The sequence below is a fragment of the Heloderma suspectum genome, chromosome 2, assembly GCF_057233095.1.
Source record: "Heloderma suspectum isolate Gila_16-S chromosome 2, 16-S_ref, whole genome shotgun sequence".
In the NCBI taxonomy this organism is placed as follows: Eukaryota; Metazoa; Chordata; class Lepidosauria; order Squamata; family Helodermatidae; genus Heloderma; species Heloderma suspectum.
In genome coordinates this window covers 368137094-368280201 of record NC_139459.1, presented here as the reverse complement: position 1 = coordinate 368280201, position 143108 = coordinate 368137094, and the positions used below count along the sequence as shown (strand labels likewise).

Genomic DNA, 143108 nt, shown 5'->3' with positions numbered 1-143108 from the left:
ATATTACCTATGGCTGATAGCTTAAATGTGAATTTAAAAGTAAAAGTTTTAAGATTCAAGGTTATGTTACTGCTTTGCAGTCTGTTTTGTTTTCACAGGTTTGCGACACCGCACCAATCCTGGCCTTTAGATGCTCCAGTGCATAATCTCAATCCCAGCGATTGGGTGCTAATCCAGTCCTAGAAAGATGAACCACCTACCAAGAAGCAGAAGGGTCTGTTTCAGATCCTACTTACCACTCCCATTACTATGAAAGTCGCCAAAGAAAAGAAGTGGATTCATCACACTGAATAAAGGCATCACCTGCACCAGAGAGGGTCACACCGGAAGCTGACCCACCTGAAGGTCACCGTTGGAATAATGAACCCCTGAAAGGACTCAAGTAGCTCTACAGAAAGAGGGTGCTCTCGTTTCAAGGGTTCCTGATGAACGGAACAAAACTGAGTTCCAAAAGTTCAAAAAAACTGTGTTTTTGTTGTCAACATTCTAGTAGCTAGAACAAGGGCGTCCCAGGCCTCACTTGCTGTTTAGAGAAAACCGTCAATGCCACAGCGATAATAGTTTGCGCCTTTAAGTGCGTAGTCCACCGCGGGACCAAAGAGAGTATAAATTTGAGAAAAGCCTTTTGAGGGGGGAATTGTAGTAAAAATGTAACCTAAAAGCCATTGTATGTGTCTTAAGCAGCACATAGTACTGTAAGAGCTGCGCATGCCTGGAATGAGCAGACAGTAACCCTAAGATAAGGTTGCTAAGCAAACCGCTGGCAACCAATCAAAAGTAACACGCTGGCTGAGGAATGCAAGCTAAGTGATAAAACTGTAGCGCGGAGGTTGCCCAGGGTCGACTCTGCTTTGAGCGTGAGCTCCTTTGTCGAACTGTTTGCAAACAATAAAATCGAGTTGGACCCAGCCTGAAGTTGACTCTCCTCTTTGGGGCAAATTGGACTAGCCTCCAGGGGGCGAAACTAGCATTTTGTGCAACAATACTATCTTCATCATCATGATTGTATTTGGAATCCCATAATATCATTAAGGAGGAAAACAGGAAGCCTTACCGAGAGAGGCCATGACCCCACAGTTCTCTGCCATGATTTGCCTGTGCAGGGCCCTTTGGTCAGGATCCAGCAATGCCCACTCCTCCTCTGTGAAGCACACAGCAATCTCCTCAAAAGTCATCAGACTCTGGATGGGAAAAAAAAAGGTTTCCTCCGAAGGGATAACATAAAGTGAGGTGGGTGGGGGATTATATTGCAGGATTTAAACACCCTTGCTGTGAAAGCCAGTTGCTGGGGGAACAGCAGCAAGAAACATATATGGCCCTCCTGTCCTGCTTGTGAGCTTCCCAAGAGGCATCTGGTCAGCTACTGTGAGAAAAAAGATGTTAAGAACATAAGAAGAGCCATGCTGGATCAGACCAGGGGCCAACTTGTCCAGCATTTTGCTCACACAGCAGCCAACCAGCTGTCCATGGGAAACCCACAAGCACAATATGAGTGCAACAGCACCCTCCCACCCATGTTCCACAGGAAGTGTTGTACACAGTGTACCGCTGTTCGATTACATTGGCCTTTGTTCTGATCCAGCAGGGCTGTCTGTATGATCTTAGCTTTGCCAGAAGCGAATAGCAGGAGAGAGATGTATTCTGGCCCTGGGAGGTGATCAGGGGACAGAGGGCAGCCAGGCTCCTCCCTGCCTGTCTCCCCAGTGACCCTTTCCCCTACCTGATCCGGTTCCACTCCGTTGCAAGGAAGAAGAGATGTCCGAATACCCATTCCAACCCTTGCAAGAGAAAGATGATGGGAAGCCAGTAGCACATATTTGTCTCAGAGATTGAGATTATAATCCCAGACTCTGGGAAAATAATCCCTTGGAACACAATAGGATTTGCTTCTCAGGAAAATTCACAGAATTGCAATGGATGTGATGCAAGCCTAAGTACTCCTGGGTGTTACAAGATGTCTTATCTTTAATTTGCATTTTGATAGTTCAGTCCTGATGGCTATGTGCTACCTCCAGTATCAGAGGCACTATGCCTAAGTACACCAGTTGCTGGGGAACATGGGAGGGAGGGTGCTGTTGCACTTGTGTTCAGTTTGTAAGTTCCTGGTCAACAGCTGTTGGCCACTGTGAGAACAGAATGCTGGACTAGATGGACCCTTGGTCTGATCCAGCATGGCTCTTCCTATGCTCTTGTTGTTGTTCAGTTGTTAAGTCATGTCCGACTCTTCGTGACCCCATGGACCATAGCACGCCAGGCCTTCCTGTCCTCCGCTCTCTCCTAGAGTGTGCTCAAGTTCATTTTCATTGCATCGGTGATGCTATCTAGCCAGCTCATCCTCTGCCGTCCCCTTCTCCTTTTGCCTTCAATCTTTCCCAGCATCAGGGTCTTTTCCAGTGAGTTTTCTCTTCACGTTAGTTGGCCAAAATATTTAAGCTTCAGCTTCAGTATCTGTCCTTCCAATGAGCAGTCAGGGTAGATTTCCTTTAGTACTGACTGATTTGACCTCCTTGCAGTGTTGGAAAAGAGTGTTTGCTATGATCAGCGTGTTCTCTTGGCAAAACTCTATTAGCCTTTGTCCTGCTTCATTTTGTACACCAAGGCCATGCCTGCCTGTTATCCCGGTGATTTCTTGACTTCCGACTTTAGCATTCCAATCCCCTATGATGAAGAGGACCTCTTTTTTTGGTGTTAGTTCTAGAAGGTGTTGTAGGTCTTCATAAAACCGATCAACCTCAGCTTCTTCGGCCTCAGTGGTTGGGACATAGACTTGAATTACTGTGATGTTGAATGGTTTGCCTTGGATTTGTACTGAGATCATTTTATCATTTTTGAGATTGTACCCCAGTACTGCTTTTCCCATCCTTTTATTGACTTTGAGTGCTACTCCATTGCATATTTCCCCATTTGGGCTCCTGGCCACAAATCAAATCGTTGGTTTCCATGTACAAAGTCTCCAGGTGTTGCAAATTAAAAATAGGTCTGAATTGGGACATCAAAGTAGAATGGGCCACAGGTGTTTATGCACTGTTCCCCTTCTACCCTCCAATTTGATTTGGCTTACATGGAAGTTGCCGCTCTGGCCCGTTTTGGGGAATACGGACTATTGCCTGGAATAAATATCACATTGTGGTTTCTGTGGGTGTTTTGTGGCTTACTCCCTGCCATGCGTCCCTGCCATGGAGTTATGTGTGACTGGTGAGTTTGGTTGATTTGGCTCATTTGGAAGTGTCCGTTCCAAGCCATTACATTCTGTTCTGGATGTATTCTGGGCATTATGGGGTTAATAATAATATAATATTGCAAGGGTTGTAGACCTAAAATATTGTTGTCAGGTGTTTCTAACACATCCCACTATTTTTGGTATGCTTCTTAATATAAAAGGGCTGTTCCATACCATTCTGGTTTATACACCATCCTGCTTAACTCTCTTGTCTGAAAAGGTGATTATTATTGGTGGGATTGTACCATACCTATGAATATTACTTTCAGTGTCAGCTCTTATACTGCGGAGTGCGGGGAGCCCTCTGCTTCACCCTTGGAAAGGGCCTGGGAGGAGGCCTACAGAACAAGGGGAAAGAGGAGGAGCCGGGCCACAGGGCTTGGCGGGAGCTCCCTCATAGGACGTGGCCTCAACAGCTTCCCAACAATCCAGGCACTGGTGGAATGGCTAATGGCAGCAAAAGGTGGTGACTCAGAGCAGGAGGGTCTGTGTCTCCTAGACAGGGTCTCCCTCCACCCCTGAAAGAGGAGGGCCCAGCCCAGGATTGCTTGTGTTTCCCCTCTTGGTCCTGGCAATCCGATGGCAGCAGCAGCATGGAGTGCCTCCCCACCCCACCCCACCCCAACAGGTACCCCTGATAAGATAGCTGAAACTTCTGGTGGAGGCCCGAGGCCTGGCCTCTATTGTCCCTACTGAAAGAAGGCTTTTGATGTAGGGCTGCCTGTAAATATGTTCCAGAAATGTCTGACTCTGCAGGATGAACTATCCAGAGAGCACAGGACAGTGCAGTCAACTCAGTGGGACGGTGTGGAGATCTGGCGAGTGCTGCTGCTCCATCTCCTGTTGCCGTGACCACAGACGGGTTCTGGATGCAGTGGCGGTGCAAGACGTCCCGCTGCCTGAGGCCAGAGGTTGCCTGGTGCCACCGCCGCAACACAGACGCAGGAGCAGCAGCAGCACCCTCCTCCACCCTCCCCCAGCCAGGAGAAGTCCCGTCAAGTCTTTGTGGATCAACGCTTTGTTTTCTTCCATGAGGATGAACAACGAAACAATGCACCACTAACGCTAAGTGTTCATCCTCATTTCACTAAGAACGCAGAGTACAGCCCATCAGAACACCTTGATTGCTGAGCAATTAAGCCACTTACGCATTAGTGGGCCCCTCTCCCCACGCCCATTCTAACATAAGAGAGCAAAACTCCAGAATAATCCTAGAAAGCTGTAGATGGGGGAGAATGCCAACACTGTACCACGTTTATAGATCTTCCTTGACTTGTGCTGAGATTAGAGATGCGAAGGCCTGGAAAAAACTGGGGAAAATTGGGAAGAAATATCAACAACACCTGAGGGATGGTTTAAGAATATCAACAATATTTGAGAATATTTGAGGACCTGCAAGATTTGTTTGAAGATGTTAGAAAAAGATTGTCCTCTTATTCTTTGGCTGTCAGCTCTTTGCTAGACCTTTGAGCTATTAGTCATAATTATTGAGCCCACCGGACACATGTCCAGTGGGAATGTACATTTGTTAAAAAGGGAAGTCGTAAAACATGGTTAGGACAGGAACATAAGCATAATCACAAAAATAAACATGCCGACATTATCTCATTGTACATCTGCAGGTCATGCTTCTGCTGTGTCAGCTAGTAGCTTAGTCGGTTAAAATATCTTATCACTAGCAAAAATGTATAGGGGGCGGAGGTATAAAAAGACTTATGCACGCTTAGCTCGGGGTCCAGACTGCTCTGCACCCGTTTTGCAAAACGACTAATAAAATAGTGTTGGATCCACTGCTGCCTGCCTGGCATCCTTTCTTTCAACCAGAAGCAAGAACTTTTTATCTAACAAAGAGGAACATGGCTACACTGAGGAGAAGGAAGGGGATTGCATCACCGCCCACTCCTCCCATACCTCCTTGCCAAAATCTACGAGAACAGAAGATATAGGGGAACTATTTACTTTGATAAAAACTTTATCTTTGCAATTTGTGGAGCAAGCCAAGAGGCTGGATTTAATCCAAAATTCTATCACCACCCTGCAATGAGCTGTGGATTTAATTAATGCTTCCTGGCAAAAAATGGAGATAAAAGTTAACGAGCTACAAGATAGGCTCACAACGAATGAAATTACGACACAAACTCTTTTCAAAAATATCTCTGCCAGAATTTCCCAACTGGAGGCCTTCATGTGCAGATCCAATGTACGTATTATTGGGATTAAAAATCTGCCTACTAATGTAAATTTGCCAGCCTTTGTGGACAAGCTTTTGCATGAGATACTCCCTGTGCCATCTGATTATTTACTTGATATTGAGCAGGCATTTCGTGTGCCAAATGCTAAAGGGACTGACCATACGATTATAGTCCAATTTGCAAGAGTCTCCACAAAGAATTATATCCTGCGTTTGGCAAGAGAGGGTGGAAGTCTTTTTTGGAAACAAGATAAAGTTATGCTGTTTCCAGATTACATCACAGAGGTGGCGAATAAAAGAAGGCAATGCATCAAGGCGAAGAATATGGCAAAACAAATGAACATACAATATTATTTAAAATATCCTGTTACATTTTGCATTGTTTCTGAATGTCAGACGAAGAAGTTCCTAAACCATGAAATGGCGGAGGCATGGCTGAACGTAAAAATGTGTGAGATTTCTGTTCCAGCCCCATGAACTGGAATTTTTAAATAAGCTTTGTTAACTGTTTATGTTTAGTCTACATGATACATGATTCAGGCTAGGCCAGAAGATATCTGATTATACATATATTCGTTTACTTTCTTTCATTTTTTCTTTTTTCTTTCTTTAAATTCTCTTTTTCCAAAATAGATATGATATACTGTATTTAAATATATTGTTTGAGGGTGTACTGTGCACACTCGTTTATATATCTAATATAAAATATATCACTGTTGTAAGGTTGCTTTAAAGCTTTATTATTACATAACATTATAATTTCATCTTTTAAAAAAAATCACTATTATTATTATCATTACTATAAGATTACTCAGTAAGATTTTTGGTTGGTTGAATTGGTAAGCTTTATTATTACTATTATATTTTAACTTAAGGGCAATATATGGTTACTGGGAATGAATTGTAGGCCTGCTTTCTTGTTATAAGATTGATATGATATTGAAATGTAAGGTTGATTATTAAATTGTAATATTGCTAGTGATACAAGTAGTTTTTAAAATAGAATGGCATCTGGAGCCCGTGGGTATTGGAGTTTAAATTTAACCCTTTAAAAGAGAGGGAAAAGAGAAAAAAGGAAAATTTCTTTTTTCCTTTCCTTTCTTTTCTTTTCTTTTTGTTATTGTTGTGTCCTCATTCATAAGAATATTGCATTGTTGGGAAACTAGTTATTGATCAGGTTGCTGGTATTGTTTATTTCATTTATAAAGACAAAATAAATAAAAAGTATTTAAAAAATTGGGGAAAAAACATGTTTTTCCATTTTTTTTTGATGGGCTGATTTTTGCGTTTTTTTCTGAAAAATTGATCAGCTTTGGATTATGAAATATTTTCTTTTAGAATTTAGGACAAGATGTTTATATATTGTTACCAAGCCCTTAACCCCCCCCCCCTTGATTTCTAAAAGCTATGTAATAAGAAGACGTTTATAGAAAAACTAGAGAAGTAAAATGTCTGGAAATAATGAAGCCATGGGAGGAAATGTTTTTTAATCCTCTCTGTAAGATTCTCAGCATAGTTCTTTCTTCCATTTCTTAATGAAATTATTAATCCATTGTATCTATGATTGATAGACATTTTGGGATGCTCCCAGTCATGTTCAGTTTCTCAGCATGTGAATAGTCACAATATCATAATATGGAAGAAAATATATATTCCTGATAGTTTGGGTTTTGTTCTAGAAGTCCTGTGTTACTGGACTTGTATTCCTCTGCCTCCAGTTCTTCCTGCTTCTTCTGGCTTCTAGGCTGATTCAGATGTTTCAGGGACTACTTGCTGAAGCTCCCTTCGGTCAGACATAAACTAGGAATCTAAAATATGTTATGTATAACTTGGTTTGATCAAAAAATTAATCAAGTTTGGTATATTAATTGTAAAACTATAGTTTATTCAGACAATAATTTGTTGTTGTTGTTGTTCAGTCGTTCAGTCGTGTCCGACTCTTCGTGACCCCATGGACCATAGCACGCCAGGCCTTCCTGTCCTGCGCTCTCTCCCGGAGCGTGCTCAAGTTCATATTCATTGCATCGGTGATGCTATCTAGCCATCTCATCCTCTGCCGTCCCCTTCTCCTTTTGCCTTCAGTCTTTCCCAGCATCAGGGTCTTTTCCAGGGAGTTTTCTCTTCGCATTAGGTGGCCAAAATATTGGAGCTTCAGCTTCATTATCTGTCCTTCCAATGAGCAGTCAGGGTTGATTTCCTTTAGGATGGACTGATTTGACCTCCTTGCAGTCCAGGGGACTCGTAAGAGTCTTCTCCAGCACCACAGTTCGAAAGCATCCATTCTTCGGCGCTCAGCCTTCCTTATAGTCCAGCTCTCACAGCCATACATTACTACTGGGAAAACCATAGCTTTGATTAGACGGACCTTTGTCGGCAAGGTGATGTCTCTGCTTCTTACTATGCTGTCTAGGTTGGCCATAGCTTTCCTCCCAAGGAGCAAGCGTCTTTTAATTTCATGGCTACAGTCACCGTCTGCAGTGATCTTGGAGCCCAAGAAAGTAAAATCTGTCACTGCTTCCATTTCTCCCCCTTCTATATGCCAGGAAGTGATGGGGCCAGATGCCATGATCTTAGTTTTTTTAATGTTGAGTTTCAAACCAGCTTTTGCACTCTCCTCTTTCACCCTCAACAAGAGGCTCTTGAGATCCTCTTCGCTTTCTGCCATTAGGGTGGTATCGTCTGCATATCGGAGGTTGTTGATAATTCTCCCAGCAATCTTAATTCCGACCTCTGATTCATCCAACCCGGCATTTCTCATGATGTACTCTGCATATAAGTTAAATAAGCAGGGTGACAATATGCAGCCTTGTCGTACTCCTTTCCCAATTTTGAACCACTCGGTTGTTCCATGTCTGGTTCTTACTGTTGCTTCTTGACCCTCGTACAGGTTTCTCAGGAGACAGGTAAGGTGGTCTGGTACTCCCATCACTTTAAGAATTTGCCACAGTTTGTTGTGATCCACACAATCAAAGGCTTTAGCGTAGTCAATGAAGCAGAAATAGACGTTTTTCTGGAATTCTCTTGCTTTCTCCATGATGCAGCGAATGTTGGCGATTTGATCTCTAGTTCCTCTGCCTCTTCGAAACCCAGCTTGTACTTCCGGTAGTTCTCGGTTCGCATACTGCTGAAGCCTAGCTTGTAGGATTTTGAGCATCACCTTGCTGGCATGTGAAATGAGCGCAATGGTGCGGTAGTTTGAACACTCTTTGGCGTTGCCCTTCTTTGGAATTGGAATGTAAACTGACCTTTTCCAGTCTTGTGGCCACTGTTGAGTGTTCCAGATTTGTTGGCATATTGAATGCAGCACTTTAACAGCATCATCTTTTAGGATTTTAAATAGCTCGGCTGGAATACTGTCATCTCCGCTAGCTTTATTGTTACTAATGCTTCCTAAGGCCCACTTGACTTCACTCTCTAGGATGTCCGGCTCAAGTTCAGTGACCGCACTATCATGGCTATCAGGGACATTCAGATCTTTCCTGTATAGTTCTTCTGTGTATTCTTGCCACCTCTTCTTAATCTCATCTGTTTCTGTGAGGTCCCTGCCTTCTTTGTCCTTTATCATGCCCATCTTTGCACAAAATGTTCCCTTGAGATCTCCGATTTTCTTGAAGAGATCTCTAGTCTTTCCCATTCTGTTGTTTTCCTCGATTTCTTTGCATTGTTCACTTAAGAAGGCCTTCTTGTCTCTCCTTGCTATTCTCTGGAACTCTGCATTCAGTTGGGTATATCTTCCCCTTTCTCCCTTGCTTTTCGCTTCCCTTCTTTCCTCAGCTACTTGTAAAGCCTCATCAGACAGCCACTTTGCTTTCTTGCATTTCTTTTTCTTTGGGATGGATTTCGTTGCTGCCTCCTGAACAATGTTACGGACCTCCGTCCATAGTTCCTCAGGCACTCTGTCTATCAGGTCTAATCCCTGAAAACTATTCCTCACCTCCACTGTATATTCATCAGGGATATGATTTAGGTCATACCTGAACAGTTTAGTGGTTTTCCCGACGTTCTTCAATTTAAGCCGAAATTTTGCAAGAAGCAGCTCATGATCTGAGCCACAGTCAGCTCCAGGTCTTGTTTTTACTGACTGTATGGAGCTTCTCCATCTTTGGCTGCAAAGGACATAATCAATCTGATTTCGATATTGACCATCTGGTGATGTCCATGTGTAGAGTCGCCTCTTGTGCTGTTGGAAAAGAGTGTTTGCTATGATCAGCATGTTCTCTTGGCAAAACTCTATTAGCTTTTGTCCTGCTTCATTTTGTACACCAAGGCCATGCCTGCCTGTTATCCCGGTGATTTCTTGACTTCCTACTTTAGCATTCCAATCCCCTATGATGAAGAGGACGTCTTTTTTAGGTGTTAGTTCTAGAAGGTGTTGTAGGTCTTCATAGAACCGATCAACCTCAGCTTCTTCGGCCTCAGTGGTTGGGGCATAGACTTGAATTACTGTGATGTTGAATGGTTTGCCTTGGATTCGTACTGAGATCATTCTATCATTTTTAAGATTGTACCCCAGTACTGCTTTTCCCACCCTTTTGTTGACTATGAGTGCTACTCCATTTCTTCTAAGGGATTCTTGCCCACAATAGTAGATATGATGGTCACCTGAATTAAATTCGCCCATGCCTGTCCATTTTAGTTCGCTGATTCCCAAGATGTCGATGTTCAATCTTGCCATCTCCTGTTTGACCACCTCCAGCTTACCTTGATTCATTGATCTGACATTCCAGGTTCCTAAACAATATTGTTCTTTACAGCATCGGATTTTCTTTTCACCACCAGACACATCCACAGCTGAGTGTCCTTTCGGGTTTGGCCCAGCCGCTTCACTCTTTCTGGCGCTACTTGGAAATACCCTCTGCTCTTCCCCAGTAGCATATTGGACACCTTCCGACCTGAGGGGCTCATCTTCCGGCATCATCTCTTTTAGCCTTGTGATACGTTCCATGGGGTTTTCTTGGCAAGAATACTGGTGTGGGTTGCCATTTCCTTCTCCAGTGGACCACATTTTGTCAGAACTCTCTGCCATGACCTGTCCGTCTTGGGTGGCCCTGCACGGCATAGCTTATGGCTTCACTGAGTTACTCAAGCCCCTTCGCCACAACAAGGCAGTGATCCATGAAGGGGAGACAATAATTACAAATGTACTAATGGAGTTCACTTTTTAACGTTTTCAAATGTAATGGTAATTTTATGAGCAACCCATGTTACATCATATAACTTTAAAACATTAAGGCTGGTTTACATTACCAAGAGAGCAATCCTAATGGCCGCTAGACAGTGGCCAGACAGCCACAGGATTGTTCAGTTCTGGGAGCCTGAGGGATCTGCTCAGTCTGGGAAGCTCTGCAGCTCCACCTGGGGGCCAGTCATAGAAGACAGCTTGGCTCACAGTATTTGCAGGATTAGGCCCTGGCCCTGCAAGTGCTCCCAGGTCCTCTAATGCAGACCAGCTGGGAGCCTCAGGGAGCCCTATAAAGAGCTTCCTCTTACTTTCAGACTTTGCCACAGCAACGTGAGTCATCCTGGTGGCAGCACTGTGTTTCAGTTGCTTGTCCCTGATCTTTGCCATGCCTTTCTGGTTCTGGTAACTGACCCTTGCCTACTTGGACTCTGCTTTTGCCTCTGGCCCTGCTGCAAACTTGCTAGTAACTGACCCCTGCCTGTTCGGACTCTGTTTTTGCCTTTGGCCCTGCTATGCCTTATTTGGCTCTGACCCTTGCCCGGGGAACCGCTGCTCTCTGCCCATCTCCATCCCTCCTGGTCCCAGTGTTCTTGCCAAGGACACCTGCTGCCTACGCCCCGGACCTGACAGAACTTGGAGCCCATGCTTGGAGGTCAGTTCCTAAAAAATCGCTTCTCTGCCCCCACCTCGTAGGCGGTGTGGTTCACCTCCTGCTCGGAAGTGCAGTACGGACTGGGGCAAAGGGGACGTTCCTGGGGGCAGGGAGGGCGGAAGTGCCAGTATGGCACTTCCTATGTATCATCTGTCCTTCCTCCCACACGCACCACTGTCCTGTGGCTAGACAACCAAAATCAGTCATCTCGCCACAAATGTAGGGTAGCCAGAGCACGGAGGAGAGGTTCCCCTCCGTGTTCCACTCACCCTGCATTGGATAGTTGGTTGCCTGAGTTCAGAGGTGGCCGACTATCCGCATAGGATTGCGCTCTAAAGCAGCCTTCCTCAACCTGGTGCACTCCAGATGTTTTGGACTACAATGGCCAACATTCCTGACCATTGGCCAGCCTGCCTGAGGCTGACAGGAGCTGAAGTCCAAAACATCTGGGGGGCACCAGGTTGGGAAAGGCTGTTCTAAAGCAACAAAGTGACTTTAAATCTGTAAAGAGTGTGTAAAAAAAAGAGGTATTGCTTATCTTTCTATTTCCCCACGATTTCTGTTGTCCCCCCACCCCAAACCAGGAAAAAAATGGCGTTTTTCCATGGTTTCAAAATTTCTAGATATTTTACATCTCTTCCTGAGATTATTGGAGGGGGGGATAGCCCAAATGCCATCTGCCTTCTGAAATCTGCAGGTCAAGATGTGATTCTCATTGCAGTTTGAGCCCCAAAGTGTTGCTGTAACTGTGGTGAAGTAACCACTCATATATCAATGAAGCCATTCCCCTTGGGATGCTGCGCTGACCCACACATAGATTCTTGAGTGAAGTGAGTGACCTGGGTGTGCCCCTGCTCTGTACGAACTCCATGTGAATGCACCAACCTGCACTCTTTGCATCCAAATCGGGGAAAGCCTGTACTGGATATGCCATAGAGAATGGCTTATCCTCTGGGAACGAGTCCCTGAGACGAACGAATACCTTTGGCTTTCCATAAGGAATACTGTCAGTGTTTATGTGGGCACAAAATTGGGGATGATCCACGAAAGGAATTAGAGGTAAGGGAGCGAAGAATATCTTGGTCCAACATCTCCATGACCTTGGATTTAATACTTGTAATTACTGGGTTACAATTTCTGTTGACCAGGCGGTGAATATTTTTAGGGAAAGCAAACCCCAGTATCTCAAGGAAGAGAGCTGAAGAATCACATGAAATGTATTCTGAGTCATCTGCAGGGTCTCCTGAGGCACATTTACACACAGCAATGCTGATTTGCTATAGTTGAATGGGAGCCCCTTGGAAAATGGGCAGCTCAGTAAGAGCTGGCAGGGCCTTCTCCACATTCGAGTGGCATAACCTCATGTCATCAGCAAAGAGGTTTACCAAGTGTTCCTGATCCCAGTTTAAACCCTTCGAGACTGGGATCCTGCCTGGTCATGATTGCTGCGAAGATTATTGCATCCTGGCTAAGGTTCAAAATCAGGCAATATGATCCTACCTGCTGTAGAACTTCCCCTTGCTTGTGAAGTAGCATCACCCTGGCCTTCCTCCATGTATCTGGCAACTCCTGCCCTATTAGAATATCATTTAACAGGTGTTTTAAAATGTGGCAAAATGCTGCCACAAAAGATCTTTTAAAATTTCCCCTGTGAACCTATCAGTTCCTGGTGACTTTCCTGGTTTACGTTTCTTTATAGCCTTTTTAATCTCCTGATCAGAGCTTCATCAGTCTAGATACTCCTTCTGAGCTAATTATATTTTTGGGGGGTTACTAATACTCCTGTCCTGTTACTGACATGCAGAATATCATCTCTAGCCCTTCTTTTTTTAGTGCACTGTCGAGTTTAGTGCACAGTCGAGAGCATTTGTTTCCAAACTCATAATACCTACAGTTAAGGAAAGCTAGTGAGGTTTGGATGTCATCCGAATCCAATGCTTGGAATTCTGGCCTTCAGTTGTCTATGTTTTGCTCTTGCCTGCCCTGTTGTGTTTAATTGACAGATGTTCTATCTCTTTAACTATCTGCTTCTTTGCCTGAGATTTTTGCATTTAGATGGGATTTTTCATGAATAAAGCAGGTTTCCTTCTCAGTAATGATGCATCCCCCCCAACAGACTAATGGATCCTTCTCTTAGAGAATTCCCCACCCCGTATTCCCTTTGTGTCAGTGACGGTCTACACTTCAGTTGTGACGAATTTCCCCTCCCTCCCACTGACTGGTACCACATATATAGTGTCCATGTGTACCACTGAAAACAAGCACCTGACACAGGTTTCCATTGGTAGTAAAAAAAAAAGTATTGGCTAACAAAACTTACATATCTTGAATAGGCACATTTCTGGGCACCTTTTAAAACATCCTTGCAGGATGAACAGTCGAAAGATAGATGAGGTAGGGAAGCCCCTTGTATGTGGATATGGGGGGCAGGCACTATTAGACCTAACTATGCTGCTGGCAGGGAAGTAATAGAGGCTCACCCTGTATGGGGGGCGACCCAGCTAGTGGTACAGGGGGTGAAAATAAGGGATGCAAGTGACATTGGGTGGACTTGCTTCCATGGGGCATGCTAGCTAATGCTACAGTGGGGATGCTTATATGGGGTATGCTGGGGAGGGGGCATGCTAGCTCGTGCCACGACTACAGGGGAGGATGCTTCTCTGGGCTATGCTGCTGCATGAGTGGGATGGGCAATGCTCATATGGACTATACTACCTCTGCTGGGGACAAGCACTTTAGGCACACCAGGAAAAGGAAAGCGCAGTACTTAGCCAGGCTAGGTGGGGGGTGGGTAACGGTCCCAGACACAGTTTGCGGTAGCTGAGCAGGTATCTCGAGCATCATGGCATGACGCAGTTTCTGACGGGGATTCAGAGGGCATGAAGCGAGGTGATCTTGCCAGGCTTCAATGAAGCCTGTGTTGTCAGCCCCAAGTCTGAGGAATGGTGGAGTTGTGCTGCAGGAGCATGTCACGCCTGGATTCACGGGCGTTGTGGAGGATGCAGCCTGCAACTGTGACATCAGATACAAAGTCTTCCTCCACAACCAGAACCATGTAAACGGAGCGCCAATGTACTTCAATGTTCAGGATGGTGCATGGCGATGCCATTCACCATGGCAGGGGGCTGCTGAGGCAAATGCATGGGTCTAGCTCATCTGCCACTGGGGAATTCCAGAACGTGGCAGTGTCATGGCTTCCCCGAGAAACACCTGCATATACATCCATAAGCAAGCCCTTGGTGTTCACAAGTGCCTCCAAGACCATGCTGTAAAAACACTTACGGTGGTAGAACTCAGTACCCATCCCCTCGGAAGCCAAAATGCGTACATGTGACGAGCCAAGCTCCTCCACCTCCCGCTGCCTCCCGCTTGAGAAGAACCAAGCTAACAGAAGCCTTGCATGTTTTCTCTCTCATTACCCACCTTGGTGACGTCGGCTGGGTGCAGCTCGTTCAGGATGCACACGGTGTTTCTGAAAATTTCTCAGGCTGTGGATTTCCTTGTTCCCAAAGTGGTGCTGAGCAGGAGGTAGCCCTGGTTGAAGGCCAGTTTTTTTACAGTTTCATTTAACCTATAATGCCTCATGCGGCTCAGGACCACAATGCATGATGGAGCGCTTCTCCCAATCTGAACCTACCTGGATGCTATGATCAACATCTGAGGCCTTCCTCTGAATGCCACCTCCAAAGGAGGCTCGGAAAGTGGCAACAAGGTAGAGGGCCTTTTCAGTGGTGGCACCCTTATTATGGAATCACTTCTCCACTGAGGTCTGCCTGGCACTGACAGTGTCATCTTTTTGGCATCAGGCTAGGACTGTTCTCTGCTCCCAGGCTTTTAATGGCATATGCCATTGTGAGAGGGAGTGGTCCTGGGCTGCCTCAAAGAGGTGGTAGTGGGACCACTCCTAAAGAAGCCCTCTCTGGACCCGAAAAATCTTAGTAATGTTAGGCCAGTGGCAAATGTTCCTTTCCTGGGCAAGTTTCTTGAGTGGGTGGTTGCCAACCAGCTCCAGACACTCTTGGATAAGGCTGATTACCTAGATCCATCTCAGTTGGGGTTCAGGCCAGGTTTCGGCACAGAAACAGCTGTGGTCGCCCTGTATGATGACCTATGTTGGGAGAGAGACAGGGGGAGTGTGACCTTGTTGATTCTCCTTGATTTCTCCGCAGCTTTCAATACCATTGACCATAGTGTCCTTCTGGGATGAATGTCTGAGCTGGGAGTGGGAGGCACTGCATTGCAGTGGTTTCACTCCTCCTTGGATGGTCAACCCCAGAAGGTGGTGCCTGGGGAATATTGTTCAGCCCCGTGGATTCTCCAGTATGGGGTTCCACAGGGGTCAGTTCTATCCTCCATGCTATTTAACACCTACATGAAACCATTGAGTGCAGTCCTCCAGAGTTTTGGGGCACGTTATCAGTATGCTGATGATACGCAGCTCTATTTCTCCTTTTCATCTAATTCAGGTGAGGCTGTGGATGCGCTAAATCGGTGCCTGGCTGTGACAATGGACTGGATGAGGGCTAATAATCTGAAATGTAATCCAGACAAGACTGAGATGCTGTTGGTGGGTGCTTCTGCTGACCGGATGGAGGGTGTTCAACATGTTCTGGAGGGGGTTGCACTCCCCCTGAAGGAACAGGTTCGTAGCTTGGGGGTTCCCCTTGGGCCATCTTTATCACTTGAGGCTCAGGTGGCCTCAGTGGCACGGGGTGCCTTCTACCAACTTCAGTTGGTGGCCCAGCTACACCCCTATCTGGGCAGGGATAACCTGGCTTCAGTTGTCTATGCTCTGGTTATCTCCAAATTAGATTACTGCAATGCGCTCTATGTGGGGCTGCCTTTGAAGACAGTTCGGAAGCTGCAGGTCGTGCAAAATGTGGCGGTCAGATTGATAACGGGGACCAGAAGGTTCGAATATGTAAGACCAACTCTGGCCCGCTTGCACTAGCTGCCTGTATGTTTCCGAGTCTGATTCAAGGTGCTGGTTTTAACCTATAAAGCCTTACGTGGCTTGGGACCACAATACCTGACAGAGCGCCTCTCCCAACACAAACCTACCTGTATACTACGCTCAGCATCTAAGGCCCTCCTCCAGTTGCCTACACCAAGAGAAGCTCAGAAGATGGCAACAAGGGAGAGGGCCTTCTTGGTGCTGGCCCCCAAATTATGGAATGATCTTTCCGACGAGGCCCACCTGGCACCAACGTTGTTATCTTTTTGGCACCAGGTTAAGACCTTTCTCTTCTGCCAGGCATTTGGCAGCATATGATAAGTTTTACTCAATCCTGGAATGTCATATGGTTATGGTTGTTTGCTTTGAGATTATTTGTTTGAAATTGTTTTAGATATATATTCTTTTGTGTATATTGTCTGTTTGTGTGTGTTTTTTGTGAATGGCTTTTAATCTCTGCATACTCTATTTTTTATGTTTTTAATCTGTAAACGGCCCAGAGAGCTTCGGCTATTGGGCAGTATAGAAATAAAATAACGATGATGGCGCATTTATGCCAGCTATTTCAACAGGTCTAGTATTTTACAGAAATTGCTTTTACCTGTCCAGATTGTTCTTAAATTTTGTATGTTTAAGCATTTGTGCTGTATTTTATCTCGTGAAATGTTGTGATCCACCCAGAGAGCTTTGGCTATTGGACAGTACAGCAATTAAATAAATAAATAAATCTCAGGTCTAAGTGGTGACGTGCCTCTGCCCAATCTTCCTGCAATTCGCTGTGTAGTTGCTGGAGTAGCACTATTCTTGTCCTCCTGTGGAGCGGGGCCACCCTTGGGAGTCTTAGGGGGCTTTGATGGGCCTGGTACCATGTTTGCCACACTCATCCTTCTAGGTGAGGGGGGATATCAGGGGTTTTCTTTGGAGAAAAATAGCTATTTAAATCTCTTTCTTGGACCTGCTCAAAGCTCTGCTTCATTCTGCTTTGTAGTTTCTCAAAAAGAAATTGATTAAATCTGCATTATGAGCTGGGAAAGTTATGTAAGTGACAGGAAGAAGCTGGAGCAAGAAACATATGTGTCCATAAGCCAAGCAACCCTACACTGCCTGGTATAGACTCTAGAACCTCCATCGTCAGCTTCTCACCACTCTATATCCAGGAACAGAATATTTCCAGAATTTTAAAGATCAGCACAAGAGTCTCACTGGACTCTACTCAGAGAAACACCTTACTCTTGGCCTAAGGGGCCCAGCTGTGTGGGATTGGGTGCTGGGATGTAACCATGGAATCCTAATGCAGAATATCCTTTGCTGCATTTCTTCATGGAATCCCTTAAATGCTTAGCTAGGTGAGGCTGGGCAATATGGCTCCCAAGAGTTGTCACAACCTACAACATCCACCTTGTTTTATCCCAGAGGAACAAGCTCCAGAGCAACCACAAATAAGTTGTGCACCATGGTTGCTAGTGAGAATCAAAATGTGGTAGAGAATGAATATTTTTCATTCGAACAGCTAACCTGTTCTATTCCAACCAAGCATCTCAAGTTCCAAAGAATCCCCACATCTCTTGCAGCATGACTGCTAATGGAAATCTCAATGTACCGGTGAAAGAATGTTTTTCTTTCATTCATCATGGTGCAATTCAGAAGAAGAAACTTCCACACTCATGCAATGCAGTCTTACTCCAGGGCCACAAAAACTAGCATTAGGATTGTGAAAGCTGCTAGAAGAGGGCTCCCTCTCATTGTTTAACCCCTCCTGCCAGCAACAGATGGAAGCAACAAAGAGGCCTGGGTCAACACACAGGAGGATTCCTTCAGCATTGCAGTAAGGCTCAGATATTTCACGAGGCAATACAAAATGGGGCATCTTTGCTGGTCCCAGGGACGCCATCCTGCCCATCTGGATTTGGGCATGAAAGACCAATGGAAAGTGTGGGTGCATGGAGGGCAAGTAGTCAGAAAGCACAATTTGTGGCACTTCACAACATCATTGTTCTTTGCGGAGCTGGACCCAGCCTGAGAAAGGCTCAGCTCTTGTCTTAAGCTACCAGGTTTTGTGATCAATGAATATATCTTGGCTGAAGCTACACAGGATGGAAGCACAGGCATGCCCCGTCATCAGCAAAGACGTTGTGCAATGTCACAAATTGTGCCTTCTATTTAGCCTTTCCCACCCTCAGATGCACATACAATTTTCCATATTCTCTCAGGCCCAAATCGAGGTGGGGGAGATCGAGCACCTGGAAGCAGCAAAGATGCCCCATGTTGTCTTCAATTCATTGCATTATAGGAGGTGAACATTTATCCTTCCAATGTTGTAGTACCGCGGTGCTAGAGGAAAACTCCATTGCCTCTTTTAGATGTGGTAAGATGTGCTTTCTGATAACATAAAATCACATTTCAAAACTACAGCAATAGGCATTGCATTGGATTTCCTCTGCAATATCAAATCCATCAGAAAATAGCTTCACTGGCAGCACTGGAGCTGCAGAACAATACCACCCGATTAATTAGACTGCAGTTGCTGCCATGGGCTTTAATGGTGCAGGAAAATTTTAATAACTTTTGACTCGTTGCTTAGAACCTCACCAAAACCATGAAAGGCTCCCTTCTTTAATAAGCCAAACTATGGTGCATACGTTTTCACCTAAGATTGACAAATATATATGATCTCGCCTTTTTCAAAAAGTGGTTTTACATATTCTCACCTGTGTGATCAGTTTGATATCAAGTGAGTGTCAAGGGCTCCTCGGAGGCCTCTCTCAGTCTAATCTAGTAGCCAAGTCCAGACACAGACAAAGGAATTCCTTTCCAAGCTTTATTCTTCTTTTACAACTTAACAACTCTACAGGTAGCAACTAGATCTGAGCAGCAGAGTACCTATGCCCTAAGTTGGAACAGTTGGTCCCCGTTTGAAAGGGAATTACTGGCAGACCCCTGAACTTAAGGACTAGGGAGAGTCCCTCCCCTTTTCCCTTGGATCCTCTGGGCACAGCCGTTGTTTGCGCACCAACCGGGCACTATGCCTCCTTTCTGCGCCCTCCATTCGGCGCCGCTCTCTGCGTCGGCATCGCGCGTCCACCAAGTCTGCTATCTGCGCTCGGTCACTGCCTGGACTGCTATCTAATCTAGGAATGCTGGTGGGAGGAATCTCCGTCAGCTGTAGGCCCTGGGAAAGAGGAGCGCGCTCCTCTCCCAGGAGCGACTGCTCTTCCTCAGAATCAGAACTACTCAGGGATTCTATGGGCTCAGTGACCACCCTGACAGTGAGATGTTTCTTCTGACTGAAGCTCTTTTCCCACTCCAAGGATTTATATGGTTTCTCACCTGTGTGAGTTCTTTGATGTCGAGTGAGATGAGCCTTCTTGCTGAAGTTCTTTCCACACTCCAAACAATGATATGGTCTCTCCCCTGTGTGAGTGCTCTGATGCTGAGTGAGATGAGCCTTCTGAATGAAGCTCTTTCCACATTCCAAACAATGATAAGCTTTTTCCCCGGTATGAGTTCTCTGATATAGAGTGAGACTGCTCTTCTGAAGAAAACTCTTTCCACACTCCAGACAATGATATGGTTTCTCCCCTGTGTGAATTCTTCGATGCTGAATGAGATTTTCCCTCTTACTGAAGTTCCTCCCGCACTCCAAACAATGATATGGTTTCTCCCCTGTGTGTGTTCTTTGATGAGAAATAAGTTGATGATCCGTCCTGAAGCTGCTTCCACACTCCAGGCATTGATATGGTTTCTCCCCTGTGTGGGTTCTTTGATGTTGAGTGAGATGAGTCTTCTGACTAAAAGTCTTTCCACATTCCCAACAATGATAAGGTTTCTCCCCTGTGTGAGTCCTTTGATGACAAGTGAGAATTCTCCTCTCACTGAAGCTCTTTCCACACTCCAAACAATGATATGGTTTCTCCCCTGTGTGAGTTCTCTGATGTCGAGTGAGACCAATCTTCCGAAAGAAGCTCTTTCCACATTCCAAACAATGATATGGTTTCTCCCCTGTGTGAGTTCTTTGATGTTGAGTGAAATTTTCCCTCTTACTGAAGCTCTTTCCACACTCCAAACAATAAGGTTTCTCCCCTGTGTGAGCTCTTTGATGACAACTAAGAGTTTTCTTCTCACTGAAGCTCTTTCCACACTCCACACAAGAATATGGTTCCCCTCCTGTATGAGGTCTTTGATGATGGGTGAGATTTCTGTTCTGAATGAAGGTCTTTCCAAACTCTAAGCATTTATATGGTTTCTTCAATGTGTGAATTTTGCAATGAGCTTTAACGTTTGATTCAGAACTGAAAGTTTCCCTGCGCATATGGAATCTATATTTTTCCAGTTTTTTATGTATTCTTTCTTCGATTGTGAAATGTTGGTAGCCATGGCCCTGAGAAACAAAGGAATTCTTCCTCCTACTGCAATTTTCATCAGCTTTCTTTCTCTGCTGACTGCTGTTTTTACATTTGTCCCTTTTTGGTGACATCCAACATAGTTCTCTCTTATTCTCACCTTCCCACCTGTCACCTTCTGCAATAAAGGCATGAAATTGGTAAAAGACTGAGTTAGCCATAGAACCTCAAAGAACTGAGCAACCCCAATTAATGATTTCAATAAACGGAAGAACGGAAAAGACTTGGATGGGATGCAGTTCTTACCATGGAAATGACCAGCTCAGGTGCTCGACTAGGAATTTCTGTGCCTTTCAGGAAAGAGGCAATCCCGAACCACGGCAGGCTTAGCACCTCCTTTACTGGGCACCCATCCCAAATCGCTCACTGTTACATTTGAGATGGCTCTGCAAGCAGCTGTCAGAACCTCATTGTTTTCAGCCTAGAACAGTTCTCATCACCTCCCTGGAATCTTCCTGTAACTCCTTTGTGGCTTCATAATATCAGACTTGGGTCCACACTATTGAACCCTCCTTGGTTTCCTACCCACTGTCAGCAGGATTCCATCTGCTTTTCAGGCCACGGCAAACCGTGGAGTTCTGTTGCTCTCAGGCAGAGAGAAACAGCTGTCTTTCCCATCAATCCACCCCAGTTGAGGAGACTGCAGTTTGACTGAAGAGAGACTGCAGTTTGAGAGGGAGACTAGGAGAGAAAGAGCTGGCTTTGGGTTCTGTAAACTAACATCATTTTGGGGTGCTGGCTGCTGGGAATCTAGGTTGGGTCTGATTTGTATTTGTTGCAACTCTTAATGTTCCTGATGATCTGCTGACCGGATACTAATTGTTTTTTTGATTCTGTTGTGGTGTTTTTAAAAAATGTATTGATGTCTCACCACTGTTAGCTCCTGTGTGGATTGTTTCACAGGATGGCAGGATTATGAATGGGTTAGTACATAAAAATTGACAAGTCCTGGTAGCCTGCTAGAAGGGGTCTGGAGATGCTGAAATATGCAGTTGCCCCTGCAGGCCAGACCCTCAACTATGCCTTGAAAATGTGCCTGTCCTATGCTGCCCTTCCCCAATCAGTGTTTTGCTGCTCCTATTTTCAGAAACGGAGCTGTCTTAATGTGTCTTGTGAAAATGTTCTGGCATGTTTGGGCCTGTGTCTTTTTAGGTGCTGTTTTAAAATAGTGTTAATTATTTGATGATTTAAATATGACTCAAATGATTCTTATTTTCTTTTTGAACTCTGCCTTCTGAGAGCAATTTCCTCAAAGTCAGCCTCAAAATACTAAATAAATGAATAATATAGGACAGTGCCAAGAACATATTATCTCCCTCAGCATTATTGCATTTGAAATCCAACAGCAGCATGATCAGGAAAACAAGGGGCCTTACCAAGAGAGGCCACGATCCCACAGTTCTCCTCCGTGATTTGCCTGTGCAGGGCTCTCTGGTCAGGATCCAGCAGTGCCCACTCCTCCCCAGTAAAGCGCACAGCAACCTCCTCAAAAGTCACCAGAGTCTGGAGGAAAAAAGAAAAAAATTCTTTTTCAAGGATCACTTAAAGTGGGGTTCCTGGGCCTTGTACTGCAGGACTGAAAGTTGCTTGCTGCGAAAACCACTTGCTGAGGGAACAAGAACAGCTGTGGCCCTCCTGTCCTGCTTGTGGGCTTCCCAAGAGGGATCTGGTTGGCCACTGTGAGAAACAAGATGCTGGACTAGAAGGGCCTTTGGTCCCATCCAGCAGGGCTCTTGGTATGCTCTTCGCTCTGCCAGAAGGAAAGGGAGCGATGCTGGCCCTAGGAGGTTCCCAGAAATATTCTTTCTCAAGGATCACTTAAAGTGAAGTTCCTGGGCATTATACTGCAGGATTGACGGTTGCTTGCTGTGAAGAGCAGATGCTGAGGGAACAGCAAGAAACATCTGTTGCCCTCCTTATGGATTTCCCAAGAGGTATCTGGTTGGCCACTGTGAGAAACAGGATGCTGGACTAGACGGGCCTTTGGTCCCATTCTGCAGAGCTCTTCATATGCTCTTCGCTCTGCCAGAAGGAAATAGAAGAGGGAGTGGTGCTGGCCTTAGGAGGTTCCCAGTGATCCTTCTGCCTACCTGATCTGGTTCCACTCCATCACAAGGAAACAGAGATGGGTCTGCACTTATTGCCAGCATCGTTGCTCTCCCTGTGTGAGACAAAGATGATGGGAAGCCAGTAGGACGTATTTGTCCCAGATCTTTAGATTACGACCCTAACGTCCTGGGAAGTAAGCCCCTTGGAACACAGAAGGACTCACTCCCAAGTCAAATAGAAAGGATTGTGTGGGATGTGATGCAAGTCCAAGCACACCAGATGTTTACCAGATAACTCACCTTCAATTTGCATTTTGCTAGTTCAGTTGGATAAAAATGAGTATTTCCCCATTTGGGCTCCTGGTCACAAATCAGATTGCTGGTTTCCATGTATAAAGCCTTCATGTGATGTAAAATAACCATAGATTTGAATTGTGCAAAAGCCTGGAGACAAGCACCTGTCCCTGAAAACATCTGGGAGGGAACATCAAAGGCGCCAAAGGATTCTCCAGAGAGAAAGACCAGGCAGAAATACCTCCACCCTATATTCATGCTTACCCTGAAAGATGGAACATCCATCGTCCTCCTGCCTTTGTGGGGGGCTCCGTCTGGTGTCTGATGGAGCCTTCTCTGCTACAGGGAAATCAGGCCTCATTTCTGCAAACAGACTCTGTACCTGAAAGAGCAATGAAGATCCAAGATATGGAACGAGGAGAAAGATAAGAAAAGGAACGGGAGAGGCAAAAATATTGGGGCAAGGTATGGAAAATCTCCTCGGGCAATTCCCAGACTGGGTTGGGCAATGTGTAGAGAGTTTTCAGATATCCTCCCTTACATTCCTGACCCCGTGGATGCAATGCTCTCACCTGCTGCTCTTCCTGCTTCTTCTCCTCTGCCTGGCTCAGGAGGAAGCCTTCTGCCAGGGCCACCGCCTGGGAACTGGTCTCCGCTCCACATTCTCTCACCCAGCTCGCCATCTCCCCGGGCAGGACGGCCACGAACTGCTCCAGGATCACCAGGTCCAGGATTTGGTTTTTGGTGTGTCGCTCTGGCTTCAGCCACCGACGGGAAAGATCGTGGAGTTGGCTGCAGACCTCTCGGGGCCCCTCAGCCTCCTGGTAGCGAAACTGTCTGAAACGCTGGAGCGGCAGGTCTGAGCTGACCATGTCCTCACCCTGGATCTTCTGCCCTGTTCTTTCCCAGAATTCCCCACTGCTTCTGGTCTTAATGGCATCAGGGTCTCGTCGTGCTTCAAGGTCAGCTGAGCGTTGCTGGACCATCTTTGATCTGTGTCCCAAAAAACCTCAAACTGGTCCAAAGACACTCTTCCCTCCTCTGTGTCTAGGCAAGGAATTCATATGAGGCAGTGCTGCAAAGGCTCTGTAAAGGCAGAACATTTTTCTGCTGAAGTATACTGTCAGGACAAAATGAAGTGTGCAGGACTCCAGCTAGTAAGCAGGTCTTGTCCTGGAAGGATAGGCAGGCGCATGCCAATACTGAAGGAGAAACTAGGGACTTTGAGAAGATCCTTAACCTGAGAGCCATTGAGCAAAATCCTGCACTTGCATGAGAGTCAGAACATGTCTCCTCCCCTCCCTGCAGTCACGTCTTTCTCTCACCATTCATCCCCCCAAAAGTACATTCCCTCTCTCAGCCTCTCTCTTCCCTGTTCTTCATCCTAAAGCTCCCAACTACACGCCCCCTGTGTGACACCTTCTGCTGCTGCCATCTTCTCCTTAAGCCTCTCTTTCATTAATCTACCTTAAAATTGGTGTAAATTAAGGCTGTTGGTCCTTTAAAGAAACCTTTGTTGAGTTGTCATCAGACTTTTAAAGCTCAATGTATTAATCCACAGAATTCATGAACGCATAGAAGCTAGAAATTCTGCTGAACACATACGTTGCTGTTTACTTTAGACAGACTTTGTTTTACATGATATCATGGAACATTTCTCCCTGATTTTGTGAGGTATAGTGCCTCAGCAGATGGAGGCTCCATTCTTAACTGTCATAGGTAGGAGCTGCCTTACTGCAATAGAGCAAATGTTCTTACAGGAGGAGACAAATTCCTGTTTACATTCTCTTTTACTACTTCTCTCCCCTTTTTTAAACCCCCCACAAAGTGTCTCCCCTCCACCCCCACTGGTAGTAAACGAGTGGAGCGTCTCAGCAACATGCAGAACTGCATCTGAGGAACTATGTGTGTGTGTGTGTGGGGGGGCACCTCCCCATTAATGGGGGCAGGATTGGAGTCAATTACAACATTGCAGGTCTCCTTTGGCCCCCTTTCCTGAGATCAAAGGGGCCACCTGGTCTGCTGAATGTTGGAAGGAAGGGAATGCCTGGATAGTGTGTGTGTGTGTGTGTGTGTGTGAGAGAGAGAGAGAGACAGAGAGTGTAATCCCAAGTGGATTACCACACAGCTGTCCTCCTTATGGGGTGGAATGGGGGGAGGGTTCTCCATGCCTTGAAATCAGATCCCCCCCCCCCGCCTGATGGGAGTCCAATTTTGGCATCTCCCCCAAGGAGGTCTTCCCACCCCTCCTCCCTCTCCTGTCCCCCATGTCCTTCCCCCTCCCCCATATCCCAGGAACCCCCTTCCCCCCCATGCACAAGGCAGCGGGGTGTGTGTGTCTCATCTGGTCCCCTTAACCCTTGGATGTCCAAGCAGCAAGTTCCTTTCTCTGCATCTCTCCCAGCAGGACCAGGGAAATATCTTGCATTTGTACCACACTGGCTTTTGGCTACCCTTGGCTGCTCGTGGCAATGATCTCTTTCCTGCCCCCCATGTCCCTCCTCCCCTCCTGCAGCACAGGGGCCCCCTTCCCCCCAATGCACAAGGCGGTGGGGGTCTCACCCGACCCCACCCAGGAAGGACCGAAGCAGCACCCGAGGAAACTCCAAGCGCCCCCTTCCTCTGGAGGAAGAGGTCGGGACAGGAAGGGCCTTGGGGGTGAGGGCATTTCCTGTGGAGGACACTGGGCCCCGCCCTCCCCAAATCCTCTTCCCCTCTAGGAAACCGGCTCGGTCCCTTTAACCCTCAAGACGCCAAGCAGCCGGATCCGTTCTCCGCTTCTCTCCGAGCCGGACCAGGGAGGCGTCTTGCTGGCGTCCCCTCGGCTGCTCGTGGCAAAGGCTTCTCTTTTCTGTTCCGGACAGTTCTCGTCTTGCTGAATGAAACGGTTCTGTCTCCTGTTTCCTTTCGGCTTGCAACACCTTGTTCTCCGCTGAGAGACAGTCCAGGGCGCTGAAACCTTAACAGGGCGGGGGAGAAGCCGCGCTGCCACCCTGCCCGCGCCTGCTCGCGAGTAAGGCCCATTCCGCTCTACGGGGCTTGCTCCCGGGTAAATGCGTGTAGCAGCCTCTCCCAAAGGGCCGTACATGTTTCTGTCTTGCCATTACTGGGATTTGGAGTTTTACCTTTTAAATTGTTTTGTGGTTTTCGTGTGAACCACCGGAGATGATTTCTGCCCTGAAAGGCAGTATAAAAGGGACTAGGTACAACGAAGATTCCTGAAATCAAAAAGGGATCTTCATTTTAAAGCGGAGACCCACAAAACCACATCATAGAGCACATCTGCCTCCGTGGGCTGAACCAGAAAAATGAGGTATCTGCTGCTCATGCGTGCAGCCATGGCACAACAACAGGGATCCTTTTGATTTCATATGATTTTTACAGAGCAGATCCCCCAAACCACCATCATATCACAGAGCACATCTGCCTCCACAGACTGAACCAGAAAAACCACGGATCCGCAGCCACAGCAGAAAAACAGGGATCTGAGGCAGGGATGCTCAGGGATCCTCATAATTCTAACAAGAAAGATACTCCCAAACACCATCATATTACAGCTTACATCTGCTTCCACCAACTGAACCACAAAAATCGGGTTTGCCACTTGTTGGCGCTGCTACAGCACAAAAATGTGGATTAGAGGAGGCAGGGTTGTGCAGGGATTCTCCTGATTTCTACAGGGGAAATCCCCAAACCACAATAAAATTGCAGACCACATCTGCCTCCACAGACGGGGCCATGAAAAATCACAGATCCACCACTCATGGGCACAGCCACAGCGCAAAAACAGGGATCCTTGGCAGGGATCCTTGGGGATCCTCATGATTTTTACAGGGAAAGGCCCCCCAAACACCATCATATTGCAGAAAACATCCATGCCCAGGGAATGAGTGACAAATAACATAGATTTGGGGCTTCATAGCACCGTCATGCTTTAAAACTATGGATAAGATGCACAATTCAATATGGATCCTCTGAGTTTTTACATTGGGTCCCCCTATGCCCCCCCCAACATCAAAGCACAGACTCAACTTTGTCCATGTATGCACACTAGGAATCCCAGATCCTCTGCTGCTTCACCTCAAATGGTGTAAACCATTTATGTGAGGCATGGATCCTGATGGATCGTCTGGATTTTATATGTAGTATATCCAAAATCATAGCTGAATCACAAAGCACATCCATGTCAGTGGCATGGATCCTATATTTCTTAGATCCAGGATGGCAAGATAAAAAATGGATTCATGATGCAGTTCCTTATGGGTCGTCTGGATTTTAATATAGTGTCCCCACAAATACACCATTACATCACACATCACATCCATGGCTACAGAGCAAAGTATTAAAATTATTGATGCTGTGCTTCATGGAGCAAGTGTGATATAAAAACATGAATTCATAACAATCACACTTCTATGTTTCACAGAACCACTATGGCATAAAAAACCATGGATCCTATGGAATCTTCTTTCTTTTTTTTTTACAGGAGATGCCACCAAAATAACCAGCAAATCACAGATAGTTTCTGTGTCCATGGATTTCATTATGAAAATCATGGATCCATTGATTTGTGGTGCTGCCATGCTGCAAAACATGAATCTGAGGCATGGATACTCATGCTTCCCCTGGATTTTTATGGGGATGCCTCTGAAATCACCACCAAATCACAGATCATGTCTGTGCCCAGGGACTGAACCACAGAAAGCACTAATCCAGATCTTCATGGTGCAGCTATGGTGAAAAGTTTGGGTTTGAGTTCTGGATCCTCATGGATATTCCAGATTTTTACATGGGAATCTTGAATTGGGCATGGAAATGAACTGGGAGTCGGTGAATATGGTAAAATACTGGCATAATATGGTCATAATGCCCAGTTCCAGCCAGTCCCATAGCTGCCATATTTTGTACTACCCGAAGTTTCCAGATTGTATTCAAGAGCAGCCCTACATACAATGCATTGCAGAAATCTAACAGGATTACCAGGGCATGGATCATTGAAGCAAGGATGTCACTATACAGGCAGAGTTGTAGCTGTTGTATCAGCCCAAGGTGGTAGAAGGCACTTTAGCCTTAGAAGACACTTGTACCTCTAGTGACAAAGTTGGGTCTAGAAGCACCCCCAAGCTATGGACTTGATCCCAGTATTTGGGGACTGCAAATCCTTCCAAGACAGCACACCATGCACCTAGAGAGTCAAGCCACCAACCAGCAGTACCTCTGTCTTGTCCGGACTGAACTTCAGTTTATTGTCCCTCGTCATGTCCATTACCCTGGCCAGGCACTGATTAAGCACATCCACTTCTCCTCCGGGATCAGATGAGAAAGAGAGATGGAGCGATGTGTCATCCACATACTGATGAGGCTGCACTCTGAATCTCCTAATGACCTCACTCAGCGGTTTCAGTGTAGACCTTAAGTAGCATGGGGGACAAGATGGAACCTTGTTCGGTCCCAAAGCATGCCATGGGGTTCAGCACCCCACCCCCCAGGACCACCTTCTGTAAGCGACCATCCAATTATGAGTGGAACTATTGCGAAGCTGCACCACCCACACACAACTCAGACAGCCTGTCCTGAAGGATGCCATGGCTGATGGTATCGCAAGCCACTGCAAGATCCAGGAGAATTAACTGGGTTGCACCCCCCTTGTTTCTTAGCCAAGCTCAGGATGACCACTGCGTTATCTGTGCCGAAACCAGGCTGAAACCCTGACTGAAGGTGGATCCAGAAAATCAATTTCATCCACAAATGATGAGATTTGATCTGCCCTCACCCTCTCAAGCACCTTGCCCAGGAAGGGGATGTTAGCTACTGGCCTATAATTATTCAGATCTGCTGGCTCCAAGAATGTTTATGCCAGAAGTGGTCTCACCCCTCCGACCAGTAGAGAAGAACTAATAACCTCTCAAAACGAGCCAGTCATCCCCTCCCTTCTGGATGACATAAGCCATGAAGAGCAAGGGTGCTTGGGCTAACGTAAACAAGCACCTTGTCCACATCCTTGGGTCATAAAAACTGAGAGTCCTCTGGCAATGAATAGTACCCTGGATACCTTCAGGGACTGAACTTCCTGAATGGTGGTGTCTAAAGGCTGAATCCAATGCTGCCCATCCGCTAGTGGAGCTGGCTGCTGATTCCGGTTCGCACGTGGCCAGTCCCACCACTCCCGTTGCACAAGCGGACCAGCAATTTAGCGCTTCCAGGGGTGAGTCCCAAAACAAGCGGAAATGCTTGTTTCTGGAAGGGGGCTGGTCGTTCAGTCTGATCTGCTGATCTGCCCCCTTCCAGAAATGAGCGTTTCCTCTCATTTGGGGTTGACCTCGGAAGCGCTAAATCACCAGTAGCGGCCACTTGTGGAACAAAATTGGCGGGGCTGGCCATGTGCACAAGGGCAGCTTTGGGTTCTGCCCCTGGTCATGTAGAAATTAGAAAAGGCAGCATACCAGCAGTCAACTGAATTTTTTCTTCTTCCTCTCCTCTCATATTGTGGTTGGACTAGTAGCCGACCAGTTATATTGGTAGACAGCTCCCAGGCTTCTGTCAGGAGCCAATTTTCTGGAGCACATTGCTACTATACTTTTTTAAGCTATGTTGGCTCCTGGTATGTTTCCATGTGAAATTCAAAATGCTGGACTTGATCTTTGAAGCATTACCAGCCTCAACCAATATTATGTGAAGGACCATGTGTCTCCATTTGATTAAGCCCACCTGTTTAAAATCTGGAGGGAGGGTTCCCCTTCACATTCTGTCACTGTCTGAGGTTAGTTTCACTGGTACAACAGACAGGACCTTCTCTGTGTTGGCAACAAAGCTCTGAAACCATCTCCCATGGGAGATGTGCCTGGCCTCCTCTCATTCCACCTTCTGAGAAATGGTGAAGAACATCCTGTCACCAGGCTTTTAATGATAACTGAAACTGCTATTTTATCCCCCTGAATCTTTATCCGCCCATTCTAACATAAGAGAGGAAAACTCCAGAATAATCCTAGAAAGCTGTACATGGGGAAGAATGCCAACACTGTACCACTTTTATAGATCTTCCTTGACTTGTGCTGAGATTAGAGATGTGAAGGCCTGGAAAAAAAACTGGGGAAAATTGGGGAAAAAACATGTTTTTCAATTTTTTTCGACAGGCTGATTTTTTAGTTTTTTTTCTGAAAAATTGTTCACCTTTGGATTATGAAATATTTTCTTTCAGAATTTAGGACAAGATGTTTATATATTGTTACCAAGCCTTTAACCCCCCCCCCCCTGATTTCTAAAAGCTATGTAATAAGAAGACGTTTATAGAAAGACTAGAGAAGTAAAATGTCTGGAAATAATGAAGCTATGGGGGGAAATGTTTTTTAATTCTCTCTGTAAGATTCTCAGCATAGTTCTTTCTTCCTTTTCTTAATGAAATTATCAATCCATTGTATCTATGACTGATAGACACTTTGGGATGCTCCAAGTCATGTTCAGTTTCCCAGCATTTGAAGAGAGTCATGATATAATAGTATGGAAGAAATTGTATATTCTTCATAGTTTAGGTTGTTTTCTACAGTCCTCTGTTACTGGACTTGTCTTACTCTGCTTCCAGTTTTTCCTGCTTCTTCTGGCTTCTAGGCTGATTCAGATGTTTCAGGGACAAGTTCCCTTTGGTCAGACACAAACTAGGAATATAAAATATGTTATGTAGAACTTGGTTTGCTCAAAATAATAATCAAGTTTGGCATATTAAATGGTAAAACTATAGTTTATTCAGACAATAAATAGACAAGTACCAACGGAGTTCACTTTTTAAAGTTTTCAAATATAATAATTTTACAAGCAAACCATGTTATACATCATATAACTTTAGAACATAAAGGCTGGTTTACGTTCCTAAAACAGGCTTCCTCAGTTCCGAATGCTGGCCGCTTCAGTTCCAACTGCTGGCCACTATAGTCCAAAACATCTGGAGGGCAGGGAAAGGCTGTCCTAAAGCAACAAAGTGACTTTAGATCTGTAAAGAGTGCTTAAAGAATATGTATTGCTTATTTTTCCATTTCCCCCAAGATTTCCACTCTCCCCCCCCCCGCAAAACAGGAAAAAAGTGGGGGGTTTTCCATGGCTTCAAGATTTCCAGAAATTTTACCTCTCTAGCTGAGGTGATACCCTTCATGGATCACTGCCTTGTTGTGGCGAACGGGCTTGTGTAACTCAGTGAAGCCATAAGCTATGCCGTGCAGGGCCACCCAAGACGGACAGGTCATGGCAGAGAGTTCTGACAAAATGTGGTCCACTGGAGAAGGAGATGGCAACCCACTCCAGTATTCTTGCCAAGAAAACCCCATGGAACGTAACACAAGGCTAAAAGAGATGACACCGGAAGATGAGCCCCTCAGGTCAGAAGGTGTCCAATATACTACTGGGGAAGAGCAGAGGGTATTTCCAAGTAGCGCCAGAAAGAGTGAAGCGGCTGGGCCAAAGCCGAAAGGACACTCAGCTGTGGATGTGTCTGGTGGTGAAAAGAAAGTCCGATGCTGTAAAGAACAATATTGTTTAGGAACCTGGAAGGTCAGATCAATGAATCAAGGTAAGTTGGAGGTGGTCAAACATGAGATGGCAAGATTGAACATCGACATCTTGGGAATCAGCGAACTAAAATGGACAGGCATGGGCGAATTTAATTCAGGTGACCATCATATCTACTATTGTGGGCAAGAATCCCTTAGAAGAAATGGAGTAGCACTCATAGTCAACAAAAGGGTGGGAAAAGCAGTACTGGGGTACAATCTTAAAAACGATAGAATGATCTCAGTACGAATCCAAGGCAAACCATTCAACATCACAGTAATTCAAGTCTATGCCCCAACCACTGATGCCAAAGAAGCTGAGGTTGATCGGTTCTATGAAGACCTACAACACCTTCTAGAACTAACACCAAAAAAAGATGTCCTCTTCATCATAGGGGATTGGAATGCTAAAGTAGGAAGTCAAGAAATCACCGGGATAACAGGCAAGCATGGCCTTGGTGTACAAAATGAAGCAGGACAAAGGCTAATAGAGTTTGCCAAGAGAACACGCTGATCATAGCAAACACTCTTTTTCAACAGCACAAGAGACGACTCTACACATGGACATCGCCAGATGGTCAATATCGAAATCAGATTGATTATGTCCTTTGCAGCCAAAGATGGAGAAGCTCTATACAGTCAGTAAAAACAAGACCTGGAGCTGACTGTGGCTCAGATCATGAGCTGCTTCTTGCAAAATTTCAGCTTAAATTGAAGAACGTCGGGAAAACCACTAAACCATTCAGGTATGACTTAAATCATATCCCTGATGAATACACAGTGGAGGTGAGGAATAGATTTCAGGGATTAGACCTGATAGACAGAGTGCCTGAGGAACTATGGACGGAGGTCCGTAACATTGTTCAGGAGGCAGCAACGAAATCCATCCCAAAGAAAAAGAAATGCAAGAAAGCCAAGTGGCTGTCTGATGAGGCTTTACAAGTAGCTGAGGAAAGAAGGGAAGCGAAAAGCAAGGGAGAAAGGGGAAGATATATCCAACTGAATGCAGAGTTCCAGAGAATAGCAAGGAGAGACAAGAAGGCCTTCTTAAATGAACAATGCAAAGAAATGGAGGAAAACAACAGAATGGGAAAGACTAGAGATCTCTTCAAGAAAATTGGACATCTCAAGGGAACGTTTTGTGCAAAGACGGGCATGATAAAGGACAAAGAAGGCAGGGACCTAACAGAAGCAGATGTGATTAAGAAGAGGTGGCAAGAATACACAGAAGAACTATACAGGAAAGATCTGAATGTCCCTGATAGCCATGATAGTGCGGTAACTGAACTTGAGCCGGACATCCTAGAAAGTGAAGTCAAGTGGGCCTTAGGAAGCATTACTAACAACAAAGCTAGTGGAGATGACAGTATTCCAGCTGAGCTATTTAAAATCCTAAAAGATGATGCTGTTAATGTGCTGCATTCAATATGCCAACAAATTTGGAACACTCAACAATGGCCGCAAGACTGGAAAAGGTCAGTTTACATTCCAATTCCAAAGAAGGGCAACGCCAAAGAGTGTTCAAACTACCGCACCATTGCGCTCATTTCACATGCCAGCAAGGTGATGCTCAAAATCCTACAAGCTAGGCTTCAGCAGTATGCGAACCGAGAACTACCGGAAGTACAAGCTGGGTTTCGAAGAGGCAGAGGAACTAGAGATCAAATCGCCAACATTCGCTGGATCATGGAGAAAGCAAGAGAATTCCAGAAAAACATCTATTTCTGCTTCATTGACTACGCTAAAGCCTTTGATTGTGTGGATCACAACAAACTGTGGCAAATTCTTAAAGTGATGGGAGTACCAGACCACCTTACCTGTCTCCTGAGAAACCTGTACGAGGGTCAAGAAGCAACAGTAAGAACCAGACATGGAACAACCGATTGGTTCAAAATTGGGAAAGGAGTACGACAAGGCTGCATATTGTCACCCTGCTTATTTAACTTATATGCAGAGTACATCATGAGAAATGCCGGGTTGGATGAATCAGAGGTCGGAATTAAGATTGCTGGGAGAATTATCAACAACCTCCGATATGCAGACGATACCACCCTAATGGCAGAAAGTGAAGAGGATCTCAAGAGCCTCTTGTTGAGAGTGAAAGAGGAGAGTGCAAAAGCTGGTTTGAAACTCAACATTAAAAAAACGAAGATCATGGCATCTGGCCCCATCACTTCCTGGCATATAGAAGGGGAAGAAATGGAAGCAGTGACAGATTTTACTTTCTTGGGCTCCAAGATCACCGCAGACGGTGACTGTAGCCATGAAATTAAAAGACGCTTGCTCCTTGGGAGGAAAGCTATGGCAAACCTAGACAGCATAGTAAGAAGCAGAGACATCACCTTGCTGACAAAGGTCCGTCTAATCAAAGCTATGGTTTTCCCAGTAGTAATGTATGGCTGTGAGAGCTGGACTATAAGGAAGGCTGAGCGCCGAAGAATTGATGCTTTCGAACTGTGGTGCTGGAGAAGACTCTTACGAGTCCCCTGGACTGCAAGGAGGTCAAATCAGTCCATACTAAAGGAAATCAACCCTGAGTGCTCATTGGAAGGACAGATACTGAAGCTGAAGCTGAAATATTTTGGCCACCTAATGCGAAGAGAAAACTCTCTGGAAAAGACCCTGATGCTGGGAAAGACTGAAGGCAAAAGGAGAAGGGGACGGCAGGGGATGAGATGGCTAGATAGCATCACCGATGCAATGAATATGAACTTGAGCACACTCCGGGAGAGAGCGCAGGACAGGAAGGCCTGGCGTGCTATGGTCCATGGGGTCATGAAGAGTCGGACACGACTGAACGACTGAACAACAACAACAAAGCTGAGGTGATTTCAAAGGGGGGTGGGGGGAGAGACCAGATTTTATTCCATCCATCTTCTGAAATCTGCAGGTCAAGATGTGATTCTCATTGCAGTTTGAGCCCCAAAGAGTTGCTGTAACTGTGGTGAAGTAACCACTCATATATCAATGAAGCCGTTCCCCTTGGGATGCTGCGCTGACCCACACATAGATTCTTGAGTGAAGTGAGTGACCTGGGTGTGCCCCTGCTCTGTACGAACTCTATGTGAATGCACCAACCTGCACTCTTTGCATCCAAATCGGGGAAAGCCTGTACTGGATATGCCATAGAGAATGGCTTATCCTCTGGGAACGAGTCCCTGAGACGAACGAATACCTTTGGCTTTCCATAAGGAATACTGTCAGTGTTTATGTGGGCACAAAATTGGGGATGATCCACGAAAGGAATTAGAGGTAAGAAGGGAGCAAAGAATATCTTGGTCCAACGTCTCCATGACCTTGGATTTAATACTTGTAATTGCTGGGTTACAATTTCTGTTGACCAGGCGGTGAATATTTTTAGGGAAAGCAAACCCCAGTATCTCAAGGAAGAGAGCTGAAGAATCACATGAAACGTATTCTGAGTCATCTGCAGGGTCTCCTGAGGCACATTTACACACAGCAATACTGATTTGCTATAGTTGAATGGGAGCCCCTTGGAAAATGGGCAGCTCAGTAAGAGCTGGCAGGGCCTTCTGCACATTCGAGTGGCGTAACCTCATGTCATCAGCAAAGAGGTTTACCAAGTGTTCCTGATCCCAGTTTAAACCCTTCGAGACTGGGATCCTGCCTGGTCATGATTGCTGCGAAGGTTATCGCATCCTGGCTAAGGTTCAAAATCAGGCAATATGATCCTACCTGCTGTAGATCTTCCCCTTGCTTGTGAAGTAGCATCACCCTGGCCTTCCTCCATGTACAGTCATGTGAAAAAGAAAGTACACGCTCTTTGAGTTCTATGGTTTTACGTATCAGGACATAATAAAAATCATCTGGTCTTTGTTGTTGTTCAGCCGTTAAGTAGTGTCTGATTCTTCCTGACCCCATGGACCATAGCATGCCAGGCCTTTCTGTCCTCTGCTCTCTCTCGGAGTGTGCTCAAGTTCATATTCATTGCATCAATGATGCTATCTAGCCACCTCATCCTCTGCCGTCCCCTTCTCCTTTTGCCTTCAGTCTTTCCCAGCATCAGGGTCTTTTCCAGGGAGTTTTCTCTGTCATCTCTGCTAGCTTTGTTGTTAGTAATGCTTCCTAAGGCCCACTTGACTTCACTCTCTAGGATGTCTGGCTCAAGTTCAGTGACCACACTATCATGGCTATCAGGGACATTAAAGAACTGTATAGTCCTTCTGTGTATTCTTTCCACCTCTTCTTAATCTCATCTGCTTCTGTTAGGTCCCTGCCTTTTTTGTCCTTTATCATACCCGTCTTTGCACAAAACGTTCCCTTGAGATCTCTGATTTTCTTGAAGAGATCTCTAGTCTTTCCCATTCTATTGTTTTCCTCGATTTCTTTGCATTGTTCATTTAAGAAGGCCTTCTTGTCTCTCCTTGCTATTCTTTGGAAATCTGCATACAGTTGGGTATATCTTCCCCTTTCTCCCTTGCTTTTCGCTTCCCTTCTTTCCTCAGCTATTTGTAAAGCCTCATCAGACAGCCACTTTGCTTTCTTGCAGCTCCAGGTCTTGTTTTTACTGACTGTATAGAGCTTCTCCATCTTTGGCTGCAAAGGACATAATCAATCTGATTTCGATATTGACCATCTGGTGATGTCCATGTGTAGAGTTGCCTCTTGTGCTGTTGGAAAAGCGTGTTTGCTATGATCAGCGTGTTCTCTTGGCAAAACTCTATTAGCCTTTGTCCTGCTTCATTTTGTACACCAAGGCCATGCTTGCCTGTTATCCCGGTGATTTCTTGACTTCCTACTTTAGCATTTCAATCCCCTATGATGAAGAGGACATATTTTTTTGGTGTTAGTTCAGTAGTATATTGGACACCTTCTGACCTGAGGGGCTCATCTTCCGGCGTCATATCTTTTAGCCTTGTGATACGTTCCATGGGGTTTTCTTGGCAGGAATCCTGGAGTGGGTTGCCATTTCCTTCTCCAGTGGACCACATTTTGTCAGAACTGTCTGCCATGACCTGTCCGTCTTGGGTGGCCCTGCATGGCATAGCTTATGGCTTCACTGAGTTACGCAAGCCCCTTCACCACAACAAGGCAGTTATCCTTAGCAGGTCTTAAAATTAGGTAAATACAACCTCAGATGAACAAGAACACATGACATATTACACTGTGTCATTATTTGTTTTGCAGAAATAAAGCCAAAATGGAGAAGCCATTTGTGAAAAACTAAGTATACCCTTACTGCTTCCATAGATATGAAGAGGCTAAGTAGCAGCCAGGTGCTGCTAATCAAATGCCCTTGATTAATTGATCATCAGCAAATGTGACCTCCTCTATAAAAGCCGAAGTCTCAGGAGTTTGCTGGTCTCGAACATTCAGGTGTGTGTTAACACAATGCCAAAGAGTAAAGACATCAGCAATGATCTTAGAGAAGCAATTGTTGCTGCCCATCAATTTGGGAAGAGTTATAAGGCCATTTCCAAACAACTTAAAGTCCATCATTCTACGGTGAGGAAGATTATTCACAAGTGGAAAACATTCAAGACAGCTGCCAATCTTCCCAGCAGTGGACGTCCCAGCAAATTCACCCCAAGGGCAGTCCGTGCAAGGCTCAGTGAAATTGCAAAACATCCAAGAGTTACATCTCAGACTCTACAGGCCTCAGTTAGCATGTTAAATGTTGAAGTTCATGACAGTGCAATTAGAAAAAGACATAACAAGTATGGTTTGTTTGGAAGGGTTGCTAGGAGAAAGCCTCTTGTTTCTAAAAAGAACATGGCAGCATGGCTTAGGTTTGCAAAGTTGCATCTGAACAAATCACAAGACCTCTGGAACACTGTCCTTTGGACAGACGAGACCACAGTGGAGATGTTTGGCCATAATGCACAGTGCCACGTTTGGCGAAAACCAAAGACAGCATATCAGCACAAGCATCTCATACCAACTGTCAAGCACGGTGGTGGAGGGGCGATGATTCGGGCTTGTTTTGCAGCCACAGGACGTGGGCACCTTGCAGTCATTGAGTTGACCATGACCTCCTCTGTATACCAAAGTATTCAAGAGTCAAATGTGAGGCCATGTGCCTGACAGCTAAAGCTTGGCCGAAATTGGGTCATGCAACAGGACAATGATCCCAAGCACACCAGCAAATCTACAACAGAATGGCTGAAAAAGAAAAGAATCAAGGTGTTGCAATGGCCCAGTCAAAGTCCAGACCTCAATCCAATTGAAATGCTGTAGCAGGACCTTAAGAAAGCTGTGCATAAACAAATGCCCGCAAACCTCAATGAACTGAAGCAATGTTGTAAAGAAGAGTGGTCCAAAATTCCTCCACAATGATGTGAGAGACTGACAAAGTCATACAGAAAACGATTACTTCCAGTTATTGCTGCTAAAGGTGGTTCTGCAAGGTGTACTTAGTTTTTCACACATGGCTTCTCCATTTTGGCTTTATTTCTGCAAAATAAATAAAGGCACGGTGTAATATGTCATGTGTTGTTGTTCATCTGAGGTTGTATTTACCTAATTTTAAGACCTGCTAAAGGCCAGATGGTTTTTATTATGTCCTGATACGTAAAACCATAGAACTCAAAGAGGGTGTACTTTCTTTTTCACATGACTGTATCTGGCAACTCCTGCCCTATTAGAGTATCATTTAAGCAACACTTAGTTGCTTAGTGAGTGTTTATGTGTGCCCAAAATTGGGGATGATCCACAAAAGGAATTAGTGGTAAGAATGGAGCGAAGAATATCTTGGCCCAAGATCTCCATGATCTGCATGGGGTTTTCTTAAAAGTATTCTCTACGTTGGCCATGGGTAATTTTGTAGTGTTCATAAATTGATTAGCTTCACAGTGTGGGATGTTCCGCAGTATCTCCATTTCCACCCATGGGACTGAGACATTGCCCTTGAGAGCCTGTTCCTTTTACCGGTATTACTAAACCACCCTGCCAGCTCCTGCCATTCTTTCTCTTACTCTCAGAAGGTGGTATGGGGACCATTTGAGATAAAAACAACTTGGGTAATAACATCATTTTGCTGAAGGGTCCTACCCAACAGGGGCAGCTTCTGATGCAAAATCAGGTATTATGATCCCACCTGCTGTAGATCTTCCCATGCTTATGAAGAAGCGGCACCCTGGCCTTCCTCCACGCACCTGGCAAGTCCTGTCCTACTAGAATATCATTTAACAGGTGTTTAAAATGTGGCAGAATGTTGCCACCAAAGATTCTTAAAAAGTCTCCTGTGAACCCATCCATTTCAGGTGACTTTCCCGGCTTAAGTTTCATTATAGCCCCTTTTATCTCCTGATAAAGATTGGTCAGGGTAGATACTCCTTGCGACCTATTTATTTTTGAGGGGGTCACTAATACTCCTGTCTTGTTATTGGCAGTTACAGTATGATTTTTAGCCCTTTCTGTTTGAGTGCACTGGCCAGCAGTCGAGAGTGTTTGTTTCCAAACTTGTAATACCTACAGTTAAGAAAAGCTAGTGACGTTCGGGAGTCATCCGAATCCAGTGCTTGGAGCTCTTCACTTTGGGCCTTCAGTTCTCTACATGGTTGGCTCTTGCCTGCCCTCTCATGTGCAGTTGACAGATGTTCCATCTCTTCAGCAATCTGCTTCTTTGCCTGAGCGTTTTGCATGTTGAGAGGGAATTTTCCTCCAATACAGGAGCCCCTCAGGACCACTCCCAGAGCGATAACCCTGAAGAGCCATGCTGGGAATATTCTGAAGATTATTGAAGACCCCCTCACCACACATATCCCACAGGCCTTTGCAACACAACTCACATCAGGCAAGTCTTTGTGGTCGCATTATGTCAACAGCCTTCTGCTGCTGGTCTGCTGTGTGTTCTGGGCATGTTTGCCAGCTCCAAAGGGGAATTTCTCAGCTGCCTTCCACCCCCCTAACAGAGTGCTGCCAGAAGAGAATGCTCTGAGCAACAAAGAAGAGTTAAACCCAACGTGCCCCTTCATTTTTTGCTTAAGGTCGTCTTGCACTATGATCTGGGTCAGCACAGGGCTTGCTGCGCTGGCCGGAGAAGTGGCTTTTGTTCACCCCCCCTCTCTGCCGTCTGCCTGCCAGAGCAGAGCCTTTCCTCCCCCCTGCTTCTTCTCCTTCTCTGCCCTCCATCTTTCCACTGCCTGTCTCCCCCGCACCATCTGTTTCCCTGTGTTTGTCGCCATATAGACACCGTGCCCCTAGGCAGGGTCTGCTCCACCTGGGAAGCTCTGCAGATCCTCCTGGTGGCCACATACAGAAGGAGCCCGGTCCACACTGCAGCCATTGCAGGATTAAGCACCCGGCCTGCAGGTGCTCACAGGTCCCCTAAGGCGGACCAGGTGGGAGCCTCAGGAAGCCCTGTAAAGGGCTCCCTCTTCCCTCCAAGCTTTGCCGCAGCAACACGAGCCTTCGTGGCGGCAGCATGGTGCTTTCGCCCCTTGTGCCTGATCTTGCTACGCCTTGCCGATACTCGACCCTTGCCTGCCCCCGACGACGCCTTTGCCTCTGGCCTCGCAGCCCCTTGCCGGTAAGTGACCTCTGCCTGCTCTGGACACTGCTCTCGCCTCTGGCCCTGCTACGCCACGCCAGTGGCTGGCCCACGCCTGAGGAGCCGTGGTTCTCCACCACCGCCATCCCCCTGGCTCTGGTGTTCTAGTCGAGGACACTTGCCGCTCCCATCCCGGACCTCGGACCCCTGCCCGAACTGGTCGATTCTGCTAGCGAGGTGTCCGGAGGTTTCCTTGCCAGTAATGAAGCATCCTGCCACTCTGCTTGTTGCCGCGCCCCCAGACCAATGGATCCTTCTCTTAAAGAATTCCCCACCCCACCACCGTGCCCCGTTGTGTCAGTCACGGTCGACTCTTCAGTTGTGATGGGATTCCCCTCCCTCCCCTGAGAGAGACCACATATATAATGTGTGCGAGAGTGGTTCCGCTGAAAACAAGCACTTGACACAGGTTTCTATTGATAGTAAAAAAAAATGTACTGGCTAACAGAGCTTACAGACCCCCAATAGGCATCTTTTAAAACATTCTGGCAGCATGAAAAGTCACAAGACAGATGAGGTAGGGAAGCCCCCTGTCTGCGAATATGGGGGCAAGCGCTACTAGGCCTGAGTATGCTGCTGGCAGGGAAGTACTAGAGGCTCGCCCTGCACGGGAGGCGACCCAGCTAGTGGTACAGGGGGTGAAAATGAGGGGTGCGGCTACAGCAGGGATGCTGATATGGGGCATGATGCCAAGGGAGTGAAACGGGGAGGGGGCATGCTAGCTCGTGCCACGATTGTAGGGAGGATGCTTATACAGGTTGTGCTACCACGTGGGCGGGATGGGCAGTGCTCATATGGACTATGCTGACACGTCAGCTGCCTCCGCTGGGGACCAGCACTTATGGAGTAGGCCCTCCAGGAAAAGGAACACGCAGCACGCTAGACGGGGGTGTGCAATGGTCCCAGACACAGTCAGCGGTAGCTGAGTGGACATCTCAAACCTCACAGCACAACACAGTTTCTGACGGGGGGATTCAGAGGCACGGAGCAAGGTGGTCTTGCCAGGCGTTGATGGAGCCTGCGTTGTTCTCAGCCCTGAGTCTGAGGAACGGGGGAGTTGTGCTGCAGGAGCGTGTCACCCCTGGATCCACAGGTGTTGCGGAGGGTGCAGCCAGCAACTGTGACATAGGACACGAGGTCTTCCTCCACAACCAGAAGCATGTACAGGGAGCCGCAGTGTGCTCCTACGTGCCCCAACCCTCACTCCACCAGGAGTTTCACTCAGTTGTGTTTGCAGTTATTTGGTTGGGTGTCCTTGGAGTGCATGAACGTGGCATGAGCCACAGTAGCAGCATGTCAGCCTGGGTGCTCAGGATGAGGGGGTGCAAGGGGACGCCATTCACCATGGCAGGGGGCTGCTGAGGAAAGTGCCTGAGTCTAGCTCAACTGCCGCTGCAGAATTCCAGAAGATGGCAGTGTCATGGCTTCCCCTGGAAACACTTATGCACACATCCGTGAGCGAGCCCTTGGTGTTCGCAACTGCCTGCAAGACCATGCTGTGAAAACACTTCTGGTGTGGAACTCAGGACCCCTCCTTTCACGAGTCCAAAAGTGCATGTGCGAGGAACCAAACCCCTCTACCCCTATCCCCCTGGCTCAAGAAAATGGATATTTTTCATTCAAAAACCCGACCCATCCTATCCCAACCAAGCATCTCAGGTTCCAAAGCAACCCCAAGCCTCTTGCAGCATGGCTGCTGATGGAAATCTCAATGTAGTGGTGAATGAAGGTTTTTCTCTCATTCATCATGGTGCAGTTCAGAAGAAGAAACTTCCACACTCATGCAATGCAGTCTTACTCCAGGGCCACAAAAACTAGCATTAGGATTGTGAAAGCTGCTAGAAGAGGGCTCCCTCTCATTGTTTAACCCCTCCTGCCAGCAACAGATGGAAGCAACAAAGAGGCCTGGATCAACACACAGGAGGATTCCTTCAGCATTGCAGTAAGGCTCAGATATTTCACGAGGCAATACAAAATGGGGCATCTTTGCTGGTCCCAGGGACTCCATCCTGCCCATCTGGATTTGGGCATGAAAGACCAACGGAAAGTGTGGGTGCATGGAGGGCAAGTAGTCAGAAAGCACAATTTGTGGCTCTTCACAACATCATCACTGATCCTGTGGTATGTCAGTTAAGCTGTGGGCCTTAGATTCCAGTTTTCTGGCTTTGTGGAGCCGGACTCAGCCTGAGAAAGGCTCAGCTCTGGTCTTAAGCTAGCAGGTTTTGTGACAAGTGAGAATTATCCTCAGAGTGAAGCTCTTTCCACAATCCAAACAATGATATGGTTTCTCCCCTGTATGAGTTCTTTGATGCAAAGTAAGATGTTCCTTCCTTACAAAGCTCTTTCCACATCCCCAACAATAAGGTTTCTCCCATACGAGTTCTTTGATGGTGAGTGAGACTTTCCCTCTTAATGAAGCTCTTTCCACACTCTAAGCTTTTACATGGTTTCTTCAATGTGTGAATTTTGCAATGGGCTTTAACGTTTGATTCGGAACTGAAAGTTTTCCTACACATATGGAATCTATATTTTCCCAGTTGTTTATGTATTCTTTCTTCAGTTGTGAAATGTTGGTAGCCATGGCCCTGAGAAGCAAAGGATTTCTTCCTGCTATTGGAATTTACTTCAGCTTTCCTTCTCTGCTGTTTGCTGTTTCTACATTTGTCCCTTTTTGGTGACATCCAACATGGTTCTCTCTTATTCTCACCTTCCCACCTGTCACCTTCTGCAATAAAGGCATGAAATTGGTAGAAGACTGAGTTAGCCATAGACTGCAATTAATGATGTCGATAAAGGTAAGAATGGAAAAGACTTAGATGAGATGCAGCTCTTACCATGGAAATGACCAGCTCAGGTGCTCGACTAGGAATTTCTCGGCCTTTCAGGAAAGAGGCAATCCCGAACCATGGCAGGCTTAGCACCTCCTTTACTGGGCACCCATCCCAAATCACCCACTGTTGCATTTGAGATGGCTCTAGCAAGCAGTTGTCAGAACCTCATTGTTTTCAGCCCAGAACAGTTCTTGTCACCACCCGGGAATCTTCCTGTAACTCCTTTGTGGCTTCAGAATAACTGACCTGGGTCCACACTATAGAACCCTCCTTCATTTCCTGCCCATTATCAGCAGGATGCCATCTGCTTTTCAGGGTGTGGCAAACCCCAGAGTTCTGTTGCTCTCAGGCAGAGAGAAAAAGCTCTTTCCCATCGCTGCACCCCAGCTAAGGAGCACGTATCCTGGGTGTCTATGTGCGAAACGTGACCGCAGTTTGAGAGAGAGACCAAGAGAGAAAGAGCTGGGCTTGGGCTCTTTAAACTGATGTCATTTTGGGGTGCTGGCTGCTGGGAGTCTATGTTGCGTCTGTTCTGTTTGTATTTGTTGCAGCTCTTACTGTTTCCTGATCTGTTGACCGGATGCTGGCAGTTTTGATTCTGTTGTGATATTTAAAAAAAATTGTATTGATGTCTCATCAGTATTAGTTCCTGTGTGGATTGTTATTTAAGGGGATGGCAGGATTATGCCCCTTCATGGATCACTGCCTTGTTGTGGCGAAGGGGCTTGCGTAACTCAGTGAAGCCATAAGCTATGCTGTGCACGGCCACCCAAGACGGACAGGTCATGGCGGAGAGTTCTGACAAAATATGGTCCACTGGAGAAGGAAATGGCAACCCACTGCAGTATTCTTGCCAAGAAAACCCCATGGAATGTATCACAAGGCTAAAAGATATGACGCCGGAAGATGAGCCCCTCAGGTTGGAAGGTGTCCAATATACTACTGAGGAAGAGCAGAAGGAATTTCCAAGTAGCGCCAGAAAGAGTGAAGCGGCTGGGCCAAAGCCAAAAGGGCACTCAGCTGTGGATGTGTCTGGTGGTGAAAAGAACGAGTCCCCTGGACTGCAAGGAGGTCAAATCAGTCCATACTAAAGGAAATCAACCCTGACTGCTCATTGGAAGGACAGATACTGAAACTGAAGCTCAAATATTTTGGCCACCTAATGCGAAGAGAAAACTCCCTGGAAAAGACTCTGATGCTGGGAAAGATTGAAGGCAAAAGGAGAAGGGGATGGCAGAGAATGAGATGGCTAGACAGCATCACTGATGCAATGAAGATGAACTTGAGCACACTCCAGGAGAGAGCGGAGGACAGGAAGGCCTAGCTTGCTATGGTCCATGGGGTCACGAAGAGTCGGACACGACTTAACGACTGAACAACAACTGAGAAGGTCCTCTCCCTTGCTGCCACTTTCTGAGTCTCCCTCGGAGAGGCATTCAGAGGAAGCCCCAGATATTGATCAAAGTGTCTGGGTAGGTTTATGTCAGGAGAAGTGTTCAGGCAGGAACTGAGGTCCTGAACCCTGTAAGGCTTTATAGCTTAAACCCAGCACCTTGATTCAGGCTTGGACGCATATAGGCAGCCAATGCAAGAGGGCCAGAATTGGTCCTACATACTCAGATTTCGTCCCTCTTATTAATCTGCCTTCTGCATTTTGCACAAGCTACAGCTTCTGAACAGTAATCTGCCTTGGAGATTAGCAGAGCATAGATTACCGAAACCAGGTTATTCTGTCCAGGTAGGGGCAGAGAGAATGAATATTTTTCAGTCATGCACTCAGGGCATTCTATACCAACCAAGCATCTCGTATTCCAAAGCAACCCCAAATATCAATACAGCAGTGAATGATTTTTTTTCTCATTCAACATCGTGCAGTTCAAAATCCAGACGAAAACACTGATTACTCATGGAATACCGGCTTACCCCAGTGCCACACACACAAAAAGCATAAAGATGGTGAGAGTTGCTGGATGAGGGCTCCCTCTCACAGTTCAATCCATCTTACCAGCGACAGATATAAGCGACAAACAGGCCTAAGTCAACACACAGGAGGACTCCTCTAATGTTACAGTAAGGCTCAGATGCTTCATAAGGGAATAAACAGGAAAACATGGGCCATCTTTGCTGGTCCCAGGGACTCCACCCTCTCCCTCTGGTTTGGGCATGAAAGACCCAAGTCTGTGTGCATGGAAGGTAAGTTGTAAGCACGCACAATTTGTGAGATTGTGCAACATCATCGCTGATCATGGTGCGTGTCAGTTATGCTATGGGTCTTAGATTCCAGTTTTTTTGGCTTTGTGGAGCTTGAGCCAACCTGAGAAAGGTTTAACTCTGGTCTTAAAAGTAGCAGGTTTTTTGATCAATGAATATATATTGGCTGAAGCTACACAGATTGGAAGGCTGCTGCCTTAACAGACACACCCCGTGATCAGTGAGGATGTTGTGCAATCTCACAAACTGTGCTTGCTTATAATGGCAAGCCCCGCCCCGCCCCGCCCCACCCCAAATGGACACACAATTTTCCATATTCCTTCAGGCCCTAATCGAGATGGGGAGGATTGAGTGCCTGGAAGCAGCAAAGATGCCCCATGTTGTTCTGGTCCTGTGTTGCCTTATGAAGCATCTGGGCCTTACTGTCTAGCAGGAGGAATCCTTGATAAGTTGACCCATGCCTGCTCGTTGTGTGCATCAGTAGCAGACCTGCACATGAAGTGTTGTCTCACCTCATGAAATCACATTTCAAAATTGAAGGAACAGGCACTGCACACAGAATCCACTAGTTTTCCTCTGCAAACTGCCAGCTTTCTTGTTGTTCAGTCGTTAAGTCGTGTCCGACTCTTTGTGACCCCATGGACACCAGGCCTTCCTGTCCTCCGCTCTCTCCCGGAGCGTGCTCAAGTCCATATTCATTGCATCGGTGATGCTATCTAGCCATCTCATCCTCTGCCGTCCCCTTCTCCTTTTGCCTTCAATCTTTCCCAGCATCAGGTGGTTCTCCAGGGAGTTTTCTCTTTGCATTAGGTGGCCAAAATATTTGAGCTTCAGCTTCAGTATCTGTCCTTCCAATGAGTACTCAGGGTTGATTTCCTTTAGGATGGACTGATTTGACCCCCTTGCAGTCCAGGGTACTCGTAAGAGTCTTCTCCAGCACCACAGTTCGAAAGCATCAGTTCTTCGGCGCTCAGCCTTCCTTACAGTCCAGCTCTCACAGCCATACGTTACTACTGGGAAAACCATAGCTTTGATTAGACGGACCTTTGTTGGCAAGGTGATGTCTCTGCTTCTTACTATGCTGTCTAGGTTGGCCATAGCTTTCCCCCCAAGGAGCAAACGTCTTTTAATTTCATGGCTACAGTCACCGTCTGCGGTGATCTTGGAGCCCAAGAAAATAAAATCTGTCACTGCTTCCATTTCTTCCCCTTCTATATGCCAGGAAGTGATGGGGCCAGATGCCAAGATCTTAGTTTTTTTAATGTTGAGTTTCAAACCAGCTTTTGCACTCTCCACTTTCACCCTCAACAAGGGCTCTTTAGATCTTCTTCGCTTTCTTCCATTAGGGTGGTATCGTCTGCGTATCTGAGGTTGTTGATAATTCTCCCGGCAATCTTAATTCTGACCTGTGATTCATCCAGCCCGGCGTTTCTCATGATGTACTCTGCATATTAGTTAAATAAGCAGGGCAACAATATGCAGCCTTGTCGTACTCCTTTCCCAATTTTGAACCAATCGGTTGTTCCATGTCTGGTTCTTACTGTTGCTTCTTGACCCTCGTACAGGTTTCTCAGAAGACGGGTAAGGTGGTCTGGTACTCCCATCTCTTTAAGAATTTGCCACAGTTTGTTGTGATCCACACAATCAAAGGCTTTAGCATAGTCAATGAAGCAGAAATAGACGTTTTTCTGAAATTCTCTTGCTTTCTCCATGATCCAGCGAAAGTTGGCGATTTGATCTCTAGTTCCTCTGCCTCTTCGAAACCCAGCTTGTACTTCCGGTAGTTCTCGGTTCACATACTGCTGAAGCCTAGCTTGTAGGATTTTGAGCATAACCTTGCTGGCATGTGAAATGAGTGCAATTGTACAGTAGTTTGAACACTCTTTGGCGTTGCCCTTCTTTGGAATTGGAATGCAAACTGACCTTTTCCAGTCTTGTGGCCACTGTTGAATATTCCAAATTTGTTGGCATATTGAGTGCAGCACTTTAACAGCATCATCTTTTAGGATTTTAAATAGCTCAGCTGGAATACTGTCATCTCCGCTAGCTTTGTTGTTAGTAATGCTTCCTAAGGCCCACTTGACTTCACTCTCGAGGATGTCCGGCTCAAGTTCAGTGGCCGTACTATCATGGCTATCAGGGACATTCAGATCTTTCCTGTATAGTTCTTCTGTGTATTCTTGCCACCTCTTCTTAATCTCATCTGCTTCTGTTAGGCCCCTGCCTTCTTTGTCCTTTATCATGCCCGTCTTTGCACAAAACGTTCCCTTGATATCTCCGATTTTCTTGAAGAGATCTCTAGTCTTAGAAAATCACCAAAATAATGAAAACTTCCCATCCTTAATAAGCCAAAGCACGGTGCATACATTTTCACCAAAGTTTTAGAAAAATATGATTTTGCCTTTTCAAAAATTGGAGATTTACCATTTCTCCCCTGTATGAGTTCTTTGATGCAGAGTGAGGTGTTCCTTCATCCTGAAGCTCTTTCCACACTCCAAACCACAATATGGTTTCTCCCTTGTGGGAGTTCTTTGATGACAAGTGAGATTTTGATTGTTGCTGAAGCTCCTTCCACACTCCAACAATGATTTGATTTCTTCCTTAGATATATGAAGGCCCGGAAAAACCCGGAAAAATTTGGTATAAAGGGTTTTTCCTCGTTTTTTTCTGAGGACTGTTTTTGATTTTTACGAAACACTGGAAAAAATTTGAAAAGCTTTGGATTATGAAATACTTTCTCTTATAATTTAAAACAAAGTATTTATATATTGTTACCCAGTCTTTACTCCCCATAAAATGATTTCTAAAAACTATTAAGTTTTTAATTAGGAATACTTTTAAAGAAGGACTAGAGATGTAAAACGTCTGGAAATAATGAAGCCATGGGGAAAAATATTTTTATAATCCTCTCTGTAAGATTCTCAGCATACTTAGTTCTTTCATTCATTATTAAAATTATTGATCTAAACTATATTTTACTGGTAGATATTTATGTTCACTTTCCCAACATGTAAGTAGAATCACCATTGTGCATTCTTGACATTAAATGTGCATTCTTGACAGCTTCAATTTTGTTCTATACAGTCCTGTGTTTCTGATGCTATAGCTGTTATTTAATGGAGTTCTAATATATTCAGACAATAATTACAAATTTACTGAGTTTACTTTTTAAAGTTTTAAAATATAATGACAATTTTATGAGCAAACTAAGTCATACATAAAATAACCTTAGGAACAGAAAGGCTGCTTTATGTTCCTAAAGGAGTCCTCCCCAACCTGGAGCCCTCCAGAAGTTTTGGACTACAGTGCCCAGCATTCCTGACTACTGGCCATGTTGCCTGAGGCTGAAGTCCAAAATATCTGGAGGGTGCCAGTTGGGGAAGGCTATCTCAAAGCAAGAAAGTGACTTCAGATCTGTAAAGAACACCAAAAAAAAGTAATGCTTATTTTTCAATTTTTCTAAAAATTTCCAATTTTTCCACAACACCCCCCCCCCCAGTTTTTTTCAATGGCCTCAAAATTTCCAGAAGTGTTAAGTCCCTATTTCTCCCCTGTGTGAGTTCTTTGATGAAAAGTGAGATGTGTCTTCTGACTGAAGCTCCTTCCACATGCCAAACAATGATATGGTTTCTCCCGTGCCAGTTTTTTGATGAAAACTGAGATGTGTCTTCTGATTGAAGCACTTTCCACATGCCAAACAATGATATGGTTTCTCCCGTTTGAGTTCTTTGATGGCAAGTGAAATCATGATTGTTCCTGATGCTCTTTCCACACGCCAATGATATAGTACATCAGTAGCTTTCGTCCTACCTCATGAAATCACATTTCAAAACTAAAGGATAGGTATTGCACATAGAATCCATTAGATTTCCTCTGCAGCATGAAATACATCTGAAAACAGTAGAGTACTGGCACCATTCTAGTTTTAGAATGATACGGAGCATACATGGCATAACTTCGACAGCAGTTGCTGCCACAGGCATTAATGGGGCAGGAAAATCTTAATAACTTTTGGCCTGCTTCTTAGAACCCCATTAAATGAATGACAGCCTTCCTTCTGTAATAACCCAGCACACGATGCATAGGTTTTGACCAACGTGGGACAAAAACATATGATCATACGTTTTCAAAAATTGGAGATTTACAGTCTCTACCCCGTGTGATTAGTTTGATGTTGAGTGAGATGCTTCTTCTGACTGAAGCTATTTCCACACTCCAAACAATGATATGGTTTCTCCTTTGTGTGAGTTGTTTGATGCCGAGTGAGATGTTCCTTCCTCCTGAAGCTCTTTTCACACGCCAAGCAATGGTACGGTTTCTCCCTTGTGTGGGTTCTTTGATGTTTAGTGAGATTTGTCTTTGTTATGAAGGCCTTTTCACACTCCAGGCATTTATATGGTTTCTCCCCTGTGTGAGTTCTTTGATGAGTTGTGAGATCTATCTTCCGACTGAAGCTCTTTCCACACTCCAAACAATGATATGGTTTCTGCCCTGTGTGAGTTCTTTGATGTTGAGTGAGACTGATCTTCTGACGGAAGTTCTTTCCACACTCCAAACATTGATATGGTTTCTCCCCTGTGTGAATTCTTTGATGACGAGTAAGAGTGTTCTTCTCTCTGAAGCTCTTTCCACACTCTAAACAATGGTATGGTTTTTGCCCTGTGTGAGTTCTTTGATGTCGACTGAGATTGATCTTGCACCTGAAGCTCTTTCCACACTCTAAACAATGGTATGGTTTCTCCCCTGTATGAATTCTTTGATGCTGAGTGAGAAGTTCCCTGTCCCTGAAGCTCTTTCCACACTCCAAACAATGGTATGGTTTCTCCCCTGTGTGAGTTCTTTGATGTTCAGTAAGATATTTCTTCCAACTGAAGCTCTTTCCACACTCCAAGCATTGATATGGTTTCTCCCCTGTGTGAGTTCTTTGATGTTGAGTCAAAGTGATCTTCCAACGGAAATCCTTTCCACACTCCAAACAATGATATGGTTTCTCCCCTGTGTGGGTTCTTTGATGTTCAGTAAGATTTTTCTTCCAACTGAAGCTCTTTCCACACTCCAAGCATTTATATGGTTTCTCCCCTGTGTGAGTTCTTTGATGATGAGTCAAAGTCATCTTCCAACGGAAATCCTTTCCACACTCCAAACACTGATATGGTTTCTCCCCTGTGTGAGTTCTTTGATGTTCAGTAAGATTTTTCTTCCAACTGAAGCTCTTTCCACACTCCAAGCATTGATATGGTTTCTCCCCTGTGTGAGTTCTTTGATGTTGCGTCAAAGTCATCTTCCAACGGAAATCCTTTCCACACTCCAAACACTGATATGGTTTCTCCCCTGTGTGAGTTCTTTGATGTTGAGTCAAAGTCATCTTCAAACGGAAATCCTTTCCACACTCCAAACATTGATATGGTTTCTCCCCTGTGTGAGTTCTTTGATGTTGAGTCAAAGTGATCTTCCAACGGAAATCCTTTCCACATTCCAAACAATGATATGGTTTCTCCCCTGTGTGAGTTCTTTGATGCTGAGTCAAAGTCATCTTCCAATGGAAATCCTTTCCACACTCCAAACATTGATATGGTTTCTCCCCTGTGTGAGTTCTTTGATGTTGAGTCAAAGTCATCTTCCAACGGAAATCCTTTCCACACTCCAAACATTGATATGGTTTCTCCCCAGTGTGAGTTCTTTGATGTTGAGTCAAAGTCATCTTCCAACGGAAATCCTTTCCACACTCCAAACAATGATATGGTTTCTCCTCTGTGTGAATTCTTTGATGAGAAGTAAGAAATTTCTTCCAACTAAAACTCTTTCCACACTCAAAACATTGATATGGTTTCTCCCCGGTGTGAGTTCTTTGATGTTGAGTAAGTTGGTCCTTCTTCCTGAAGCTCTTTCCACACTCCAAACAATGATATGGTTTTTCCCTTATGTAAGTTCTTCGATGACAAGGGAGATTTATCTTGTGACGGAAGCACTTTCCACATTCCAGGCATTTATATGGCTTCTTCAGCGTGTGAATTTTGCAATGAGATTTAACATTTGATTCAAAATTGAAAGTTTTCCTACACATATACAACCTATCTTTTTCTGGTCTTTGGTGTATTTTTTCTTGGATTGTGATATCATGGGAGCCAGTGCCCTGAGAAGCAAAGGAATTCTTCCTCCTACTGCAATTTGCTTGAGTTTTCCTTCCCTGCAGTTTGCTATTTTTACATTTTTCTCTTTTCAGTGACAGCCCACATAGTTCTCTCTTATTCTCCCTTTCCCTCCTGTCACCTCCTGAAACGAAAACATGAAATTGGTAAAAGACTGAGGTAGCCATAGGACTTCAGACAATTGAGAACCCTCCATTAATGATTTTGATAAAGGGAAGAACTGAAAAGACCTAGATGAGATGCATTTCTTACCATGGAAATTCCCAGCTCAGGTGTTCAAAAAGGAATTTCTGAACCTTTCAGGTAAGAAGGAATCCTGAATCGCTGCAGGTTCAGCACCTCCTTTACTGAGCACTCCCAAATTGTCCACTTTTGAGATGACTCTGGCAAGCAGTTGTCAGAACCCCATTGTTTTTAGCCCAGAACAACTCTTGTCACCACCCAGGAATCTTCCTTTAACTGCTTTGGGGCTCTGTAATATCAGACCTGGGTCCACACGACTGAGCCCTCCTTGGTCTCCTGGCCTGTCCACTATCGGCTGGATTCCACCTGCGGTTCAGGGCATGGCAATCCCCGGAGTTGTGTTGCTCTCTGGCAGAGAGAATCGCTCCCTTTCCCATCCATCCTCCCCAGCTGAGGAGGATATAATTTGGCTGTCTCTGGGTGAAGAGAGACTCCAATTTGAGAGAAAGAGACTGAGAGAGAAACAGCTGGGTTTGGGTTCTGCTACGTTCATTTTGGGGTGCTGGCTTATATGGCGGGTCAGTTCAGTGTTTGTATTTGTTGCAACTCTTAATGTTTCCTGGTGAACTGAAAGAAGGGATCTGGGGGTGCTGAAAGAACTGCACATGCCCCCCTCCAAGTGGAGTGTTAATTATTTGATGATTTTAATATGACACGGTGTATCCTATTTTATTTTTTTAATTCTGCCTTCTGAGAGCGGTTGCCTAAAAGACAGCCTCAAAATGCTAAATAAATGCGTAATACTGGATATGTGCACAAAACTGCTAATATTATCTTCCTCATCATTATTGCATTTGAAATGCAACAGAAACATTATCAGGAAAACAGGGATCCTTACCCAGAGAGGCCACGATCCCACAGTTGTCCTCCATGGTTTGCCGGTGCAGGGCTCTCTGGTCAGGATCCAGCAGTGCCCACTCCTCCTCCGTGAAGCACACGGCAACCTCCTCAAAAGTCACCAGACCCTGGAGGAAAAAATAAAATGTTTGCTTCTCGAGGAGAGCATAAAGTGAAATGGGCTGGGGATTATACTGAAGGATTTAAACTTGCTTGCTCTGAAAACCAGTTGCTGGGGAAACAAGGGCAAAAAAGAGCTATAGCCCCCTGTCCTCCTTGTGGGCTTCCCAAAAGGCATCTGGTCAGCCATTGTGAGAAACGGGTTGATGGACCAGAGGGGCCTTTGTTCCCATCCAGCAGGGCTCTCCTTAGGATCTTTGTTTGCGAGAAGGGAAGCTAAGAATACAGGTTCATTTCGGCCCGAGGAGGTGAGCAGGGAACAGATGGATCCAGGCTGCCCCCTGCCTGTGTTCGCAGTGATCCTTCTGCCTACCTGATCCGGTTCCACTCCATTACAAAGAAAAATAGATGCCTCAGTATCCATTCCAGGTGTCATTCCAGCCCCTGCGAGAGACAAAAGTAATGGGAAGCCAGGAGTCCATGGTGTCTCAGAGACGGAGATTACAGTCCTACCCGCCTCAGAAGTAAGCCCCTTGGAACACAAGAGGACTTACCGCCAATTCAGATAGATAGAATTGCACTGGAAGTAATGCAATCTTAAGTACATTTGGGCGTTACAATATATACGCCTTATCTTCAATTTGCATGTTGGCAGTTCAGTTGGGTAAAAATGCGTATGTTCCCCTTTGTGCTCTTAGCTACAAATCACACTGTTGGTTTCCATGTCTAAAGTCGTCAAGTGTTGAAAAATAAACATAGTTTTGAATTGTGGAAAAGGCTGGAGACAAGCGTCTTCTCCCTGAAACGACCTGGGGCGGGGACATATAAGGAGCCCAAGGTTCTCTTCTCCAGAGAGCAAGGCCAGGTTGAACTGCGCCCACCCCATATTAATCCTCACCCTGCAGGGCAACATGTCCAGCCCCATCCTGCCTGCTCCCTCTTCGTGGGGGGCTCTGCCTGGTGTCTGATGGAGCCTGCTGTGCCGCAGGGAAATCGGGTCCCACTTCTGCAAACAGACTCTGCACCTGAAACAGCAATGAAAATGTTGGGCATGAGATATGGGGGAACCGTCCGTGGGTGGCTTCCAGAACAGCTTGTGCACTTAACAGAGTTTTAGACTATCGCCCCTCACATTCCCATCCCCTTGGGTGAAATACTCTCACCTGCTGCTGTTCCTGCTTCTCCTCTTCTGCCTGGCTCAGGAGGAAGCCTTCTGCCAGGGCCACCGCCTGGGAACTGGTCTCCGCTCCACATTCGCTCACCCAGCTCGCCACCTCCATGGGCAGGACGGCCAGGAACTGCTCCAGGATCACCAGGTCCAGGATTTGGTTTTTGGTGTGTCGCTCTGGCTTCAGCCACCGACGGGAAAGATCGTGGAGTTGGCTGCAGACCTCTCGGGGCCCCTCAGCCTCCTGGTAGCGAAACTGTCTGAAACGCTGGAGCGGCAGCGGCACGTCTGAGCTGACCATGTCCTCACCTAGGATCTTCTGCCCTGTCCTTTCCCAGAACTCCCCACTGCTCCTGGCATTCATGGCATCGGGGTCTCTTTGTGCTTCAGGGCCAGCGGAGCCTTGCTTGGCCATCTTTGACCTGTGTTCCAAAAAAACTTCAAAGAAAGTCTGCCTTGTTCTGTATCTGGGCAAAGACTGCTGTACGAGGCAGTGCTACCAAGGCTCTGTAAAGGCAGAACATGGTTCTGTTCAAGTATTATTACACTGTCAGGAAGAGATGAAATGTGCAGGGCTGCAACAGGAAGCAGTCTTGTCCCAGAAGGAAAGGCAGGCAAATGCCAAGACTGAAGGAGAAACTAGAGACTTTGAGAAGATCCTGAACCTGAGAGCCACTGAGCAAAATCCTTCACTTGCGCGAGTGTCAGAACATGTCTCCTCCCCTCCCCGCACACAGGTCCATCTCTCACCATTCATCCCCCTAAAACTACATTTCTTCTCTCGGCCTCTCTCTTCCCTGTTCTTCATCCTAAAGCTCCCAACTACACACCCCCTCTGTGACACCTTCTGCTGCTGCCATCTTCTCCTTATGCCTCTCTTTCATTAATCTACCTTAAAATTGGTGTAAATTAAGGCTGTCAGTCCTTCATGGAAAGCGTTGTTGATTAGCCATCTCATTTTTTAAGGTCAATGTATTAATCAACAGAATTCATGAATGCATACAATCTAAAAATTCTGATGAACACATTCATTTCTCTTTACTTTAGGCAGACATTGTTTTACATTATACAATTTAAAAGGACCCATAACATTTCTCCCTGATTTTCTTAGGTATACTGCCTCAGCAGATGGAGGCTCCATTCATAACTATCTTAGCTAGGAGCTGCTTCACTGGAACAGAGCAAGTTTTGTGCCCCACAGTAATCTCGAGTCACTGCTCTGTTGGGGTTTCTTTTTTTTTTGTTCAGACTAACACCACTTTTCATTCTCTCTTATTTCCCCGCACCCCTTTTTCTAATTCAGTTATTATCAGCTTTCTCCTCCTTCTCAAAAGGACTCCTCCCCAGCCGCCTTCCTCTGTAGTACTGCATCACAGGGTTGGCCCAAGATCTTTTGCTGCCTTTAGCAAAGAAAATCCCAGCGGAAGAAGAGTCGCTGGAACTATGTGTGAGTTTTCCTCCCTCCTTCCATGATATGAGCTAGTCTGTAAGGCAAGACACCCTGAATAAGCCATTCCTGAATGAGCGGAGATTGCAGTGAGCGATCAAACCCTTTCCTTCGCTCCCTGCCACGGTATGAGCTCCCTTGACCGTGAGTGACTGACTGTGTCTCCAATTTAGTGAGAGTCGGTCTCTGACTGTACCTTGGAATTTGGCAGTGCCTTTCGTTTCTCGCAACCTGTGGAGACCTCCTGATTGTTTTCCTATGTGTCCTGGTGTGAATTGAGGATGGGGTCAGATTCTTCCAAAGAAATTCCACAGCCCCCAAAAGGGACACCTGCAGTCTACATGTGCAGGAATTACGGACCTTACCCAAAATTACTTGTGCTTACCCAAAAGCATGGAGATAAGAATATGAAGTTTTGCTTCTTTGTAGCAGCCATATTACAGTGCAACATTGTTCCACTATATTTCCTGGTGCTTTGCTGCCTGATCTTTCTAAATGTATCCATTATGATGGTTTGAAAGCAGATGAGCACCTAGCAAAGCCATATCCAGTCTTGTCAGACGCATATTTTGTAGATGGGTCTTGACAAAGAAATGCTGAAGGGATATGCTGTCGGTACTTCCCATACTGTAAAGAACAAAATCTTTTGCCTATCTGTACTTCTGCTCAAGTGGCAGAACTTTTGGCCTTAATGAGGCTGCTGCTTTATTCCTTTCAGCAATAAAATAGTCTCCCGTGGCAACTTTTGAAGATGTTGCACAACTCTCCAATCAAGCCCAAATATTGAAAAAGAAAAGTGGAGACTGGCTGGTTGTTCCCCAGACAGTTGCCTGGTAGCACCCATGGTCCTTCCCCACCTTGTAGTAGCAGATGGGAAAGGGAGAATTGACTTGAGTGATTCCCTGGGGGTGAAGGTGCCACAATGATTTAGATCAGGCAAGTTGCATAAACATGAATGTGTGCAATGTACCCAGTAACTGTGTTTTAGTTTTGGTTTAGAGAAATGTCTTCATATCTGTATTTGCGCCTATGATTCCTGCTATTTGGGGGGGTAAAATTTCTTATTCCTCTTAGTCATCAAATGCCTGTCCTTTGGGTCAGCTAGACAGATGGTCCTATGTGACACCCAAAAGTTACAACAGCAGAAACTTCTCCCATGCAAAGATCAAGATGCGATGTCTGCCAATGTGACTAGCAATGAGAGGTGGGTGCCGGCTAGAGACCATCTGTATTGTTATGTGTTGGCTAATGTGTTTGAACATGTATCATAGCTTAGGCCCAACCTTCTGTGTGTACCAGTAAGTGTTGCTTCACAAAGAAGAAAATGCAAGCTCAGCTGAATGTTTGCTGAGGGATGCTGTATGTGCTAAAGTGATGCTGTCGAGATGGGAATGAGATTTTTAAAGTGGTCTAAGCAAGTGTAAACTTTTATTGAAAGTCACTGGTGGGAAACATTTGTACACTGAGCTAACAGTGGATTTAAAATCCTATGTATTATGCTTTATCCCATTGTAATGGTTATTGTTATTTTCTTGCTTTGTCTTTTTACTTTGTATGTAGCCTAGTAAGCTTCATAGAATCATAGAATAGTAAGGTTGGAAGGGCCTACAAGGCCATCGAGTCCAACCCCCTGCTCAGTGCAGGAATCCAAGTCACAGCATCCCTGACAAATGGCTGTCCAGCCTCATCTTGAATGCCTCCAGTGTGGGAGAGCCCACTACCTCCCTAGGTCATTGGTTTCATTGTCGTCTTGCTCTAATAGTCAGGAAGTTTCTCCTGATGTTCAGCCGGAATCTGGCTTCCTGTCACTTGAGCCCATTATTCCATGTCCCGCATTCTGGGATGATCGAGAAGAGATCCTGGCCTTCCTCTCTGGGACAACATTTCAAGTACTTGAAGAGTGCTATCCTAGCTCCCCTCAGTCTTCTCTTCTCAAGGCTAAACATGCCCAGTTCTTTCAGTCTCTCTTCATAGGGCTTTGTTTCCAGTCCCCTGATCATCTTCGTTGCCCTCCTCTGAACCCTCTCCAGCTTGTCTGCATCCTTCTTAACGTGCAGTGCCCAGAACTGGACACAGTACTCCAGATGAGGCCTAACCAGTGCTGAGTAGAGGGGAACTAGTACTTCCTGGGATTTGGAAGCTATGCTTCTATTAATGCAGCCCAATATAGCATTTGCCTTTTTTGCAGCCTGATCACATTGTTGGCTCATATTCAGCTTGCGATCGACAACAATTCCAAGATGCTTCTCGCTTGTAGAGTTGTTGAGCCATGTATCCCCCATCTTGTAACTATGCATTTGGTTTTTTTCCTAGGTGCAGAACTTGGCATTTATCCCTATTAAATTTCATTGTTTTGTGCCCAGCCCTCCAGTCCATCAAGATCTCTTTGAATTTTGTTCCTGTCTTCCAAAGTATTAGCTATCCCGCCCAGTTTTGTGTCATCTGCAAATTTGATCAGCATTCCCTGCACCTCCTCCTCCAAGTCATTAATAAAAATGTGGGAGAGCACTGGGCCCAGGACTGAGCCCTGCGGTACCCTACTCATTACTTCTCCCCAGTTTGAGAAGATCCCATTGAAAAGCATTCTTTGAGTCCGATTCTGTAGCCAACTGTGGATCCACCTGATCATTGTTTTATCTAGCCCACTTCGAGCTAGTTTGCTCATCGGGATATCATGGGGCACTGTGTCAAAAGCTTTGCTGAAGTCGAGGTATATTATGTCCACAGCATTCCCACAGTCCACAAGGGAGGTTACGTGATCAAAAAATGAGATGCGATTTGTCTGGCAGGATTTGTTCTTCACAAACCCATGTTGGCTCTGAGTAATCACTGCATTGTTTTCAAGGTGCTTCCAGATGGATTGCTTGATCATCTGCTCCAGAATTGCCCCAGGGATTGATGTCAGACTGAGTGGTGTGTAGTTCCCAGGTTCCTGCTTTTTACCCTTTTGGAAGATAGGGACAACATTAGCCCTCCTCCAGTCACCTGGCACTTCACCCGTCCTCCATGATTTCTCAAATAGAATAGACAGTGGTTCCGAGAGCTCTTCTGCCGGTTCCTTTATTACTCTAGGATGCAGTTCTTCTGGCCCTGGAGATTTGAACTCATTCAAAGTACTTAGGTGTTCCTTGACCATATGCCTATCGATCTCAAGCTGCAATCCTGCCCCTTCAGCCTGTACTTCGCCTTTGCCAGGGGGGTCATAGACTCTCTTTTGGGGGAAGACTGAGCCAAAGTAGGAATTGAGCACCTCTGCCTTTTCTTTGTCATCTGTTATCATTTTGCCATCCTTATTTAATAGCTGAACCACCATTTCTTTCCTCTGTCTTTTACTATTCATGTATTTGAAGAAAGACTTTTTGTTGCTTTTAGCATCCCTCACTAACCTCAGCTTGTTCTCAGCTTAATGATATATGATTTAATTGTTTAATGGACAACTGCATATGGAATCTGTGAAAGTTCAAGGGGTGGTGTGTATTAGATTTGGTTTCGGATGAATGGTGGGAAGTCAGGTGTGAGTTTGCCCAGAATCACACACAGTATTTAATGCAGTGTTGAATAGCACAAATACACTGATTTGCTAGAAAGTTGGCAATTTTCATGATTTTAGAGTTTGTTCTCATAGCTATATTCACATACGGTGAAGGCCATGCTTTTTGCTACTAACAGAAGCTAAAACAATGTACAGTGGTCGCTCTTCACACTGTGTACCTTCTAACTGATAAGAGATGCTTCTTTCTGTACTGTGAGAAACTTATTTTGCTGCCAAAAGAGAAAGGCCTTGGCAAAGGGGGGCGAGCAGCATGTGCACTTTCTGACAGTTTTCTAACTTAGTGAGGCTTGGTCTATAAAATCCTGAGTGAACTGGCCTATTACCTGTTCTCATCTGACAGTGGAAAGGTGCACCACCTGCTCAGATAATCAGCCCCAAAGGATGGCGCCCCATCACTCCGCTGGGAACCAGAGTGACTGAACCAAGAGTTAAGGGATGTGTGAGCTTTCTTTTACTTTCTCCGCATCCATGTTCCATCAATAAATAATTATTTCACACAAAAGATACAATTCAGATAGATTGGTATGCTCAAAATGTGTGTATAGTAGTCCAACATTACTGCCAAGCCTGCCGTGTTTGTCTGACTCACAATGTGGGCAAACCTGTAAAGATTAAGAAGGCAGCATCCCCACCTTGAAGACCATTTGAGAATATATAAATAAGATTTCATTCAGATGAAAAAAGTTGCTCCTTTAAATATGTACTAGTGGTTGTGTGTACTTCTTCAACATGAGTAGAAGCCTACCCATGTGCAAAAATTGATTCAATTACTGTCAGTAAAAAGAAAAAGGGAAAAAAAGAGAACAAATTAGCCAAAATTCTGTGCTGAAACTGGAGTTAAGGGCCTGATGAACCCATGTCCCACTTTGCGCCGACAGACTGGGCTCGGTCCCCATGAGATCCTTATAGGAAGACCCATGAGACTCCCGTCTTCAGCACCTATTAAAGAACCTCTTACTAACTTGCATTTCACTGAAGAGACTATGTTGAATTACTGCCAGGCATTAATGAAGTGTGTGAAAGCTTTCCATTCACAGGATTAAAAAAGCGCTTCCAGACATTCCTACAATACAGTGTCACAATGTGCAGCCTAAAGACTGAGTCCACATCAAAGTCCATCAGAGGAGGTCTTCCCTTGAGCCGCACTAGGAAAGACCCCATCAGGTCTGTTGACCACCCACACTGCTGTGAAGCTGCAAGGACAGCTTACTTGGATCTCCGCATCCCACTGCAAGAAGATGTTGCCCCCTGGAGACAACGTGCCCCAGAACCAGACAATGCTAGATGCGCCCTAACACTGAGTTTGTCAGCCCTCGGGTGATTTTGGACCCAAAAGAGAAGAATGCCTCTGGTTGTCATTGTGGTGGTGGCTTGCTGCCCTTTTCCTGTTGTGTGTCATCTTCTTAGGCCTTCAACACCTTGGCCTCCTCTGAGTGACAGAATAGCCACCTCTAAGAGACCAGTAGTGAGCCAAGCGCCTGCTGGCAAGGTGAACATAAATCTAGCAGCGAGCCTAGTGCCTGTTAGTGAAGAAAGAATAGTCTTAGCATCCACCAGAAGCACATTCTCACGATGTGACCCACCTGTGTCCTGCTGCTGCTTGGCATCTTTTGCTGCCTGAAAGCAGAGAACACTTTCCTGAAAGTGGTGAACCAGATTTGAATAGACTTAAAATGTATCCAGCTGCTGGATCTGCAGCCGTGTGCCAGTCTGTGCCCATGGAGGCATACCAATGATCCAAATCCCACTAGATCAGACTGAAATAGTTAAACCCTATTACCTAGATCTACCAGAAACAGCCACCTAGCAAGATGTGCAATGTAATAAGCATAATTGTTGTTTGTATTTTGATTAAATGTTGTATCAAATGGTTTACTAAAACTATACCTAAAGCTGAACTGCACCAAATAATCAGAATGAAAAGAAAGGTGTGGAAAGAAGAGAAAGAGAGAGATAAAGAGATTGAGCAAGCCTTGACAGGTGGCAGAGGCAGGAGTCGCTGTTAATCCCTTGTTCTCCCCTCCTTGCAAGGAGCGGAGAACAAGGGGTTACTGGGCGACTCCTTTCCCCACCACCTGTCAAGCCCCACGCAATGGGGGAGGTGATGATGGTTGTGATCGCGGAAGAAGAGTGCCTCAGCATTGTGCCAAGGGCCACCATGGAGGACCTGCGTCAGCAGAGATGCGTTGTGCGCCTCTGCGTCCTTCCACGCACCGACGCTGCCTTGATGGAAATACAGGACTCAGAGGATACAGACAATGTGAGCTTCAGAGGCAATTTCCACATGTCGCATGGAACCTTCAATGTCATTGGAGATCAGACCCATAATCCAGCTCAGGGACACCATTATGCACTGCATCCTTGGGGTGAAATGATGCCTGGCCCTGATGTTGCATAAGCTAGCTTTCAATGTGGGCTACCTGCCCCTGAGCCCGACCTTTGGGGTGGGGAAGCCTGCAAGATCTTCGGTAAGACAGTATGCTGAATGAGCTGTGTTTCTTGATGACAGGAAGAACATGAAGGGGTTCTTGGCCTGGGGTTCCTGTGGGCTCACTGGACTCTTCACACATACGTATCCACTCCACCCCCCAACAGGAGTGACAAGTACTACAACTGCAAGCACTTGTGGAAGCCAAAGGGTGAATTCTGGACATTTTTGCAGGGGTGTCTGGGAGATGCCACAGCATGGCAATCTTACGGAATTCCCCCCGGCAGACTAGCTGGCAATGGGGAGGTTCTTCACTCCCCCCACCCCTGCTCCGTGATGATGCATAGCCTCCCCGTGGCTCCCTGATTCCAAGTGACCAGGCCTTTGTGCTCCAGCCATGGCTGATGGCACTCTGCCATGCTCCCAGGGCGCCCACAGAGAAGTACTTCAGCTGCTACCACAACCACACAAGGATGCTGGCAGAGTGCGCCTTTGGGCGCCTCAAAGCATGCTGGCACTCTGCGCATTCTTCTGGATGTGGGGGAGGATTTTGTGCCAGATGTGATAGTCATCTGCTGTGTTCTGCACAACATTTGTAAGTCAAGGGGAGATGTGTTGCTGCAGGACCACTCCAATATCCCAGGGCCAGGGGTGGACAATGACACGGTGCACATCAATGGCAGGAGCAACACCCGACACCGTCCCCCCCCCCCCGCCCTCAACCCAGCACCCATGAATGCTACCAAGAATGAGGCAAGAAGGATCTGCACAGCCATGGCCAACTGTGGGGTCTCACTGGGATCTGCATTGGGAACAGTGCTTTTCAACTTGTTCATAAATGATCTGGAATTAGGAGCAAGCAGTGAAGTGGCCAAGTTTGCCAATGACACCAAATTATTTGGAGTGGTTAAAACAAAAAAAGCATCCAAATGGCAAATGCAGTTCAATGTAAGCAAGTGTAAAGTGATGCACATTGGGGCAAAGCATCCCAATTTGGAATATAACCTGATGGGATCTGAGATAGTGGTGACCAACCAAGAAAGAGATCTCGGGGCTGTGGTGGACAGCTTGATGAAAATGTCCACCCAGTGTGTGACTGCTGTAAAAAAGGCAAACTCGATGTTAGGCATAATTAGAAAAGGAACTGAGAATAAGACTGCCAATATTATACTGCCCTTATACAAATCTATGGTGTGACTACACTTGGAATACGGTGTATAGTTCTGGTCATCACACCTAAAAAAAGATATTGTAGAGCTGGAAAAAGTGCAGAAAAGGGCAACTAAAATGATCAAGGGGCTGGAGCGTCTCCCCTATGAGAGAAGGTTACAACAGCTGGGATTGTTTAGCTTGGAAAAAAGGAGGGTACGGGGAGACATGATTAAGGTCTAAGAATTATGCAAGGTGTAGAGAATGTGGATAAGGAGACATTTTTCTCCCTCTCTCAAAATACTAGAACCTGTGAAGCTGATTGGTGGGAGATGCAGGACAGATAAAAGGAATTATTTCTTCACACAGTACATAGTTAAACCATACAATTCTCTACCACAGGATGTAGTGATGGCCACGAATTTGGATGGCTTTAAAAGGGAGTAGCAATTCCTGGAGGAAAAAGCTATCAATTGGCTACTAGTCTTGATGGCTCAGTGCTGCCTCCAGGACCAGAGGCAGTGAACCTGTGTACAGCAGTTACTGGGGAACATGGGCTGGAGGGTGCTGTTGTGCTCATGTCCTGCTTGTTGGTTCCTGGTCAACAGCTGGTTAGCCACTGTGTGAACAGAATGCTGGACTTGATGGACCCTTCATCTGATCCAGTGTGGCTCTTATGTTCTTATGACGGGATTTGGGACCATTAGCGAGGGGATGGTGTTCGCCCCATTTTTGGGTGCAACTGGGAGCAGCTGGAGGTTAGAAACTGCAGTTTCCGAATGGAGGTGGTGGCAGAGCTACCCCTCGCACAACGCGGACCAATCAGGAAGTGGCTGCTGCTGCGGCAGTTGCACAAGGGATGGCAGGAGCTGTTTTCCACTGCAAGGGCTGCTGGGATGTGTGGTTGGCCAGCCCGGAGGACTACAGAGGGGGTGGGGCGAGGGGTGGGTAAGTGAACCGTGCTGCAGAGCACAGTTGCATGATGGTCAGTACGGAGCATGGGGCGTTGTTTGTGTTCCCCTCTTCGCAGAGTGGCTACCTAACCACCATGGATTTCCGTAACGCGCGAACACGCTCAATGTCATCTAAGGTGCATTAACATAAACTGAAAGGGATTTATATTAAGGACAGAATCCACCCACACCAAGCATTGTGTGTGTGTGTGTGTGTGTGTGTATAATACACACACACACACACAAGCATACATGTAAGAATTTATCAATTTGCAAATCTCTCTCTCTCACACCCCCCCCCCCAAGCTACAAAGCATGTCAGCACAAACTTCAAATTATTCCTCTAAACCCTACTTATTCAGTCACAACCCCAATGGAAAGGTTTTTAATCAATTAATTGGGCTCTGATGGGAATGGATTTTTAAAACAAAATTATTTGTGCTGAGGGAAACAATCCACCACTGCAGGAAAATGATCTCCTACCCACCCAGAAATGAACAAACGAGATCAGCAAGAAATATTAAAGAGGAGCAGTAAGATCATCCCTGGATGATGATGATATTCATGAAATTGTCTGAGCCGCCCCGCCCCGCCCCGCCGCCTTGCGGAGTCAGTGTACACTGCTGCTACAGCAGCCAGGCACTCGCAGAGCACTGGCCCAGACTGAGCTGGCCAGGCCGGCAAAGACTGCGGGAGATGGTCAGGGCACTGATTCACTCTTTCCTTGCCCAGAAGGGCTCCTTGCCCACAGCCCTTCTGACCCTCGCGGTTTTACAGGGGGCAGGGTGGCATTTGATTGGCTGCCCAGCAGTGCTCCCTCAAAGCTGCTGCTGCCATCTTCTCCTTGAACCTTTATTTCATTAATCTACCTTGATTATTTATCTGATTTTTAAAGGTATTAATAAACAGAATTCATGAATGCATGGAAGCCAGAAATTCTGACGAATGCACACATTTCTCCCGACTTAGAAAGGCTGTGTCTTACATTACGTAATTAAGAAGACCCATAGCATTTCTCCAGTTTTGGGAGATACACTGCTGCCGCAGATGGAGTCTCCACTGCTGTCATATCTAGGAGCTGCCTCACTGGAGCCGAGCAAAAGTTCTCCCAGGACGAGACACACGTCTGGTGCCCCGCAGAAGCCCGGGCTCGCCGGCTGCGAGGGCTGCTCGTTGCCTGGCCGGGCGCATCAACCCCTCTCTTCCGTGCCCGCTTCTTCCCCCCTCCCCATTCTCTTCCCGCTGTCCGCCGCCCCCTGCTTCCCGAGGGGCCTTCCCCCAGCTGCCCCTGCTCGGACGCGCGTTGCAGGGCTGCCCAGCCCAACCCCGCCGGCGCCTCGCCGCGCAGCCCGCCGGCAGTGCGGGGCCAAGCCCGCCGCGCGCAGGCTGCGGCTTCGCTGCCCGCGCAGGGCGCCCGACGCCAGCTGTCCCGCGGGCCCGGCGAGGCCCCTCCGCCCTCCGCCCGCGCGTGCTTGCCCCGGCCAGCCGGCCAGGGGCGCCCCGGCCGCACGCGGAAGGCACGGGGGCCCGCTCCGGCCGACTGCGGCAGGGAGGGTTTGGGCGCGCACGGGGGAGGGCGACGCACGGACCAGCTCGGCGGACCGCCTCGCCGCTTCGGCCCTGCGGCCCCCGGCCCGAGGGGCCCGGGCTGCTGGGAGGACGGCGGGAGCCCCGCGTCTGGGCCCGATCGGATCGGCGCCGGGCGCCTCCCGCTGCGGAGGTGCGGGGTCCAGCGCCCCCGCCCGGAACCAGGTGCGCCCCGACGCGCGGGGGGAATCGGCGCCTCCCGGATCTCCCCCCTCTGCCCGTGCCCCGCCGCCCGGGAGCCCCCTCCCCACGGCGCGCCAGGCGGGGCGGGGCGGGGTCTCACCTGATCCCTCGGCGGGCGCGGAGCAGCGCCGGCGGGCCGCCAAAGCCCCTTCGCCGGGCCGGGGGAGGCGGGGCAGGAAAGGGCCCGGGGAAGTGCCTCTCCCGCGGAGGGCGCGGCCCTCCCCCCCTCCCCTGCTTCCCGAGCCCCCTTCCTTTCTAGGAATCGCGTTCGCTTCTTTAACCCTCGGCTGCCTCTCCGCGCCCCCGCGCGCCAGCGGGCAGGACCTTGCTCGCGCCGCGCTGGGCCGGGCTCCCCTCGGCTGCCCGCGCAATGATTTCTTCGTTAGGTTCCGGGCGTTCCCTCTCCCTGCGGAATGGCATGAGAAGGAGCGGCTCCCTGAGGCAAGGGGCGCGGGTCCCGCGCGAGGAAAGCATGGGGACAGGCAGCATCCAGCCGAGCCACGCTGGGGGACCCATTTGGCTCCGGGCCTTCCCCAGCAAAACCGGACTCGGGGGCTTGAGGGGGAGGAAGCCGCTCTCTCTTGCCTCTGATGCTTCCTTTGTGGTCGGTGCTGGGCCGAGGGATGAGGCAGGGAAGAAATACATGGGATGGATAAGGAGGAAGCAGAGGAGAAGAAATGCTGTTGGCCCTATGAAGAGAGAACACATACCTGAGCTTATCATTATTTCAGGTATATGGAATTCAAAGAACGTAAGCTATGTGTGTCTTTGTAATCCTTAGAACAAGCTTGTAAAGTAATCCAGAATTATTATATCCACATATCAGATAGGGAGACTGCGGGTGAGAGATTGATGAAGACCACTTAGTAAGTGTATGGCTGAGGTGCGAGTTGAAGTAGGACCTTCCTGGTTCAACATTTGACCACTATGCTAAGCTAAAACCACATATGTTATATTAGTTTCCTTTTAACTCCCTTTAAACAGCAGCATAGTCATGACTAGAGATCGCAGCCTTGTGCAGTAATAGCTATGTGCCAGGCAGGTATTTAAAAACTACGCTTTACCCATCATTATGTTATCATTTTAGGAAAGGCACTCCGGGAGAGAGCGGAGGACAGGAAGGCCTGGCGTGCTATGGTCCATGGGGTCACGAAGAGTCGGACACGACTGAACGACTGAACAACAAATACCTGCTCGTATTCTGCCTTGCATCCGGTGTGGCAGATCAAGCAAATCTTTCATATTTGCATCATCTTACCCCTGCTGCACAGTTAAGACATTCTATAATCAAACGCCTCCAAGGGAAGTCTGGAATTAGAAATGAGATCCCAATTGCTAATACCACCTATTATGACCTTCTGACCCATGAGTAATTAAAATGCCTCATCTTTGAGATTTGCCAGATGAGAGGCAGTAGTACCAGGCCATTAGAAATAGATCATGGACACCCTTTTACTGATTAGAAAGGAATCCAGATAGTGTTAAATTTAGGGTTAAATCCAATGTTAAATTTAGGGTTACTGTTGCAGAACCCAGAGTCAGAGAGACCACGGAGTGAAGGAAAAAGAGTTTCTGTATTTAACGCGCGGGCTTAAGGCTGGAATCATTTCCAAAGAGCCAGAAGCCCCGATTTACATCAGCACATTGTTTTTATAGATTTTGTGACACATAGGAAACAGCTCCTCCTCTCCCTCCCATGTGGGGTTGCAGTCCTCAACATTTCTTCTCCTAGCTCCATTGTTTATAATATAAGAAATGGGTTATAGGGTAGCCATGATAAGCAGAGAACACAAGAGAACAGCAGAGAACAAGATATACAATTCTATGACCTTAGCCTTTGTTGGCAAGATAAGAAATTCCTGTGTCTTGTCAGCTTACAACAATATATTCAAGGGAGAAAGAGCTCAGCAAGAACATGAAGCATGAGACTGCATGAGGCTACTTAGTCTGACCCCCGATATGGCTGCTACATTCCCCCCGTAAATGCATAATTTCATTACAATTATAGCATTTCATTACACAAGTAGACATTTTGGTTTGCGAAGCATAACACAGGACTCTTATAGCAACCCTCTTACCTAATATCTTGTTGAGCTATTAGAGTGTAGAGGGCGGCAGTTTACTAGCCGAGACATAACACAGATTGGTTAAACAGCGCATAAGACAAGGAATGCAAAGGCATAACAGTATCTCTATAAACAACACTGGTAGAATTAGGATGAACAATGCCTTAAGCCAGCTAAGATATGGGAGCCAAGAGGTTAACCAATTTAGCTAATTGTTTTGTCCCATTGTTATGTCAGCTACTATATGGTGCAGCTTGTTGATCCGTTCATCTACAGCATTGCCATTATCAGTTAAGTTAAAACAACAGAGCTTTTGGTGTGTCTCACAACCCAAATGATGAAGAAGGAAGAGGTAATCTATACCAGCTCTATTTTCTAGAACTGCACCTCTTAGATCACACAACTCTTTATTTAATAATGACAATGCTTGTGAGGTGGTATTTATGCTTTTGGCCAAGCTGCAAGCTAACCGGTTGATTTCTAGACCATCAGCCAAGGCTAGACCTGGAACTCCAACTAACGATACTGCCAGTGCCAATTTTTCTGAGTCAGAGTATAGCTGTAGGTGGCTATTACAATTTTCAGTTAGTTGGAGTGCTCTAGGCTGCCGTCGACGGATTTTCTCTGGCCACGGGGGAAGAATTGGCACTAGGCGGCTGAGGCCACATGGGTGGTTATCAGACACGTTGGCAGGAATGAATGACCAAGTGCGAGAACCACATGTTCAAAACCATCCATGAGGCAAAAGTATGTGGGCATCATTAAAATATATGTTTTGAATTTCATTACAGTGGAAGGGGGGGCCAGGGATAGCTTTATATTTTCTGGAAATTTTTTGACAATTAAGCATTCGTGCACTCGTAGCATTTGTTCCAGCAACGATGGGGGTGCGTAAAGTAAATTCTGTAGGGTGTAGGATTTTTGCAACCACGCCCCAATCAGCATTTTGGGAATAAGTCAAGCTTATACCATAATTGCATAACATGGTATTTTTTTGAATTTTCCCAGGATGTCTACAGACAGGTATTAGACAAGAGCTAATAAGCCGTTTGCAGGTATATCTTTTGGCAAACAAAAATGTTTTACTCCAGTGATGTTAGCCAGGTGAAGCCTGTAATTATCAGCGAATCGCTGGGACAGACTTCTTCCTCTAGGGGCAGGCCCCCCTTTTTCATACCTTATTAAGGAAACACAATGCAACACTACTAACACTACAACACGCATATTTCATCTTCTTTGGGATCTGACTGTACGCTGGGCAGCTATTCACCTGGCAAGCTGCAGTAGGGTCTAGTCCCTTTCTTCAATTTTCCCCAGTTGCAGGTCTGACCATACGGAGGGTGGACAGTCTCCCGGTGTGCCCACAGTAAGGTCTAGCCTGAGTCGTCTTACTGTTTTTTTATAATGATTTTTAAAGGATTTTTAGCTACAGTCCACTTTCCTTTTTGTTTTGTTTTTTTGAATCGTGTCCAATGTATCCAGGGTTTAACTCCAGCTACTTTCACAGCTGTGGGGGTGGAAAGTATGACAGTTTTTGGTCCTCTCCAACTGGGAGTTAAAGGGTTATTTTTCCCTCTTTAACTCATACTTTATTTCCTGGTTGGAAAGGATAAACTTCTGTGATGGGATTTGGGGGCTTATTTTCTAAGACAAAGCAACGCTGGGCTTGAAGAACTTTGCCCAGTGTTTGGACTTCTTGTTTAAGGCTAACGTTTGCTTGCTCTTGATGGCACTCCAGTGTCAATTATGAAGTCAATGTCACGGCCCCTCACAGTCAATGTCACGGCCCCTCTCAAGCTGTCTTCTGTCTCGCCCGTTCTGGCTCCTTTGGTTTTTTTCCTTTGTGTATTTGATTCATTTTATTTGGGCATTCATGCCACCAATGTCTATCTTGTTCACACTGGGCACACTGTGCCTCTGCTTCTGCTGGGTCTTCTTCTATTTTTTCCGTCCACATCTTCTTGGGCCTCTGGGTCGAGGAGGGTATACTGGCGATAGGCATCTAAAAGATGCTCCAAGTACGCTCTGGGGCCTCGGTGGCACCTTGCAGCACTTTAGACACTTTGGTCATATTAACTGACTTCTTCATACCTGCCTTCATGTCTTCTAACAGCAGGGTTTGATACTGGGTGAGGCGCTCTAGCCCCGCTTGTGTTTTGGGATTCCAGCAGGGGGGGTTTACTTACAAGGAGACTTTATTGGGTAACTTACAGCACACAGGCATACCTAATGGCTGGATCAGACAGCTTCTCTGAACCACGAGCTATTGGGCTAAATGGGTTTTATACCATACCTGTTACCCATGGGGCAGCATAACACTAGCAAGCATTTTCAGCATAGGCTAGAAGTGTTTGGTTCTCAGGCACAGCTTTCTGTAAACAGATTTCGCTTCCCAAGCAAAGTGCTTGATAACACTTTCACTCATTAGTATGGGAAGAGAAATCTCTCTTTCTTTTGCTTTTTTTTTCTTGCTGATCTGCCTGTATTGCAGATCATGTTTCAGACTTTTTACATAAAACTTTCTGCTCCATGCACCAGCCTTGGCTCTTCATTTGTCTTTTTCAAGTTAAACTCACTTACTTAAACCTTTCTGCCTTACACTAGTCCCAATGGGATAGTGGACATTTGGGATAGGCTCTTCTTCTTCTAGTTACATTTTCTTATTTTAAAGAACTATTACATTATTGTGGCTACTTTACCCCAGGTAATAAGCTCCAGGCACAATCAGCTGCTTCTAATTCACCCTGGAGACAACTATGGCCACGCTTCTTCTCTACAAATGTTCTTTCTCTTTGCCTCTTGCCTTCTCTTTCTTCTTTTTTTTTTCTTTCCCCTTCTCTATCTGTCTGCCACTTTCTCTATTTCTCTGTCTTTTTCTACTTGCCTCTGTCTTTCTCTACTTGTCTTTGTTTTTTCTCTTGTCATCCATTGGGAACCACACTCAGTATCATTTGGAGTTGCAACTAACTCTAATCTGCAAATATCACATATATTTTATGATATTTAAGAAATCATAAAATATACACAACAAACTTTTTCTGCAATTTAACATAATGAATGGAAAACACTTTTTGCATGGTAAGGCATGATGGAGCAGATCCAGCAGTTAGTGGGGGGGGAAGCTCTCGGGGCTATCTATCACTAGACAAGCTAGCCAGGGATTTACAATATCACACACACACTCACACCCCTCTTTTCTTCTCTTCCCCTTCAACTTGGTACATGAAAGCAAAGTGCCGAAACTCAGGACGCTGGGGGGTGATGGGCATCGCCTTATACTTGCATTTTTCAGGCAGCCATTAATCTTCTTCGGGGAGGCGGTGGGGTGATTTGCAGGACTTCAAAGGCAAGCTTCTCAGTTTGTTTGTATTTGTAAATCCCAAGCTCAAAACAGGACACGATGAGGTACAGGGCAGCTAAATTTTTGCTTTGGCACGGGCAACAAATAACTCGGGTCAGCTTTCTTCGCTGGGGTCTCAAACAGGAAAACAGTCTTAATTTAAAGTTGTAACGTCACTGACAGCATCAGCCAGCCAGCTACACAAATCTCACTGTTTTTTAAGACAGTTACTCTAATATCTTCTTTTCTTCTCAATCAGGTTGGGTCTTCCAGCTTACACAGTTTATTGCAGCTTCCAGGATCATGGTAGTAGCGTGATTTTGGCTTGGCCAGGAACATGCTGTCTGGTTTCTCAGTCTCTTCAGCACACACACTCAGGTAGTCTAACACTGGGCACTCAAATTAGTGAGATTTCTTCATTGCAGGGAATCCCACGGCAAAAGCTTAACGGTTACGCTCTTCAGAAATCATATAGCTGATGGTCTACAGGCTCTACGAAATTCTAGGACAGTTCAAAGCTAAACACGGCTACCTTGACAGAGATCTTCATCGTGGTCTTTCCGCTTTATTTTGCCTTGGGACAGTCTTATGGCACACTTTTCACTCGAAGAGGGGTCTAGCCTGTGCCCTGGGGGCTGATTCTTCACCTTTATTCTCCATTTTGCGCCTTCATCTTCTGGGTCTTCATTTTCAGTTTCTGTTTGTGTTTCTTAGGGATTTCATCTCAATTAGGCGAGGTGATGATGTTGCACAACTCAGAACATTGTGGGCAATTTTTGGGTATGAAAACACCAAATCTTACATTTGCTTTGTTGGACTGCTTATGGATTTCTCCCACTTCTTTTTGTTTTCATGATATGTCTCTTCATTGCTTCTTCCTGCTTCTCTTCTTAGTACCATATGAACTTTTACATTGTTGTTGGTATTTCTCGTTGTTGTTTATCCTCTTTTTAATACATTTTGTTCTGTCACTGGTCCTCAGTACATTTCCTACATTGCTAGCTTTTACTTTTCTTCAGCGCAGGCTCAGAGGCCTGTCTAGAGCGGGAAAGTTTAAAAGAGGCTTGTCTAGAAGAGGTGAAAATCACCTATGTCACTCCTCCTGCCTTGCTGGAAGCCTTCGAGTGCCGCTTGTGCACATTACTGTGGGAAAAGATATGCTAGGGCCAGATACAGAAATATGTGTGATAATAGCAAACGACAAAAAGGGTTGAGTTTCTGCCACAGAAAGTTTACAAATGGTGTTTTTATTGTGAGGAGTGAATGGGTGGAAAGCTAACAAAATGGTTTCTCTGGGCTGTTTTTATGGGTCACTTGAAAGTCTGAAGGCAAAAGGAGAAGGGGACGGCAGAGGATGAGATGGCTAGATAGCATCACGGATGCAATGAATATGAACTTGAGCACGCTCCGGGAGAGAGCGCAGGACAGGAAGGCCTGGCGTGCTATGGTCCATGGGGTCGCGAAGAGTCGGACACGACTGAACGACTGAACAACAACTCTGGGAAAAATTGAGAGGGGGGTTGGCATGTCGAAAGGGACAGCTCCTCTTTTGAGTTAGTTAAAGGGGCCTTTTGGGGAAAAGAGGGGGAGCCGTCAATGGAGATGTATAGGCTGAGTATGAAATAAGAGGTGCATTCACTAGCCCCCAGATAAAGGGCAATGGGGAAGTTTGTTTTAATTCAAACTCTCCTATTACATGCAGCCGTTGGCTTAACCCTTTAGTGTCCCTATTCTGCCACAGGAAATCTAATGTGGATATTTTCTTGCATCGATGCCATCCCTTCTCTCCCCACCCCTACCCCGCCAAAATTTCATAAGGTCCTTGAGGCAAAGACCAGCTGGATTTCCTGGTTAGCACCCAAAACCCCCTATGTTGTTCTTTCCTTTCAGCTACTGCTGACATCCAAGAACATCACAGTAGGGGATTCTTCCACCACTAGTCCGGAGAATTGCATTCTTGACCATAATTCTGTTTGTGTTTGCTCGGGTCATTTGCTAAGAACCCCTTCCCTACTGGATATGGCAAGTATACACTTGTAGGTGGCAGCAGAAACTTGGGGTTTGTGGCAAAACCAGCATACTAATAGCACAAAGCTGGTGCTGGGGCTGTGAGGTGACACGATAAGAATGTTAGTGTTTGGGGTGTCATCTAGGGAACCTGATAGGATATATCAGGTAGGTGGTGACAGAAACGTCCAGGTTTGTGGCATGTCACACAGGCTCAGCCAGTGTGTTTTTCCTTGTAAAACTTTGTTCTCTGTTTAGAGGCTGTTCTTGCCTGGAGGCTCAAAAGGTCGCAAGAGCTTCAACAAGTCAGTCCAGGGCTCTGAAACCTGAAGGGGTTTGGGGGAGAAAGGGAGAAAGCTACAGTACCATCCTGTACGTGTATCCTCACAAATAAAGCCCTTTCAGTTCTATGGGGTTCATTCCCCTGTAAAAGAATATAGCAGCCATTCTCAACACATAAATGTTTTTATGTTGCCATTATTGAGATGTGTATTTTTACCTTTAAAATTGTTTTATGATTTTAATGTGAACCACCTGAGAAGACATTCTGCCCTGACAGGCAGTATAGAAATACTTAATTTATGTATGGGACTTGCTTTAGAAAAATAATCCCAATCGAAATACAAAGTTAAAGGCTTTTAGTGTCCTGTTTACTTCCCTGAAATCGACTTGGATTACCCATTTAATTGTCTTGTCTGAAAAGGTGGTTAATATCGACTCAGTTGTATCCCAAGTATGATTATTACACTCATTGTTGGCTCTAAAGGGGGGGGGGGTCAAATAAGAGGCCTCAGTGTGCCTCCCCCTCAGATTGGGCCCACCTGCTTGCTGGAATCTGCACTCTCTTGCTTTGTTCCCTGGGTCCAATCTGCCTAAGATAAGAGAGCAAGGCAAGGGGAGGCGATGGCTGCTCCCTCCCTCTGCTCTTGTGGCTGTTCCATGCTTGGAAATGCTTGGAAAGGGCCAGGCCTGGGCCTAAAGAGCAAGAGGAAAGAGGAGGAGCTGGGCCAGAGGGCTTGGCGGGAGTTCCCTGCTAGGGTGGGGCCTCAGCAATTGCCAGACAATCCAGGCATTGGTGGAATGGCTAAGAGCAGTCAAAGGTGGTGATGCAGGGCAGGTAGATTTGTGTCTCCTAGGAAGGGTCATGCTCCATCCCTGAATGAAGAGTGGCCAGTCCAGGAGGGCTCCTGTTCCCACTCTTGCTCCTGGGAATGTGGTGGCAGCAGTGTCATGGAGTGTATTCCCCCCCCAGCAGGTGCCTCTGATAAGATGGCTGCAACTTCTCCTAGAGGACTGAGATCGGGCCTACGTCAGCCCTGCTCAAAGAAGGCAAAAACAATCCCAACACAGAAAACTCCCACCCAAAATGACCCAGTCAGGGCTTAAGGCTGGGAGACGGTCCCTAAATATGGAGAACTCACATCCCTGGTCTTTCTGAAGGGAAGAAGTGGAGAAGGCCAGTAAGCAAACCCAACCGCCCTCCCCACATCTGTCATTTAAGCGGAGAGCCCCAAAATACTTGCAGGTGACCCCACAGAAGGGATTGACTAGGCCTCAAGCCCCTGAAGATGGAGTACCAAAGGCCAGAGTCACAAAGAAAAGGGCTTGAGGGCTGAGATCCGGAGCACGAATATGGCCACTCTCCCATCAATGATCATGTTCGCTGGAGACATGCAGTTGTTAGGGTTGTTACAAGATGGCTGATTCATCTTTTCCTTTCACCTAAGAAGTGGTTCCATGTTCTTACACTGCCCAGGCAGTGGAGGATTGTTCCTCCCTCCCTATTTCTTCTTCCTCCCAGTGTCCCAAACATTTTGCCAGCCCACATCTGTTTGAAGGGACAGTAAGTGACCTTCCTCATTATCATCTTCGGAAATTTCCTCTGCTTTCTTTACAAATGGCTGCCGTTCTCCTGTAGACTGCGGTGAAAAGGCCTTTCACAGTAGCTGACAATGCCATTTTGGGGGGGAGAATTAATATTATTATGTATTTATTTGAACAACAATCCACAACAATCCATTAGAAAAATACAAAAATGACAACATTATAAACATTATAATACAATAGTATAATAAAATGTCATCTAAAACGGCCAATATAGAAAATTTAAAACAAACAGCTAGAACCAATTTCAGTATACTATTTCAATAACAGATCTAGTCAAGACAGTTGACATAAGTGCCCCATCATACGCCATGAAATGCCTGGGAATAGAGGGCAGTGTTAACCTGGCACCGAAAAGATGATAGTGTTGGTGCCAGGCGGGCCTCGGTAGGGAGCTCATTCCATATGGGGGGGGGCACTGAGAAGGCCCTCTCCTTTGCTGCCACCTTCTGAATCTCCCTTGGAGAGGCATTCAGAGGAAGCCCCAGATATTAAAGTGTCCGTTTAGGTTTATGTCGGGAGAGGTGTTCAGTCAGGAACTGAGGTCCCGACCCCTGTAAGGCTTTATAGCTTAAAACCAGCACCTTCAGTCAGGCTTGGAAGCATATAGGCAGCCAATGCAAGAGGGCCAGAATCGGTCCTACATGCTCAGACTTCTAGTCCCACTTATTAATCTGCCTGCTGTATTTTGCACAAACTACAGCTTCTGAACAGCCTTCGAAGGCAGCCCCACACAGAGTGCATGGCAGTAATCTACCTTGAAGATGACCAGAGCATAGATTACCGAAACCAGGATTGGAAGCAGAGGCTGCTGCCTTAACTGACGTGCACCATGACCAGTGATGATGTCACAGTGTCACTGATGTTGCTGTGTCCCAACTTATGCTTACTTACATCTTAGCCTCCCTAACACCAAATTCACACACAATGTTCCATATTCTTTCAGACCCAAATCGAGATGTGGAAGATCAAGTCTTATGAAGCACCTGAGCCTTAGCGTTTTGCTAGAAGAATTCTTGACGAGTTGACCCATGCCTGCTTGTTGTCTACATCAGTAGCAGACCTGTACATGAAGTGTTGTCTGACCTCATGAAATCACATTTCAAAGCTGAAGGAATAGGCACTGCACATTGAATCCACTGGAGTTCCTCTGCAACATGAGATGCATGCAAAAACAGTGGAGTACTGCCAGCTTTCTAGCTTTAGAATAATATAGAGCATACATGACATAAGTTCGACAGCCACGATATGTTTAATGGAGCAGAAAAAACTTTTGACCTGCTACTTAGAAACTCACCAAAACAATGAAAGCCTCCCTTCCTTAATAAGCCAAAACATGATGCATACATTTTCACCAAACTTTTACAAAACATATGATTTTGCCTTTTCAAAAATTGGGAGATTTACCATTTCTCCCCTGTATGAGTTCTTTGATGCAGGGGGAGGTGTTCCTTCATCCTGAAGCTCTTTCCACACGCCAAACCACAATATGGTTTCTCCCTTGTGTGGGTTCTTTGATGACAAGATTTTTCTTCTCACTGAAGCGCTTTCTGCACTTCATACAATGATACAGTTTCTCCCTTGTGTGAGTCCTTTGATGACAAGTAAGATTTTGATTGTTGCTGAAGCTCTTTCCACACTCCAAACAATGATATGGTTTCTTCCTAGATATGAAGGCCCAGAAAAAACCCAGAAAAATTCAGAAAAAAAGGTTTTTCTTTTTTTTTTTTCTGAGGACTGTTTTTATTTCCCCCCCCCCCACAAAACTGGAAAAAATTGAATAGCTTTGGATTATGAAATACTTTCTTTTAGAATTTAAGACAAATTATTTATATATTGTTACCCAGCCTTTACTCCCCATAAAATGATTTCTAAAAACTATGTATTAAGACCACTCTTAAAGAAGGACTAGAGATGTAAAATGTCAGGAACTAATAAAGCGATGAGGAAAAATATTTTTTATAAAACTCTCTGTAAGATTTTCAGCATAGTTAGTTCTTTCATTCATTATTGATCTAAAATATATTTTACTGGTAGATATTTATGCTCACTTTCCCAACATGTTTAAGTGGAATCACCACTGTGCATTCTTGACAGCTTTGGTTTTGTTTCACAGAGTCCTGTGTTTCTGATGCTGTGGCAGTCATTTAATGGAGTTCTAATCTATTCAGACAATTACAAATGTACTGAGTTTACTTTGAAAGTTTTAAAATATAATGATAATTTTATGAGCAAGTCATACATAAAATAACTTTAGGAACAAAAAGGCTGCTTTGTGTTCCTAATGAAGCCCACCCCAACCTGGAGCCCTCCAGATGTTTTGGACTACAGTGCACAGCATTCCTGACCATTGGCCATGCTGCCTGAGGCTGATGGGAGCTGAAGTCCAAAATACCTCGAGGGTACCGAGATGGGGAAGGCTGTCTTAAAGCTATAAAGTGACGTTAGATTTGTAAAAAGTGCTAAAAAAAATAAATGCTTATTTTTCAATTTTTCCAAAATTTCCAATTTTCCAAAAAAAACGGACAAAACCAGTTCTTTTCAATGGCCTCAAAATGTTCAGAAATTTATACCTCTATTTCTCCCCTGTGTGAGTTCTTTGATGAAAAGTGAGACTTGTCTTCTGACTGAAGCTCTTTCCGCACCCCAAACAATGATATGGTTTCTCCCCTGTGTGAGTTCTTTGATGAGAAGTGAAATTATGATGGTTCCTGAAGCTCTTTCCACACTCCAAACACTGAAATGGTTTCTTCCATGTGTGAGTTCTTTGATGACGAGTAAGCATATTCTTCTGACTGAAGCTCTTTCCACACTCCAAACAATGATCTGGTTTCTCCCCAATGTGAGTTCTTTGATGACAAGTGAGATATTTCTTCTGACTGAAGCTCCTTCCACACACCAAACAATGATATGGTTTCTCCCCCGTGTGAGTTCTTTGATGACAGGTAAGAGTTATCTTCTGACTGAAGCTCTTTCCGCACTCCAAACAATGATATGGTTTCTCTCCTGTATGAGCTCTTTGATGCAGTGTGAGACATTTCTTTTGATGGAAGCTCTTTCTGCACTCCAACAATGATATGGTTTCTCCCCTGTATGTGTTCTTTGATGCAGAGTGAGATACGTTTTCTGACTGAAGCTCTTTCCGCGCTCCAAACAATGACATGGTTTCTCCCGTGTGAATTCTTTGATGACAGGTTAGAGTTATCTCCTGATGGAAGCTTTTTCTGCACTCCAAACAATGATATGGTTTCTCCCCTGTATGAGATCTTTGATGCAGAGTGAGGCATTTCTTTTGACGGCAGCTCTTTCCGCATGCCAAACAATGATATGGTTTCTCCCCTGTCTGAGTTCTTCAATGACAAGAGAGTTATTGTTGGATGGAAGCTCTTTCCACACTCCAGGCATTTATATGGTTTCTTCAATGTTTGAATTTTGCAATGGCCTTTAACACTTGATTCAGAATTGGAGGTTTTTGTACACATAAGGAACCTATACGTTTCCAGTCTATTATCTATTGTTTCTTGGATTGTGATATGGTGGGAGACACTGACCTGAGAGGAAAAGGAATTATTCCTCATATTCTGATTTGCTTGAGTTTTCCTTCTCTGCTGTTTGCTATTTATGCATCTTTCTCTTTTTGGTGACATCCCACATGGCTCTCTCTTATTCTTCCCTTTCCACATGTCACCTTCTGCAATGAAGACATGAAGTTTGTAAAAAATTGAGTTAGCAATCGAACTTCAGATAACTGAGCAAGCCCAATAAATGATTTCAAAAAAGGGAAGCACAGAAAAGACCTAGATGGGATGCAGTTCTTACCATGAAAATCACCAGCTCAGGTGCTTGATTAGGAATTTCTGAGCCTTTCAGGAAAGAAAGAATCCTGAATTGCTGCAGGCTTAGTACCTCCTTTACGGAGCACCTTGCCCAAATCACCAACTTTTATATTTGAGTTGGCTCTGGCAAGGAGTTGCCAGAACCCCATTGTTTTCAGCCTGGTCACCACCAAGGAATGTTCCTATAACACCCTAGTGGCTTTGTAACATCAGACCTGGGTCAACACTATGGCATCTTTGTGGACTGTGTCTTTTAGCTGCTGCCTTAAAATAGTGTTAAGAATTTGATGATTTAAATATGACTCAATGTATCTTATTTTCTTTTTGAACTGTTCTATCTGAGGGCAGTTTCCTCAAAAGTAGCCTCAAAATACTAAGTAAATGAATAATATAGGATATGTACCCAAAATGGTAATATTAGCTTCCTCATCATCATTGCATTTGGAACCTGATATTATCGTGATCAGGAAAACAGGGAGCCTTACCAAGTGAGGCCACGATCCCACGGGTCTCCTCCATGATTTGCCTGTGCAGGACTCTCTGGTCAGGATCCAGCAGTGCCCACTTCTCCTCAGTGAAGCACACAGCAACCTCCTCAAAAGTCCCTGGACCCTGGAGGAAAAAAGAAAATGTTTCCTTCTCAAAGATGACGTAACGTGAGGTGGCTGGGCATTATACTGCAGGCTTTAAATTTGCTTTGGGTGAAAACGACTTGCTGGGGATCAACAGCAAGAAAAGCTGTGGCCCTCCTGTCCTGCTTGTGGGCTTCCCAGGAGGCATCTGGTTGGCCACTGTGAGAAAATGGACTAGAGGGGCCTTTGGTCTGATCCAGCAGGGCTCTTCTTAGGATCGTAGCTTTGCTAGAAGCAAACAGAAGGAGACAGATGTATTCTGGCCCTAGGAGGAGAGTAAGAGATGAAGGCCCATAGGCTGCTGCCTGCCCGTGTTCCCAGTCATCCTTCTGCCTACCTGATCTGGTTCCGCTCCATCAAAAAGAAAGAGAGATGGCTCTGCGCTTATTGCCAACATCGTTGCTGTCCCTGTGTGAGACAACGAGGATGGGAAGTTAGTAGAACATGTTTGTCCAAGAGATCGAGATTACAAAATCCCAAGGTCCTGGGAAGTGAACCCCTTGGGACACAAAAGGACTCACTTCCCAGCCAAATAGATTGAAGTGCACTGAAAGTGATGCAAGTGTAAGTACCCCTGGTCATAACAAGACGTCTCGTCTTCAGTTTGTATCATAATAGTTCAGTTGGCAAAAATGCGTATTTCCCCGTTTGGGCTCCTGGCCACAAACCACACTGTTGGTTTCCATGTACAGAGTCTTCAAGTGTTGAGAAATAAACATAGTTTTGAATTGTGGAAAAGGCTGGAGACAAGGCCCTCTCCCCCTGAAACAATCTGGGCGTACACATAAAGGGAGCCCCAGGATCTCTTAAATTCTCCAGACAGCAAGACCAAGTTGAAGTACAGCCACCCGCAAATGAATCCCTACCCTGCAAGGCAACATGTTTGACACCCTCCTGCCTGATCCCTCTATGAGGGGGGCTCTGTCTGGTGTCTGAAGGAAACTTCTCTGCTACAGGGAAATCCGATCCCACGTCTGCAAACAGACTCTGTACCTGAAAGAGCAATGAAGATCCAAGACATGCAACAAGGAGAAGGAACAGAAAAGGAATGAGGCAAAAATGTTGGGAGCAAGCTATGGGACATCTCTCTTCGGGTGACTTCTAGAACAGTTGGGCAATTAGTCGAGAGGTTTAGGATAACCTCCCTCACATGGGATGAAATGTTCTCACCTGCTGCTCTCCTGCTTCTTGTCTTCTGCCCGGCTCAGGAGGAAGCCTTCTGCCAGGGCCACCGCCTGGGAACTGGTCTCCGCTCCACATTCTCTCACCCAGCTCGCCATCTCTGCTGGCAGGATGGTCAAGAACTGCTCCAGGATCACCAGGTCCAGGATTTGATTTTTTGCGTGTTGCTCTGGTTTCAGCCACTGACAGGAAAGATGGTGGAGTTGATTCCAAACCTCTCGGGGCCCTTTAGTAGCCTGCTAGCAGAACTGCCTGAAACACTGGAGCTGCACGTCTGAGCTGACCATGTCCTCACCCTGGAACGTCTGCACTGTTCTTTCCCAGAATTCCCCTCTGCTCCTGGTTTTAATGGCATCAGGGACTCTTCATGCTTGACAGCCAGTTGAGTCTTCTTGGCCATCTTTGATCTGTGGTCTAAAAATCTTCCACTGGTCCAAAGAAACTCTTCCCTGTTTTTTATCTAGGAAAAGATTGCTGTAGGAGGCAGTGCTTCTAAGGTGCTGTAAAGACAGAACATGGTTCTGTTAAAGTATTATTATGCTGTCAGGAAAAGATGAAATGTACAGGGCTGCAGCTAGGAAGCAGTCTTGTCCCGGAAGGAAGGGCAGGTGAATGCCAAGACTGCAGGAGAAACTAAAGACTTGGGGGGCTCCTTCACCTGAGAGCCACGGACCAAAAGCCCTTCAGCTGCATGGAAGTCAGAACATGTCTCATCCCTCCCCCGCCCCCCACAAGTCCATCTCTAACCATTCATCCCACTACAAGTGAATTCCCTCTCTTGGGGCCCCCTTGAGGCGTTGTCCGTTCTTCATCCAAGCCCCCAGACACACACTCCCTCTGTGACACCTTCTGCTGCTGCCATCTTCTCCTTACGCCTCTCTTTCATTAATCTACCTTAAAACTGGTTTAAGTTAGGGCTGTCAGTCCTTTATGGAAATCTTTGTTGATTAGCCATCTCATTTTTAAAGGTCAATGTATTTATCAACAAAATTCATGAATGCATACAAGCTAAAAATTATGATGAACACATTCATTTATCTTTAGTTTAGGCAGGCTTTGTTTTACATGATATAATTAAAAAGAGCCATTCATGCAGTCATTCATTATGTTTCTATACCACCTTATAGCCGAAGTTCTGTGGACGGTTCACAAAAATTAAAAAACCATTAAAATACATTATATAAAGTATAAAACCATTCACATAATGCCATCGAACACACAGCACACACAAGATATATCTAAAACAATTTAAAGCAATTGGTTATTATCAGCCTTCTCCTCCTTGAAAGGACTCCTCTCAGCCGCCTTTCTCTGCCAGACTGCATCACAGGGTTGGAGCAAGAACTTTTGCTGCCTTTAGTAAAAAACAAAAACAAACCACCTGCGTCTCTCCCCTGCAGCTCCCCCATCATAAAATGTCAGTAATAGTTATATAAGTAATGGAGGGAGCAATCCTGTGGCTGCTAGACAGTGGCTAGACAGCCATAGGATATCCTGCTTTCTGGGAACCGACCTCCCCCTACGTCTGTGCTGCCTCTGAGGCAGTGCGGAACAGCCCCATCCTCCGCGCTCGCAAGAGGAGCGCAGAGCAGCTGAAAAGGGGTGTGTCTGGCGGTGTTCCGTGTGGGGAGGGCGGAAATGCCTGTATGACACATCCAATGTATCGTACAGCAGCCTCCTCCCCTGCTCAGCCCTCCTGCAGCTAGACAGCCGCAATTGGCTGTCTAGCCAAAAATGCAGGGCAGGAGAAGCATGGAGGGAATGATCCCGTCCGTGCTTCTCCTGCCCTGCTTTGGATAGGTGGTCGCCTCCGAATTCGGAGGCGGCCGCCCATCTGGATAGGATTGCGCCCTAAGAACCTTTGATCTGTGTTCCAAAAAACTTTAAAAGGGGTTCAAAAAAAGTCTTCCCCCTTCTGTGCTTGGCAATGTGTGGAGAGTATGTGTTGGGTAGAATTCAGGGAATAGGACTTCACCATCCAGGGCACTTGTGCCGTCATACTCACTGATTTGGAGGTTTTCATACAGACAGCAGGTTCTGGCTTGAACCTGGCTGAAACGGTATGCCTGTTACACAGTCAGCTCTGGCGTGAGCTTGGCTGCAGGGAAGCTGTGTAACAAACAGGGGCTGTTTCTTTAGTCATTTAAGGCACCATGTTTGGGGAACTAAGTTGTGACCAAGGTGTGCACAGTTCCTTGAAGTACTTGCTAGGTTGTGACTAAGGAACACGTAGTTCCTTAAGATATTTGTAGCTAAGTTTGTAACTAAGAGGTGAACTGCCTCTTAAGCCTCAGATAGTTTGCAACTCTCTGGGGAGGCTCAGCTGTTGTTTCTTTCTTTATTGTCAATAAGGGAGCAATCCTATCAAGATAGATGGTTGCCTCTGACCCCAGCGCTGACTGCCTATCCGGTGCAGGGTGGGAGGAGTGGTGAGGATAGGATCTCCTCCTTGCTCCCCCCACCCTGCTTTTGTGGCTAGACAGCTGATTTTGGCGGTCTCACTGCAGGACCTTGGAAGGCAGCCAGACAACACATTGGATGTGTCGTACCAGCATTTCTGACTTCCCCGCCCCCGGGAACGCCCCATTTTCGCTGCTCCGTGCTGCTCTTATGAGGACGGGGCCGATCTGCGCTGCCTTTAAGGCAGCACGGGAGAGGGTGGGGGTTGATTCTCTGGGAACAGACCTATCCTATGGTTGTCTAGCCGCTGACTAGCAGCCATAGGATTGCACCTTAAATCTCCTTTTTCTTTCACCTACATTGGTTGTGTGTGTCCTATTTCCACCTCGAAAGATCCCAAAGCCCTCAGCCTGATCAACTAAGGGGTCCTGGGTATAAATTATAATTCAAACCTCACACTAAGGCTCTGTCAAGGCAGAATATGGTTCTGTTACAGAATTATTATATTGTCAGGACAAGATGAAATGTGCGGGGCTGCAGCTACTAAGGAAGGACAGGCAGGTGAATGCCAGGACTCCAAGAGAAACTATAGTCTTGGGGAGGATCCTTCACCTGAGAGACAGTGACCAAAGTCCTTGAGTTGTGTGAGAGTCAGACATGTCTCATCCCCCCGCCCCAGAGGTCTATCTCTAACCATTCATCCCACTACAAGGAAATTCCCTCTCTTGACCCTCCCACGAGGTGCTATCATCCAAGCACACACACCCTCTCTGTGACACCTGCTGCTGCTGCCATCTTCTCCTTGAGACTCTCTCTCATTAATCTACCTTAAAAATGGTATAAATTAAAGCTGTCAGTCTTTTATGGACATCTTTGTTGATTACCCATCTAATTTTTAAAGGTCAATGTATTAATCAACAGAATTCATGAATATATACGAGCTAAAAATTTTGATGAACGCATGCATTTCTCTTTAAGCAGAGTTTGTTTTGCATTATATAATTTTTAAAAGACCCATAATATTTCTTCCTGAATTTGTGAGGTATACTGCCTCAGCAGATGGAGGCTCCATTCCTAATTATCACAGCTAGGACCTGCCTCACTGGAACAGAGCAAAAATCCTCAAAGAACAGCATCCTCCAACCTACGTTTTTGGTGTCCTATAGGAACTTGGGATCACTGCTCTGTTGAGGTTTGCTTCCTGATAAGGATTTTTAATACTGCTTTTCATTCTCTCTTATTTCTGCTCCCTCCCCTTTTATTTATTCAGTTATTATCAGTCTTTTCCCCCCTCCTTATTGACAGGACTTCTCTCCAGCTGTCTCCCTCTGCAGGCCTGCATCATACGTTTGACCCAAGATCTTTTGCTGCTTTCATCAAAAGATCCCACGGCCGCTGCTCCCACCAGTAGTGAAATGTCAAAAACAGCCACTCAAACAGCTAAGACTTTGCTGCCCTTTCAGGGCTCCAGACATCAGCCGCCTTATGGGTGGACCAGCCTTGGTGGGGCCCCTCGTCTCCCCCCGCCCACTTTGCCGGCGTTGTCAGTCCGGCCAGTCCAGCAGGGAACGAGGAGAGCCTCTCAGCCACACGCCCGATCGCATCGGGGGCCCGCATTCGTGGAGCGGGAGGAGCAGTTCGCGATTCACGGGGGAATTACTGTGGTCAACGCAGGGCCGTTTAACGCGTGCAGCAGCGAGACGGACTGATTCGCCGCCGCAGTTCTCCTTCAGCACCCCTCCTCCAGAGCAAGGGGCCACCCGGTCTGCCGAAGGGGGGAGCTCCCTGAGGCTGTGCGCGGGCGCGGGAATCCCACGCGGCTCAGCCACGGAGGCCTCCGCCCTGTGGGGCGGGTCCAGCTCCCCTCCATGACGTGGCACCAGACCCCCCGCGCCCCGACGGGGTTGAATCTGGGCATCTCGCCCCCCGACGGCGCGGCCCTCCGCCCTCTTCCCCCGCAGCCCAGGGCCCCCCTCGCCAACGCACACGGCGGGGGGCCTCGCCCAGGCGGCGGCGAAGCAGCACGCGGGGGAGGCGCCGAGTCCCCCTTCCTCCTGGGGAGGGCGCGGGCCCGCCTTTCCTCCCCAAGCCCCCTTCCCCCTAGGAAGCGACTCCGGTCCTTTCGCCGCGCTGCCGCCGCCCGCAGGGCGAGCCGGCCTTCCTCTCGGCCTCCTTCCCGCCAAGCGCGCGGACAGCCCGCAGTGGCGTCGCGTGGTGCCCGGGGACGACGCGGCGCGCGGCGCTGGCTGCTGGGCGCGCGGCGTCCCCGAAGAGCACGTGCAGAGCCGGGCGTGACCGCTGGCCTGCGGGATGCCCCCGGGGGGGGGGGGCTGCGTCAGCGTCACGCGGCATGTTAAGCAGCAGGAAGGCGGGCGCGGGACCGCGCGGTGCGAGGCAGCGCAGGATGGGCCGCTACCGCTGCGCCCCGCGTTGGCCTGGCCGGCGGATCTCGAACTACGGGGGCGCCCGGGACTCCGAGGACGTCGGTGGCTCTGGCCCCGGAGCCGCCGGCCTCCGCAAAATGCGCATCCGCCGCGCCGGCACTGCCGGAGCCAGGCTAAGCGTGGGAATAGCCCTGGAAGAAGCGACTGAGGCTGCTGAAGTGCGCAGCGGAACACGCGCGGGCCCGGATCTTTTGAGCTGTCCCGAGTGCCATTTTTGAAAACATTTTCCCGTTGACTTGCATTGGAAAGCAAAAACGGCCATACCTTTTTTGGTTTGTATGATAAATACGTGACATTTGGAGGCGTGGTAGCCCCCCTGGAGCCGATTGAATCTGCCAAATGTCAGGCAGTTAAGCCTAGTGGTTTTGTGCTAGCCACAGGTAAAATGTGCTTTTTCCAGGAAAATGTGTCAAAGCAAAGAGCTATAACTTCTTTGTTCTTGGAATTGGGAAACCTGGCAGCCCCCGTGGAGCTGATGGAATCTGCCCAATTTCAGGCAGTTAGGACCAGTGACTTTTGTGCTAATCACAGGTAAAGTTTGCTATTTTGAAGAAAATGTGTCAAAGAGCCATATTATTTTGTAAAAAGGTAAAGGTGTCCCCAGCCAGTCATGTCAGACTCTAGGGTGCGGTGCTCATCCCTGTTTCTAAACCGAAGAGCCAGCGCTGTCCGAAGACGCTTCCGTGGTCATGTGGCCGGCATGACTGAACACCGAGGTGCACGGAACGCTGTTACCTTTCCCGCCGAGGCGGTACCTATTTATCTACTTGCAATTTCTTGCTTTCAAACTACTAGGTTGGCAGAAGCTGGGACTGAAGACGGGAGCTCACTCCGTCACGCAGCACTCGGGTCTCAAACTGCTGACCTGCCAACCATCCGGTCTGCAATTCAGCGTCTTAACCACAAAGCCACCGCGGCCCCTATTATTTTTATTATTATTATTATTATTATTATTTTGTGCTTCCACATAAATTCATGGAATTTGGGGACCTAGCAGGCCCTGCGGAGCTGACTGAACCTACCAAATTTCAGACAGGTCTAGTGGCCTTTGCGCTAGCCATGCGTAAAGTTTCCTTTTCTCAAAGTCTAAAAAAGTAAAAACTGTCAAGTCACCCAGGGGAGTAGAGATCCTAACCAGAAGGTCTTTAAGGTGACCATTAGGGGGTCACTATCCCTAATCTCTGGTGCAGATTTTTTTTGAGGTGCAAAAAACCTCTCTTCCCCCTACTTTTCTTTTCTGCTCTTACATGCCCACTGTTGGAAGCTTGCCTGCAATGAAATTTTGAAGAGGGAGAAGGAAGGGAAGAAAGAGCTCCACAGCATCTGATTTTACTGCCCCAACCTGGAACCTCTGGCTTCTGCAGAAGTTTAGTAGCTTTAGTACAGCAAAGGATCCAAGCAGCCTCCACAAATGTCTTTCTCCCCCTCCACTTTAATTTCTCCTAAATAGCTGTAGGACTCAAATAATCCGAAAGGGAGGGTTAGGACTATGTGGCATCATGATTGAGAAACTGCTGGGGCTTTTAAATAGGGTCTACAGTTTAAAAAAAGCTAGAAAAAGCCCGCGGCCACCTCACCTCCTAAAGTTCATTTAAGTATGTGCAATCCTTACAAACCCTCCACAGCCTCCTAAATTCCTCTAGCTCTCTGAAGTACTACCACTCTGAAAGGAGCCACTTGGCTTAGGGAATTCTCTCTGCCCCCCACCCCCATGCACATTTCCAATCACCATTCTTCTTCCCTCCCCTAGCCTTTTCTCTTTCTTTCTTTCTTTCTTTCTTTATTCCACTGAGAGCATCTCTTGGGGAATTCTTAAGGAGAATTCTCTTCAGTGGGCAAGAAAAGTTCTGAACTGTATTTGACTTTATACAAACAGACAAGAGGGTTGGTTTTTCTCCTTCTCACTCGAGCAAGTCTTGGAGAAAAGTGGGTTCACATGGTTGCTGAGAAACAAAACTGGGGCTGTTCTGTTTGTCAGTTGCCATTACCCAGCAATAGGAAGGGCTGCAGCTCAGTGGCAGAGCACACGCTTGGCATGCAGAAGATCCCGGGTTCAATCCCTGGCATCTCCAGGTAGGGCCAGGAAAGAATGCTGCCTGAAGCCCTGGAGGGCCGCTGCTGCCAGTCAGCATCAACAATACTGCACTAGACGGACCCAGGGTCTGACTCAATACAAGGCAGCTTCCTGTGTTCCTCTGAACAGAAAGCTTTAATAAAAATAGGAGTTTGGGGTTTGTTTTTTAAGTGGAGGGAAGACAAATATTGCTAATTTATGCAATCCTATGTATGCCTACTGAGAAGTCCCATTATGTTTAATGGGGCTTACCCTCAGGAAAGTGTGCATAGGATTCCAGCACGAGTTACTTTTGCAGGGAGGTTTGTACCTTGATGTTCTGCATGTTTACTCAGAAATAAGTCCTGAGTTGTGAGCATGGTACTGCAGGCTTAATGCAGTGCCTACCCAATTCCGTCTAATGAATTGACGACACTTTCAGCAAAGTCCTATGCATGTTTTGTCATTTGTGGTTCGTTTGTTTTTTTGCATAAACTCTAGCTTCAGTGGTGAGGGAAAGGCACTTAGTGCATGCTTAGAGTTTCTCCATAACTTAGCCCTAGTTTTGAAGACAGACTCATTGGCTGAATCCTGGTGAAGTCTTGGCACAAATGAAGTTATGGGGAGGAAGATACAGTGAGAGCTTGTGCATAACAAGGAGGAGGTAGAGAGGAGTTGCACAAAACAAGACATCTGTTTTTATGAAGAGTTGCTGGGGGATGGTAGGATGAGGAGGGATGGTTGCATGGAGGGGAACAGAGTTGGTAGGGGGAGAATATAAGTGCTCAGTGGTGAAAGAAAAACATTCTGCACATGCCCAGAGGCACTCTCTATTTAAGAACATAAGAAGAGCCGTGCTGCATCAGACCAAGGTCCATCTAGTCCAACATTCTGTTCACACAGTGGCCAACCAGATGCTCAGTGGAAACCCACAAGCAGGACATGAGTGCAATAGCACCCATGTTCCCCTGCTGCTAACATTGGTGAAATGTAAATAAATTCTAGTCATTCTAAATTATAATGCATGTATATCCTTCAGAAACTTTGCAGGTTTCTTGCCTGGGGGACACCTATAATGACCTGTCCATTTTCATACAAATTTACCCAAAAACTATTGGGGAAGGGGTGAATGGAAGGGAAAGCAAATCACTCCGTCCCCCAAACTGGAGAACTCCCCTTCCACATGAACTGCTGCACCTATCCTTCTGAAACTCTGCTGGTTTCTTACTTAGGGACAACTGTAGGCTGTCTGTAATTTTCAGAACAATGGTCCACATGGAACATAGGGAGGTAAGTATGTCTTCTTTTGGAGACCTCAAAATGTCAAGGCCACCCTTGCACAAACCCCCTTGTGGCTAGCATTCTGAAATTTGGCAGACATGTTCTCCTCTGTTGGGACAATGAATCTTGAAATTTTTATCCAATTCTTCCAAGGAATAAAAATGTTATTGGCAGTTCCCTTTAAAAGAAAATATAAACCCTGCACCTATTTTTCTGAAATTATCCAGTTCTGACCAAGAGAAAAAAGTTAGTTTTTTTTCTAATTTCCCATGGTAGTCAACAGGAAACAGAAAGACTCATTTTTCCAAACCTTGACTCAGGTTTGGTGCTGAGCTGAAGTGGTCTGACTACAAATTGGCCAGAGCAGAAGCGGGATGTTTTCCAAAATGCTGAATCGGGGTCCGAGTTGAAGTGGGGTGGGGGGTCAGCGCACACTTCTTACATGTAATCTATACACACATGCAAGGACACTGCATGCATGCATGCACCACACACACACACACATTAGACGAGCACTTAGACTTGTATATGTGTGCGTGCGTGCGCGCGCGTGTATGTATGTGTATATATATGTGTGTGCACGTGCGCGCGCGCAAATTTGTGTTATGGGCCTGTGCCCTGGATCATTTAAGACCCTAGCAATACCCCTGTCTGTATCTTTAAGCTTCTGTCTTGAAATAGTGTTTAATCATTTGATTATTTTAATATAACTTAATGCAGGGGTCCCAGTGCCCATAAAGCTCCCACTCCCTGTCCCCTTCAAAATTGTATTTTTAATTAGAAACTTGATAAACATTCCATTGCAAAGTTTTCCTTCTTGTTCCTGAACTTGCTGCTGATGGCTGTTCAGTGGGCAGGAAGAGGAGTTTCTTTCTGGTTCTGCTCAATCTTCCTCCACCTTTCCTTTTTGCTCTTTTTCTCACCACTCCCAGGCTCTAGCCTTGCTATTTCTCTCCCCACAACCCCTTCCCTCGTTATTTCTCTCCCTTCCCCATCCCTAGCCTCCTCCTTTCTCTCCCTAGCCTGTAGAAATAAGGCTGTGCCAATGGACAAAGTGGAACCTATAGAAGAACTGATGGAGAGACAGATGACTGAGCTTGCTTATAATGTTCCAGTGCCGAAATATAAATCAATCCCCACTCAAATAGAGGAAATAGAGGAAGGCGATCTCCAAACTGGAGGATGGCTTCTTATGGTTTGTAGAGAATTAGCCCTCATTTAAAATTTCTTCTCAGAAAGTAATGGACTGTTAACATCATTGGTTGAGAATTATAAAACCCAAGAAAGGGGACCTGGGATGAAAGGAACAGATAAATGCATTGTTCAAGGCAGGACAACAACTAAGAAAATGTTAAAGACCCATACTGAAGATAACAAAGCAGATCAAAAAGGGGGAACATAAAAAGCAGAAGTAAAAATATTAAAAAATATAAAGAGGCAGGAGAAAAAAGTACACTGTTGTCAGAAAAAGAATCGAGAGAGGTTGCTTAAATTGCTAGATGCAAACTGAAATTCAGACCCTAACAAGTCAATGCAGAAGGCTTGCAAGAAACAAACAAAAATATTAGTGCTGTTAATTTGCAACAGATAGGTGGGGAAGAAGGCCTGAAGGAATGAATGCTCATGACTTGGAAGAGATGCAGGATCTATGGGCAAAAGTAAAAAAAGGTAAAGGTCAAGATGTCCCCAACCAGTCGTGTCTGACTCTAGGGTGCGGTGCTCATCCCCGTTTCTAAGCCGAAGAGCCAGCGCCGTCCAAAGACGCTTCCGTGGTCCTGTGGCCGGCATGACTGAACACCGAGGTGCACGGAACGCTGTTACCTTTCCCGCCGAGGCGGTACCTATTTATCTACTTGCAATTTCTTGCTTTCGAACTGCTAGGTTGGCAGGAGCTGGGACTGAAGACGGGAGCTCACTCCGTCACGCAGCACTCAGGTCTCGAACTGCTGACCTGCCGACCTTCCAGTCTGCAGTTCAGCGTCTTAACCACTAAGCCACCGTGGCCCCATATGGGCAAAAGTACTTAATAGCAATACAGGAAAGATGGAGGATGGTGTCTGTACTATCAAGTCAGACCCAGTATCCTATCACATAGAGCCGCAGTCAGACATTCACTCAAGAAATCGATGTAATTTGGTAATGATTCCACGAAAGTTGGTATTTGCTAACTAACCCAAACCTAAGGGTTTTCTCACACTGCCTGAGTGCATATCACATCTCTTGCATATTTTAAATGGGGGTTTTCCAGGAGCAGTGGGGTTCTAGGATATCGCTTTCATAGAATACTTGTATTCTGATGGAATTAGACCTCAGGCTGTGGTTACATTTAGAGACTGGGACATAGCTAGCTTTATTTACAGAGCCAGGGAGGTTTTTTTTTAGAAGAGAGGTTAGTTATTGCAAGATTCTTTGAGAATCCAGCCCCACTGGTCTCTTTATATGGTGTTTCAGCTGTTGGTCACAAAGGTAACAATCTTGTGATCATGAATTGTATTGAAAACCTTATTGATTTAAATTGTACCCAAGATTCTTCCCCGTCGTACTTCCAGTCAGAGCTGCTGGAGTTGAATCTGAAAGATGCAACCTCTACTTACAAGCCAAAACAAACTATCAGTGAAAATGCTGGGACTTTTATTCCAGAAAAGAAAGCTCTACTAAGTTCATTTTGGACACTGCCAAATATTGTCCAGGCAGAACTGATGGAAATATGAGATTTAGATCACTGATCACAGGGCATGTCGGTTAAGCGAGGGACCTTAAATTCCAATTTTCTGACTTTTTGGCACTTGAACCAACATGAGAAGGCTTAACTCTGGTCTTAAAACTAACAGGTTTTTTGAACAAAGAATATATGTTGGCTGAGGCTACACAGAATGGAAGCAAAGGCGCACCCTGTGATCAGTGATGTTGTGCAATGTCACAAATTGTGCTTGCATACAATTTAGCCCTCCCCACCCCCAAATATAAGCATAATTTTCCATATTCTTTCAGACCCAAATCAAGATGGGGAGGATTGAGTGCCTGAAAGCAGCAAAAATGACCCATGTTGTCCCAGTCCTATATTGCAAGAAGAATCAAATTAAATAAAATATGTAATATAACAACATGCATTAAAAGTTTCAATTTCAATAATTACACCATTCTAGGAAAAGTGGATTATAATAAACTACAATAAAAGCAGGCCAAATATCCATACGTATGTCCATTCCTGAGTGGCGCCTATATGCCACCCTTTTGAATGTTGCTAGTGTTGTTAAGGCTTCAATCCACTGCATTATAGGAGCAGAGGATTTATCCTTCCAGTGTTGTAGTATCAACATCTGAATTCTACTGTGGTGCTAGAGGAAAACTCCATTGCCTCTTTTACATATAGTAACATGTGCTTTCTGACAACATAAAATCACATTTCAAAACTAGAGAAATGGGTGTTGCACATAGAATCCACTGGATTTCCTCTGCAACATCAAATCCATCTGAAACCAGCACCACTGGCATCATTACAGTTTTCAAATGATACTGGCCATAAATGACATAACTTGGACAGCAGTCTCTACCATATTTATTTATTTATTAGATTTATTAGCTGCCCAACCAGCCAGGTACCCGGCTACTCTAGGCAGCGTACAATACTAATAACATGAAATACAACAAATTTACATAATCAACTGAATAAAACAACATAACATAACAAAACAACACTCCGCTAAAAAAAACCCTAACCCACCCCAAATGCCTGCCTGAACAACCAGGTTTTTAAAGCCCGGTGGAAACTCATCAAAGATGGGGCATGCCAGAGGTCACTAGGGAGGGAATTTCACAGACTGGGCACCACCACAGAAAAGGCCCTCTCCCTAGTCCTCACCAGCCTAGCCGTCCTGGCTGATGGGACAGACAGAAGGCCTACTGAGGCCGATCTTGTTGAGTGGCATCCCTGGTGTTATTGGAGGTGCTCCTTACGATAGATTGGGCTGGAACCATATAGGGAACCATATAGGTTATTAAACCATAGGCTTTAATGGTGCAGAAAAACCGTAATAACGTTTGACTTGCTAATTAGAACCTGACCAAAGCAATGAAAGCCTTCCTTCCTTAATAAGTAAAAACATGATGCATATGTTTTCACTAAAGTTTGACAAAAATATATGATCTGCCTTTTCAAAAACTGGAGTTTTACAATTTCTCCCAGGTGTAATTACTTTGATGCGGAGTGAGATGTTTATACTGACTGAAAATCTTCCTACACTCCAGACATATAGATGGTTTCTCCCTGGCGTGAGTTCTTGGAAGAACACTGAGATGTTCCTTCTTACTGAAGCTCTTTCCACACCTTAAATAATGATGTAGTTTCTCCCCATGTGAGTTCTTGATACTGACTGAGAGCAATTTGACTGAAGCTCTTCCCACACTCCAAACAATAAGGTTTCTCCCCTATGTCAGTTCTTTGATGAGAAGTGAGAAATGTTTTCTCAATGAAGCTCTTTCCACACCCCAAACAATGATATGATTTCTGTTCTGTGTGTGTTCTCCGATGTTGAGTGAGAGTGCTCTTCTGTTTGTAGCTCCTTCCACACTCCAAACAATTATATGGCTTGTCCCCTGTGTGAGTTCTTCGATGATCGGTGAGATGATGATTGTTCCTGAAGCTCTTTCCACACTCCGAACAATGATACGGTTTCTCCCCTGTGTGAGTTCTCTGATGACAAGTGAGAGTTATCTTCTGACTGAAGTTCTTTCCACACTCCAAACAGTGATATGGTTTCTCCCCTGTGTGAGTTTTTTTATGACAAGTAAGAGAGTACTTCTGACTGAAACTCTTTCCACACTCCAAGCAATGATATGGTTTCTCCCCTGTGTGAATTTTTTTATGACAAGTAAGAGTTTTCTTCTGACGGAAGCTCTTTCCACACTCCAAACAATTATATGGTTTCTCCCCTGTGTGAGTCCTTTGATGACAAGTGAGAGTTCTCCTCTCAGCGAAGCTCTTTCCACACTCCAAACAATGGTATGGTTTCTCTCCTGTGTGAGTTCTTTCATGAGAAGTGAGATGTATCCTCTGTCTGAAGCTCTTTCCACATTCTAAGCATTTATATGGTTTCTTCAGTGTTTCAATTTTGCAGTGAGCTTTAACATTTGATTCAGAATTGAAAGTTTTCCTACGCATATGGAACATACTATTTTCCTGTCTTTTATGTATATTTTCTTGGATTGTGATACAATGGTAGCCGTTGCCCCAAGAATCAAAGTAAATATCCCTCATATTCTGATTTGCTTGAGCTTTCTTTCTCTGCTGTTTGCTGTTTATACATTTGTCTGTTTTCGAGGACATCTCACATGGTTCTCTTTTATTCTCCCCTTCCCACCTGTCACCTTTTGCAATGAAGACATGAAATTGGTAGAAGATTGAGTTAGCCATAGAATTTCAGATAACTCACCACCCTCAATGAATGAATTTGATAAAGGGAAGAATGGAAAAGACTGAGATGGGATGCACTTCTTAACCATGGAAATTACCAGCTAAGGAATTTCTGAGCCTTTCAGGAAAGAAAGAACCTAGAATTGCTGCAGGCTTAGTACTTCCTTTACTGAGCACCGAGCCCAAATTGTCCACTTTCCTATTTGACATGGCTCTGGCAAGCAGTTGTTAGAACCTCATTATTTTCAGCCCAGAAAACCTCTTGTCACTACCCAGGAATCTTCCTGTGACTCCTTTGTGGCTTTGTAATATCAGACCTGCAGCGACACTACTGAACTTGGTCTCCTGGCCTCTCCAGTATTTGCTGGATTCCACCTGCTTTTCAAAGTGTGGATGACCCAGGAGTTCTGTTGCTCTCAGGCTGATCAAATCAGCTCTCTTTCCCATCCCTCCACCCAAGCTAAGGAAAATGTAATCTCTGTGTCTGGGTGCCTCTATGTGAGGAGAGGCTGCAGTTTGAGAGGGAGACAGGGGTCACAATCCTATGCGGGGAGTTCGGCTGCCTCCAAACTTGGAGGTGGACAACTATCCAATGCAGGGTGGGTGGAATGAGGAGGGAAACTTCTCCTCCGCACTCCAGCTTCCCTGCATTTGCTGCTAGACGGCCGATTTCGGCTGTATAGCCATGGTGCCTCAGAGCGGGCGTGGAGGGCGAGGCTGGAGGGCACATTGGTAGCGTTGTACCAGCGCTTCTGCGGTCCCCTCCCCTCCCCCAGGAATGCCCCAGGGACAACTTGCGCCTCCTATGAGGCGGCGGGGGAGCAGGTGGGGAGTCAGATTTCTGGGAATCGAGCTTGGAGGGAGCACTGGCTCCAAGCTCAGTTCTCATAAACTAAAAAATCCTATGGCCGTCTAGATGCTGTCTAGTGTCCACAGGATTGTGCCCTTAGTGAGAAAGAGCTGGGCTTGGGTTCTGCAAACTAACGTCATTTTGGGGTGCTGGCTGCTGGGATTCTATGGTGGGTCAGTTTGTATTCGTTGCAACTCTTAATGCTTCCTGATGATTTGTTGACCAGTATTAGGTCCTGTGTGGATTGTTGTTGAAGGGAATGGCAGGTTAATGTATGTTTTAGTACATAAAAATGGACAAATCCTGGTAGACTGAAAAAAAAAAAAGGGTTTTAGAGGTGCTGAAATACGCAATCCAACTCCATATGGCACCTGCAGGGAAGGCCTTCATCTATGCCTTGAAAACATGCCTGTTCTACACTGCCTTTCCCCAATCAGTGTTTTGCTGCTGCTGTTTTTTGGGACCGAGTTGTCTTAATGTGTCTTGTGAAAATGTTATGGCATCTTTGAGGACTGTGTCTTTTAGATGTTACCTTAAAATAGCGTTAATTATTTGATGATTTAAATATGACTCAATGTACCTGTTTGAACGGTGCCTTCTGAAGGCAATTACCTCAAGGCAGCCCGAAACTACTAAGTAAATGGATAATATAGGATAAGTACCCAAAATGGTAATATTAGCTTCCTCATCATCATTGCATTTGGAACCTGATATTATCATGATCAGGAAAACAGGGAGCCTTACCAAGAGAGGCCACGATCCCACAGTTCTCCTCCATGATTTGCCTGTGCAGGGCTCTCTGGTCAGGATCCAGCAGTGCCCACTCCTCCCCCGTGAAGCACACAGCAACCTCCTCAAAAGTCACCAGACGCTGGAGGAAAAAAGAAAATATTTCCTTCTCAAGGATAGCATAAATTGAGGTGGCTGGGCATTATACTGCAGGACTGAAACTTGCTTGGGGTGAAAATGAGTTGTTGGGGCATCAACATCAAGAAATGGCTGTGGCCCTCCTGTCCTGCTTCTTGCCTTCCCAAGAGGCATCTGGTTGGCCACTGTGAGAAACAGGATGCTGGACTAGAGGGGCCTTTGGTCCCATCCAGCATGGCTCTTCTTAGGATCTTAGCTTTGCTAGACGCAAACAGAAGGAGACAGATGTATTCTGGCCCTAGGAAGAGAGCAAGGAATGGAGGCCCATAGCCTGCTGCCTGCCTGTGTTCCCAGTGATCCTTCTGGCCTACCTGATCCGGTTCCACTCCATCACAAAGAAAAAGAGATGGCTGTGTACCCATTGCCGGCATCATTCCAGTCCCTGCAAGAGGAAGATGATGGGAAACCAGTAGCACATGTTTGTCTCAGAGATTGAGACAAACCTAAAGCCCTGGGAAGTAAGTCACTTTGAACACAAAAGGACTTACTGCTCATTTTTTTCTGGTTGTACTTTTATGCTCTAGTTTTAAGATATCATATTTTATATTGCATTTGATGATGTATATTTGTGGTTTTAATTTTTGTGAACCACTCAGAAAGCTTTGGCTATTGGGCAGAATAAAAATAAATAAAATGCATAGAATTGCACTGGAACTGATGCAAATCTAAGTACACCTGGGCATTACAAAATGTCTCCTCTTCAGTTTGCATTTTGACAGTTCAGTTGGGTAAAAATGCAGATGTCCCCATTTGGGCTCCTGGCCACAAATCAAACTGTTGGTTTCTATGTATAAAGTCTTCAAGTGTTGAAGAATAAACATAGTTTTGAATTGTGGAAAAGCCTGGAGACAAGCATCATCCCACTGAAAGAATCCAGGGGGAACATAAAAGCAGCCCAACTTTCTCTTACATTCTCCAGAGAGCAAAACTAGGTTGAAATACATCCACTCCAAAATTAGCCCTTACCCTGCAAGGCAGCATGTCCATCCTCCTCCTGCCTGATCCCCCTATGTGCGGGGCTCTGCCTGGTGTCTGGTAGAGCCTTCTCAGCTGCAGGGAAATCAGGTCCCAATTTTGCAAACAGACCCTTTACCTGAAACAGCAATCAGTACCCAAGACATGAGAAGGGTTAGAAAATGAATGAGAGAGGCAAAGATATTGGGAGTGAAGTATGGAACATATCTCCTTGGGTGATTACTTAGAAAAGGTTGGGAATGACTAGGGAGTTTTCAGATACACTCCCTCACATTCTTGGTGCCTTGGATGAAATGCTCTCACCTGCTGCTCTTCCTGCTTCTCCTCCTCTGCCTGGCTCAGGAGGAAGCCTTCTGCTAGGGCCACCGCCTGGGAACTGGTCTCTGCTCCACATTCTCTCACCCAGCTTGCCATCTCTGCTGGCAGGACAGTCAGGAACTGCTCCAGGATCACCAGGTCCAACATTTGGTTTTTGGTGTGTCTATCTGGCTTCAGCCACTGACGGGAAAGATCGTGGAGTTGGCTGCAAACCTCTCGGGGCCCCCCAGTTTCCTGGTAGAGGAACTGCCTGAAACGCTGGAGTGGCAGGTCTGAGCTGACCATGTCCTCACCCTGGATCTTCTGCGCCATTCTTTCCCAGAATTCCCCACTGCTCCTTATCTTAACGGCATCATGGTCTCTTTGTGTTTCAGGGCTAGCTGAGTCCTGGTTGTCCATCTTTTCTCTGTGCTCCAAAAATCCCTCAAACTGGTCCAAAGAAACTCTTCCCTCTTCTGTATCAGGGCAAAGATAGCATATGAGGCAGTGCTACTAAGGCTCTGTAAAAGCAGGACATGGTTAAATAATTATTATACTGTCAGGACAACTTCAGATGTGGAGGACTCCAGCTAACAAGCAGGTGTTGTCCCAGAAGAAAATGCCAGTGAATGCCAAGACTCAAATGGAAACTACAGGCTTAGGGAGTATCCTTCACCCAAGGGCCACAGATCAAAGGCCTTCACTTGCCTGAGAGTCAGAAGATGCCTCATTCCCTCCCACCATACAGGTCCTCCCATCACCATTCATCCCACTAAAAGTCCCTTCCTTCTCTTGGCTTTCCCGAGGCCTCTTCGCTCTTCATCCAAACCCCCAGCCACATACCTTCTGCTGCTGCCATCTTCTGCTTGAGCCTCTTGTTCAGTAATCTATCTTAAAATTGGTTTAAAGTAAGGCTGTCAGTCCTTTAAAGAAATCTTTATGGACATCTAAATGGCAAATACAGTTCAATGTAAGCACCGTGATGCATTTTGGGGCAAAAAATCCCAACTTCAAGGATAACCTGATGGGATCTGAGCTAGTGGTGACCGACCAAGAACGAGAACTTGGGTGGTGGACAGCTCAGTGAAGATGTCAACCCAGTGTGCGGCCACTGTAAAAAAGGCAAACTCCATGTCAGGCATAACTAGAAAAGGAACTGAGAATAAAACTGCCAATATCATATTGCCCCTATACAAATCTATGGTGCGACCACACTAGGCATACTGTGTACAGTTGTGGTCACTACACCTAAAAAGGAATATTGTAGAGCTGGAAAGGTGCAGAAGAGGGCAACTAAAATTATCATCGGGCTGGAGCTCCCCTATGAGAGAAGGTTACAACAGCTGTGATTGTTCAGCTTGGAAAAAAGGAGGGTAAGGGGAGACATGATAGAGGTGTGCAAAATTATGCACGATATGTAGAATCGTTTTTCTCCATTTTTCTCCCTCTCTGAAAATTCTAGAACCCAAGGGGGTCATCCCATGAAGCTGATTGGTGGGAGATTCAGGACAGATCAAAGGAAGTACTTCTTCACACAGCGCATAAGTAAACTATGGAATTCACTACCACAGGATGTAGTGATGTCCACCAATTTGGATGGCTTTAAAAGGGGGTTGGTCAAATTCCTGGAGGAAAAGGCTATCAATGGCTAGTAGGCTTGATAGCTATGTGTTACCTACAGGGCCAGAGGCAGTGAGTTTAAGTACACCAGTTCCTGGGGAACCTGGGTGGGAGGGTGCTGTTGTGCTCATGTCCTGGTTGTGGGTTCCTGTTTGACAGCTGGTTGGCCACCGTGTGAACAGAATGCTGGACTAGATGGATGTTTGGTCTGATCCAGCATGGCTTTTCTTATGTTCTTTGTTGATTAGTTATCTGAGTTTTAAATGTTGATTTATTAATCAACAGAATTCATGAATGCATACAGACTAAAAATTCTGATGAACATATACATTTCTCTTTAGGCAGACTTTGTTTTATACAAAAACAAACCATTAAACAATTAAAAAAGACCCATAAAATTTCTCCCTGATTTTCTGAGGTATACCACCTCACCAGATGGAGGCTCCATTCCTAACTATTACAGCTAGGAGCTGCCTCACTGGAACAAAGCAGAAGTTCTCACAGGAATAGAGCTGTTTTGTGCCCCACAGGCTGTTTTGTGCCCTATAGAAAGAGTCACTGCTCTGTTCCCATTTCAGACTTTTTCATTCTCTTTTATTTCCCCTCTCCCCCTTTTTTATTCAGTTATTATCAGCCTTCTCCACCTTTGCGACAGGACTCCTCTTCAGCCGCCTCTCTCTGCTGAACTTTCTCCACTCTCCCCAAATCAGCTGCCTCCTGAGGGGGGGGAGCTTGGTGGGGCCCCTCGTCTCCCTCCGCCCACCTCTGTTCGCTTTTCTCAGTCTGTCCAGTCCAGTAGAGAGCGACGGCAGCATCTCAGCGCCATGCAGAATTGGACCACGGCATCCACGTGTGTGTGGCAGGGGAGCACCGCCCAATTAACGGGGGCAATTATCTGAGTCAATGTAGAGCATGTTAATGAATCCGTCTGATAAATTGACTCGGGGTCCCACGTCTCCCTTAACACCTTGCCCCGCAGATAAAACTGGCTACCTGGTCTGCTGAAAGAAAGAAGAAAGCTGCCTGATATTGGGGGGGGGGGTCCCCGAGTGCATCAGCCGCGCAAGCCACTTCCCTATGGGGTAAAATGGGGGGCGGTCCAGCTCCACTCCACGAGGCAAACTCAGATCCCCCTCTGACACGCTGGGGGCCGAACTATTCCTCCCTCTCTGCCCCCCGTGTCTCTGCCCGCCATGTCTCTCCCCCTCCCCTTCAGCCCGGGGACCCCCTTCACCCCAATGCACAAGGCGCGGGGGGGTCTCACCTGACCCCACCCAGGAGGCACCGCTGCAGCACCCGGAGGAAGTTCCAAGCCCTCTTTCCTCCGGAGGGAAGAGGCCGGACAGGAAGGGCCTCTGGGGGAAAGTGCATTTCCTGCGGAGGGCGCGGCCCGCCCTCCTCCCTCTCTGGCGTGCAGTTCATTTCTTTAACCCTCTTTTCTCTGCATCTCCCCTGGCAGAGTCGGGTTGGGCCTGGTGGCCTTGTAGGCCCCTTCCGCCGCTGCTATGCTCCGATTCTAAGCAGGGCCGCGCGAGCAGCTCGCATCGCACGGCGCCACGCCGGCTTCCGGCTGCCGGCAATGGGTTCCCTTTCGTGTTCTGGATATTTTCCCCCGCGCTGACTGAACCCGCTCGGCCCGTGGGCGTTTCGGTTCTGCTTGCGAAACGCGGTTCTCCGTTGAGAGGCTGCGCGTCCTGTGAGGTCCAAAAGGTGGCAGGAAGTTCAGCAAGCCAGCCCAGGGCACTTGACACCTTCGGGGGGCAGAGAAAGCCACAGTGCCGTCCTGGATGTGCCTGCTCACAAGTAAGGCCCGTTCAGCGCCATGGCCTTACTCCCCAGTAAACGGGTCCAGCAGCCTTCCCCGAGGCTCCGCTCTTGGTGCCGATATGGTTGACAGCAGAGCCGGGCTGACACAGTGTCGCTTAGGGGCTAAAAGCCCCGATCCTAATCGTTGCTTGCAGTTGCTGCAGTGAAAACCACCTCGAATTTCTGGTTCTTAGTTGTTTTGGTAGGCAGTGAGCAAAATGAGACTCCTATTCTCCGTGACAGTAGAGGAGCTGTCACCCTGGGAGTGGGACGCAGCTAATAGATCCCTGGAGGTCTCATCCACCAACCTCTCTTCCTCTCTTAGCTTCTCCAGGTCAGCAGCCTGGGTCTCAAGGGAACACACTTGTTCCCTGAGAGCCAGGCGCTCCATTACACCGAGCACACACCCACGACTTCTGTCCAGCAGGTAGATAGTCGTACATGTGGCACTCAGTGCAATACACTGGATAGCCCCCAACCCCCTGCTGGCTTTCTACCTTCATAACTGACTTAAAAAAAACAACAACGGTGTGTTTTACCTGGAAAACTTGGTTGTTAGTAGAAGAAGGTGGGGAAATTATTTAGAGTTATTTATTTACAGTTGCCTACTGGGAGTAGGTCGGAAAGAGTAATCTGCTGTGGCTTCCTCACCTTGCTGCTAACCTTGTTGTTGTTGTTCAGTCGTGTCCGACTCTTCGTGACCCCATGGACCATAGCACGCCAGGCCTTCCTGTCCTGTGCTCTCTCCCGGAGCGTGCTCAAGTTCATATTCATTGCATCCATGATGCTATCTAGCCATCTCATCCTCTGCCGTCCCCTTCTCCTTTGGCCTTCAGTCTTTCCCAGCATCAGGGTCTTTTCCAGGGAGTTTTCTCTTCGCATTAGGTGACCAAAATATTGGAGCTTCAGCTTCATTATCTGTCCTTCGAATGAGCACTCAGGGTTGATTTCCTTTAGGATGGACTGATTTGACCTCCTTGCAGTCCAGGGGACTCGTAAGAGTCTTCTCCAGCACCACAGTTCGAAAGCATCAATTCTTTGGCGCTCAGCCTTCCTTATAGTCCAGCTCTCACAGCCATACATTACTACTGGGAAAACCATAGCTTTGATTAGACCTGCCTTGTTGTGGCGAAGGGGCTTGCGTAACTCAGTGAAGCCATAAGCTATGCCGTGCAGGGCCACCCAAGACGGACAGGTCATGGCGGAGAGTTCTGACAAAATGTGGTCCACTGGAGAAGGAAATGGCAACCCACTCCAGTATTCTTGCCAAGAAAACCCCATGGAACGTATCACAAGGCTGCTAACCTTACACAGTTGCTTAACTTGCTTGTTTGCTGATGCTTTGTTCCTGGACTGAGCCACTTCATCACTGGGGCTCCTTGCACTCCAAGAGCTGCCTCCTTGCAAGCCTGCCTCCTTATATAGACCGGCCCAACTGCTGCTGCAGTGAATCTGATTGGAGAGCCTTGTTTGGAAAGCAAGGAAGACTGTGTGTAAAATCTTGATCAGCACTGGCTTTCAGTGGCTGGGAATGTGGGTCAGTTCCCCCCAGAGGGAAATGGTGATTCCAGTTTAGGACGGAGGACTATTAAGAGTAGTGAATGGGAGACCTATTTAGGAGAGATCCTTGGAGAGAACAGCAAACAAAGGGTAGGTGATTTGGGAAGGGTAGGGCTTGGAAGGTCTGGATCCTTTTTCTGTGTGTGTGTGTTTTTAAACAAAATGATAAATTGAACTCTTAAACTTGCTTTATTTAATGAACTGCTCTTTAAGGCCCAAAGCCTGAGCCCAAACTGAAGCTAACCAGCACATTGTCTTGCTTTAAGCAGCCTCTTATTCCTCCTTTCGAAGCTTGAGTAAAATATGCAGCTGAGGTTCTTTTCAACCACTCAGGGGTCTTCGTTAATGCAAGGACTGTAGGTTCTTGCTGGGTTCTTCCCTGATACTTAGCTCTCTCTTTTAAGTTTGTAAGGAGTTATTCCTCTGGGCTGCAGCTGCTATTTATCAATTTTAAATGGTGACCTGAGGTACTTTAATAGATAATTAAGTAATTTCACTTACCTTTCCCTGGCACAGTTGCTTAACTTGCTTGTTCCCTGAAGCTTTGACCCTGGGGAGACGATGCTGATGCTAGGGAAAGTGGAAGGCAAAAGGAAGAGGGGCCAACCAAGGGCAAGATGGATGGATGATATTCTGGAGGTGACGGACTCCACCTTGGGGGAGCTGGGGGTGGCGACGGCCAACAGGAAGCTCTGGCGTGGGCTGGTCCATGAAGCCACGAAGAGTCGGAAGTGACTGCATGAATAAACAACAACAAAAACGACATTACACCACTGGGGCTCCTCGCAAGTATGTGACTTGCTTAGAAAAAAAAATCCCAATCTAAACACAAAATGAAAGGCTTTTACTTTTCTGGTTACTTCCCTGAAATTGACTTGTGTTACCTGCTTTACTCTCTTGTCTGAAACTGTGGTTATCATTGGCAGGATTGCATAAGTATGATTACGACACTCACTGTCAGCTCTAAAATGGGGTGCAGGAAACCCTCTGATAAGAGGGCCTCAGTTTGCCTCCTTATTGGACTTGGGCCTACCTACTTGCCCACATCTGCACTCACCTGCCTTCTCCCCCTGGGTCCAATCTGCCTAGGAGATGAGAGCAAGGCAAGAGAGGCTGCTGCTCCCTCTCTCTTCATTTGTGGCTACTCCACACTTGGAAAGGGCCTCAAACTAGGCCTAAACAGCAAGATGGAGGAGGAGGAGCAGGGCCTGATAGGATGTGGCCTCAACAGTTGCTGGACAAGACTGCCTCCTGATTTTATTGGTGGAATGGCTAAAGGAGGTGGTGCAGGGCAGGTGGGTCTGTGTCTCCTAGATGGGAGACACAGACCCACCCCTGTAAGAGGAGGGGCCATCCCAGGTGGGCTCCTGGCCTCCTGCTCCCTCTCTTGCTCCTGGGAATCAGATGGCAGCAGCAGCATGGAGTCCCTTCCCCCACCCCTCCCCAAAGATGCCTCTGGTAAGATGGCTGCAATGTCTCCTGGAGGACGGAGACCTGGCCTACGTTGTCCCTGCTCCAATAACCTCTGCATTATATTTTCAAAAGGCTTTTGATGTAGGGCCTGTAAAATATGTTCCAGAAATGCCTGACTCTGCAGGATGAACTATCCAGAGACCAGTTTTCCAGTTAACTCAATGGGACAGTGTGGAGATCTAATGAGGGTTGCTGCTCCATCTCCTACTGCCATGACCAAAGAAGGGACCCGGACTCAGCGGTGGTGCAAGATGTCCTGCTACCTGAGTCGGAAGGAGGTATGCTGCCACTGCCGCAACACAGGAGTAGCAGCAGCACCCTCCTCCCCCACCCCCGGCAGGCTAGAGATTGGGTCAAAGGCCTCTGCAGAGTGGTGTACGGGGCGGAACGCATCTTTCCTCAAAGGACGGCATTGTGAGTGAGCCCTGAAGGTTGCCTGTACAAAGGCTGCCCTCTCAGGGGAAGCCACCACCTGCCCACCTGATCTCTCATTCTGGGAGAGTCCCACAAACAAGAGACTGGGGAGGCAGCCTCTCCACAGGCTTGTGTCAGCCACTTTGTGTGGCTGATGGAGCTCTTCAGAAGGCCACTCGCCCACCCAATCTCTCATTTGGGGGATGCTCCTGGAGTGAGAGGTACAGTGGGTGGGCAGAAAGGCAGATGGGTGGCTTCTCCAGAGAGTCCACCAGCCCCATCTGTTGCTCTGAGCCCCCTCCCAAAGCAAGAGATCAGTTGGGTGGCCTTTTCCATTGTGAAGTGATGTTGGGAAGATGCAATTTCATGGAACTCATTAGTAAGGGGGAAGGGGGCGCTTAACCCTTCCACTTCTTGTCGTTTATTTTAACTTGTGAAAAATCTGATATGGAATTCCGGTATTTAGCTGGCCCTAGACCAGGGGGCCTCCAGCAAAGGAGATGGTTACCTTGTCCTGGTGCTGGAGCTTGAGCACCTCAATGATGTCATGAGCTAAACCGTGAAGGGACACCCAAGACGGGAAGGTCATGGCAGAGAGGTCAGACTAAATATGATCCCTCGGGAAGGAAACGGCAACCCACCCCAGTATTCTTGCCATGAAAACTAAATGGATCAGTACAATCAGAGATAAGTCGGTATACCATCGGAAGATGGGATTCCCAGGTCGGAAGATGGTCAAAATGCTACTGGGGAGGAACAGAGGATAAGTTCAACTAGCCCCAGATGTGATGACGCAGCTAGCTCAAAGCCGAAAAGATGGCTAGCAGCCGGTGGTGCTGGTGGTGAATGACGAATCCGATGTTCTAAAGATCAACACACCATAGGAACCTGGAATGTAAGATCTATGAGCCAGGGCAAATTGGATGTGGTTATTGGGGAGAGGTCAAGATTAAATATAGACATTTTGGGTGTCAGTGAACTGAAATGGACTGGAATGGACCACTTCACATCAAATGACCAGCAGATTTACTACTGCGGACAAGAGGACCACAGAAGAAATGGAGTAGCCTTCATAATTAATAATAAAGTGGCTAAAGCAGTGCTTGGATACAATCCAAAAAATGACAGAATGATCTCAGTTCGAATTCAGGGTAAGCCATTTAACATCACAGTGATCCAGATATACGCCCCAACCACAGATGCTGAAGAAGCAGAAGTAGATCAGTTCTATGAGGATCTGCAGCACCTACTGGATAGTACGCCAAAAAAAGATGTTATTTTCATTACAGGAGACTGGAATGCTAAGGTGGGTAGGCAAACAACGCCTGGAATTACAGGCAAGCATGATCTGGGGAAACAAAATGAAGCGGGACATAGGCTGATAGAATTTTGCCAAGACAACTCACTGTGCATAACAAACACTCTCTTCCAACAACCTAAAAGACAACTTTATACATGGACTTCACCAGACGGTCGACACCAAAATCAGATTGACTACATCCTCTGTAGCCAAAGGTGGCGGATATCTATGCAGTTGGTAAAATCAAGACCTGGAGCTAATTGTAGTTCAGATCACAAACTTCTTATTGCACAATTTAGAATCAGACTCAAGAGAATAGGGAAGACCCACAGATCAGTTAGATATGAGCTCATGAATATTCCTCATGAATATGCAGTGGAGGTGAAGAATAGATTTAAGGGACTAGATTTAGTAGATAGGGTCCCAGAAGAACTATGGACAGAAGTTCGCAACATTGTTCAGGAGGCGGCAACAAAAAACGTCCCAAAGAAAAAGAAAACCAAGAAGGCAAGATGGCTGTCTGCTGAGACACTGGAAGCAGCCCGAGAAAGAAGGAAAGCAAAAGGCAACTGATCGGGGGAGATATGCCCAATTCAGTGCAAAATTCCAGAGGTTAGCCAGAAGAGATAAGGAATTATTTTTAGACAAGCAGTGCGCGGAAGTGGAAGAAGATAATAGAATAGGAAGGACAAGAGACCTCTTCCAGAAAATTAGAAACATCAGAGGTAAATTCCAGGCAAAAATGGGTATGATCCAAAACAAAGATGGCAAGGACCTAACAGAAGCAGAAGAGATCAAGAAAAGGTGGCAAGAATATACGGAAGATCTGTATAGGAAGGGTAATATCGGGGATAGATTTGACGGTGTGGTCAGTGAGCTAGAGCCAGACATCCTGAAGAGTGAGGTTGAATGGGCCTTAAGAAGCATTGCTAATAACAAGGCAGCAGGAGATGACGGTATCCCAGCTGAACTGTTTAAAATCTTGCAAGATGATGCTGTCAAGGTGATCCATGCCATATGCCAGCAAATTTGGAAAACACAAGAATGGCCACCAGATTGGAAAAAATCAACTTATAACCCCATACCAAAAAAGGGAAGCACCAAAGAATGTTCAAACTATCGAATAGTGGCACTTATTTCACATGCCAGTAAGGTAATGCTCAAGATCTTGCAAGGTAGACCCCAGCAATTCATGGAACGAGAATTGCCAGATGTACAAGCTGGGTTCAGAAAAGGCAGAAGAACTAGAGACCAAATTGCCAATATCCGCTGGATAATGGAGAAAGCCAGGGAGTTTCAGAAAAACATCTATTTCTGTTTTATTGACTCTTCTAAAGCCTTTGACTGGATCATAACAAATTGTGGCAAGTTCTTGGTGGTATAGGGATACCAAGTCATCTTGTCTGCCTCCTGAGGAATCTGTATAATGACCAAGTAGCAACGGTAAGAACAGACCACGGAACAATGGACTGGTTTAAGATTGGGAAAGGAGTACGGCAGGGTTGTATACTCTCCCCCTACCTATTCAACCTGTATGCAGAACACATTCTGCGACATGCTGGGCTTGATGAATCCAAGGCTGGAGTTAAAATTGCTGGAAGAAACATTAACAATCTCAGATATGCAGATGATACCACTTTGATGGCTGAAAGCGAGGAGGAGCTGAGGAACCTCATGACGAAGGTGAAAGAAGAAAGTGCAAAAGCTGGGTTGCAGTTAAACCTCAAAAAAAACCAAGATTATGGTGACCAGCTTGATTGATAACTGGCAAATAGAGGGAGAAAACGTGAAGGCAGTGACAGACTTTGTCTTTCTAGGCGCAAAGATTACTGCAGACGCTGACTGCAGCCAGGAAATCAGAAGATGTTGACTTCTTGGGAGGACAGCAATGACAAACTTTGATAAAATAGTGAAGAGCAGAGACATCACACTGACAACAAAGGTCCGCATAGTTAAAGCAATGGTATTCCCCATAGTAACCTATGGCTGCGAGAGCTGGACCATAAGGAAGGCTGAGCGAAGGAAGATAGATTCTTTTGAACTGTGGTGCTGGAGGAGAATTCTGAGAGTGCCTTGGACTGCAAGAAGATCAAACCAGTCCATACTCCAGGAAATAAAGCCAGACTGCTCACTTGAGGGAAGGATATTAAAGACAAAACTGAAGTACTTTGGCCACATAATGAGAAGACAGGACACCCTGGGGACGATGCTGATGCTAGGGAAAGTGGAAGGCAAAAGGAAGAGGGGCCGACCAAGGACAAGGTGGATGGATGATATTCTGGAGGTGACGGACTCGACCTTGGGGGAGCTGGGGGTGGCAACGGCTGACAGGAAGCTCTGGCGTGGACTGGTCCATGAAGTCACGAAGAGTCGGAAGTGACTGAACGAATAAACAACAAACCATGCTCACAACTCAGGACTTATTTCTGAGTAAACACGCAGAACATCAAGGTGCAAACCTCCCTGCAAAAGTAACTTGTGCTGGAATCCTATGCGCACTTTCCTGAGGGTAAGCCTCATTAAACATAATGAGACTTCTCAGTAGGCATACATAGGATTGCATAAATTAGCAGTATAGAGATCTCTTCAAGAAAATTGGAGATCTCAAGGGAACGTTTTGTGCAAAGACGGGCATGATAAAGGACAAAGAAGGCAGGGACCTAACAGAAGCAGATGAGATTAAGAAGAGGTGGCAAGAATACACAGAAGAACTATACAGGAAAGATCTGAATGTCCCTGATAGCCATGATAGTGCGGTCACTGAACTTGAGCCGGACATCCTAGAGAGTGAAGTCAAGTGGGCCTTAGGAAGCATTAGTAACAACAAAGCTAGCGGAGATGACAATATTCCAGCCGAGCTATTTAAAATCCTAAAAGATGATGCTGTTAAAGTGCTGCATTCAATATGCCAACAAATCTGGAACACTCAACAGTGGCCACAAGACTGGAAAAGGTCAGTTTACATTCCAATTCCAAAGAAGGGCAACGCCAAAGAGTGTTCAAACTACCGCACCATTGCGCTCATTTCACATGCCAGCAAGGTGATGCTCAAAATCCTACAAGCTAGGCTTCAGCAGTATGCGAACCGAGAACTACCGGAAGTACAAGCTGGGTTTAGAAGAGGCAGAGGAACTAGAGATCAAATCGCCAACATTCGCTGCATCATGGAGAAAGCAAGAGAATTCCAGAAAAATGTCTATTTCTGCTTCATTGACTACGCTAAAGCCTTTGATTGTGTGGATCACAACAAACTGGCAAATTCTTAAAGTGATGGGAGTACCAGATCACCTTACCTGTCTCCTGAGAAACCTGTACGAGGGTCAAGAAGCAACAGTAAGAACCAGACATGGAACAACCGATTGGTTCAAAATTGGGAAAGGAGTACGACAAGGCTGCATATCGTCACCCTGCTTATTTAACTTATATGCAGAGTACATCATGAGAAATGCCGGGTTGGATGAATCAGAGGTCGGAATTAAGATTGCTGGGAGAATTATCAACAACCTCCGATATGCAGACGATACCACCCTAATGGCAGAAAGCGAAGAGGATCTAAAGAGCCTCTTGTTGAGGGTGAAAGAGGAGAGTGCAAAAGCTGGTTTGAAACTCAACATTAAAAAAACGAAGATCATGGCATCTGGCCCCATCACTTCCTGGCATATAGAAGGGGAAGAAATGGAAGCAGTGACAGATTTTACTTTCTTGGGCTCCAAGATCACCGCAGACGGTGACTGTAGCCATGAAATTAAAAGACGCTTGCTCCTTGGGAGGAAAGCTATGGCCAACCTAGACAGCATAGTAAGAAGCAGAGACATCACCTTGCCGACAAAGGTCCGTCTAATCAAAGCTATGGTTTTCCCAGTAGTAATGTATGGCTGTGAGAGCTGGACTATAAGGAAGGCTGAGCGCCGAAGAATTGATGCTTTCGAACTGTGGTGCTGGAGAAGACTCTTACGAGTCCCCTGGACTGCAAGGAGGTCAAATCAGTCCATCCTAAAGGAAATCAACCCTGACTGCTCATTGGAAGGACAGATAATGAAGCTGAAGCTCCAATATTTTGGCCACCTAATGCGAAGAGAAAACTCCCTGGAAAAGACCCTGATGCTGGGAAAGACTGAAGGCAAAAGGAGAAGGGGACGGCAGAGGATGAGATGGCTAGATAGCATCACGGATGCAATGAATATGAACTTCAGCACGCTCCGGGAGAGAGCGCTGGACAGGAAGGCCTGGCGTGCTATGGTCCATGGGGTCACGAAGAGTCGGACACGACTGAACGACTGAACAATCTTCCCTCCACTTAAAAAAAACAAACCCCAAACTCCTGTTTTTATTAAAGCTTTCTGTTCAGAGGAACATAGGAAGCTGCCTTGTACTGAGTCAGACCCTGGGTCCGTCTAGCGCAGTATTGTTGACGCTGACTGGCAGCAGTGGCTCTCCAGGGCTTCAGGCAGCGTTCTTTCCTAGCCCTACCTGGAGATGCCAGGGATTGAACCCAGGACCTTCTGTATGCCAAGCGTGTGCTCTGCCACTGAGCTGCAGCCCTTCCTATTGCTGGGTAATGGCAACTGACAAACAAAACAGCCCCAGTTTTTGTTTCTCTGCAACCACGTGAACCCACTTTTCTCAAAGACTTGCTTGAGTGAGAAGGAGAAAAAACAACCCTCTTGTCTGTATAAAGTCAAATACAGTTCAGAACTTTTCTTGCCCGCTGAAGAGAATTCTCCTTAAGAATTCACCAAGATATGCTCTCAGTGGAATAAAGAAGAGAAAGAAAGAAAGAGAAAAGGCTAGGGGAGGGAAGAAGAATGGTGATTGGAAATGTGCATGGGGGTGGGGGGCAGAGAGAATTCCCTAAGCTAAGTGGCTCCTTTCAGAGAGGTAGTACTTCATAGGGCTGCACGAAAGTCACTTACCTGGTCTCGCAGCTTTTCGCGGTGGGGGGGAGGCGCTTCGCTGCTCTCCCCGCGAAGTTCAGGCCGGGGGGGGGAGGCTTCCCTCCTCGCCCGGCTGAAATTCAGGCCGGGGGGGGGAGGCTTCCCGCCTTGCCCGGCCGAGGCCACGAAATTAAAAGTAAAAAAAAAAAAAAAAGCCCCCGTGATAGGCTACGTGACGATTACTGACGAAGACCCGACAACTGCCGCCGGAACCCGCCGCCGGGATGGACATTCGGGAAACGTAAGTCCCGTCCCGGGGAGGGGTGGGGGGGGCGGAGAATTTCTCCCCGAAACTTCTTCGGGGGGGCCAAACACGTTGGCGCTCGGCCCCCCGAAGTTTCGGGGAGAAATTCTCCGCCATCCCTAGTACTTCAGAGAGCTAGAGGAATTTAGGAGGCATGGAGGGTTTGTAAGGATTGCACATACTTAAATGAACTTTAGGAGGTGAGGTGGCTGCGGGCTTTTTCTAGCTTTTTTTAAACTGTAGACCCTATTTAAAAACCCCAGCAGTTTCTCGATCATGATGCCACATAGTCCTAACCCTCCCTTTTGGATTATTTCAGTCCTACAGCTATTTAGGATAAATTAAAGTGGAGGGGGAGAAAGACGTTTGTGGAGGCTGATTGGATCCTTTGCTGTACTAAAGCTACCAAACTTCTGCAGAATCCAAAGGTTCCAGGTTGGGGCAGTAAAATCAGATGCTGTGGAGCTCTTTCTTCCCTTCCTTCTCCCTCTTCAAAATTTCATTGCAAGCAAGCTTCCAACAGTGGGCATGTAAGAGCAGAAAAGAAAAGTGGGGGGAAGAGAGGTTTTTTGCACCTCAAAAAAAAATCCACACCAGAGATTAGGGATAGTGAAGATTTATGTGGAAGAACAAAGAAATTTATGTGGAAGAACAAAGAAATTATAGCTCTTTGCTTTGACACACTTTCTTGGAAAAAGCACATTTTACCTGTGGCTAGCACAAAGCCAGACTGACAATGCCAGCAAAGGTGGGCGGGGGGAGACGAGGGGCCCCACCAAGGCTGGCCCACCCATAAGGCGGCTGATGTCTGGAGCCCTGAAAGGGCAGCAAAGTCTTAGCTGTTTGAGTGACTGTTTTTGACATTTCACTACTGGTGGGAGCAGCGGCCGTGGGATCTTTTGATGAAAGCAGCAAAAGATCTTGGGTCAAACGTATGATGCAGGCCTGCAGAGGGAGACAGCTGGAGAGAAGTCCTGTCAATAAGGGGGGGGGGGAAGACTGATAATAACTGAATAAATAAAAGGGGAGGGAGCAGAAATAAGAGAGAATGAAAAGCAGTATTAAAAATCCTTATCAGGAAGCAAACCTCAACAGAGCAGTGACCCCAAGTTCCTATGGGACACCAAAAATGTAGTCTCCTCTGGCGGAGGATGCTGTTCTTTGAGGATTTTTGCTCTGTTTCAGTGAGGCAGGTCCTAGCTGTGATAATTAGGAATGGAGCCTCCATCTGCTGAGGCAGTATACCTCACAAATTCAGGAAGAAATATTATGGGTCTTTTAAAAATTATATAATGCAAAACAAACTCTGCTTAAAGAGAAATGCATGCGTTCATCAAAATTTTTAGCTCGTATATATTCATGAATTCTGTTGATTAATACCTTTAAACATTAGATGGGTAATCAACAAAGATGTCCATAAAAGACTGACAGCTTTAATTTATACCAATTTTAAGGTAGATTAATGAGAGAGAGTCTCAAGGAGAAGATGGCAGCAGCAGCAGGTGTCACAGAGAGGGTGTGTGTGCTTGGATGAAGAACTGGTAGCACCTCGTGGGAGGGTCAAGAGAGGGAATTTCCTTGTAGTGGGATGAATGGTTAGAGATAGACCTCTGGGGCGGGGGGATGAGACATGTCTGACTCTCACACAACTCAAGGACTTTGGTCACTGTCTCTCAGGTGAAGGATCCTCCCCAAGACTATAGTTTCTCTTGGAGTCCTGGCATTCACCTGCCTGTCCTTCCTTAGTAGCTGCAGCCCCGCACATTTCATCTTGTCCTGACAATATAATAATTCTGTAACAGAACCATATTCTGCCTTGACAGAGCCTTAGTGTGAGGTCTGAATTATAATTTATACCCAGGACCCCTTAGTTGATCAGGCTGAGGGCTTTGGGATCTTTCGAGGTGGAAATAGGACACACACAACCAATGTAGGTGAAAGAAAAAGGAGATTTAAGGTGCAATCCTATGGCTGCTAGTCAGCGGCTAGACAACCATAGGATAGGTCTGTTCCCAGAGAATCAACCCCCACCCTCTCCCGTGCTGCCTTAAAGGCAGCGCAGATCGGCCCCGTCCTCATAAGAGCAGCACGGAGCAGCGAAAATGGGGCGTTCCCGGGGGCGGGGAAGTCAGAAATGCTGGTACGACACATCCAATGTGTTGTCTGGCTGCCTTCCAAGGTCCTGCAGTGAGACCGCCAAAATCAGCTGTCTAGCCACAAAAGCAGGGTGGGGGGAGCAAGGAGGAGATCCTATCCTCACCACTCCTCCCACCCTGCACCGGATAGGCAGTCAGCGCTGGGGTCAGAGGCAACCATCTATCTTGATAGGATTGCTCCCTTATTGACAATAAAGAAAGAAACAACAGCTGAGCCTCCCCAGAGAGTTGCAAACTATCTGAGGCTTAAGAGGCAGTTCACCTCTTAGTTACAAACTTAGCTACAAATGTCTTAAGGAACTACGTGTTCCTTAGTCACAACCTAGCAAGTACTTCAAGGAACTGTGCACACCTTGGTCACAACTTAGTTCCCCAAACATGGTGCCTTAAATGACTAAAGAAACAGTTAGCCCCTGTTTGTTACACAGCTTCCCTGCAGCCAAGCTCACGCCAGAGCTGACTGTGTAACGGGCATACCGTTTCAGCCAGGTTCAAGCCAGAGCCTGCTGTCTGTATGAAAACCTCCAAATCAGTGAGTATGACGGCACAAGTGCCCTGGATGGTGAAGTCCTATTCCCTGAATTCTACCCAACACATACTCTCCACACATTGCCAAGCACAGAAGGGGGAAGACTTTTTTTGAACCCCTTTTAAAGTTTTTTGGAACACAGATCAAAGGTTCTTAGGGCGCAATCCTATCCAGATGGGCGGCCGCCTCCGAATTCGGAGGCGACCACCTATCCAAAGCAGGGCAGGAGAAGCACGGATGGGATCATTCCCTCCATGCTTCTCCTGCCCTGTAAATCGTCACGTAGCCTATCACGGGTGACTTAAAAAAAAAAAAACACGTGCGGATAATGGCGGCCCCCATAGGGAGCCGCCATTCCTGTTCCTTATTTGGTCGCTGTAGTCTACGTAAAGATTACATAGACTACGGCGAAAATAAGGGCAACGCTATTTGCGTTGCCCTTATTTTCGCCGTAGTCTACGTAAAGATTTACGTAGATTACAGGGACCAAATAAGGAACGCGAATGGCGGCTCCCTATGGGGGCCGCCATTTGCGTACGCGCTTTTTTTTTTTTTTTAAGTCACCCGTGATAGGCTACGTGACAATTTACGTAGCCTATCACGGCTGACTTTGCAGATCTAGCCGTGATAGGCTACGTTAATTGTCACGTAGCCTATCACGGGGGCGTTTTTTTGTTTTTTGTTTACTTTTAATTTCGTGGCCGGGCGAGGCGCCTCCTCCCCGGCCTGAATTTCGGCCGGGTGAGGCGGGAAGCCTCCCCCCCGGCCTGAATTTCGGCCGGGCGAGGCGGGAAGCCTCCCCCCCCGGCCTGAACTTTGGGGGGAGAGCAGCGAAGCGCCTCCCCCCCACCGCGAAAAGCTGCGAGACCAGGTAAGTGGGTTTCATGCACCCCTAGACAGGAGGGTGTCAAACATGTTGCCTTGCAGGGTAAGGATTCATTTGCGGGTGGCTGTAGTTCAACTTGGTCTTGCTGTCTGGAGAATTTAAGAGATCCTGGGGCTCCCTTTATGTGTACGCCCAGATTGTTTCAGGGGGAGAGGGCCTTGTCTCCAGCCTTTTCCACAATTCAAAACTATGTTTATTAACACTTGAAGACTCTGTACATGGAAACCAACAGTGTGGTTTGTGGCCAGGAGCCCAAACAGGGAAATACGCATTTTTGCCAACTGAACTATCACGATACAAACTGAAGACGAGACGTCTTGTTATGACCAGGGGTACTTACACTTGCATCACTTTCAGTGCACTTCAATCTATTTGGCTGGGAAGTGAGTCCTTTTGTGTCCCAAGGGGTTCACTTCCCAGGACCTTGGGATTTTGTAATCTCGATCTCTTGGACAAACATGTTCTACTAGCTTCCCATCCTCGTTGTCTCACACAGGGACAGCAACGATGTTGGCAAAAAGCGCAGAGCCATCTCTCTCTTTGATGGAGCGGAACCAGATCAGGTAGGCAGAAGGATGACTGGGAACACGGGCAGGCAGCAGCCTATGGGTCTTCATTTCTTACTCTCCTCGTAGGGCCAGAATACATCTGTCTCCTTCTGTTTGCTTCTAGCAAAGCTACGATCCTAAGAAGAGCCCTGCTGGATCAGACCAAAGGCCCCTCTAGTCCAGTTTCTCACAGTGGCCAACCAGATGCCTCCTGGGAAGCCCACAAGCAGGACAGGAGGGCCACAGCCTTTCTTGCTGTTGATCCCCAGCAAGTCGTTTTCACCCAAAGCAAATTTAAAGCCTGCAGTATAATGCCCAGCCACCTCGCGTTACGTCATCTTTGAGAAGGAAACATTTTCTTTTTTCCTCCAGGGTCCAGGGACTTTTGAGGAGATTGCTGTGTGCTTCACTGAGGAGGAGTGGGCACTGCTGGATCCTGACCAGAGAGTCCTGCACAGGCAAATCATGGAGGAGACCCGTGGGATCGTGGCCTCACTTGGTAAGGCTCCCTGTTTTCCTGATCACGATAATATCAGGTTCCAAATGCAATGAAGATGAGGAAGCTAATATTACCTTTTTAAGATACATTGAGTCATATTTAAATCATCAAATACTTAACACTATTTTAAGGCAGCAGCTAAAACACATAGTCCCCAAAGATGCCATAAAATTCTCCCAAGACACATTAAGGCAGCTCAGTCCCCCCAAAACAGCATCAGTAAAACACTGATTAGGGAAAGGCAGCCTAAAACAGGCACATTTCCAAGGCATACTTGAAGGCCCGCCCTACAGGTGCCATGTGGAGTTGGACTGCGTATTCCTGCACCTCTGCATCTCTTCTTCCAGTCTACCAGGATCTGTCTATTTTTATGTACTAAAACGTTCATAATCCTGCCATTCCTTCAAGAACAATCCACACAGGACCTAATACCAGTCAACAAATCATCAGGAAGCATTAAGAGTTGCAACAAATACAAACAGAACTGACCCAACATAGAATCCCAGCAGCCAGCACCCCAAAATGACATTAGTTTGCAGAACCCAAACCCAGCTCTTTCTCACTTAGTCTCCCTCTCAAACTGCAGTCTCTTTCCACATAGACATCCAGATAAGTCCTCCTTAGGACTTATGGAGGGATGGGAAAGAGAACTGATTCCATCTGCCTGAGAGCAGCGGAACTCCGGGGTTTGCCACATTCTGAAAAGCAGGTGGAATCCTGACTATATGGGTAGGCCAGGAAACCAAGGAGGCTTCAGTAGTGTTGACCCAGGTCTGATATTACAAAGCCACAAAGGGGTTACAGGAACATTCCTTGGTGGTGACCAGGCTGAAAACAATGGGGTTCTGGCAACTCCTTGCCAGAGCCAACTCAAATATAAAAGTTGGTGATTTGGGCTAGGTGCTCTGTAAAGGAGGTACTAAGCCTGCAGCAATTCAGGATTCTTTCTTTCCTGAAAGGCTCAGAAATTCCTAATCAAGCACCTGAGCTGGTGATTTTCATGGTAAGAACTGCATCCCATCTAGGTCTTTTCTGTGCTTCCCTTTTTTGAAATCATTTATTGGGCTTGCTCAGTTATCTGAAGTTCGATTGCTAACTCAATTTTTTACAAACTTCATGTCTTCATTGCAGAAGGTGACATGTGGAAAGGGAAGAATAAGAGAGAGCCATGTGGGATGTCACCAAAAAGAGAAAGATGCATAAATAGCAAACAGCAGAGAAGGAAAACTCAAGCAAATCAGAATATGAGGAATAATTCCTTTTCCTCTCAGGTCAGTGTCTCCCACCATATCACAATCCAAGAAACAATAGATAATAGACTGGAAACGTATAGGTTCCTTATGTGTACAAAAACCTCCAATTCTGAATCAAGTGTTAAAGGCCATTGCAAAATTCAAACATTGAAGAAACCATATAAATGCCTGGAGTGTGGAAAGAGCTTCCATCCAACAATAACTCTCTTGTAATTGAAGAACTCATACAGAGGAGAAACCATATCATTGTTTGGTGTGTGGAAGGAGCTTCAGTCAGAAGAAATATCTCACTTGTCATCAAAGAACTCACATTGGGGAGAAACCATATCATTGTTTGGAGTGTGGAAAGAGCTTCAGTCAGAAGAATATGCTTACTCGTCATCAAAGACCTCACACATGGAAGAAACCATTTCAGTGTTTGGAGTGTGGAAAGAGCTTCAGGAACAATCATAATTTCACTTCTCATCAAAGAACTCACACAGGGGAGAAATAGAGGTATAAATTTCTGAACATTTTGAGGCCATTGAAAAGAACTGGTTTTGTCCGTTTTTTTTGGAAAATTGGAAATTTTGGAAAAATTGAAAAATAAGCATTTATTTTTTTTAGCACTTTTCACAAATCTAACGTCACTTCGTAGCTTTAAGACAGCCTTCCCCAGCTCGGTACCCTCGAGATATTTTGGACTTCAGCTTCCATCAGCCTCAGGCAGCATGGCCAATGGTCAGGAATGCTGTGCACTGTAGTCCAAAACATCTGGAGGGCTCCAGGTTGGGGTGGGCTTCATTAGGAACACAAAGCAGCCTTTTTGTTCCTAAAGTTATTTTATGTATGACTTGCTCATAAAATTATCATTATATTTTAAAACTTTCAAAGTAAACTCAGTACATTTGTAATTGTCTGAATAGATTGTTGTTGTTGTTGTTCAGTCGTGTCCGACTCTTCGTGACCCCATGGACCATAGCACGCCAGGCCTTCCTGTCCTGCGCTCTCTCCCGGAGCGTGCTCAAGTTCATATTCATTGCATCCGTGATGCTATCTAGCCATCTCATCCTCTGCCGTCCCCTTCTCCTTTTGCCTTCAGTCTTTCCCAGCATCAGGGTCTTTTCCAGGGAGTTTTCTCTTCGCATTAGGTGGCCAAAATATTGGAGCTTCAGCTTCATTATCTGTCCTTCCAATGAGCAGTCAGGGTTGATTTCCTTTAGGATGGACTGATTTGACCTCCTTGCAGTCCAGGGGACTCGTAAGAGTCTTCTCCAGCACCACAGTTCGAAAGCATCAATTCTTCGGCGCTCAGCCTTCCTTATAGTCCAGCTCTCACAGCCATACATTACTACTGGGAAAACCATAGCTTTGATTAGACGGACCTTTGTCGGCAAGGTGATGTCTCTGCTTCTTACTATGCTGTCTAGGTTTGCCATAGCTTTCCTCCCAAGGAGCAAGCGTCTTTTAATTTCATGGCTACAGTCACCGTCTGCGGTGATCTTGGAGCCCAAGAAAGTAAAATCTGTCACTGCTTCCATTTCTTCCCCTTCTATATGCCAGGAAGTGATAGGGCCAGATGACATGATCTTAGTTTTTTTAATGTTGAGTTTCAAACCAGCTTTTGCACTCTCCTCTTTCACCCTCAACAAGAGGCTCTTGAGATCCTCTTCGCTTTCTGCCATTAGGGTGGTATCGTCTGCATATCGGAGGTTGTTGATTATTCTCCCGGCAATCTTAATTCCGACCTCTGATTCATCCAACCTGGCATTTCTCATGATGTACTCTGCATATAAGTTAAATAAGCAGGGTGACAATATGCAGCCTTGTCGTACTCCTTTCCCAATTTTGAACCAATCGGTTGTTCCATCTCTGGTTCTTACTGTTGCTTCTTGACCCTTGTACAGGTTTCTCAGGAGACAGGTAAAGTGGTCTGGTACTCCCATCACTTTAAGAATTTGCCACAGTTTGTTGTGATCCACACAATCAAAGGCTTTAGCGTAGTCAATGAAGCAGAAATAGACGTTTTTCTGGAATTCTCTTGCTTTCTCCATGATGCAGCGAATGTTTGCGATTTGATCTCTAGTTCCTCTGCCTCTTCGAAACCCAGCTTGTACTTCCGGTAGTTCTCGGTTCGCATACTGCTGAAGCCTAGCTTGTAGGATTTTGAGCATCACCTTGCTGGCATGTGAAATGAGCGCAATTGTGCGGTAGTTTGAACACTCTTTGGCGTTGCCCTTCTTTGGAATTGGAATGTAAACTGACCTTTTCCAGTCTTGTGGCCACTGTTGAGTGTTCTAGATTTGTTGGCATATTGAATGCAGCACTTTAACAGCATCACCTTTTAGGATTTTAAATAGCTCGGCTGGAATACTGTCATCTCCGCTAGCTTTGTTGTTACTAATGCTTCCTAAGGCCCACTTGACTTCACTCTCTAGGATGTCCGGCTCAAGTTCAGTGACCGCACTATCATGGCTATCAGGGACATTCAGATCTTTCCTGTATAGTTCTTCTGTGTATTCTTGCCACCTCTTCTTAATCTCATCTGCTTCTGTTAGGTCCCTGCCTTCTTTGTCCTTTATCATGCCCGTCTTTGCACAAAACATTCCCTTGAGATCTCCAATTTTCTTGAAGAGATCTCTAGTCTTTCCCATTCTGTTGTTTTCCTCGATTTCTTTGCATTGTTCATTTAAGAAGGCCTTCTTGTCTCTCCTTGCTATTCTCTGGAACTCTGCATTCAGTTGGGTATATCTTCCCCTTTCTCCCTTGCTTTTCGCTTCCCTTCTTTCGTGAGCTACTTGTAAAGCCTCATCAGACAGCCACTTGGCTTTCTTGCATTTCTTTTTTTTTGGACGGATTTCGTTGCTGCCTCCTGAACAATGTTACGGACCTCCGTCCATAGTTCCTCAGGCACTCTATCAGGTCTAATCCCTGAAATCTATTCCTCACCTCCACTGTATATTCATCAGGGATATGATTTAGGTCATACCTGAACGGTTTAGTGGTTTTCCCTACGTTCTTCAATTTAAGCCGAAATTTTGCAAGAAGCAGCTCATGATCTGAGCCACAGTCAGCTCCAGGTCTTGTTTTTACTGACTGTATAGAGCTTCTCCATCTTTGGCTGCAAAGGACATAATCAATCTGATTTCAATATTGACCATCTGGTGACGTCCATGTGTAGAGTCGCCTCTTGTGCTGTTGGAAAAGAGTGTTTGCTATGATCAGCATGTTCTCTTGGCAAAACTCTTATTAGCTTTTGTCCTGCTTCATTTTGTACACCAAGGCCATGCCTGCCTGTTATCCCGGTGATTTCTTGACTTCCTACTTTAGCATTCCAATCCCCTATGATGAAGAGGACATCTTTTTTTGGTGTTAGTTCTAGAAGGTGTTGTAGGTCTTCATAGAACCGATCAACCTCAGCTTCTTCGGCCTCAGTGGTTGGGGCATAGACTTGAATTACTGTGATGTTGAATGGTTTGCCTTGGATTCGTACTGAGATCATTCTATCATTTTTAAGATTGTACCCCAGTACTGCTTTTCCCACCCTTTTGTTGACTATGAGTGCTACTCCATTTCTTCTAAGGGATTCTTGCCCACAATAGTAGATATGATGGTCACCTGAATTAAATTCGCCCATGCCTGTCCATTTTAGTTCGCTGATTCCCAAGATGTCGATGTTCAATCTTGCCATCTCATGTTTGACCACCTCCAGCTTACCTTGATTCATTGATCTGACATTCCAGGTTCCTAAACAATATTGTTCCTTACAGCATCGGATTTTCTTTTCACCGCCAGACACATCCACAGCTGAGTGTCCTTTCGGCTTTGGCCCAGCCGCTTCACTCTTTCTGGCGCTACTTGGAAATACCCTCTGCTCTTCCCCAGTAGCATATTGGACACCTTCCGACCTGAGGGGCTCATCTTCCGGCGTCATATCTTTTAGCCTTGTGATACGTTCCATGGGGTTTTCTTGGGAAGAATACTGGAGTGGGTTGCCATTTCCTTCTCCAGTGGACCACATTTTGTCAGAACTGTCTGCCATGACCTGTCCGTCTTGGGTGGCCCTGCACGGCATAGCTTATGGCTTCACTGAGTTACGCAAGCCCCTTCGCCACAACAAGGCAGTGATCCATGAAGGGGCTGAATAGATTAGAACTCCATTAAATGACTGCTACAGCATCAGAAACACAGGACTCTGTGAAACAAAACCAAAGCTGTCAAGAATGCACAATGGTGGTTCCACTTAAACATGTTAGGAAAGTGAGCATAAATATCTACCAGTAAAATATATTTTAGATCAATAATTTTAATAATGAATGAAAGAATTAACTATGCTGAAAATCTTACAGAGAGTTTTATAAAAAATATTTTTCCTCATCGCTTTATTAGTTCCTGACATTTTACATCTCTAGTCCTTCTTTAAGAGTGGTCTTAATACATAGTTTTTGGAAATCATTTTATGGGGAGTAAAGGCTGGGTAACAATATATAAATAATTTGTCTTAAATTCTAAAAGAAAGTATTTCATAATCCAAAGCTATTCAATTTTGTCCAGTTTGGGGGGGGGGGGAATAAAAACAGTCCTCAGAAAAAAATGGGGGGAAACCTTTTTTTCTGAATTTTTCTGGTTTTTTTCTGGGCCTTCATATCTCTAGGAAGAAACCATATCATTGTTTGGAGTGTGGAAAGAGCTTCAGCAACAATCAAAATCTTACTTGTCATCAAAGGACTCACACAAGGGAGAAACTGTATCATTGTATGAAGTGCAGAAAGCGCTTCAGTGAGAAGAAAAATCTTGTCATCAAAGAACCCACACAAGGGAGAAACCATATCGTGGTTTGGCATGTGGAAAGAGCTTCAGGATGAAGGAACACCTCCCCTGCATCAAAGAACTCATACAGGGGAGAAATGGTAAATCTCCCAATTTTTGAAAAGGCAAAATCATATGTTTTGTAAAACTTTGGTGAAAATGTATGCATCATGTTTTGGCTTATTAAGGAAGGGAGGCTTTCATTGTTTTGGTGAGTTTCTAAGTAGCAGGTCAAAAGTTATTAAGCTTTTTCTGCTCCATTAAACATATCGTGGCTGTCGAACTTATGTCATGTATGCTCTATATTATTCTAAAGCTAGAAAGCTGGCCGTACTCCACTGTTTTTGCATGCATCTCATGTTGCAGAGGAACTCCAGTGGATTCAATGTGCAGTGCCTATTCCTTCAGCTTTGAAATGTGATTTCATGAGGTCAGACAACACTTCATGTACAGGTCTGCTACTGATGTAGACAACAAGCAGGCATGGGTCAACTCGTCAAGAATTCCTCTAGCAAAACGCTAAGGCTCAGGTGCTTCATAAGACTTGATCTTCCACATCTCGATTTGGGTCTGAAAGAATATGGAACATTGTGTGTGAATTTGGTGTTAGGGAGGCTAAGTTGTAAGTAAGCATAAGTTGGGACACAGCAACATCAGTGACACTGTGACATCATCACTGGTCATGGTGCACGTCAGTTAAGGCAGCAGCCTCTGCTTCCAATCCTGGTTTCGGTAATCTATGCTCTGGTCATCTTCAAGGTAGATTACTGCCATGCAGTCTGTGTGGGGCTGCCTTCGAAGGCTGTTCAGAAGCTGTAGCTTGTGCAAAATACAGCAGGCAGATTAATAAGTGGGACTAGAAGTCTGAGCATGTAGGACCGATTCTGGCCCTCTTGCATTGGCTGCCTATATGCTTCCAAGCCTGACTGAAGGTGCTGGTTTTAAGCTATAAAGCCTTACAGGGGTCGGGACCTCAGTTCCTGACTGAACACCTCTCTTGACATAAACCTAAACGGATACTTTGATTAATATCTGGGGCTTCCTCTGAATGCCTCTCCAAGGGAGATTCAGAAGGTGGCAGCAAAGGAGAGGGCCTTCTCAGTGCCCGCCCCCCCGATATGGAATGAGCTCCCTACCGAGGCCCGCCTGGCACCAACACTGTCATCTTTTCGGTGCCAGGTTAACACTGCCCTCTTTTCCCAGGCATTTCAAGCCCTTTTCTTTGTGACTCTGGCCTTTGGTACTCCATCTTCAGGGGCTTGAGGCCTAGTCAATCCCTTCTGTGGGGTCACCTGCAAGTATTTTGGGGCTCTCAGCATAAATGACAGATGTGGGGAGGGCGGTTGGGTTTGCTTACTGGCCCTCTCCACTTCTTCCCTTCAGAAAGACCAGGGATGTGAGTTCTCCATATTTAGGGACCGTCTCCCAGCCTAAGCCCTGACTGGGTCATTTCGGGTGGGAGTTTTCTGTGTTGGGATTGTTTTTGCCTTCTTTGAGCAGGGCTGACGTAGGCCCGATCTCAGTCCTCTAGGAGAAGTTGCAGCCATCTTATCAGAGGCACCTGCTGGGGAGGGGGGGAATACACTCCATGACGCTGCTGCCACCTCATTCCCAGGAGCAAGAGTGGGAACAGGAGCCCTGCTGGACTGGCCACTCTTCATTCAGGGATGGAGCGTGACCCTTCCTAGGAGACACAAATCTACCTGCCCTGCATCACCACCTTTGACCGCTCTTAGCCATTCCACCAATGCCTGGATTGTCTGGCAATTGCTGAGGCCCCACCCTAGCAGGGAACTCCCTCCAAGCCCTCTGGCCCAGCTCCTCCTCTTTCCTCTTGCTCTTTAGGCCTAGTCCTGGCCCTTTCCAAGCATGGAACAGCCACAAGAGCAGAGGGAGGGAGCAGCCATCGCCTCCCCTTGCCTTGCTCTCTTATCTTAGGCAGATTGGACCCAGGGAAGAAAGCAAGAGAGTGCGGATTCCAGCAAGCAGGTGGGCCCAATCTGAGGGGGAGGCACACTGAGGCCTCTTATTTGACCCCCCCCCCTTTAGAGCCAACAATGAGTGTAATAATCATACTTGGGATACAACTGAGTCGATATTAACCACCTTTTCAGACAAGACAATTAAATGGGTAATCCAAGTCGATTTCAGGGAAGTAAACAGGACACTAAAAGCCTTTAACTTTGTATTTCGATTGGGATTATTTTTCTAAAGCAAGTCCCATACATAAATTAAGTATTTCTATACTGCCTGTCAGGGCAGAATGTCTTCTCAGGTGGTTCACGTTAAAATCATAAAACAATTTTAAAGGTAAAAATACACATCTCAATAATGGCAACATAAAAACATTTATGTGTTGAGAATGGCTGCTATATGCTTTTACAGGGGAATGAGCCCCATAGAACTGAAAGGGCTTTATTTGTGAGGATACACGTACAGGATGGTACTGTAGCTTTCTCCCTTTCTCCCCCAAACCCCTTCAGGTTTCAGAGCCCTGGACTGACTTGTTGAAGCTCTTGCGACCTTTTGAGCCTCCAGGCAAGAACAGCCTCTAAACAGAGAACAAAGTTTTACAAGGAAAAACACACTGGCTGAAGAGCCCAATCCCCTGGTACAAACGCCATTGAAAGAACAGGGAGCTATACAAGAGCATTGCCATGTTCTTGTGTAGCTGCCTGGACTGGTCCATCTTTTTTTGCTGCTCAGGATGAAACAAAATTATACCTCTCCCCATCGTACCTTTTGCGTATACTGAACTGCGTAAAAAAAACAGCGCAGGAAATAACGAGGAGCAGGATACAATTCTCAAGACTCATAATGGCTCTGGCTTTTAGTTAGAACCAGTCAGAACTCTAAAGGAGCTATCCAAAGTGCTGAACCCACTTTTGGGACAGGGTTTGGCATCTTGGACAGTTCCTTTAGAGTTCTGGCTGAACCCCAATAGGAGCCACCAGCCTCCCCTGGCTTCTGAGAGGCATCTGATTGCTTGATGTGTGAAACAATGCTGGGCAATGTTGTTAACCAGCAGTCTGGTATTTCTGCCAGAGCTCAGCCTGTGTGACATGCCACAAACCTGGACGTTTCTGTCACCACCTACCTGATACACCCTGTCAGGTTCCCTAGATAACACCCCAAACACTGACATTCTTATCGTATCGCCTCACAACCCCAGCACCAGCTTTGTGCTATTAGTATGCTGGTTTTGCCACAAACCCCAAGTTTCTGCTGCCACCTACAAGTGTATACTTGCCATATCCAGTAGGGAAGGGGTTCTTAGCAAATGACCCGAGCAAACACAAAGAGAATTATGGTCAAGAATGCAATTCTCCGGACTAGTGGTGGAAGAATCCCCTACTGTGATGTTCTTGGATGTCAGCAGTAGCTGAAAGGAAAGAACAACATAGGGGGTTTTGGGTGCTAACCAGGAAATCCAGCTGGTCTTTGCCTCAAGGACCTTATGAAATTTTGGCGGGGTGGGGGTGGGGAGAGAAGGGATGGCATCGATGCAAGAAAATATCCACATTAGATTTCCTGTGGCAGAATAGGGACACTAAAGGGTTAAGCCAACGGCTGCATGTAATAGGAGAGTTTGAATTAAAACAAACTTCCCCATTGCCCTTTATCTGGGGGCTAGTGAATGCACCTCTTATTTCATACTCAGCCTATACATCTCCATTGACGGCTCCCCCTCTTTTCCCCAAAAGGCCCCTTTAACTCACCTCTCCTGCAGCCACTGAGAAGCAAAATTCCCTGCAAAAAAAGAGGGGCTGTCCCTTTCGACATGCCAACCCCCCTCTCAATTTTTCCCAGAGTACTAGAAATCAAAGTTTAACACTTTCAAGTGATCCACAAACACAGCCCAGAGAAACCATTTTGTTAGCTTTCCACCCATTCACTCCTCACAATAAAAACACCATTTGTAAACTTTCTGCGGCAGAAACTCAACCCTTTTTGTCGTTTGCTATTATCACACATATTTCTGCATCTGGCCCTAGCATATCTTTTCCCACAGTAATGTGCACAAGCGGCACTCGAAGGCTTCCAGCAAGGCAGGAGGAGTGACATAGGTGATTTTCACCTCTTCTAGACAAGCCTCTTTTAAACTTTCCCGCTCTAGACAGGCCTCTGAGCTACTGGGGCCATTAACCGGGGCCATTAACCAGGGCCAAATGCAGACCAGGGGAGGATGCTGGGATTTGGCAAAGTTAGAGGATTCTGTAGGTATGAAAGAAACACCCTTTGTTTTAAAAATTAAACGCGAAGTGCTTGAGCGAAGCCCTTCTGGGGGAAATTAGAAATAACTGAAGCAACATAAAAGAAAGATGATGGATGGGGTTGGCAGTTGGGAGCCTGCTGTGACAGCTGAAAATGGCTGTTGGTGTGAAAAACTGCCGCTGACTGTTCAGAACTGTCCCAGACAGTTTTCCTCCGAGAGAAAAGTGGGAGACAGACTGAAGTACAGACCAATTCCTAGACTGAAGGAAAAACGTAGCAGCAAACTAATATAGGTAGTAAGAAAGGAGAATGAAAAGCCATACGGAGAGACTTCCATGAGAATTATCTCTAAGAAGAAAGGGAGGAAAATTAGGCACTGGCAGTTAGAAAACTATGCATCCAATGTCCCAAGTTTTTTTTCTTTAATTAGTAAAAGAATGCAAGAAGAGAGAAATGAAAGCGATGACTGTGAATGTGAACAGACATTTTGCCAGAGGACATACAACAGACTGCAGTGCCTGCGCTGAAGAAAAGTAAAAGCTAGCAATGTAGGAAATGTACTGAGGACCAGTGACAGAACAAAATGTATTAAAAAGAGGATAAACAACAATGAGAAATACCAACAACAATGTAAAAGTTCATATGGTACTAAGAAGAGAAGCAGGAAGAAGCAATGAAGAGACATATCATGAAAACAAAAAGAAGTGGGAGAAATCCATAAGCAGTCCAATAAAGCAAATGTAAGATTTGGTGTTTTCATACCCACAAAAAAGGCGGGAACACAGAGCAAAAAGCCTAATGTTAAGGCACCAGGCATTAATCACCGTTCAGAACAGAGTGATATAAAGATGTGTGTGGGGGAAAATAAGGAGGATGGGCATTTCTGAAATAGACTGAGGAAAAACATTAAAACTGCATTTTCATACAGACTGTAAATGTTAGGCAACCATATAGAAGTGTTCATATAATAAACTGAGGGTAGCACAGGAAGTTAAAGCAGCTTTTTATGTCCCAAAAGCATGGTAAAAAAGGCAGGAAATGTCACCAGTGAAGAAGAGGGGATATCCAAGGTGTGCATTTGTTTTGTTTCTTACCCGTATATCCCACCTTTTCCCCCAAGGTAATGAACATGATCCTCCTCCTCTCCATTTTATCCTTACAACAACCTGCGAGGTAGATTAAACAGAGAGTCAGTCACTGGCCCAGAGTTATCCAGTGAGCTTCATGGACACGTGGAGACTTGCACTCAGGTATCCCCAGTCCCAGACAAACACTCTAACCACAACGTCACTGACAAAGGGGAGGATAAGAACTCAGATTTATTATGAAAAGGAGAAAAGAAAAAGAGTTGAACAGATTTGTTGTCATTGAGTAAAAAACACGACAAGGTAGAAAATCGATGCGTTTAGAATGAGTTTATAGAAAGAATTGCTGGAGCCTGCAGTAGATTTTTGCTATTTTTGTTAAAAAGAGAAACCTAAAGAGAAACCTAGAGCTCTTCAGAAGCCACACACAAAGTTGGCATAGGCAGTTTGGAACCTAAGGATCAACACTGCTCATCCAAACTTTTCCTGTGTGATAAAAGTGGAGACCATTACATAATATGCTGTCATACTGGGAAGATCACTGTGATATACAGGTTTACGGTATTTACCCCAGGACCACTCAGTTGATCAAGCTGAGAGGTCTGGGATGTTATGAGGTGGAGAACATACACACAACCAATGTTGATGAAAGAAAAGGAGATTTATTGAAATAAATAAGCAAAAGTAGAACCTCCCCAGAGAGTTGCACGCTCTCTGAGGCTGAAGGGGTTACACGCCTCTCAGGTACAAACTTAATTACAAAGGAATCTCAAAGAGTTTCAGGCTCTCTGAAGCTCAAGAGGTTGCACACCTCTTAGATAAGAGCCCAAAACTAACAATCCTCAAGAAGATGTGCCTTTCTCTGAGGCTTAAGAGGTGCACGCCTCTTAGGTAGGAACTTAGTTACCCAAATGTGGTGCATTAAATGACTAAATATACAGTTAGTCCCTGTTTGTTGCTCAGCTCCAGATCGGTCCACGCCACAAATGGCCCACTGAGACAACGGTGATACAGTCAGCCAGGCCCAAGCCTGAGCCTGCTGTCTTATATCCTAAACCCAAATGGTTAAATATGACAGAACAAAGATAACTGCCCCTTATCTAAGCCCCAGACAGTAAAATCCTTTCCCTGAATTTTACTGAACACATACTCACCACAACACTATCCAATACTTGGCCAGAGCACTTAATACGTGTCCCGTGGATTGAGGGTACTGTTGGTATGTGCACATACAAACAATCCAGATGCAACCACGCCCCTCCTGAACAATGGAAAGATGGGGGGGTTATACCCCTTTTCCCTCGTTGGGGCTCATGAGAGCAAAGAGGGGCTCATTATGTTCTTTGTCGATAATACATCATGTTCCCAATTCCAGGACTGACGTTGTTACTGACAGATTGACATCTCCTTCCAATTCTCCAACATTTCTCAAGGTTGTTTCTGTGGTCATAACGTGCCGTCCTTCTCTTTTATTAGCCCGTTTCCATCTTCTGTAACTGATACTTTGGCAATCTTCAGCACATACCAGAGCACCCCTGTTTGGCCTTCCTGCAACAAAGCCATTCATTCTCCATTCACACACCCCCTTCCTGACCTGGGCTAGAATACTTCATATGCACATGACATGGAATGGTTAAAAGTTAACCTTTTCACATTTCATAATGTTCTCAATGGACACTTAGATGTTTTTGGGTTACAAAATACATTTCAGGATGTTTACAATTCAGGCTTGCATTCAGGGTCAAACTTTGCATTCTATTTCTTTTCACGCCACATTTGTTACATTGCAAAAGAAAACAAGAGTACATTGTGGCGCCTGAAGTCTACAAGGTTATCTACTAGGAGCAGGGAGAGAAGTTATAGAGGGAAGCAATCTTCATTGACAAAGGTAGATTTAAGAAATGAGGAAAATTAATAAAAGTGATAAGATAGTAGAAGATATAAACTTAAATATGTAAGGGAAATTTAAGTGGATATGAGGAGACATTAGAAAGACAACTTGAAGAAAAATAGGAAAAATAAAATCACACTGTCATCACTCTTTAGTACAATTTGTAGTATAATATGACTTTACAGCAGGTACTCATCAGCTCTGATATAGATGAACGAAGCACCATTGGAAGACTGCACCACCACCACCCCTCTCCCCCAGGATAAAAGTCACAGCAAGGGGGGGGGACCACAGAAGGAAGCTGCAGGGAGCTTGTTTTGCTCTACCTTGCCAGAAAGAGCACCTGTAAGAACTTCAAAACGAAGAACTGGCACCTGAGTTTTGCTTTTTATGTCATATCTTTTAGATTGTAACCTTGAGGAGTACATTGTTTCTGAATACAGGAAATACTGTGTCTTAACATAGCAAAGATATTGTGTTGAAGAGTCTGTGCCAGCCTGATCAATGGTTTGATTCCCCCCCTCCATGTTACACTCTCTCTCTATATATATACACTGTATATATATGGGATCAGGTGGGATATAAACAAAAAAGGTAGGTAAAACAGAGAAGCTTTTTATAGCTCCCCACTTGTCATGACTATATCCAAGACAAAGACTTTAAAGTTTCCTGACAGTCTCCTTTTCTCACCTTGAAATCCTAACAAAGACACCTAGTTGCCACCATCTTTGCTGGCTTGGCTCCTCTGTTCTTAACAACTGCTCTGGCATATGCCCTGGTTCAGAGATTCTCTCAAACTATATTATCAGTACGTTGGCAACCACTGGATTACCTGTTTACTGTGTATACAGTCAGATTTCCCTTAAAACTAGATACCGAGAACGGGACGGCAGAGGATGAGATGGCTAGATAGCATCACCGATGCAATGAATATGGACTTGAGCACGCTCCTGGAGGGAGCGCAGAACAGGAAGGCCTGGCGTGCTATGGTCCATGGAGTCACGAAGAGTCGGACACGACTCAACGACTGAACAACAACAAGCTCAATAGTTCACTCTTGATACAGGTGATACAGAATTCTGTTTCTTAAGAAACACTCTCTCAGACAAGAGTTGTCTTTTTACTACCAAGTATTAGCATAACAGCACTAAATACAGGAGCTTATGCATGCATAAATTTGAACGCATGAAACGTCTAACATCATTCTTAAACAAGGCTTCTAAGCAGAGTCAAGTACATTTGTTAGTTCTTATTGAGGAATTGATTCTCAGTGAGAATCAATTTCAAGGTTACCAGGTTGATTCTACAGACAACACATTAAGAAAAGCTGATCCTAAAGGATAGCTTCCAGTGTTGCATGTTCTGAGTCTCCTTTATATACTTTTTGTGGATGCTATAAAATATGTCCAAACTATTGTTACTACAATTTATATTTTTTCCCTAAGAATTCCAATGATAACCTTTCTACTTTAAATCTTCATATGTATAAATAAGATTATTGACTTTTGAAGCATCTTATTGAGATTAATCCACATACCAACATAGTTAGCCAAACATTTTAGCTTCTTTTGACATGCTACAGGCATGCTTTTGACACAAACACGTTTCCTTGATAACATCCTGTCTTGTAAGCTGTTTTTAAAACATATTTACAGTCTGGAATAAGGCCTCTCCTCACTTATCTGATAGCCCATCTGGCCTGATTGTTTTATGGTGCTCTGCTGAGTGAAAGTCGTAACCCTAAATTTAACATTGGATTGAACCCTAAATTTAACACTATCTGGATTCCTTTCTAATCAGTAAAAGGGTGTCCATGATCTATTTCTAATGGCCTGGTACTACTGCCTCTCATCTGGCAAATCTCAAAGATGAGGCATTGTAATTACTCATGGGTCAGAAGGTCATAATAGGTGGTATTAGCAATTGGGATCTCATTTCTAATTCCAGACTTCCCTTGGAGGCGTTTGATTATAGAATGTCTTAACTGTGCAGCAGGGGTAAGATGATGCAAATATGAAAGATTTGCTTGATCTGCCACACCGGATGCAAGGCAGAATACGAGCAGGTATTTGTTGTTCAGTCGTTCAGTCGTGTCCGACTCTTCGTGACCCCATGGACCATAGCACGCCAGGTCTTCCTGTCCTCCGCTCTCTCCCGGAGTGCCTTTCCTAAAATGATAACATAATGATGGGTAAAGCGTAGTTTTTAAATACCTGCCTGGCACATAGCTATTACTGCACAAGGCTGCGATCTCTAGTCATGACTATGCTGCTGTTTAAAGGGAGTTAAAAGGAAACTAATATAACATATGTGGTTTTAGCTTAGCATAGTGGTCAAATGTTGAACCAGGAAGGTCCTACTTCAACTCGCACCTCAGCCATACACTTACTAAGTGGTCTTCATCAATCTCTCACCCGCAGTCTCCCTATCTGATATGTGGATATAATAATTCTGGATTACTTTACAAGCTTGTTCTAAGGATTACAAAGACACACATAGCTTACGTTCTTTGAATTCCATATACCTGAAATAATGATAAGCTCAGGTATGTGTTCTCTCTTCATAGGGCCAACAGCATTTCTTCTCCTCTGCTTCCTCCTTATCCATCCCATGTATTTCTTCCCTGCCTCATCCCTCGGCCCAGCACCGACCACAAAGGAAGCATCAGAGGCAAGAGAGAGCGGCTTCCTCCCCCTCAAGCCCCCGAGTCCGGTTTTGCTGGGGAAGGCCCGGAGCCAAATGGGTCCCCCAGCGTGGCTCGGCTGGATGCTGCCTGTCCCCATGCTTTCCTCGCGCGGGACCCGCGCCCCTTGCCTCAGGGAGCCGCTCCTTCTCATGCCATTCCGCAGGGAGAGGGAACGCCCGGAACCTAACGAAGAAATCATTGCGCGGGCAGCCGAGGGGAGCCCGGCCCAGCGCGGCGCGAGCAAGGTCCTGCCCGCTGGCGCGCGGGGGCGCGGAGAGGCAGCCGAGGGTTAAAGAAGCGAACGCGATTCCTAGAAAGGAAGGGGGCTCGGGAAGCAGGGGAGGGGGGGGAGGGCCGCGCCCTCCGCGGGAGAGGCACTTCCCCGGGCCCTTTCCTGCCCCGCCTCCCCCGGCCCGGCGAAGGGGCTTTGGCGGCCCGCCGGCGCTGCTCCGCGCCCGCCGAGGGATCAGGTGAGACCCCGCCCCGCCCCGCCTGGCGCGCCGTGGGGAGGGGGCTCCCGGGCGGCGGGGCACGGGCAGAGGGGGGAGATCCGGGAGGCGCCGATTCCCCCCGCGCGTCGGGGCGCACCTGGTTCCGGGCGGGGGCGCTGGACCCCGCACCTCCGCAGCGGGAGGCGCCCGGCGCCGATCCGATCGGGCCCAGACGCGGGGCTCCCGCCGTCCTCCCAGCAGCCCGGGCCCCTCGGGCCGGGGGCCGCAGGGCCGAAGCGGCGAGGCGGTCCGCCGAGCTGGTCCGTGCGTCGCCCTCCCCCGTGCGCGCCCAAACCCTCCCTGCCGCAGTCGGCCGGAGCGGGCCCCCGTGCCTTCCGCGTGCGGCCGGGGCGCCCCTGGCCGGCTGGCCGGGGCAAGCACGCGCGGGCGGAGGGCGGAGGGGCCTCGCCGGGCCCGCGGGACAGCTGGCGTCGGGCGCCCTGCGCGGGCAGCGAAGCCGCAGCCTGCGCGCGGCGGGCTTGGCCCCGCACTGCCGGCGGGCTGCGCGGCGAGGCGCCGGCGGGGTTGGGCTGGGCAGCCCTGCAACGCGCGTCCGAGCAGGGGCAGCTGGGGGAAGGCCCCTCGGGAAGCAGGGGGCGGCGGACAGCGGGAAGAGAATGGGGAGGGGGGAAGAAGCGGGCACGGAAGAGAGGGGTTGATGCGCCCGGCCAGGCAACGAGCAGCCCTCGCAGCCGGCGAGCCCGGGCTTCTGCGGGGCACCAGACGTGTGTCTCGTCCTGGGAGAACTTTTGCTCGGCTCCAGTGAGGCAGCTCCTAGATATGACAGCAGTGGAGACTCCATCTGCGGCAGCAGTGTATCTCCCAAAACTGGAGAAATGCTATGGGTCTTCTTAATTACGTAATGTAAGACACAGCCTTTCTAAGTCGGGAGAAATGTGTGCATTCGTCAGAATTTCTGGCTTCCATGCATTCATGAATTCTGTTTATTAATACCTTTAAAAATCAGATAAATAATCAAGGTAGATTAATGAAATAAAGGTTCAAGGAGAAGATGGCAGCAGCAGCTTTGAGGGAGCACTGCTGGGCAGCCAATCAAATGCCACCCTGCCCCCTGTAAAACCGCGAGGGTCAGAAGGGCTGTGGGCAAGGAGCCCTTCTGGGCAAGGAAAGAGTGAATCAGTGCCCTGACCATCTCCCGCAGTCTTTGCCGGCCTGGCCAGCTCAGTCTGGGCCAGTGCTCTGCGAGTGCCTGGCTGCTGTAGCAGCAGTGTACACTGACTCCTCAAGGCGGCGGGGCGGGGCGGGGCGGCTCAGACAATTTCATGAATATCATCATCATCCAGGGATGATCTTACTGCTACTCTAATATTTCTTGCTGATCTCGTTTGTTCATTTCTGGGTGGGTAGGAGATCATTTTCCTGCAGTGGTGGATTGTTTCCCTCAGCACAAATAATTTTGTTTTAAAAATCCATTCCCATCAGAGCCCAATTAATTAATTAAAAACCTTTCCATTGGGGTTGTGACTGAATAAGTAGGGTTTGGAGGAATAATTTGAAGTTTGTGCTGACATGCTTTGTAGCTGGGGGGGGGTGAGAGAGAGAGATTTGCAAATTGATAAATTCTTACATGTATGCTTGTGTGTGTGTGTGTGTGTGTGTGTGTATTATACACACACACACACATAATGCCTGGTGTGGGTAGATTCTGTCCTTAATATAAATCCCTTTCAGTTTATGTTAATGCACCTTAGATGACATTGAGCGTGTTCGCGCGTTACGGAAATCCATGGTGGTTAGGTAGCCACTCTGCGAAGAGGGGAACACAAACAACGCCCCATGCTCCGTACTGACCATCATGCAACTGTGACCAGCACGGTTCACTTACCCACCCCTCGCCCCACCCCCTCTGTAGTCCTCCCGGCTGGCCAACCACACATCCCAGCAGCCCTTGCAGTGGAAAACAGCTCCTGCCATCCCTTGTGCAACTGCCGCAGCAGCAGCCACTTCCTGATTGGTCCGCATTGTGCGAGGGGTAGCTCTGCCACCACCTCCATTCGGAAACTGCAGTTTCTAACCTCCAGCTGCTCCCAGTTGCAGCCCAAAAATGGGGCGAACACCATCCCCTCGCTAATGGTCCCAAATCATATCATAAGAACATAAGAGCCACGCTGGATCAGATGAAGGGTCCATCTAGTCCAGCATTCTGTTCACACAATGGCTAACCAGCTGTTGACCAGGAACCAACAACCAGGACATGAGCACAACAGCACCCTCCCGCCCATGTTCCCCAGTAACTGCTGTACACAGGTTCACTGCCTCTGGTCCTGGAGGCAGCACTGAGCCATCAAGACTAGTAGCCAATTGATAGCTTTTTCCTCCAGGAATTACTACTCCCTTTTAAAGCCATCCAAATTCGTGGCCATCACTACATCCTGTGGTAGAGAATTCTATGGTTTAACTATGTACTGTGTGAAGAAATAATTCCTTTTATCTGTCCTGCATCTCCCACCAATCAGCTTCACAGGTTCTAGTATTTTGAGAGAGGGAGAAAAATGTCTCCTTATCCACATTCTCTACACCTTGCATAATTCTTAGACCTTAATCATGTCTCCCCGTACCCTCCTTTTTTCCAAGCTAAACAATCCCAGCTGTTGTAACCTTCTCTCATAGGGGAGATGCTCCAGCCCCCTGGTCATTTTAGTTGCCCTTTTCTGCACTTTTTCCAGCTCTACAATATCTTTTTTTAGGTGTGATGACCAGAACTATACACCGTATTCCAAGTGTGGTCACACCATAGATTTGTATAAGGGCAGTATAATATTGGCAGTCTTATTCTCAGTTCCTTTTCTAATTATGCCTAACATCGAGTTTGCCTTTTTTACAGCAGTCACACACTGGGTGGACATTTTCATCAAGCTGTCCACCACAACCCCGAGATCTCTTTCTTGGTTAGTCACCACTATCTCAGATCCCATCAGGTTATATTCCAAATTGGGATGCTTTGCCCCAATGTGCATCACTTTACACTTGCTTACATTGAACTGCATTTGCTATTTGGATGCTTTTTTTGTTTTAACCACTCCAAATAATTTGGTGTCATTGGCAAACTTGGCCACTTCACTGCTTGCTCCTAATTCCACATCATTTATGAACAAGTTGAAAAGTACTGGTCCCAGTGCAGATCCCAGTGAGACCCCACAGTTGGCCATGGCTGTGCAGATCCTTCTTGCCTCATTCTTGGTAGCATTCATGGGTGCTGGGTTGAGGGCGGGGGGGGGGGCGACGGTGTCGGGTGTTGCTCCTGCCATTGATGTGCACCGTGTCATTGTCCACCCCTGGCCCTGGGATATCGGAGTGGTCCTGCAGCAACACATCTCCCCTTGACTTGCAAATGTTGTGCAGAACGCAGCAGATGACTATCACATCTGGCACAAAATCTTCCCCCACATCCAGAAGAATGCACAGAGTGCCAGCATGCTTTGAGGCACCCAAAGGCGCACTCCGCCAGCATCCTTGTGTGCTTGTGGTAGCAGTTGAAGTACTTCTCCGTGGGCGCCCTGGGAGCATGGCAGAGTGCCATCAGCCATGGCTGGAGCACAAAGGCCTGGTCACCTGGAATCAGGGAGCCACGGGGAGGCTGCACATCATCACGGAGCGGGGGTGGGGGGAGTGAAGAACCTCCCCATTGCTAGCTTGTCTGCCGGGGGGGGGGGAATTCCGTAAGATTGCCATGCTGTGGCATCTCCCAGACACCCCTGCAAAGATGTCCAGAATTCACCCTTTGGCTTCCACAAGCGCTTGCAGTTGTAGTACTTGTCACTCCTGTTGGGGTGTGTGTGTGTGTGTGTGTGTGTGGATGCGTATGTGTGAAGAGTCCAGTGAGCCCACAGGAACCCCAGGTCACAGAACCCCTTCATGTTCTTCCTGTCATCAACAAACACAGCTCATTCAGCATACTGTCTCACCGAAGATCTTGCAGTCTTCCCCACCCCAAAGGTCGGCCTCTTGGGCAGGTAGCCCACATTGAAAGCTAGCTTATGCAACATCAGGGCCAGGCATCATTTCACCCCAAGGATGCAGTGCATAATGGTGTCCCTGAGCTGGGTTATGGGTCTGATCTCCAATGACATTGAAGGTTCCATGCGACATGTGGAAATTGCCTCTGAAGCTCATATTGTCTGTATCCTCTGAGTCCTGCATTTCCATCAAGGCGGCGTCGGTGCGTGGAAGGACGCAGAGGCGCACAACGCATCTCTGCTGACGCAGGTCCTCCATGGTGGCCCTTGGCACAATGCTGAGGCACTCTTCTTCCGCGATCACAACCATCACCACCTCCCCCATTGTGTGGAGCTTGACAGGTGGTGGGGAAAGGAGTCGCCCAGTAACCCCTTGTTCTCCGCTCCTTGCAAGGAGGGAAGAACAAGGGATTAACAGCGACTCCTGCCTCTGCCACCTGTCAAGGCTTGCTCAATCTCTTTATCTCTCTCTTTTTCTTCTTTCCACACCTTTCTTTTTATTCTGATTATTTGGTGCAGTTCAGCTTTAGGTATAGTTTTAGTAAGCAATTTGATACAACATTTAATCAAAGCAATGATTACATGGAACAAAATACAAACAACAATTATGCTTATTACATTGCACATCTTGCTAGGTGGCTGTTTCTGGTAGATCTAGGTTGTTGTTGTTCAGTCGTTCAGTCGTGTCCGACTCTTTGTGACCCCATGGACCATAGCAAGCCAGGCCTTCCTGTCCTGCGCTCTCTCCCGGAGCATGCTCAAGTTCATATTCATTGCATCCGTGATGCTATCTAGCCATCTCATCTTCTGCCGTCCCCTTCTCCTTTTGCCTTCAGTCTTTCCCAGCATCAGGGTCTTTTCCAGGGAGTTTTCTCTTCGCATTAGGTGGCCAAAATATTGGAGCTTCAGCTTCATTATCTGTCCTTCCAATGAGCAGTCAGGGTTGATTTCCTTTAGGATGGACTGATTTGACCTCCTTGCAGTCCAGGGGACTCGTAAGAGTCTTCTCCAGCACCACAGTTCGAAAGCATCAATTCTTCGGCGCTCAGCCTTCCTTATAGTCCAGCTCTCACAGCCATACATTACTACTGGGAAAACCATAGCTTTGATTAGACAGACCTTTGTCGGCAAGGTGATGCCTCTGCTTCTTACTATGCTGTCTAGGTTTGCCATAGCTTTCCTCCCAAGGAGCAAGCGTCTTTTAATTTCATGGCTACAGTCACCGTCTGCGGTGATCTTGGAGCCCAAGAAAGTAAAATCTGTCACTGCTTCCATTTCTTCCCCTTCTATATGCCAGGAAGTGATAGGGCCAGATGACATGATCTTAGTTTTTTTAATGTTGAGTTTCAAACCAGCTTTTGCACTCTCCTCTTTCACCCTCAACAAGAGGCTCTTGAGATCCTCTTCGCTTTCTGCCATTAGGGTGGTATCGTCTGCATATCGGAGGTTGTTGATTATTCTCCCGGCAATCTTAATTCCGACCTCTGATTCATCCAACCTGGCATTTCTCATGATGTACTCTGCATATAAGTTAAATAAGCAGGGTGACAATATGCAGCCTTGTCGTACTCCTTTCCCAATTTTGAACCAATCGGTTGTTCCATCTCTGGTTCTTACTGTTGCTTCTTGACCCTCGTACAGGTTTCTCAGGAGACAGGTAAGGTGGTCTGGTACTCCCATCACTTTAAGAATTTGCCACAGTTTGTTGTGATCCACACAATCAAAGGCTTTAGCGTAGTCAATGAAGCAGAAATAGACGTTTTTCTGGAATTCTCTTGCTTTCTCCATGATGCAGCGAATGTTGGCGATTTGATCTCTAGTTCCTCTGCCTCTTCGAAACCCAGCTTGTACTTCCGGTAGTTCTCGGTTCGCATACTGCTGAAGCCTAGCTTGTAGGATTTTGAGCATCACCTTGCTGGCATGTGAAATGAGCGCAATTGTGCGGTAGTTTGAACACTCTTTGGCGTTGCCCTTCTTTGGAATTGGAATGTAAACTGACCTTTTCCAGTCTTGTGGCCACTGTTGAGTGTTCCAGATTTGTTGGCATATTGAATGCAGCACTTTAACAGCATCATCTTTTAGGATTTTAAATAGCTCGGCTGGAATACTGTCATCTCCGCTAGCTTTGTTGTTACTAATGCTTCCTAAGGCCCACTTGACTTCACTCTCTAGGATGTCCGGCTCAAGTTCAGTGACAGCACTATCATGGCTATCAGGGACATTCAGATCTTTCCTGTATAGTTCTTCTGTGTATTCTTGCCACCTCTTCTTAATCTCATCTGCTTCTGTTAGGTCCCTGCCTTCTTTGTCCTTTATCATGCCCGTCTTTGCACAAAACGTTCCCTTGAGATCTCTGATTTTCTTGAAGAGATCTCTAGTCTTTCCCATTCTGTTGTTTTCCTCGATTTCTTTGCATTGTTCATTTAAGAAGGCCTTCTTGTCTCTCCTTGCTATTCTCTGGAACTCTGCATTCAGTTGGGTATATCTTCCCCTTTCTCCCTTGCTTTTCGCTTCCCTTCTTTCGTGAGCTACTTGTAAAGCCTCATCAGACAGCCACTTGGCTTTCTTGCATTTCTTTTTCTTTGGGACGGATTTCGTTGCTGCCTCCTGAACAATGTTACAGATCTCCGTCCATAGTTCCTCAGGCACTCTGTCTATCAGGTCTAATCCCTGAAATCTATTCCTCACCTCCACTGTATATTCATCAGTATATTAATAATATTCATTTAATATTATTAAATCATAATATGATTTAGGTCGTACCTGAACGGTTTAGTGGTTTTCCCTACGTTCTTCAATTTAAGCCGAAATTTTGCAAGAAGCAGCTCATGATCTGAGCCACAGTCAGCTCCAGGTCTTGTTTTTACTGACTGTATGGAGCTTCTCCATCTTTGGCTGCAAAGGACATAATCAATCTGATTTCTATATTGACCATCTGGTGACGTCCATGTGTAGAGTCGCCTCTTGTGCTGTTGGAAAAGAGTGTTTGCTATGATCAGCATGTTCTCTTGGCAAAACTCTATTAGCTTTTGTCCTGCTTCATTTTGTACACCAAGGCCATGCCTGCCTGTTATCCCGGTGATTTCTTGACTTCCTACTTTAGCATTCCAATCCCCTATGATGAAGAGGACATCTTTTTTTGGTGTTAGTTCTAGAAGGTGTTGTAGGTCTTCATAGAACCGATCAACCTCAGCTTCTTCGGCCTCAGTGGTTGGGGCATAGACTTGAATTACTGTGATGTTGAATGGTTTGCCTTGGATTTGTACTGAGATCATTCTATCATTTTTAAGATTGTACCCCAGTACTGCTTTTCCCACCCTTTTGTTGACTATGAGTGCTACTCCATTTCTTCTAAGGGATTCTTGCCCACAATAGTAGATATGATGGTCACCTGAATTAAATTCGCCCATGCCTGTCCATTTTAGTTCGCTGATTCCCAAGATGTCGATGTTCAATCTTGCCATCTCATGTTTGACCACCTCCAGCTTACCTTGATTTAACTATTTCAGTCTGATCTAGTGGGATTTGGATCATTGGTATGCCTCCATGGGCACAGACTGGCAAACGGCTGCAGATCCAGCAGCTGGATACATTTTAAGTCTATTCAAATCTGGTTCACCACTTTCAGGAAAGTGTTCTCTGCTTTCAGGCAGCAAAAGATGCCAAGCAGCAGCAGGACACAGGTGGGTCACATCGTGAGAATGTGCTTCTGGTGGATGCTAAGACTATTCTTTCTTCACTAACAGGCACTAGGCTCGCTGCTAGATTTATGTTCACCTTGCCAGCAGGCGCTTGGCTCACTACTGGTCTCTTAGAGGTGGCTATTCTGTCACTCAGAGGAGGCCAAGGTGTTGAAGGCCTAAGAAGATGACACACAACAGGAAAAGGGCAGCAAGCCAGCACCACGATGACAACCAGAGGCATTCTTCTCTTTTGAGTCCAAAATCACCCGAGGGCTGACAAACTCAGTGTTAGGGCGCATCTAGCATTGTCTGGTTCTGGGGCACGTTGTCTCCAGGGGGCAACATCTTCTTGCAGTGGGATGCGGAGATCCAAGTAAGCTGTCCTTGCAGCTTCACAGCAGTGTGGGTGGTCAACAGACCTGATGGGGTCTTTCCTAGTGCGGCTCAAGGGAAGACCTCCTCTGATGGACTTTGATGTGGACTCAGTCTTTAGGCTGCACATTGTGACACTGTATTGTAGGAATGTCTGGAAGCGCTTTTTTAATCCTGTGAATGGAAAGCTTTCACACACTTCATTAATGCCTGGCAGTAATTCAACATAGTCTCTTCAGTGAAATGCAAGTTAGTAAGAGGTTCTTTAATAGGTGCTGAAGACGGGAGTCTCATGGGTCTTCCTATAAGGATCTCATGGGGACCGAGCCCAGTCTGTCGGCGCAAAGTGGGACATGGGTTCATCAGGCCCTTAACTCCAGTTTCAGCACAGAATTTTGGCTAATTTTTTCTCTCTTTTTCCCTTTTTCTTTTTACTGACAGTAATTGCATCAATTTTTGCACATGGTTAGGCTTCTACTCATGTTGAAGAAGTACACACAACCACTAGTACATATTTAAAGGAGCAACTTTTTTCATCTGAATGAAATCTTATTTGTATATTCACAAATGGTCTTCAAGGTGGGGATGCTGCCTTCTTAGTCTTTACAGGTTTGCCCACATTGTGAGTCAGACAAACACGGCAGGCTTGGCAGTAATGTTGGACTACTATACACACATTTTGAGCATACCAATCTTTCTGAATTGTATCTTTTGTGTGAAAGAATTATTTATTGATGGAACATGGACGTGGAGAAAGTAAAAGAAAGCTCAGACATCCCTTAACTCTTGGTTCAGTCACTTGGTTCAGTCACATCAGCAGAGTGATGGGGCACCATTCTTCGGGGCTGATTATCTGAGCAGGTGGTGCACTTTCCCGCTGTCAGATGAGAACAGGTAATAGGCCAGTTCACTCAGGATTTTATAGACCAAGCCTCACTAAGTTAGAAAACTGTCAGAAAGTGCACATGCTGCTCGCCCCCCTTTGCCAAGGCCTTTCTCTTTTGGCAGCAAAATAAGTTTCTCACAGTACAGAAAGAAGCATCTCTTATCAGTTAGAAGGTACACAGTGTGAAGAGCGACCACTGTACATTGTTTTAGCTTCTGTTAGTAGCAAAAAGCATGGCCTTCACCGTATGTGAATATAGCTATGAGAACAAACTCTAAAATCATGAAAATTGCCAACTTTCTAGCAAATCAGTGTATTTGTGCTATTCAACACTGCATTAAATACTGTGTGTGATTCTGGGCAAACTCACACCTGACTTCCCACCATTCATCCAAAACCAAATCTAATACACACCACCCCTTGAACTTTCACAGATTCCACATGCAGTTGTCCATTAAACAATTAAAACAATTAAGCTGAGAACAAGGTGAAGTTAGTGAGGGATGCTAAAAGCAACAAAAAGTCTTTCTTCAAATACACGAATAGTAAAAGACAGAGGAAAGAAATGGTGGTTCAGCTATTAAATAAGGATGGAAAAATGATAACAGATGACAAAGAAAAGGCAGAGGTGCTCAATTCCTACTTTGGCTCAGTCTTCCCCCAAAAGAGGGTCTATGACCCCCCTGGCAAAGGCGAAGTACAGGCTGAAGGGGCAGGATTGCCGCTTGAGATCGACAGGCATATGGTCAAGGAACACCTAAGTACTTTGAATGAGTTCAAATCTCCAGGGCCAGAAGAACTGCATCCTAGAGTAATAAAGGAACTGGCAGAAGAGCTCTCAGAACCACTGTCTATTCTCTTTGAGAAATCATGGAGGACGGGTGAAGTGCCAGGTGACTGGAGGAGGGCTAATGTTGTCCCTATCTTCCAAAAGGGTAAAAAGCAGGAACCTGGGAACTACACACCAGTCAGTCTGACATCAATCCCCGGGGAAATTCTGGAGCAGATGATCAAGCAATCCATCTGGAAGCACCTTGAAAACAATGCCGTGATTACTCAAAGCCAACATGGGTTTGTGAAGAACAAATCCTGCCAGACAAATCTGATCTCATTTTTTGATCACGTAACCTCCCTTGTGGACTGTGGGAATGCTGTGGACATAATATACCTCAACTTCAGTAAAGCTTTCGACACAGTGCCCCATGATATCCTGATGAGCAAACTAGCTCAAAGTGGGCTAGATAAAAAAATGATCAGGTGGATCCATAGTTGGCTACAGAATTGGACTCAAAGAATGCTTTTCAATGGGATCTTCTCAAACTGGGGAGAGGTAATGAGTAGGGTACCGCAGGGCTCAGTCCTGGGCCCAGTGCTCTTCAACTTTTTTATTAATGACTTGGAGGAGGAGGTGCAGGGAATGCTGATCAGATTTGCAGATGGCACAAAATTGGGCAGGATAGCTAATACTTTGGAAAACAGGAACAAAATTCAAAGAGATCTTGATGGACTGGAGGGCTGGGCAGAAAACCTTGAAATTTAATAGGGATAAAAGCCAAGTTCTGCACCTAGGAAAAAGAAACCAAATGCATAGTTACAAGATGGGGGATACATGGCTCAACAACTCTACAAGCAAGAAGGATCTTGGAATGGTTGTCGATCTAAAGATGAATATGAGCCAACAATGTGATGTGGCTGCAAAAAAAGCAAATGCTATATTGGGCTGCATTAATAGAAGCATAGCTTCCAAATCCCAGGAAGTACTAGTTCCCCTCTACTCAGCACTGGTTAGGCCTCATCTGGAGTACTGTGTCCAGTTCTGGGCACTGCACGTTATGAAGGATGCAGACAAGCTGGAGAGGGTTCAGAGAAGGGCAATGAAGATGATCAGGGGACTGGAAACAAAGCCCTATGAAGAGAGCCTGAAAGAACTGGGCATGTTTAGCCTTGAGAAGAGAAGACTGAGGGGAGAGATGATAGCGCTCTTCAAGTACTTGAAAGGTTGTCCCAGAGAGGAAGGCCAGGATCTCTTCTCGATCATCCCAGAGCGCAGGACACGGAATAATGGGCTCAAGTTACAGGAAGCCAGATTCCGGCTGAACATCAGGACAAACTTCCTGACTATTAGAGCAAGACGACAATGAAACCAATGACCTAGGGAGGTAGTGGGCTCTCCCACACTGGAGGCATTCAAGATGAGGCTGGACAGCCATCTGTCAGGGATGCTCTGACTTGGAATCCTGCATTGAGCAGGCGGTTGGACTCGATGGCCTTGTAGGCCCTTCCAACCTTACTATTCTATGATTCTATGAAGCTTACTAGGCTACATACAAAGTAAAAAGACAAAGCAAGAAAATAACAATAACCATTACAGTGCAATAAAGCATAATACATAGGATTTTAAATCCACTGTTAGCTCAGTGTACAAATGTTTCCCACCAGTGACTTTCAATAAAAGTTTACACTTGCTTAGACCACTTTAAAAATCTCATTCCCATCTCGACAGCATCACTTTAGCACATACAGCATCCCTCAACAAACATTCAGCTGAGCTTGCATTTTCTTCTTTGTGAAGCAACACTTACTGGTACACACAGAAGGTTGGGCCTAAGCTACGATATATGTTCAGACACATTAGCCAACACATAACAATACAGATGGTCTCTAGCCGGCACCCACCTCTCATTGCTAGTCACATTGGCAGACATCGCATCTTGATCTTTGCATGGGAGAAGTTTCTGCTGTTGTAACTTTCGGGTGTCACATAGGACCATCTGTCTAGCTGACCCAAAGGACAGGCATTTGATGACTAAGAGGAATAAGAAATTTTACCCCCCCAAATGGCAGGAATCATAGGCGCAAATACAGATATGAAGACATTTCTCTAAACCAAAACTAAAACACAGTTACTGGGTACATTGCACACATTCATGTTTATGCAACTTGCCTGATCTAAATCATTGTGGCACCTTCACCCCCAGGGAATCACTCAAGTCAATTCTCCCTTTCCCATCTGCTACTACAAGGTGGGGAAGGACCATGGGTGCTACCAGGCAACTGTCTGGGGAACAACCAGCCAGTCTCCACTTTTCTTTTTCAATATTTGGGCTTGATTGGAGAGTTGTGCAACATCTTCAAAAGTTGCCACGGGAGACTATTTTATTGCTGAAAGGAATAAAGCAGCAGCCTCATTAAGGCCAAAAGTTCTGCCACTTGAGCAGAAGTACAGATAGGCAAAAGATTTTGTTCTTTACAATATGGGAAGTACAGACAGCATATCCCTTCAGCATTTCTTTGTCAAGACCCATCTACAAAATATGCGTCTGACAAGACTGGATATGGCTTTGCTAGGTGCTCATCTGCTTTCAAACCATCATAA

At 46.3% G+C, this 143108-nt stretch overlaps 3 protein-coding genes and 1 long non-coding RNA gene across 5 annotated transcripts; 2 read left to right on the top strand and 2 right to left on the bottom strand.

The window, feature by feature from the left end:
* Positions 1-13745: 13745 nt before the first annotated feature.
* Positions 13746-25565, bottom strand: LOC146355954 (uncharacterized). Of its 2 annotated transcripts, XM_084830740.1 has the most exons (6): positions 25504-25565; positions 23514-24027; positions 23206-23323; positions 22690-22760; positions 21976-22102; positions 13746-20717 (listed from the first exon to the last, which is right to left on the bottom strand). In XM_084830740.1, the coding sequence occupies exons 2-6, from the start codon at positions 23925-23927 to the stop codon at positions 19150-19152; spliced, it is 2298 nt and encodes a 765-aa protein (XP_084686866.1). In that variant the 5' UTR covers positions 23928-24027; positions 25504-25565; the 3' UTR covers positions 13746-19149. The 2 variants fall into 2 exon arrangements, with proteins under 2 accessions (XP_084686866.1, XP_084686867.1); XM_084830741.1 differs by having other exon boundaries at positions 23514-25565.
* A 22246-nt stretch (positions 25566-47811) lies between these two features.
* Positions 47812-100056, bottom strand: LOC146355952 (uncharacterized). Its single transcript, XM_084829987.1, has 23 exons — positions 97280-100056; positions 96443-96912; positions 96131-96257; positions 95476-95546; positions 94982-95108; positions 92285-93341; positions 90496-90544; positions 83789-84739; positions 79883-79978; positions 79481-79607; positions 78952-79022; positions 78509-78594; positions 77278-77496; positions 75710-75810; positions 73084-73237; positions 71265-71293; positions 65174-65538; positions 64950-65080; positions 53545-53971; positions 53280-53406; positions 52755-52825; positions 52263-52389; positions 47812-51305 (listed from the first exon to the last, which is right to left on the bottom strand). The coding sequence occupies exons 1-23, from the start codon at positions 97293-97295 to the stop codon at positions 49183-49185; spliced, it is 7122 nt and encodes a 2373-aa protein (XP_084686113.1). The 5' UTR covers positions 97296-100056; the 3' UTR covers positions 47812-49182.
* LOC146355953 (uncharacterized) lies at positions 65215-76641 on the top strand. The gene is made up of 3 exons (XR_014787251.1): positions 65215-65580; positions 65937-66064; positions 75093-76641. It is a non-coding gene; the product is annotated as an uncharacterized LOC146355953 (long non-coding RNA).
* On the top strand, positions 99144-120732 carry LOC146355951 (uncharacterized). Its single transcript, XM_084829986.1, has 6 exons — positions 99144-99632; positions 99741-99859; positions 113855-113921; positions 114279-114405; positions 115537-116153; positions 120292-120732. Exons 1-5 carry the CDS (start codon positions 99144-99146, stop codon positions 115869-115871), a joined length of 1137 nt encoding a protein of 378 aa, XP_084686112.1. The 3' UTR covers positions 115872-116153; positions 120292-120732.
* Positions 120733-143108: the final 22376 nt, after the last annotated feature.

Bases quoted from the DNA above. Each gene is read 5' to 3' on its own strand.
- LOC146355951 (XM_084829986.1), top strand. From the start codon at position 99,144: ATGGGGGGCGGTCCAGCTCCACTCCACGAGGCAAACTCAGATCCCCCT. The intron at 99,860-113,854 runs GTAAGGCCCGTT...TGTCTCACACAG, and splicing joins CTGGATGTGCCTGCTCACAA to GGACAGCAACGATGTTGGCA. The intron at 114,406-115,536 runs GTAAGGCTCCCT...TCTTCATTGCAG, and splicing joins TGGGATCGTGGCCTCACTTG to AAGGTGACATGTGGAAAGGG.
- LOC146355954 (XM_084830741.1), bottom strand. From the start codon at position 23,927: ATGGTCCAGCAACGCTCAGCTGACCTTGAAGCACGACGAGACCCTGAT. The intron at 22,761-23,205 runs GTAAGCATGAAT...TGTCTCACACAG, and splicing joins TGGATGTTCCATCTTTCAGG to GGAGAGCAACGATGCTGGCA. The intron at 22,103-22,689 runs GTAGGCAGAAGG...TTTTTCCTCCAG, and splicing joins ATGGAGTGGAACCAGATCAG to ACTCTGGTGACTTTTGAGGA.
- LOC146355952 (XM_084829987.1), bottom strand. The intron at 77,497-78,508 runs GCAAATCATGGA...TTGTCATTGAAG, and splicing joins GACCAGAGAGTCCTGCACAG to AACTCAGACAGGGGAGAAAC. The intron at 52,390-52,754 runs GTAGGCAGAAGG...TTTTTCCTCCAG, and splicing joins ATGGAGTGGAACCGGATCAG to GGTCTGGTGACTTTTGAGGA.